The sequence below is a fragment of the Leuresthes tenuis genome, unplaced genomic scaffold, assembly GCF_036924035.1.
Source record: "Leuresthes tenuis unplaced genomic scaffold, fLeuTen1.0.hap1 SCAF_5, whole genome shotgun sequence".
In the NCBI taxonomy this organism is placed as follows: Eukaryota; Metazoa; Chordata; class Actinopteri; order Atheriniformes; family Atherinopsidae; genus Leuresthes; species Leuresthes tenuis.
In genome coordinates this window covers 34,769,745-34,875,538 of record NW_027325359.1, presented here as the reverse complement: position 1 = coordinate 34,875,538, position 105,794 = coordinate 34,769,745, and the positions used below count along the sequence as shown (strand labels likewise).

The 105,794-nt window shown below is 43.8% G+C and overlaps 3 protein-coding genes across 4 annotated transcripts; 2 read left to right on the top strand and 1 right to left on the bottom strand.

Annotated features, from left to right (window-relative positions):
* Positions 1-6,249: 6,249 nt before the first annotated feature.
* On the bottom strand, positions 6,250-35,746 carry tango6 (transport and golgi organization 6 homolog (Drosophila)). Its single transcript, XM_072386733.1, has 17 exons — positions 35,580-35,746; positions 34,475-35,106; positions 33,969-34,085; positions 32,657-32,816; positions 31,663-31,769; positions 31,004-31,166; positions 28,737-28,804; positions 28,296-28,408; positions 26,315-26,491; positions 26,106-26,232; positions 25,411-25,614; positions 22,085-22,228; positions 20,609-21,031; positions 18,380-18,596; positions 16,114-16,265; positions 11,934-12,047; positions 6,250-6,458 (listed from the first exon to the last, which is right to left on the bottom strand). Exons 1-17 carry the CDS (start codon positions 35,629-35,631, stop codon positions 6,282-6,284), a joined length of 3,147 nt encoding a protein of 1,048 aa, XP_072242834.1. The 5' UTR covers positions 35,632-35,746; the 3' UTR covers positions 6,250-6,281.
* An 8,006-nt stretch (positions 35,747-43,752) lies between these two features.
* Positions 43,753-68,705, top strand: cry2 (cryptochrome circadian regulator 2). 2 transcript variants are annotated; one of them, XM_072386726.1, is made up of 13 exons: positions 43,753-44,043; positions 45,211-45,319; positions 50,355-50,497; positions 52,713-52,897; positions 54,007-54,095; positions 55,708-55,848; positions 56,433-56,558; positions 56,729-56,914; positions 56,988-57,139; positions 57,277-57,479; positions 59,952-60,032; positions 60,108-60,559; positions 66,160-68,705. In XM_072386726.1, the coding sequence occupies exons 1-12, from the start codon at positions 43,886-43,888 to the stop codon at positions 60,551-60,553; spliced, it is 2,019 nt and encodes a 672-aa protein (XP_072242827.1). In that variant the 5' UTR covers positions 43,753-43,885; the 3' UTR covers positions 60,554-60,559; positions 66,160-68,705. The 2 variants fall into 2 exon arrangements, with proteins under 2 accessions (XP_072242827.1, XP_072242828.1); XM_072386727.1 differs by lacking the exon at positions 59,952-60,032.
* An 8,654-nt stretch (positions 68,706-77,359) lies between these two features.
* Positions 77,360-104,825, top strand: mapk8ip1a (mitogen-activated protein kinase 8 interacting protein 1a). The gene is made up of 12 exons (XM_072386719.1): positions 77,360-77,819; positions 84,463-84,538; positions 86,181-86,720; positions 87,778-88,326; positions 93,386-93,616; positions 94,405-94,480; positions 94,574-94,740; positions 94,815-94,918; positions 95,846-95,956; positions 96,291-96,361; positions 96,442-96,540; positions 99,395-104,825. The coding sequence occupies exons 1-12, from the start codon at positions 77,748-77,750 to the stop codon at positions 99,465-99,467; spliced, it is 2,169 nt and encodes a 722-aa protein (XP_072242820.1). The 5' UTR covers positions 77,360-77,747; the 3' UTR covers positions 99,468-104,825.
* The last annotated feature ends 969 nt before the right edge of the window (positions 104,826-105,794 follow it).

The following is a 105,794-nucleotide window of genomic DNA, read 5'->3' as shown; positions in this document are numbered from 1 at the left end:
AGACTTTAATCTTCTTCTTTAATCTTATTCCAGGCAGGCGACACAATAACAAAATCCTGTTTGATACCATCAGCTGTACAGTGTCCTGCATCACCTCCTGTTCCAATCTCCTCTGTTGAGGAGTAAAACGGTTTCTCTCCTTCTTCGTCAATAAGATAAATTACATTAGAGCTAACATTACTCCTTCCTCTTCATCCCCAATAACCTGCCCCCCCCCCCGTTGACTCAATGAAAACCTCTTCAAGTCCACTTCACATCATACCTGCGTCCTCACTTAAAACTGTGTGTTTTTGGTGCTCATCTTCTTTTTTTGGATGAATAACTCTTTCACATCTGGTCGTTTCCCTGTTTTTTTTAAATAAATTCTCTGTCCAACCACTAAAAGCTCAAGAAAAAACATTTGAACCCTTTTTTGCTGTTGAATTATTGATAAAAAGTGGTATTTAAGCAGCTGAGTGATGTCTTAGAGGAGTTTGAGCATCTCAGTCATTGCTCCACTGGTGCTTCTTGACCTCAGGTCGTGTTTTAGGTTTTGAAACACTAACTTCCCTCAGGTTTCAGGTACCTTGCCCTTCCTCTTGTGTCAAGTGTCTGATTGTCTTGCCTGATTCCCAAAGTGTTTCCACCTGTTCCCCCTGGCGCCTCTTGTTTGGTTTCATGTTAATGTTTCTTAGAGCCTCCATTAGAAGGAGAGAGTCTTGTTTTTTAAGAAAGCCTCATTAGGAGAGCGTGAAAGTTTGTTATCTTTTCATAGCCTGCTCTGTTTTCCTCCGAGAGTGGAGAGAGTTTTGATTTTGATCATTTTCAAAGCTGCATCCTCCTAAACTTAGTTATTGAGGAGAGAGCTCCGGATTTTCACAGCCACTTTGCTCTGTTTGGAGATCCTCAACCTGTTTATTTATCATTCTTGGCTTGAAACGGTCCGTGACACTCTGCTGATTACTAACAGGGTTGTTCATTCATGTTTTATCAGTTTGGGAATATCCCAAAATCAGGTCTGTCTCCTCCTGTCTGAGCTGAGCTTCTCTGACAATTATCCACACCTCCAAAAGGTCTGATCCTGAATCACATCCTTCATCTTAAAGCTCACAGAAAACAGGACCGTTGGATACGGTTAGAAGCTCACATTCATGCTGAATCAGAGGATGGAGGCAGGGAAAGTTTGCAGATCCATACAGAAAACGTCTTTGCTGCACTGATCGATAAACATATCGGTTCTGGGTTTGTTTTAAGCATGTAGAACCTGATCCTATTCAGCACAAGTAGCTCAGACATGGGCTGTAATCAATGTTGGACCAAATCAGTCTCCAATAAATGTTAAAATCCATTTTTGGGCTTTTAGTCACTTTGGTTCAGATGTGAAGTGAGATGGAAAATCAGGCTACAAACAAATGAGGTCATGTGACTGTAGAAGTACAGTAAGTGATTGAGTTAAACCAACAGAAAAGTCAGTTGGTGTTTGAAGCTTTTTCTTCCAAACACAGACTTCTGACTGTGCAGCCAGACGCAGATTCAGCTCCATTTATAGAACCGAGCAGGACCGGGACCAAAATAACTGCCTGCTGCCTCAGTCTGAAAACATCTGAAAACTCTGGACCAGTGGAAGCTGATGTTCTCGGCCCTGAAAACAAAAGGATTAAAGGTTGATCGAACCAGGAGGCTGGTTAATCATTACAATCATTTTTATTTTAAACACAAATACAACTCCAAGTAAGTTGGGATGGGGACAATTTAAAGATGGTTACGAGGTAGAAGAAAAACCTTTTTAAAGGAGTTTATGTCAGCAGGTGACTGTAATCATGATCTGGTCCTAAAGCAGCCTCCATGACAGGCAGTTTGTCCACAAATGTGTTTAAAACAATGTTCCTCAGAGAAAGACTGGAAGGGATCTGCATATTTCTGCCTCTACAGAGCAGAATATCATTAAAGCATTCAGGGAACCTGGAGGAGTTTCAGTGTAAAGGACGAGCTTCACTGTGCAGGAAAGAAGCCTGATGTTAACCTCGTCCACTTCTCTGGGCTCGGAGGCGTCTGGGATGGACCGTCACACGGTGGAAACGTGTGCTGTGGTCAGACCCATCAGTATTCCACATCTTTGTTGGAAGAAATGGAGCAAAGAGCAAAAGCAGCATCCAGCCTGCTGTCAGCAGCCAGTCCCTGCAGCCAGGCTCTGTGATGGTATGGGGTTGGATCAGGGGGCAAAGCTCATTTCCACTTCTGTGACGGCAGCATTAATGCAGAAAAGAGATTTTACAGCAACATATGCTGCCTTCAAGGCCACATCTTTTCCTGGGACGTCCCAGCATTGTTCAAGCAGACCATGGAAAACCACATTCTGCCACAGTCCAAAGGCCTGGCTGAGGAAGAAGAGGTACGGGTGCTGGACTGGCTGCCTGCAGTCCTGACCTGTCCCCAGCAGAGAAACAACCACCCCCCCCCCCCCCCGCACTGCTGCACACCTTAAGACCTGTTTAAGGAAGAATGGGACAAAATAACAGCTGGAACTCTGCATCACCTGGTTTCCTCAGAGTCAGAACGGCTTTAAGTGTTGGCAGAAGGAAACAAAGTGGGAAAAGATTCACTGACTGAGGTGTAGAAATGATGTTTGTTCACAGATTAAATGAAGCTGAACAGGAAGTAAAAGTCTAAGATTTATTTATTCATTTTATTTGTATTTTCTATGCTGTTCCATTATTTTCTGATTTGTAATTTATCAATCAGCTTCTCCATTAAGTTTAAATTAAAATAAACCACCATAATGAAGGTTTTATTTAACAATATGAACATTAATGAATTTACAGATGGTTTGTTTCATGTTTTTATATCCAGTCATTTCCCAATAAAACCACTAAAAACTTCACCTATGTGAGATTTTTTTTTTTTCTGGAAAAAACTGAATATTTTAGAGTAAATTATTTCAGTTTCAGACAGAACAAATAGTTCGATAAGATGTAATTTCACCTGAGTTTGAGTTCATTTCAAAATAACAGCTGGAACTCTGCATCACCTGGTTTCCTCAGAGTCAGAACGGCTTTAAGTGTTGGCAGAAGGAAACAAAGTGGGAAAAGATTCACTGACTTTATGGGATGTTGCAGGTCTGAGGTGTAGAAATGGAGAAAAGTCAAAGTAAATGTAAGAAACTGTGAATTCTTCTTTATTTTTCTCATTTGTAGCAGTAAAAATATCAGTTATATAACCCTCAAAAATAATAATGTAAGTGTTAAGTGAATTAAAAATGAAGTGTTAACAGAAGGAAACGTTATTTAAAATCTCCCAGCTGAGATTTTTGATGTCACCAACAGAAAAACAACCTTGAGAAGAAACATTTGTGCCTTTTAAGACCCCCCCTCCTCCTCCACAGTGACCCCACGCTGGGGGGAATATCCATGACAGCAAACAAGGCTTCCAGTCGCTGTGTTTGTCTGTCTGCTCACACAGAGACAGACGAGGAGGTCATGCCTCATACCCTGTCAGCCATTTGCTAAACAGATAAGACAAAAGAAGGAATGCCTGATTCCTCTCAGTCAGCCTGGAGTCTGGAGCACATATTTACACAAAGTAGAGCAGCTATTGTTCTGCGTTTCAGCCCTGATCCTCTCATGCTGCCGCCCCGGCTTCATTTAGTCCCTGAAAGTGGTTTCAGAGACGTGAAACTTCATCTCAGCTGAAAGAAAAGACATGATTTTAAAGTTTTAAACCTTATTGAACATTTAATTCCTCATAAAATGTTAAATCCAATCATGTTGTTACAGTTTGAGATGGTTCAGAAGTGCTCATAAAGACAGTGAGACTTTACTGAAGCTGAAAGGAAAGACTTTTCTCATGATTTTAAAGTTTTAAACCTTATTTTTAGATCCAATCATCTTGTTACAGTTTGAGATGGTTCAGAAGTGCTCATAAAGACAGTGAGACTTTACTGAAGCTGAAAGGAAAGACTTTTCTCATGATTTTAAAGTTTTAAACCTTATTTTTAAATCCAATCATCTTGTTACAGTTTGAGATGGTTCAGAAGCGCTCATAAAGACATGCAGAAAGTGAGACTTTACTGAAGCTGAGGGGGAAAAATGTTCTTGGGTCTCTTGTTATTTCAGCTCTGAAGACTCTCTGAAACAGAGAGCCTGAGAAGCTGTTCAGACTTACCATGATCATGTGTCCTCTGTGATTTAATCCCCCCCCACATACACCCTGAGGGGTGACATGTGACCAGCTGCCCGCTCTACATACAATTAAAAATACTCAGTCAGTCAGCTGAGCAGCAACCAGGACATCAGCAGGTCCACTGATGCCTCTGTAACACATTCAGGAACCTCGACGGCGTCATTATTCACACCTCAGGGTGCTTCAGATCCTCCTGAGTTGCATTTCATGCCCAGATGTGTACCAGATGTGAGGTAAACATAGTATGAGTCAGCACACCTCACACAAACCGAAGCTTTTAAACTGTGGAGTCACAGAAAATCTGCATCCTGTGTGCCTCCCCCCCCGCCTGCTCTGACGCTTCATATTCAGTTCTGCTGCATTAAAACAGCTTCTGAGGAGCAGGAATTGGCTTCTAGTTCTACAGTGAGGAACCTTGGAGTTATTTTTGACCAGAATTTATCATTTGACGCACATATAAAGCAGGTTTCTGCCTTCTTTCACCTTCATAATCCTGCTCCATGCATCTGTTCCTTCAGGACTGAACTACTGTAATTCCTTATTATTGTTCTGTCCCACAGATTCTCTGAAAAGCCTCCAGCTGATCCAAAACCCTGCAGCCAGAGTTCTGATGAGATCCAACAGCAGAGATCATGTTTCTCCAGTTTTAGCTTCTCTTCATTGGCTCCCTGTTAAATTCAGAATAGAATCTAAGATTCTTCTCCTCACATATAAAGCTCTTAATGACCGAGCTCCATCACATCTTAAAGATCTCACAGTTGGATATTTCCCCAACAGAGCACTTTGCTCTCAGGCTGCAGGTTTCCTTGTGGTTCCCAGAGTTTCTAAAAGCAGAATGGGAGGCAGAGCCTTCAGTTATCAGGCCCCTAAAAGCAGAATGGGAGGCAGAGCCTTCAGTTATCAGGCCCCTAAAAGCAGAATGGGAGGCAGAGCCTTCAGTTATCAGGCCCCTAAAAGCAGAATGGGAGGCAGAGCCTTCAGTTATCAGGCCCCTAAAAGCAGAATGGGAGGCAGAGCCTTCAGTTATCAGGCCCCTAAAAGCAGAATGGGGGGCAGAGCCTTCAGTTATCAGGCCCCTAAAAGCAGAATGGGAGGCAGAGCCTTCAGTTATCAGGCCCCTAAAAGCAGAATGGGAGGCAGAGCCTTCAGTTATCAGGCCCCTAAAAGCAGAATGGGAGGCAGAGCCTTCAGTTATCAGGCCCCTAAAAGCAGAATGGGAGGCAGAGCCTTCAGTTATCAGGCCCCTAAAAGCAGAATGGGAGGCAGAGCCTTCAGTTATCAGGCCCCTAAAAGCAGAATGGGAGGCAGAGCCTTCAGTTATCAGGCCCCTAAAAGCAGAATGGGAGGCAGAGCCTTCAGTTATCAGGCCCCTAAAAGCAGAATGGGAGGCAGAGCCTTCAGTTATCAGGCCCCTAAAAGCAGAATGGGAGGCAGAGCCTTCAGTTATCAGGCCCCTAAAAGCAGAATGGGAGGCAGAGCCTTCAGTTATCAGGCCCCTAAAAGCAGAATGGGAGGCAGAGCCTTCAGTTATCAGGCCCCTAAAAGCAGAATGGGAGGCAGAGCCTTCAGTTATCAGGCCCCTCTCTGTGGAACCAGCTGCCAGTTTGGCTTCAGGAAGCAGACACCCTCTCTACCTTTAAGATTAGGCTGAAACTTTCCTTTCTGATAAAGCTTATAGTTAGGGATGGCTCAGGTGAGCCTGAAACATCCCATAGTTCTGCTGCTATAGGCCCAGCCTGCTGGGGGAGCTCATCTGTCACACCTTTCCTCACTTTGCTCTCTTTTTCCCCCTGATTAATTTGATTTTTTCACGTAAAACAGTGAGAAAACATCCTGGTGGAAACTTCTCTGCTTTCATGGAGCCCCATGAACCGGGGTGGTCCCTGAATGTGTCCTCAATCTGTCCTGAGTGCGTTCACACTTTTAATTTGATCATTTCCCATCATCACCAGGAGTTTTAGACGTCACAGAATCTTTTTCCGAGTCTCTAAAATCCTAAAATCATCAACATTTATGGACTTCCTTCTTTTATTCTGATGAATAATGACTCTTCACAAAAGGTACCCAGAGAATCGCTTGTTTAAAGTTTTATTCCTCGTGGTTAGAACGGGTCAGAATGAGTTCTACGGCAGGACGACAATCTTCTTCTCCAGCTTCTGCTGTGGAAAGATGAACCTCCTCATCACATCGTCCAGCTCCTCCAGAGCCAGCTGAGCATGGAGCACCGCCACCTGATCTGGGTCTGAGCGAACCACCCACTTCAGGGCTCGGTACAGGTCCAACAGAACGTCACGGAGAACCTGCAGGAGACACGGGTGACGCTGTTAAATACAGGGTGATGCATGCATGGTGTGGACAGAGGGTTTAAATATCCCCTCCTGAGTAAATAGGATGTTTTAATACAAGGAAAGTTAGTTTACTACAGGAAAACGGTAAAAAAAGAAACATTTTCTTTGATAATTAGCTTTTTTCTGACTTTATCTTTGTGTAATAGCTGTAAATCTAAGCTGTTTGACTGGTTTTTGCTTCATTTCTGTAAAGAACTAACTTTTTATCTAAAGAAAAAGAGAGTTTGATAAGCAGTGGGTAGATAAAGAAAGGAAAGGCTGAGAAGAAACACGCAATTTGCATCAAATAAAGTCATTTCTCATGTAGAAAAAACCTTTTTCAGGACATATCACAAACCACCTGGTCCTTAACAGGTGTTAAAACTCAGGAAATCCAACATGAGATGGACAACATCACACTGTGTTATTATTTATGGAACAAAAACTGAGAGAAAACACTAAAGCAGTGAGTTAAAAACTAAGTGAACCCTCACTGCTTCCACAGGAACTAAGAGGGTAAGAAGCAGCCAGCTGCTGCTGATCAATGCTCTGATTAACTGATCCTCAGTCAGTGTGAGCAGCTCTATAAAAGCAGAAGTTCTGTCAGTTTAACATGATGCCAAGGAGGAAAGACACCAGCAATGATCTCAGAGAAGCAGCTGCTGCTGCCCATCAATCTGGGAAGGGTTATAAGGCCGTTTCCAGACTCTACAGGCCTCAGTTAGCATGCTAAAGGTTAAAGGTCACCCCAAGGTGAAAAAGCCCAGAGCTACATCTCAGACTCTACAGGCCTCAGTTAGCATGTTAAAGGTTAAAGGTCACCCCAAGGGGAAAAAGCCAAGAGCTACATCTCAGACTCTACAGGCCTCAGTTAGCATGCTAAAGGTTAAAGTTCATGACAGCACAGTTAGAAAAAGACTGAACAACAGTTCTTCTTGCACCCACAGCCTCTTTTACTGCACATGCAGCTTCCTTTTTAAAACTATCACACACAGTAAGAACCATATGAAGGGTGCGTTTATTGGCCAAAGAGGAGTGGAAGGTCTGAGGGATCAAACTCCTGACATGCGACTGGTGGACAACCACCCAACAACACGAGAACAGAGGCTGCTTCTATCATCTGATGTTTCTGTAAGAGAAGAAGAAGCAGAAGCTCTCAGTCTACCAGCTAAATAACTTTGTTTCTGCATCTTGGGGTTGTTGCTATGAGCAGCTCAGTCTGCAATGGGACAGCGTGGGACCTGAAGGCCGCTCCACCACAACCAAGCAGCCCTCTCGCCCCTCTTTGACCCAACCTCTGAGCTCCGGTCTGCCTGGGTCCACCCCTTCCTCTGTTCCCACGCCTCTGTGTGTCATTAGCCCCTCTCCAGCTGTTCCAGTAATGACAGGACCTGGGACCAGCAGCTGGAGTCGTGGCAGGGTCTCAGGACCCACATCACACCTGAGTCAGCTGCTCTCAGACCCATGCAGCTGGCAACAGATCCAGAGAATTGTCATATTTGAGGACATTTTTCGTCACAAATCGTCATCATTTGAAGTTTCTAGAAGCCAAGTCAGTTTATAATCTCCTCCAGTTTGAAAAGAAAAAATCTGGGACCTTCGGGTGAAAATAAGTGATGAAGATGATCTGATTTTCAGTTAAAGATGAAACTTTTCTACACCAGAGCCTTTCATTTCCAGGACCTGAAGCTTTCAGAACTTCCTGTTGTAGATTATTGAGGATATCTGGACTGGACGAGCTGCATTATTATTATCTGATTATTCCTGATTTCCATTCATTCGTTTTATATTTATTATCATTCATGTGAATCAACTGTTCGACCTTTGACACTTAGAGGGTGTTTAAGTGAGTAATGGGGGGCCGTAGGAGGATTTTCCCATAAATAAGAACAGCTTTTTGGCGATTTTAACGTTAAAGGTTTTAAATGATTCAATATTATTTGAGTTTTTACAGTGTTTAAACCTCGTTTTTCTCTGAGCATAAACAGGAGGGACATGTTTTACTATGAGAAAAGCTGTGCTATGTGATGGGGGAGGCTTCCTCCTATCTTTTGGTTCGAGTGAGATCGTTTTCTGACTGTCTGAACTTCATGTAAAGTGCAGACAGCAGGCCTTTAACTTTGTTGTTTTACTTCAGGCTCTCATTTAATGAATACACAGTGGGAAAAAAAGCAGAAATGTCACATTTTTGTTAACTGAGCTTCAAAACTCAGCTAAACATTTAACAGTTGATCCTTTTTTGTCCTTTAACTATTCAAGAAAAAGTCGTATTTGCTCCAGGCAGGTTGAGTTGTTTCCTCTCTCATTGAAAAACCACCTGAATATCCCTCATTAACCAGCGTATTGTAACTGTAACTGATGGTCAGCTGCTCTTTTTGTCCCCTTTAAGCTCTTTAACTTTGTTGTTTTACTTCAGGCTCTCATTTAATGAATACACAGTGGAAAAAAGACTATTTCCTAACACAGCTCAGGTTTTAGGGTGTTATTTAAAAAAAAAAAGCTGCCTCGGAACATAGAACAGACACATGTCAGCATGTTAGAGCGAATAATCTGAGCTGTGAGCTGCTCTTGGTTGTGTTGGTGCAGTTGTTGGTCCTTGAAAAGACAGAAATGGCAGTTTTTATGTACTTTTAGCATTTTATCCTCTTCATTATGAAACCGTCTGTTGCCAGATTAGCATTGTGTCGGTGTGTAGCATCATCTTTGGGCTAGCTGTCATGTCACAGTCACATCTTAATAAAGATGCACCAGGAACAGAGCCGACTGCAGCTGCTCCTGCCGAGGTTGAAAACTAGCTGAAGAACTGGAGAAGAAAACTAAACTCGGTTTGTATGAAGCTGCTGCTCGCATACAGAGGTCATAACTGGAAATCTGAGGGTCAACTCCGAGGGTCTGTCTGCCAAAGAAAGCTGTGATGAGCAGAGAAGCTGGGGCTGAGTTTCATGAAGAGCAGAGGGAGGAATGAGGAGAAGCTGCTGCGTCTCTCAACGCCACGTTCAGGGTGAAGTCTTTGATCCCGGGGATGACCACAGGTGAGCTGGGACTGGATTACAGGACCCGACCAGGTCTCCAACAACAGCTGCTGACTCTAACAAACACACCTTCAGCCAAACGTTTCATCCACCTGAGTAATCCTGAGCCGCAGCGACCTCCACGAGCGCCAAAAACACATCAACACGCACACCTGAGAGACCACCTGCGATGAGCCCAGGTGGAAAATTACAAGCCGGTCAGAAACAGCCATTAAGCAGCGGTGGGGCTTTGGAAGTCTGACAAACAGGACAAACAGAGACGGACTCGGCTTCACCTGCAGGTCAGAAGGTTCAAACTCAACAAGGTCATGAAAATGTCTTCACAAAGACTCGCTCAGAGTTCAGAAGCTGCTTCACTGACTTTATTTCAGCGTTTCTATTAGTTTCTTAAACTATTGTAAAGCTTTGTTTTGAACATTATGGAACTAGATCACTGTTAACACGTTTTAAATGTTAAATAAACATCCCATAGTTCTGCTGCTATAGGCCCAGCCTGCTGGGGGCCCTCATCTGTCCCACCTTTCCTCACTTTGCTCTCTTTTTCCCCTGTTTAATTTCTCAAATGATTTTATGTCCCTGTGACATTATTGTGGTTATTAACTTGTGTTTCCCTGTTCCAGCAGGTATCCTTTGAATGGTGTTATGGTGTTTTTCCCCCCTCTTTTCCCTCTTTTCTGTCTTCTCAAACCCCAGCTGGTCGAGGCGGATGGACACCCTTCCTGGTTCTGGTTCTGTCAGAGGTTTCTTCCTGGTTCTGCCAGAGGTTTCTTCCTGGTTCTGGTTCTGCCAGAGGTTTCTTCCTGGGTCTGGTTCTGCCAGAGGTTTCTTCCTGGTTCTGGTTCTGCCAGAGGTTTCTTCCTGGTTCTGGTTCTGCCAGAGGTTTCTTCCTGGTTCTGGTTCTGGTTCTGCCAGAGGTTTCTTCCTGGTTCTGGTTCTGGTTCTGCCAGAGGTTTCTTCCTGGTTCTGCCAGAGGTTTCTTCCTGGTTCTGGTTCTGGTTCTGCCAGAGGTTTCTTCCTGGTTCTGGTTCTGCCAGAGGTTTCTTCCTGAGTCTGGTTCTGCCAGAGGTTTCTTCCTGGTTCTGGTTCTGCCAGAGGTTTCTTCCTGGTTCTGGTTCTTCCAGAGGTTTCTTCCTGGTTCTGGTTCTGCCAGAGGTTTCTTCCTGGTTCTGGTTCTGCCAGAGGTTTCTTCCTGAGTCTGGTTCTGCCAGAGGTTTCTTCCTGGTTCTGGTTCTGCCAGAGGTTTCTTCCTGGTTCTGGTTCTTCCAGAGGTTTCTTCCTGGTTCTGGTTCTGCCATAGGTTTCTTCCTGGTTCTGGTTCTGCCAGAGGTTTCTTCCTGTTAAAGGGAGTCGTTCCTTTCCACAGTCCCTCAGGCTCAGGACGGGAGATTGGACTGAAGACAAGTTTCGGTCCAATCTGTTGGTTTCCTTAGCTAGGATATTGTTTTTGAATTGGCTCTATATGAATTAATTGGATTATTTTGAAATTAATTAATTGGATTATGATTACAATGAATTGAATTCCAATTGGCTTGAATTGGACTTTATTACTTAAGTGCCTTGAGATGACTGTAATTGTTGTAATCTGGCGCTTTATAAATAAAACTGAAATTGAAATTGAAATGTCCAAAGATCCCAGGTTCAGCATGTTGAGGAGACGGAGGCTTCTGTGTTTTCACTGTAAAAGGATCCGGTAGAAATAACATTCACACTCAACTTTAAAAGCCAGGTTGTGTCCAAATATTTACCCCCAAAGTGAAGCGTTTGGAGGTAAAACGAACCTTCAACTGATATTCTCATCCACCGCAGTACAAACTCCACGCTGCTTTCTTCTGAGGCGTTAAATGCTGTTAAAAAACACTTTAAACACACTTCCAGTAGCAGTCCGACTCTAAAATAACATTCAAAGAAAGTAATGGAACAGCAGAATATGAATACAGTCAGGCGAACCGAGCACAACAGTAGGAAGGAAATGTAGATTAACCTTCCAGCCTGAGAAAATCAAGTGGGATAATCGTCAGTTTAAAAGGAAACAAGCTGAACATGATAAGAAATTAGTCGACTAACTGACAAAGGAAACCGTAACATCCAAAAAGATCTCCATTAGAATGAATCTAATAACCTTTAAGGCCACTGAGGTTAAATCCAGCCCCTTGGAGGAGCTGCAGATGCCCTGAAAGGACAGGAATTGATCTGCTTTTGAGTCACACGTTCTCATCAGCGAACTGGTCCATCGTGGGCGTAATTGCTCACATGCTTGTCTCTACCAAACCCCGCCTGTTTCCCATCTTTCACCACATATTGACAAGCATCTTTGTCACTGTTCAGAGGCAAAGATGACTCCACGAGCCCATCCGGCTCCAGTGTGGCCCAAAGTCCGGTCGGGTACATACTGCAGCTTAGGAAGGCCGAACAGTACCTGTGTGGTTTTATCGCTGAGGCCTCGGAGCAGCAGAGCGATGACGTGGACGGCAGCTCTCCTCACCTCGGCCTCCCTCTCGGTCTTTATCAGAGCCGTCAGACAGGAGCTGATCTGCACAAACAAAACACATTTACAGTCATTTAGTAGAGCGGCAAAAACACGAAGAGCGAGAATGTCAATGAGGCTGAAAACGCAGAATCACACCCTGAAAATAGGGATACAAACAAGGCAAGGCAAGTTTATTTGAGTAGAACAATTCAACGACAAGGTGATTCAAAGAGACACTAAAACAGAAGAAATAAAAAATAAAGAGCATGATTTAAAATTTAAGCAAAAGAACGAAATAGGAACAATAGATAAAATCAGAAAAAATTATATATATCAAGGTTAAATCAGGAGTTAAAATATGATTCCGTTTTGAAACTCAAGCTTATTCAAAAGCAGCTGAAAATAGATGACGTACGTTAAAAAAAAATCACTTAAAAACAAGGTTTATTTATAACAATCGGAGAACTCGATGGCTTCCCCACTTTCCTCACGTCAAACTGACATATTTCAGGATGTTTTTGTTGCACAGATTCTTTCATTAGGTGGAGAAAAGTATGACCAAGACGTCAGTTTTTGGTAGTTTAGTCAGGATGGTGGTACAAAATGCAATGTACTATTATTAGAGCAACATTTGGGGTACTTTACTGAAAATCTATCTCTTAAACAAGAAATAAATAACATTTTACTGCTCTGAACAGCTGTGACCATTTAAATACAGATGAATACATTTATAAAGTGTCCTTGAATGCACCATGAAACCTGCTTTTAAAGGTGATCCGTTAGTTTAACGATGTTTCTTCATGCTTCCTGCTGTGTTACATGGAAAATGACTGAGTTTACGTGGTCAGACGGCTGCTGCTCTGCAGAGGTGAGAAAGGGAAGGAGTCAGGGTCTGTCAACACGTCGCTGCGTTTAACACGAGCTGCTTTATTGAAAATTTGCTAAGTTTCCAACGATGAGGACAAACAGGTGGAAACCCACACTGGCACAGCTCTACTGGGGAAGCAGGTTAACTCGTGGCATCAGACTATGTTGAATTCAACTGTTTTATCTGACTTTATAACTCGTTTGAGGAAAAAAAATATTCAAAATATTATTTGAGGTCCTCAAACAGAGCCCTGTGGCACACCTCTTTATGTAAATGGTGAATGGACTGAACTTCTATCGTATTTTTCTGGTCTACTTGACCACTTAACTTGATTATCCTCCTGTGCATGTATACTGGGACAAGGATGCTGGTCGAGTGAGACAACACTGCCACCACCAGGTCACAATATGCATTACACACAATGACCGATATCAGGTTAATAATGTCTTTAAGTCAGACAAAAGAATCTTTTTTAAATTGTTTTTTAAGATGTTTTGACCTCAGAACCTTTTATAAAAGGCGGTCGAATAGAAATAGAAAAATACTTTATTCATCCCCCAGTGGGGGGAATTTAAATCTGTCAAGTAGCTGAAAAAATTATATTATAAATATTTAAAATGATTGTATATTAGACAACAATACTACTACTACTAATAATAATAATAATGATAATAATCAATGACTAAATAAAAAGCCTTATGCCTGTGGGGACAAAGGACCTCCTGAACCTCTCTGCAGCTGCTCCTCTGACCTGCCAGCATGCTGTGGAGAGGATTTATTATTTATTTATGGTTATTATTCTCCAAAACAATACAATTTCCTCCTCATCCGTTGCTCCACCATGAATGTTGCTCCATCTGAATGGTTCAGAGGTTTTTTTGTCGATGCAACACTGTGTGATTGTGGAAAGCAACAAAATCAGATTTTCTTTAGATACCCAAAGGCGTCCCCCAGGGCTCCATTTTAGGACCCATTTTGTTTTCTAATTCTGGTGAAGTGTGGAGTTATTTTCATACAATAACAAAAGTTATAAAGGGCTTTTTAATTGGACTTTTTAGAGGATTAAAACAGCAATTCTTCTAACTCTAATGTTTACTTCTCAGACGAACGCTACAAGACAGATTTTTACCATGTTTGACATTGTGAAACCAGAATATTAAACCAAGGAAAAGGGCTCCAGAAAAGCCAGGAAGTGATTAACTTAGTGTAGTGGGCCTAAGGGTTGTATAATGCAACCCAGGTGGCCACCTCTTTGGCACCTCCCTTAGCTCCTCCCCAGGTTCGGTGGGGTGACCATATAAAGGCTCAAAATGGCTCCATTCAGCCTGTTGCTGAGCTGGTGCAGTTACCTGATCAAGGTGGTGAGTAGGGTCCCCATCCTGTCTGTGTGTGTAATTAAAATCTGGCTTCTTACTAACATGTGTAGTTTTGTCTTTTAGGTTTAGTTGCTGCTGTGCTGTTTTGTTAGTTTGTTTTGTGCAGTTCTGTGATACAGTTTTTGGTTTGTTTCCCTTTGTTCTGTTTTGTGTATTCTTTGTTTATCCAGTTTGGTTGGTTTAAGTGTTTTTGTCCCATTTACATTTGTAATATTGTTTTATGGATTAAGTTGCCGGTTTTGTTAACCCTCTTTGTTTGTTCCTTTGAGCTTCAGTGCGGCCTGATTGTCATCAGGTGGGAGGCTGGGCCCCGTGGTGAGGGCCTCACTTCCTGTTTTGCATGCAGGTAGACACTGGGGCACTTCTAGTGTGGTTGTAGAGGTTTCTTTTTGTCGTGCTGCATCCCAGGTTAAAAGGGAGGGACACACTCACCCAGTAGTATGCCTCCCACCGAGGCTCCAGCCCACTGACTTTAGTTTTCTGTTGTTTGGGTTTTAGCATTGTTGTAGTCTGCCTTTTAGCCTCCCTTTTTTGTTAATAAAAATCATTTTACAAAAGGTATCTTGTGTTTAACCCTTTTCTCTTTCTGCAGGAGCAGTTTTGCTTTATTCATCAGCATTTTCAATAAATAAATTAGTTTTATTTACGTTCCTGTCTCTGCCTCCTGTGTCCTTATAAGTATTTGTACTCCAGTTGTTATATCTTGGGGTGCAAGTCCCCAGGTGGCGTTGTTGGCCCATACAATTCCTTATTTTACCCCGCTCCTTGCCACATTAGAAACAGAGACTAACCATCTAAGGTATGGATCTGGGGGTCAATATGGTCGACGAATTCCCCGTGACATCCAGTCTGTTCTTCAGCTGCAGGCCCACACTGCTGAGGTCATTACTGGAGCTGAAACGGATCGATTGGTCCAACATGGGCTCCACGAACACACTCCCAGCCTGTCAAAGTGTGCACGTCCGTGAATAAGCATCCTGTTCCTGCAGCTGACAGTGCTGCTTATTCACAGCAGCCAACACAAACACGCACACGGCAGCATCTTCAGTCGAGCCGCAGACCGCCGCCGCGGCCCGGAAAGAGGCTGTGGGCGGCGAGTCTGTGGCTGCAGGCGCTTCACGGTCAGGGTTTGTGTTTGTGCCGCTCACACAGGGTTTTCTACTGCTTCATTTGATGGAAAAGGAAAAGTTTGTTCCATTATAGATGACCGATGTCACTGTCTGGTTTGGTTTAACTCTATGCAAATGAAAGAATCTTTCTGATTCCAAGCTGATTTTGTGATTATTTTTGGTTTCTGTGGTTGTTTTTGCTCAGGTTTCTCATGAATTCCACTTTTCTTTCTCATTCTGTATCTTGTGCGTTTTACTTAGAGTTGTTATAATCTTTAATTCTGTTTTTAGGACGACTCTAACAGGGGTCCAGGGACAGCGGATGTAAAACAGCTGTGTTGTTAATGTGCATTGTTCCTGTCAAATAAATGAATAAAAAAACTTCAATAAAATCACATGTAATTTGAAGAAATATCTGCTTTAAACAGGTTAAATCAAATAAAAGTGTTTTTCCTTCATAAAAACACAACTATTCACTTACTTTGGATGAAGCTGGAAGCGAAACCGCTTTTTTTAAAACTTTAAATTATTGAACAGACGGAGATCACAAGTTTTTAAATTCTTAATTAATCCAAAGTGATTTTGTCTTTTTTTTTTTATACAAACTGTTATTGATTAAAGTTTTATTCCCTTCATAAAACACTGTCTCCGTCTAACATATTCTAAGGAGTGACACATTCTTCAGTTCTTTCTGGCTCACTGTGAGTAAAGTGAACTTCTGAGGAGAATCCAGGTGGATCTTTCATTCTTTGGCCCAGGAGAGCTTTCATTCTCACCTCTAGAGCCAGCGGTCCCAGGCCGTAGTCCAGTCTCTGACAGAGCTCCCCCAGGTTGGACAAACTGCTGGCTCGGACACTCTGGTCCGGGTCTTTGGTTCCCTGGAGGAAGACGCTCAGCAGAGGACGGCCCAGGTGGGGCGCCAGTTCACCTGGAGGAGGAAGATCAGGCAGGCGGGTCACTGCAGAGGCTGTTTACACTGTGTTAGTCATCAGAAGGTGTCTCTGGTTCACCAGCAGACGGTAAACTGTGGAAACTGTGTTGCACGAGGACACGTTTAACGATATGTGGCTATAAACAACTCCGCCAGGCTCAGTCGAACAGCTGGAAGGAGATCATTTAAAGAAACCGAAGGATTTTAAGGAAAGTTTCAATCTAACAGGCAGAAATGAATCTAAACGGACCAGTTTAGATTCAAGTCGTGTTATTTTCACACAGGTTATGTACAGGTTGTACTAAAACCATAAAGTTTTCAGAGTTTTCGTACTAAAACATGTGAACAACTCCTGGATAAACAACCAGGGGATTTTACTTTAGTTTGCTGCAAAATGAGTTACTGAAAGACTTCATATTTCATCTGGCCAACAGTCAAAAAATCCTCAAATATTTACTTTACTACTGCGAAAAACAGCGGAAATGTCACATTTTTTTGGTAACTGAGCTTCAAAACTCAGCTAAAAACATTTAACAGATAACAGTTGATCCTTTTTTGTCCTTTAACTATTCAAGAAAAAGTCGTATTTGCACCAGGCAGGTTGAGTTGTTTCCTCTCTCATTGAAAAACCACCTGAATATCCCTCATTAACCAGCGTATTGTAACTGTAACTGATGGTCAGCTGCTCTTTTTGTCCCCTTTAAGCTCTCTGTTTTGGATTAACAGTCTTTAACTTTGTTGTTTTACTTCAGGCTCTCATTTAATGAATACACAGTGGGAAAAAAGGAGTTTAAAAGACTATTTCCTAACACAGCTCAGGTTTTAGGCTGTTATTTAAAAAAAAAAAAGCTGCCTCAGAACATAGAACAGACACATGTCGGCATGTTAGAGCGAATAATCTGAGCTGTGGGCTGCTCTTGGTTGTGTTGGTGCAGTTGTTGGTCCTTGAAAAGACAGAAATGACAGTTTTTATGTACTTTTAGCATTTTATCCTCTTCATTATGAAACCGTCTGTTGCCAAATTAGCATTGTGTCGGTGTGTAGCATCATCTTTGGGCTAGCTGTCATGTCACATCTTAATAAAGATGCACCAGGAACAGAGCCGACTGCAGCTGCTCCTGCCGAGCAGCAGCGAGGGCATCGTGGTAATAAGACCCACCCAACCTACAGCTGGTTACATCTGTCTGAGACACACACAGCACCCTGATTTAGAGCTGGTCGGCTCATCCTCCCCTTCGTTTGTGTCTCAGCTCCAACAGACCAAATGAAAGGGAGTCAGTGTGTAGCTGTGAGTCAGCAGCAGCGGCAGAACTGAACACACAGCTGGAAAACATAGATGCTCCAGTGGATGCACGGATCCGGCCACATGTCCCCTTCTGTATGATGTTCCTTTCTGTCTCTGAGAGCATCATCTGGTAAAAAACTATCTGTGCATTCCACAGGAGCTCACAGGACCTGAGAGTGCAACCAGCCAGCACCTGGGAGCAAACCAGGAACCAAAACAGAGCCCCACATTCATTTACTGAGCATTCACCCAGCCAGGCGAGTCTGTTAAGAAAACCTTCTTATTTACAAATCCCAGCCTGGCAAAAGACGAATCTTGGCCAGTTGGGGGGGTTCTAGTCAAACACAGCAGCCCTCTGAGTGTCTGTGCAGCAAACTGAAGCTCCCACCAATCTTTCAGCAGGGATATAAACCCTCCGATTGTCCCAGAGAAGTGGCACGATAGCAGTCTGGCACATTAAACCAGAGCAGAAGACAAAACAGGAGTGTTTATCAGGGACAGGTTGTGATCCACAGCGTCAGGGATCTGAAACAGGCCTGCACTGTGGCCTATGATAGCTGTCCACCTCGAGAGAAATGTATGAAACTACACAGCACTGCGTGCAGCCGGAGGACTGCAGCAGCCACAGTCTGATTGGCTGGTTCCTGCAGAAGCATGATGTCACGTCTTTGGAACACAGGAGACGCCGAACAGGGAATTAAAGACATCCTCTTCAGGTGGATAATGTGGGCTTAAACGTGCATTTAACCTGCTCAGGGTGCCTGTGCTGCGTTTAAAGTCGTGCTACCATCAGCGTTTATAAGAGAAGTGACATGAAGAAGCTCACCCAACGCCCTGCTCGCCCGCATCAAGACCTCCCCCACTTTCAGTCGGGTCTCCAGGGAGCGCTCCTTATTGGACGAAGGGAGGGAGGGTCCGCTTTGGAAGTCCTTCAGAAGCTTCTCCAGGATCCGGTCCGGATAGGAATCAGCCAGCGCAGCCAGACCTTGAATGGCGGACAGGTAGACAAACGGGTCTTCATGCTCCAGGTTTTCTAAGAAGAGCTGCAGAGGACACACCATCATCAGCGTGATTTAGCACAGAACCTAGAGCTGAGAACCACTCAGATAAAGTCTCTGATCGGCTGCTCATTGGACAGAAACTGAAAAAGAACGTTATTGTCCTCCACTTTTTACCCCTTTTACTGTTTATTAGGAATAAAAACAGCCCTGCGTTTGTCAGTTGTGGCGCTTGATTAAACAATCTGCAGATCTAAGATCTAAGATCACTCTGAACGATTTATTCTGGAAAACAGGAGATTCTGGAGTCCAGAGTTTTATTCTACAGGAGGACGTAAAATCAGTTTAAATGTGGGAAGTGACACGTTTTACTAGTTCAAGACAATCTGCTTTCTAAAAAGAAACATCTGGAGGAACATGTTGCAACTAATCGGGTTAACGGCTATAAAAAAGAGCACCTTAGAGAGGCAGAGTCTGTTTTGGTAACAGTTCCACCAATCCTTTGGACAGGAAGCTGGAGCATTTAGCATAAGACTGGCATCATATCATATATAACAAAGACATGTTTCCTCCCTAACTGGAACCAGCAGAAAGCTTTCATTGACCTCTGATCGGTGACTTTAAATGCATCTAAAGTCTTTTTATTTTCTTATTTTCATCATCCAACATTAGCTGCCATTTCCCTTTTATCTTAGCTGTCTCTGCTGAAGTTTGGGAAAATAAAATCACCAGCAGAACCAAAGAGGATTAAAGCTGCATCCGTCCGGAGACATTCAAAGAGAATAATTCCAGTTAAAGATTACAGGTCAGATGAGAGGTTTCAGATCAGGTGACTGAACGTATGAAAGCTGCAGAATCCCAACAATCAATAGTGGGGGTTTCTGCTGTATCAGCAGGGGCTTTTGATTAAAGAGAATTGTAAATGAGGCGGTGCTCTATCTTGACCATACCACCTTAACAAGCCCCGAGGGACCCACCGGAGTCCTCCCTGAGGAGGAGGTTCATTCATTAATCATGTCCCAGGAGGCTCGGATAAAGCCACATCCTGCTGATGCTCACATTCAGAGGAGCGGTACTCTCCCTCAGATCCTTTATCTTTCAGACCGAAGCACTTGTTTCTCCTCAGATCAGCTCCATCCTCTCTCTGAGGAGCCTGGGCATCATGACTGATGACCACTGCTCCTCCTCTGACCAATTTGTGCTTTGTGACTCAGTCTGACCCCAGCTCCTGCTCCAGAACCCAGCCGAGCGTCTGCTGGTCCATTAACCGAAGAGGTCACATGACCCTCCTCTCCTCACTGACCTCCACCGGCTGCCTGAATCAGAATCTGAATGCAGACCTCTGGGCCTGCAGCAGCTGTTTAAGCTCAGTCCTTCTGGACCTCTGAGTTCCTCTCAGGAACCTCGTCTGGTTCTGCAGCAGCTGTTTAAACTCAGTCCTTCTGGACCTCTGAGTTCCTCTCAGGAACCTCGCCTGGTTCTGCAGCAGCTGTTTAAACTCAGTCCTTCTGGACCTCTGAGTTCCTCTCAGGAACCTCGCCTGGTTCTGCAGCCCGAGTCCAGCCTGTTCTCACCGGTGGTTCCATGATGGTGGAAGCAGCTACCAGATGCTGTCAGATGCACTGAAGACATCTCCTCTCCCGACACACACCGGCTGTGTTCTTCTGGACCGGTTCTACTCAGATTCTGTCCTAATCACTGTCTCAAACTGCTGCCAATTCTTTTAGGTTTGAGTTGTTATAAATGCTGAAAAATTCTACTTTTAACTGACCAATCAGGAAACTTTCTCCTCCTCCAAACTGAGAGCTCTCTGCCTAACATCACCCTTTAATGCCCACTCTGGGGTTTGTTCCTGGCTTTTAAGTTAAATGATGGAAATCCAGATCCATAAAGGAAAGTTTTATCTCTAATTCTTGTGTAATTTCAGTCATTTGTGTTGAGGAACATTAGATGTTGTTGCTAAGCAGCTAAATGAGCAGTGAGCTGAATACATCCCACCTCTCTCCAGCCTACTGTGGCCATGGATGAGACAAAAGAAATGTAACAAAGCCACATACCGGGAGGACTTTCTCTTGGGCCTGAACGGCCTCTGGATCTTTGTGCTGCACCTTCTGGGTCAAAATCCTGAGGGCGAACGCTCTGGTTGGCACGTCCGGGTCACAGGCCTCCAGCAGCCAATCAGAGAAGGGCTTCTTGGGTTTGTCAGGGTCAGAGGATGCTTCCAGTCTGCTGACAGATGCCTGCGAGTTGCCTGCCTCCCCCTTCGCTCCACTCTGCTTCTCTGATGTCGTTTCAGGGGTCCTGGAGGGCCGAGCCGCCGCCGCCGCAGAGAGGTTTTCAGGCATGAAGGCGCCACGAGTGGCAATGACGGCCCTGAGGTTGGACGCCAGCTCCTGAATGAGCACATCACGGTGCTGCTGAGACAGAGTCTCCAGAGGTGGAAGCAGCCTCGCCATCGACGAATAATCCTCCGCTCTGAGCTGGGAAAGAACAGGAGACGTTTTTATCTTCTTATTCTCATGTGAACGCCTCGTTTTTAAAGCTACCTTCAACAGCAAACTGACATCAGATCAGCTGCACATCCCCACAAACAGATCCACACATGCAAACATCCTATAAGGGGAACCGCCGAAGCAGGTCAACTCTATCAGTGTTTAAAATAAAAAGGCAAAGGCTGCTGGGAGCTCAGTGTCTAAGACAAGCAGCAGAAGAAGAATATTTGAGCTAAATAAGCTTTTAAAGCAGGTGGCTTCTTGCCTTCTACATTATGTGATAAGATTAGCCTAAATTAAACTATTAATGAGGACACAGTGATACTAGTAAACTGGCACTGAATATAAATATGACACATACATGCGCTGTTTCTGTTGGGATGCACAGATTGAGGAATAATAATGTGAAACATGATCACTTTACGGAGATCTACAGCTGATAATGATTGTTTTGTCATTTATTTTCACTTTAATACCAAGAAAACAAGGAAATATGCTTTAATAAAAGTATTTAATCACATATATTCATTCATTTGTGGGGAAAAATAAATGTTTCCAAAGACTTTTTAGCCTTTTAAACCAACTCAAAGACTTTTCAGCTCAAACCCAACTAACTTATTTCTTTTCTGAGCCCAACAAGCTTAATTATAAGCTTATATTTATTATAAATGTGGTCAGTTTTAAGGCGAAGTCAAAGCAACATCAGCAGAAAAACACTCCTCTTATCCTGCTAGATGAATATATCTGCATATTTCTCTTCTTCAGAGTGATTTTAAAGCTTTTCGTGCTGTCTGTCACATACAAACTACGCCCCCTGGTGTTCTATGTCAGGAAATGCATCATTTTTCATGGGGAATTTAATCCAGTCTCCAGGTGACCATTCGAGGTCAGAAAGATGTGGGAAAAAAACAGTTTTAAGGCTTTTTCTTGAAGAAACTAAAATAAATATCCAAAGCCTCTGTTATCATGCAATTCCAGCACATGTGGGGCAGATTTATTAAGTCTGAGTGGTGGATGTGTGCAGTTTCCAGTCGTAGGTACCTGAGGAGCAGACAGCATTGTGGCCACCAGGCCCATCCCCATGCTGAGAGTCTGGCTCTCTATTGGGTTCCCAACATTTGGCCCGGAGGCCTGATCCAGGCCCACACAGGCCCTCTGGAGCAGGGACACCATGAAGTCCACCACCTGTAAGAGTTAAAAGTTAAACATCAGAGAGGAAATGCTGGAATCCAGAGGAGTTCATGGTGGACTCAATGACTGCAAGGTGCCCAGGTCCTGTGGCTGCAGAACCAGCCCAGATCATCAGCCCTCCACCACCGTGCTTGACAGCTGGTATGAGGTGTTTGTGCTGATATGCTGTGTTTGGTTTCCTCCAAACGTGCTGCTGTGCATTAGGACCAAACATCTCCACTTTGCTCTGGTCTGTCCAAAGGACATTGTTCCAGAAGTCTTGAGCTTTGTTCAGATGCAGCTTTGCAAACCCAAGCTGTGCTGCCATGTTCTTTTTAGAGAGAAGAGGCTTTCTCCTGCAGCCCTTCCAAACAAGCCATCCTTGTTCAGGCTTTTTCATGACCTTTAACCTTTAACATGCTAACTGAGGCCTGTAGAGTCTGAGATGTAGCTCTGGGCTTCTTCACCTTGGGGTGACCTTTAACCTTTAGCATGCTAACTGAGGCCTGTAGAGTCTGAGATGTAGCTCTGGGCTTCTTCACCTTGGGGTGAACTTGCTGGGACGTCCACTCCTGGGAAGATTGACAGCTGTCCTGAATGTTTTCCACTTGTGAATAATCTTTCTCTCTGTAGAACGATGGACTCCAGATAGTCTGGAAATGGCCTTATAACCCTTCCCAGACTGATGGGCAGCAGCAGCTGCTTCTCTGAGATCATTGCTGGTGTCTTTCCTCCTTGGCATCGTGTTAAACTGACAGAACTTCTGCTTTTATAGAGCTGCTCACACTGACTGAGGATCAATAATCAGAGCATTGATCAGCAGCTCCTGGCTGCTTCTTACCCTCTTAGTTCCTGTGGAAGCAGTGAGGGTTCACTTAGTTTTTAACTCACTGCTTCTGTTTTTGTTCTATAAATAAGGACACAGTGTGATGTGTTGATCTGAGGTTGGATTCAGTAATTTTTAACATGTAAAACTTTAGAACTGGAAGAGATGTGTACTTTATTTTTCCCATAATCGTCCCTCTTAAAACTAGTTCATATAAACATTTAGTGACCACACAGACTGAAGATAAGACACGATCCAGTGAAGTAAGGCCTAGTTATCAGACTTTAAAAGAACAGAGACGAAGCACAGATGCTATTTCTGGTGTGGCTTCATGACTCAATGCAGCCTGCTTCCATTATCAGAACTCCCAGTGGACCGCCGGCTGATCTAGAAACATGTTGTACCAGGAGAGATGTGGCGGCGGGAGGCCGGGCCGCCGTCTCATTGATGAAGCATGCAGCAAATCTAGGACAAAGTGTTTTTTACCAGCAGGTCAGACATGGGAAAATCCTATTAACCAAACTGATCCACAGTTCAGTTCTTCTACAAACTGCTTCTGCAGACTACTGTCAGAATGTCAGCCAGCTGCATGTTAACTGGATCCGTCACCAGTTAACGGACGAGCCTCGTCAAAACTCACTGGGGGAGGTTTTTGGTTAGGTCGTGTCTCTCTGTGGTGCAGCGGATCTCTTCTTAGATAACTTCAGCTCATTTCTCATCTTTTTGCATCTCCCTGTAGTTCATTTGATGCCACTTTGTTCGTCTTTTGTGTCTCTGTGAGTCTCTGTAACTGTCTGTGCTTTCAGTGCTGTGTTGGTACATCCCTGCATTAAAGGTACTACCTCCAGTCGGGGTAAGACCCCCCCCCACACTACCCGCCCACCAATGTAAGTCCCTTTAGATCACATATGTCAAACTCCGGTCCTCGAGGGCTGCTGTCCTGCAGGTTTTAGACGTTTCCCTGCAGGTTTTAGATGTTTCCCTGCTTCCACACACCTGATTCAGATTAAATGGATCTCTATGAAAGATTGTTAAGTTCTGCAGCAGTCTGCTAATGAGGCATTGATCTGAATCAGGTGCGTTGAAGCAGTGAAACATCTAAAACCTGCAGGACAGCGGCCCTCCAGGACCGGAGTTTGACATCCCTGATTTAGATAAAAGCGTCTGCCAAATGAACATAAACACACCCGACAGCATCATTCAACTAATCCAGCAGCTTTCCTTCTGACGACAGGAAGCTCTCAGCTGAGCGTAGAAACAAACTTTCTTTCCGTTACGTAGTGAGGGTCAGCGAGGCCTTTTTCATGTTTCTGTTCTGTAACGTAAGGAATGAAACGGTTAAATCGGTGTTGGAACTTGGCTGTGCAGCTTAACCGGGGCTCACACCAAAAGCATCGTGAGCGGCCAGCTGTCGTTCATTTTCAATGTAAGCTGGCGTCGATGAGCTTCATGAGCTTCAAGAGTTGAGAAAGGCTCAACTTTATGCAAATGAGCAGTGACGCGACGCGACGACAGCCAATTAGGGCCGATCTGGATTCCGAAGGCGGAAAAAAGGTGGAAAAAAGGCGAAAAAAAACACAAAGAAGGCTGCCAAGAGTAGGATCCACGGTGAAAGAGGGAATCGATGTATGGATGGATTATTATATATATATACTAGTTGCTATACATATAAGCCCCGCCCCTTTGGCCGCTTCCGGCGGCAGAAGAAGTACAAGCGGCGGGTTGTGAGCTTCATGAGCTTCGAGAGTTGAGAAAGGCTCAACTTTATGCAAATGAGCTGTGACACGACGCAACGACAGCCAATTAGGGCCGATCTGGATTCCGAAGGCGGAAAAAAGGTGGAAAAAAGGCGGAAAAAAGGCGAAAAAAAAACACAAAGAAGGCTGCCAAGAGTACGATCCATGGTGAAAGAGGGAACCGATGTATGGATGGATTATTATATATCTGCTAGTTGCTATACATATAAGCCCCGCCCCTTTGGCCGCTTCCAGCGGCAGAAGAAGTACAAGCGGCGGGTTGTGAGCTTCATGAGCTTCAAGAGTTGAGAAAGGCTCAACTTTATGCAAATGAGCAGTGATGCGACGCGACGACAGCCAATTAGGGCCGATCTGGATTCCGAAGGCGGAAAAAAGGTGGAAAAAAGGTGGAAAAAAGGCGGAAAACAGCAGAGCTCAAACACAAAGAAACACAAAGAAGGCCCAGAGTACGATCCATGGTGAAAGAGGGAACCGATGTATGGATGGATTATTATATATATGCTAGTTGCTATACATACAAGCCCCGCCCCTTTGGCTGCTTCCGGCGGCAGAAGAAGTAGAAGCGGCGGCTGTGGTCGCTCACAACGCTTTGGTGTGAGCCCCCGGTTACCCACCTGTGAGGTCTTCCTCAGCAGCTGAGTGTGCTGCAGACACTCCACCATCGCAGCCAGCACCTGAAGCAAGGCCAGCCTCTGAGCTCGCCGCTCAGCTCCACCCAGCAGCCGCTGCTCCACCTCCAGCAGCGTCATGGCCGACACGTCCACCTCCTCCTCGTCCTGTGTCTCTCCATCAGCTGCAGCTGCCCAGTTGGTCAGTTCCTGCAAGGGGAGCAAACAGAGTATAACACACTAAAAGGTCCAGCAAAGCTGGAATGAATGCACCAACTCAGCAGAGTTCTGATTAGTGCGTTTTCTATTCATGTTCAGGCACCTGCATGATGTGAGTAAAGACTTAGAGGACAAAGCTCGACTTGTCCTGTTGGAACACATTAAAGATCCAATCACAAAGGCTTCAACATGTTATTGGGATAAAATTAACCTTTCAGGTCTTACGTTTGGTTTCTAAGGACCAGAAATGACACTTTTTCTTCTGATGAAGCTGACTCACCTGACCCTGAGTCATATCTATTCATGCTGCTCCCATGATGCACCGCTCTCTTTGTGTGACTCTCAGCTGTAGTTTTCTATCTTTCTGCAGGGGTTTGGCTCGTATAAGCTCAGACTGGAGGTTGTGGTGGCAGACGGCTTTAAAAATACGCTCATTTCCACGTCAGCTTGGTCGGATCTGTTCAGTGAGCCCCCGTCTTTACCTGCAGCAGCTCCAGGAAGAAGTCGCCGGGCAGGTCAGAGTCCCCGAGCTCAGCCAGCAGCTGCATCAGACACTCCAGCCTCCACTGCTCCCCTGACAGCTTTTCGTACATCTCATCGTCCTCGTCACTGGGAGAGAAGCGCAGAGAGGTCAGTGAAACTGATGCTCAAAGGACTTCTCAGAGGACGTGTCGGCCTTGAGCGCCATCACCTGCCGATCCCCCTGCAGCGGAGCGCGGCGCCTCCATCACTGCCTGCAGTGAAGCAGAAGCCTGCCGCCACGTCCTTCCTCTGTCCCTGCAGGCCTGAAAGCTGCCTCAGTGCAGATAGAGCTGCAGGCGCCTCAGCGTGGCTCAGGTACCACAGCAACACCTCCTGACAGGGGGCGCTGTGGAGAACACCAACAACACGAGGATACAGAGCTGCAGTTACTTAACTTTGTTTTCAAGCCATGATGAAGACGCTGTGAGAGAGTCTGCAGCACCATTAAGCAAAGTGCATCAATGCAAACAACTACTTCTTGTATTTGCCAAATTTGGCCCGCAGTGTAATTATATTTGGCCCGCGAGGCATTTTCAAATTAATATTAGAGCTGGCCCGCCAGTATTATACGGCGGCAGCGCTGTAACCCCGCATTCACCGCTTATACTACAAATCCCATAATGCTTTGCGGTTGTTTTGGCGCGTCAATTAGAACAGAGGCAGACACGCCCCCTCCTCTGTGTCAGTAGCATCTATGCTAGCGGTCTTTTTGTGCCCCCCGCCTCTCCCCCAGACCTCAAACCACAGCTGTCACTGTTACCTACCAAAAAATGTCCAAAAGAAAGGCAGAAAATAGAACTTTTCTGGACAGGTGGGAGACAGAATATCTGTTTATGTAAAAGACAGACCTGTTTGTCTTGTTTGTGGAGCCAACGTGTCAGTAACTAAGGAGTAACTAAGGAGTAACTAAGGAGTAACTAAGGAGTAACTAAGGAACAATATTAGACGACACTATGAAACGAAACACCAGGACAAATATAAGGACCTGGACACAGCTCAAAGGAGCCAGAAAGTAAAGGAGATGAAAAGAGGTTTATGTTATTTTATTTTCACATTTATTAGCCTTAGGCAATAAATTTTCATTTAAATTTAATTTAATATGCCATTGATATGTTTTATTATTATTATTATTAGCAACTCAATTTCGCACCCCTGGACTTTAAAGTTATATAAGCCTTGCTTGTTCAGTATTCGTTGTTAAATCAAAACTTGTTGGGTTCCATATTAAAAGGTTAATTTGTTCAACCTCGGCCCCCTGTGTATTTGAGTTTGACCCCCCTGCTCTAACCCCTGAATAATGTTCAGGAACCAAAAGAGAACCAGAGGGGGGACGATTTAAGGCTTTATGTTCGGTTTGGGTTCAGTTTGTTAAGCTGGGAGCGTCACATATGCAGAACAGTTTCATTTTGTCTGTGGCTGCAGTTTCTCTCTTACAGACAGAACTGCACAAAAACATTTTTGGGTCATCATTTTGACCTCAAATCAACAAAAATACACCTTTTCAGTGTGTAGGTAACAAGTCAGAGACGTTTAAAACGCCATTTACCTGCTATGATGATGATAAAGTCAGTTTCAGCAGCTAAATGTGAGTCCGATTAGACAAAACTGTGCATTTCTGGTCCTTATCAGAGGTATCCCAGCACTAAAATCAACTGTGGAGGGACTGACTGCGCTACAGCAGAAAGGTTGCTGGTGCGAATACGAAACCTGGGAGGTTTTCTGAGGTCGGTAACAGCATCAGGGAGCTGGGAATGTGTTGTGGGAATGTTTTTAACCAGCAGGTTCAGGGAAAGAGTTCTGCTAAAGCAGTATTTCTCAATTCCAGTCCTCATGACCCACTGCCCTGCATGTTTTAGATGTTTCCCTCCTCCACCACACCTGATTCAAATGATCAGCTCGTCACCAAGCTCTGCAGTGGCCTGATGAGGAGCCATTCTCCTAAAGCAACACTCGAGTGGTTAAAGTGACACTGAAGAAGTTAGTGAACCTTAAAATTGTTCTCATTCTGAAGAGCTTTGTTATTTGTTCCCGGAGTTTTTCTCTTATGGTTCTGAAACCTTAATTCATTTCAGTCTGAGGAGTTAATGACACACAGCAGTTTTACTTCCTCTTAAACGAGAACCAGAGATGGTGAAGAAGAAGACACAAACCGAAGGTGGGAGACGTTCTGTTTGGTGAAACAGAAGAGTGTGAAGATGACCCGAAGAACTCCTTCCAGCGCCGTGAGGAGCGTCTCTGACGGACTGTTTCCAACCACCCAGATCTGAACAGGACACACAACAAAAAGCCAGCATCACCCTGCAAATCTCTGCCCTTCAACACTTTGTTTGCCTCAGATCGGCTTGAAGGCCACAAAGAAGGAGTCTGGAGATTCTGGGTGACTGAGTGAAGGAAACTGGACTTGTTCCCGGTCCTTAGCTGAGCTAATCAACCTCTCGGATGAGAGTCCAGTCTCACAGTTGACCTGGAACCGCTCTCTTGCCCACACCAGATCAGAGTCATGGTGAACATCTGTGACAGCTTGTACCGTCACTTCCTGCATCGGCTTCATCTCGTTACCCGGGGAAACCTTTAAACTTCTGCAGGCTCACCTTGTAAACATCCTCCACACAACATGTCAGCTCCGACTCCTCAACTGCGACCGGAGAATCACCGTCTCCTGAAGAACAAACACAGGAGCCCAATTATCATCGAGCCTGAGTGAGCGCATCCTTTCCAGTGGAAACTAACCTCCTTTTGTTTCCTCCATACTCTGCATGGACTAACTCTCTATTTCTACAGATTATTAAATGTATTTGACGCACATATAAAGCAGGTTTCTGCCTTCCTTCACCTTCATAAAACTGCTCCATGCATCTGCTCCTTCAGGCCTGAACTACTGTAATTCCTTATTATTGTTCTGTCCCACAGATTCTCTGAAAAGCCTCCAGCTGATCCAAAACCCTGCAGCCAGAGTTCTGATGAGATCTAACAGCAGAGATCATGTTTCTCCAGTTTTAGCTTCTCTTCATTGGCTCCCTGTTAGATTCAGAATAGAATTTAAGATTCTTCTCCTCACATATAAAGCTCTTAATGACCGAGCTCCATCACATCTTAAAGATCTCACAGTTGGATATTTCCCCAACAGAGCACTTTGCTCTCAGGCTGCAGGTTTCCTTGTGGTTCCCAGAGTTTCTAAAAGCAGAATGGGAGGCAGAGCCTTCAGTTATCAGGCCCCTAAAAGCAGAATGGGAGGCAGAGCCTTCAGTTATCAGGCCCCTAAAAGCAGAATGGGAGGCAGAGCCTTCAGTTATCAGGCCCCTAAAAGCAGAATGAGAGGCAGAGCCTTCAGTTATCAGGCCCCTAAAAGCAGAATGGGAGGCAGAGCCTTCAGTTATCAGGCCCCTAAAAGCAGAATGGGAGGCAGAGCCTTCAGTTATCAGGCCCCTAAAAGCAGAATGGGAGGCAGAGCCTTCAGTTATCAGGCCCCTAAAAGCAGAATGGGAGGCAGAGCCTTCAGTTATCAGGCCCCTAAAAGCAGAATGGGAGGCAGAGCCTTCAGTTATCAGGCCCCTAAAAGCAGAATGGGAGGCAGAGCCTTCAGTTATCAGGCCCCTAAAAGCAGAATGGGAGGCAGAGCCTTCAGTTATCAGGCCCCTAAAAGCAGAATGGGAGGCAGAGCCTTCAGTTATCAGGCCCCTAAAAGCAGAATGGGAGGCAGAGCCTTCAGTTATCAGGCCCCTAAAAGCAGAATGGGAGGCAGAGCCTTCAGTTATCAGGCCCCTAAAAGCAGAATGGGAGGCAGAGCCTTCAATTATCAGGCCCCTAAAAGCAGAATGGGAGGCAGAGCCTTCAGTTATCAGGCCCCTAAAAGCAGAATGGGAGGCAGAGCCTTCAGTTATCAGGCCCCTAAAAGCAGAATGGGAGGCAGAGCCTTCAGTTATCAGGCCCCTAAAAGCAGAATGGGAGGCAGAGCCTTCAGTTATCAGGCCCCTAAAAGCAGAATGGGAGGCAGAGCCTTCAGTTATCAGGCCCCTAAAAGCAGAATGGGAGGCAGAGCCTTCAGTTATCAGGCCCCTAAAAGCAGAATGGGAGGCAGAGCCTTCAGTTATCAGGCCCCTAAAAGCAGAATGGGAGGCAGAGCCTTCAGTTATCAGGCCCCTAAAAGCAGAATGGGAGGCAGAGCCTTCAGTTATCAGGCCCCTAAAAGCAGAATGGGAGGCAGAGCCTTCAGTTATCAGGCCCCTAAAAGCAGAATGGGAGGCAGAGCCTTCAGTTATCAGGCCCATCTCTGTGGAACCAGCTGCCAGTTTGGCTTCAGGAAGCAGACACCCTCTCTACCTTTAAGATCAGGCTGAAACTTTCCTTTCTGATAAAGCTTATAGTTAGGGATGGCTCAGGTGAGCCTGAAACATCCCATAGTTCTGCTGCTATAGGCCCAGCCTGCTGGGGGAGCTCCCATGATGCACCTCTCCTCCCTCTGACATCATTGCTGTCATTAACTTGTGTTTCTCTCTCTCAGCAGGTGTCTCTGGCCTTGTGTTACGCTGCTTGTTGTCCCCTCTTTCCTGTCCTCTCAGCCCCAGCTGGTCCAGGCAGATGGACCCTTCCTGGTTCTGGTTCTGATGGAGGTTTCTTCCTGGTTCTGCCAGAGGTTTCTTCCTGGTTCTGGTTCTGATGGAGGTTTCTTCCTGTTAAAAGGGAGTTTTTTCCCTCCACAGTCGATGCAATCTGTTGGTTTCCTTGTTTTTTAAACAGTTTTTTTGATTGTTTCTGTATGAATTGGACTAATTTGGAATGAATGCTGATGGCAGACAGATAAACAGCAGCTACTCTCCGAGTTCAACATGTAACATGAGGAGATGATGCAGTTACTGACCGGCGGCGGTGGTGCAACGGTGCAGCGGCGCCAGCAGTGGGCTGAGCAGGTACTGCTGAGCGAAGCTGGGCCTCTCTTGAACCATAGAGAGCACCGCCCTGGTGGCCACACGCTGGAACTGCAGGGCTGTCATCTTGTCTTTGAAGTGCAGCAGGTCGAGGATCTAAAGAACAAAAAAAGCACCAAAGTTTGAATATAATAAATGTTTCAGATTATTATTTTTCACTTTTCATGCAACAATGTTATTGATCGTGTTGTCGGTTTAAATTTTATTACAATAGAGTTGTTTTGGGTTCTGAATTTCACCCCAGAGCTTCAGGTTGGAACTGAGTTGGTCCTGTGTCAGTATAACTTTGTATAATTCACACTGTGGGTTCATACTTCTGTTTAAACCTTTTGGATTCATGACTTTTAGGAACAAAAAATGTACATAAACCTTTATGTTAGACTAAGTTTAGTTCATTTTAGCTTTGTTTAACCCCTTCCCTTTCCAGTGAAACTGCCCTAAAACATCCAGTGATGTCATACTCAGCAGAAGACTAATGTTCTGGAGGATTAGCTGCTGTATTCAACACAAGGCTCATAAAAAATGGCTGCTGGAGGAATCCAGGGTCAGGTTATAGATATTTGCATGAAACAAAAGAATGTGGGAAGCTGACCTGAGGGCAGACGAGTCTGAAGTAGCCGTCCGCCGATGCATGTTGCTGGGGGCAGGCCACCAGGATCCTGGCCACAGCGTCGCATTTTCTCCAGTCTGACACGCCTCCTGCAGGAAGCAAACCAAGCTTCAGTCTGAAGAACGGATCACAGTCTTTTTATGAGCTTCTTCTTCGTTGAACATGTCAGCTGTTACCGATCTAAACAACTCTTTGATTCAAACTTCACTGATAAGACCTTCAGTTTGTGTTCTTTTGGTTCAGCAAAGGCTTTTTTCCTGACAGGACTCCCACATGAGGCTCATGTATCTCACCTCTTTCTGGCTGTAGAAGCAGCACTTTGAGACCAGCAGCTGCAGATTCTGGGACCACTATATTTTGTGGAATTATCTATTTGTAAAACCAGACAGCTGTTTAGATCTTGGTAAGATGACACTTTAAAAGCAGAAAACACCAGAAAAAGAAGATGAAATTATAAAAAAAAACTATGATGCATCATTTTCGGATGTGTTTGCTTCTCCGAATCCGTCCATCCATCTTTTATACCCGCTTAATCCAACTGTCAGGTTGCAACATGCATGTTTTTGGGCAAAAAAGGGACATTTTACAGTCACCAGTTAACCTAAAAGCATGTTTTTGGGCAAAAAAAGGACATTTTAGAGTCACCAGTTAACCTAAAAGCATGTTTTTGGGCAAAAAAAGGACATTTTACAGTCACCAGTTAACCTAAAAGCATGTTTTTGGGCAAAAAAAGGACATTTTACAGTCACCAGTTAACCTAAAAGCATGTTTTTGGGCAAAAAAAGGACATTTTACAGTCACCAGTTAACCTAAAAGCATGTTTTTGGGCAAAAAAAGGACATTTTAGAGTCACCAGTTAACCTAAAAGCATGTTTTTGGGCGGTGGGAGGAAGCCGGAGAACCCGGAGAGAACCCTACGCTTCTCCAACTGTCAGAAAAAACCTACAGCTGTTTGTTTTACTTGAGTCCTCCTCACCTGTTCCTCCCTCCAGGATGGCTCTGACCACCGCCTGCACGCCCTGAGGCTGCATCAGACGCTCAGACAGCAGCTGGCCACAGAGCCGCCGCAGCCAGGCCGGCGCTGATCCCAGACCTGTCCTGCTGCTGGATCCACTGGAGGTCCCCACAGAACCAGACTGAGGAAGGACAGCAGTCGCAGCAAAGGGAAAACCATCAATATCTGAAGGATTTATGGAGCTTCTTAAAAGTTCAGAGCAGAAAAGAGGTGAAAAAGAGATCCGATGGTACATTTAAGATACAATTTCAGGGTTTATTCATGAATTCATCACCGAGTTTTATCCTCAAACCAGAGTTTTTACAACAGCTGATAAAAACAGGGACTCACTACTTCTGTAGGATGGATGGAAAATAACAGCTGAACATTCTGGCTTTTAAAACTTACCTTAAAATAAGTTTAAATATGTAAATGAGTCTGTGGCTGAAAGAGAGTTGCACAACAAGCTGATGCAGCTGAATAAATGACAGGAAACAGGTCCCCAACAGGAGAGCTGTCAGTGGAAACCATGGAAAGGATTATGAGGCTCTTTCAGGAAGGTAAATCAGCTCAGAATGTGGAAAAAGATGCTATTTAGCTGTGGCTAAAATGCGGAGAAAGTCGGATTTAATGTGAAGGTTGTAAAAGGGTCAAAGAGTCAGGACAGAAAACTCAAAGCAACATGTCTGAAAATAGAAGTTCATCTATTTTCAGGTTGGTGGTTGGACCTGAAAAAGTGTTTTTTGCAAAATCAAAAAAGTATTTTAAAAGTTTTACATCCAGAAATGTAAATTTGCTAAAGTAAAAATCAAAGATCTCAAGAGGGAAAAAAGGAGCTAAATAATAAGCATTGATGATGAAAAGCAGAAAGCTATTAAAGCTCTGAGTCTGTTCCAACCTGTTTTCTTTGGTAATCCACAGATTAACACTTTGTTCTACATTTCTATGAGCTTGTTTTGTTGTTTTTTTGCTTTGATCGTCATAATTTTCCTCAATATCATCTCATGGTGTTGATATTTAAACGTATTTGTTGCACAACTGCTGACCAGGAGTTAAAAATTCTGGTTAACAGCTCGTTCTGCTTCCTCCACGTGGAGAAAATCAGTTACTGCAGCCTGAATTTAATGTTTCTGTTTCCCTTTGACATTGAGCTCAAACTAAAACCTAAAATCTACTTTTTAAGATAAAATGCTGCAGTGCAGGTGTCTCTGGGGAGAAATAAACCTTTTAACTGGGACATTAAACTGAGGAGCAGCAGTGACAGGACTTTAAATATTAATCCAAAAAGCAGCACCTGTTTGGGTCCACCCTGGAGGATCAGCAGCTCCTTGACGACGATCGGCTGGTAGACTTTGTTCAGGAGGTTCCTGAGGGCCTCTTTACACGTTCGACACTCATCAGCACTGAGCGGCTTCATCAAATAAGAAACGAGGAAAATCAGAACACGTGACTTTTAGGCCTATTGAATCCATGCATCTAAAGTGTAAAATGCTGCTTGGCCTTTTTACAACATTACTCTGATTATAACAGGTGAAAAAACACCACCAAGGAGCAGAAGTCATGACTCATAATGGTCCACAGGCCCAGTTTAAGGGTCCCATATGCCTTCAAAAGGAAGGGGTAGGGTAAAGTATTGGTCTGATATAAACTATAAACGTCTCAAATCTCTCATGAAGAAGAAATATTGGATTAAATCAAGGCTTTAAAACCACATAACAGATGATTTTCACTATTTTATGACCTTTTTTTATCGTTTTTAATCAGAATCCTGACTTGTATGAGAGATGGAGCTGCACTCACCCTGTCATCCTCTCTGTGTGGCTGGTAACCCAGCTGGCACAGCGCTGCCATCAGGTCCCCCAGATGCCGTGTGAACACCAGAGTGGCGAGGGTTGACAGCTCTGCCAGCTGCAGCAACACTTTGGTGGTGGTAAGAAGGCGGCGGCCCACTGTGGGCAGTGCCTCCCTGCAAATGACTTTTTCCACCACAGCGCCAAACGCAGACCTTCGGCCCAGCGGCACACCCACTCCTGGGGCCAGGTAGGGGCAGAGCCCCAGAGAAACCACAAATTGCAGGGCAGCTCCGAGCGCTTTCTGCTGGGAGACACTCAGGACATCAGGTGGTAAAGACGGAGCCATCTCAGGGGTGCGATGTTTCGCTGCAGAGGGAGGCGGGGCCTGATGGAAGCCCTTCAGCTCGTCTGTCAGGTGTCGCTTCAGGGTGAGCAGCAGCAGGAGACACTCCTGAACAAAGCTCCACGTGTCATCTCCTGTCTCACTGCAGAACCAGTCTGCTGCCACCTTCACTTCCTCCCTCAGCCTCCTCACCCACTCAAAGCCGTCACTGCTCTGAAGCTGCTCCAGGAGAAGCGCCCTGTTGGCCCCCAGAGCGGCCTGCAGGGCCTCCTGATGTGAGGACTGTGCAGACGCCTCTGCAGATAGCAACACACAGAAGATCACACTGATGGAGGTGTACAAACATTATACTGTGAGTATACAGCGTCTCAAAGTCAGTGGGAGAATTCTGCTGGATAAATATTACAAGCTACTATCTAATATTTACTTTTATTTAACTGCAGACAGTGTGGAGTCAATATATTTCATGTTATGTGTCATCAACGTTATTTAATTTGTCAATAAACAGCAAATGTTTCTGCAGTTCAGGTCTACAACCTAAAGAAAAAAGATCAACTAAAGTGAAATCTGGGTTCATAAAGTTCAGAATAAGAACTGATTTCAGCGGGTTTCTTTTTAAATAATTCCTGCAAAACAGGTTATGTAGGAACTTTGGTTTTCTAACGGAATACAGAGGCAGCTATAGCAAAATGCCTCATCAAGCACACATGTGATTCCCCTTCAAAACTCAGTTAGCTTCTTATCTTCGGTCTGTCACACTTCCACTTACCGCCAACAGGTCTGGTGAGGATATTTATCGCCGAAAGGATCGCGGAAGTCATCTTAGACTATTAGCTTCATATTAGCAGCCTGAAAAATATTCAAATCCTTTCTTTTCTTATGAACGCTAGCTAAACCGCTTCACGCAAAGCTAAAAACAACTCAAACTGACGCTCACATATTACGTCAGCACGCAGCCTCCCAGAGATGACGGGATTGGCTGACGCTACGCTGCATTCAATGTACCGCTGAAAATGGAGTTTCATAGAAAAAAAATCATGAAGGCTGAAGAGAAATAAGAACTACTGAGATGTTGACACTTACAAAAAGAAATATGGAATATATATTACATTGGTACAAACAACCGTGTTGTATATCAATTATGTGATTGAGGTGGGCGTAAAAAACACTAACACATGAGTTTGATGGTGGATTTCAGTGACGACTGATCCCTGCAAAGTTTCCTGTGACAACAAAAACGTCCGAGTTTTATTTTTAGGGCATGTTACCCATCCTATGAACAAGGCACCTTAAGTCAGACATGGTCAGGAAATCTGTTAGGATCTCAATTTCTGCATTTACTTGATTTAAGATTTTGCGTGGTCACTATATAAAATTCAGAAGCAATGCATGATTGATTTGATATAAACTGAGAGGGCCAAGTTCCTGCCACCAAAGCTTGTCATAGCAATGGGTCTTTTTACCAGCTTTGTCATCCATGTTTAGAAGCTGGACTTTACCAAACAAACCTTTCTGGCATGCCATACCTCGAATGTTAACCATTAGCGGTGAATTGAATACGACAGAGTCTAAAGGTCCAAAAGGATAACTTGAAGCTCTGGATAATTTATTTCTCAGAATAAAGTGGAGAACAGAAATCATTTGGCAGAGTCACAGTCAATAAGAGCAACAAATCACTACCAGTAGAACCAGTTGGTAAAACAGGCTCTGTTTCGATTGTATATTCAATGACCCTGAATAGTGTTGGACAGAGAGAGACCTCTAATAACAGAGTCTAACATGCACAAGTCTGAGCACATTACTTTATTCACAACATACTTCAGTTGTACAGTTTTCACCAGGTGTGGCTCCTCTTCAGCAGATTAATCTCTGCTGCAGAATGATTCCAGTGCAGCAGCGGTTTAAGGTGAGCTAAACGAGATAATTTACTCTGGGTGTCTCTGGTCACATGTTACATTTCTGATGGTTAGATTGAAGTCTTCAGGTCATCTACAAAACCATCGTGACTCAAGATGATCCATGTGCACTTGGCAGTCATCTATGGGGGGTAAAAAGATCAAATAAACTGATGAGGGTTCATGTAAGTGACCTTGCTATCAGAGTAATTCAACTTTGTTTCGTGTTTTGTTTCCTTTTTTGATGGCTGAGTTACAAAAAAAGGAGGTAAGAAGCTTTAAAACCAGTAGAAACAACAATCTGCCATTGATAATGTCAGATTTTATCAGTTGAAATCGAATCACAACGTTATTTATCTTTATCAATACATTATTTGCAGCGAGCCTCACCAGAAAACATCTTCAAAAGTCAGAGCTTCAGGATCACTGTGGCCAAAACTATTCAAAAACTGGGGTCTTGGGGTGAACCGTGCCCGAGTTACCACTTTCCTGTGTTGATGGTAGTCTGAATGGGAATCAAGAGTGAAGATTGGCTCCTGATTGGACCTGTCAGTGAAGAAGGGCTCGTTGTCATCGTCACTTGGAGCAGAGTTCCAGTTCTCTTCCAACCAGTGAGGGTCTCGGCTCCACACATGTCCAACTGACCCAGCTCCTGGACCGTCCTCAGGGCTGTGCTGCTCCACCAAGACCTGAGAATCTTTGCCATCAACACCAGCCATATTCATGCTGTGGTAAAGCGCAGGATGGTTGTTGAAAGCATCAGAACCACTGGACTGCCCTGGAGGTTTCTCATAATTTGGCTTGGGCAGACTGAAGCGAAAGGATGATGGTGAAGTGAGGGATGGCCACATGGGGTTTGTGGTCCATCTGTTTCTTGGACCTGAAGATAGACGAGTTCAGAAGGAATGAGCATTCATTTACACCTCAGCTTTAAATGGTCATTGTGGTTTGATAAGTCACCTTTACCACCTTGTGAAGGGAAGCAGACGATAGTTCCAACCAGCAGACAAGAAATCCACAACACCCTGAAGAGAAACAGTTACTAAAGTGCTGTATTCATTTTATCAGTTAATGTGCAGCAGTTTACTTACTTCATTCTGGAACAAACAGGGAAAACACAGATTTAACGCCTCCCCTACCTAGAGCACATTTAAACAAATACAAGTCAACACATTCGCCAGCAATTATATTTAAAAACCACAGTTCATACCTTTCAACTGCACAAAAGCTCGCAAAATACTCAGTTCACAACATATGTGTTCATATGATGCAGAGGCCACTGATTACTCAGTGGTAGCAGCTGCTGTTGGAGCGGTTCGACATACTCCTCACTGTGGTTAATCCCAATGAGTGCTGCTTGTCTCTGTCTGAGGGCATGACCCAGACAGAGGAGACGACTACCAGCGAGGGAGGAGCTGCTCTGAGGGGAAAGGCCTGAGGGGCTGGTGAACAACCATGATCTGTCACAGGTTTATTTCAGTCAATTTCTAGATTAAGAGAGAAAAGAATGACCAGCAATCGTTTGTTGAGTGGTTTAACTGGAATTAAATGTATTCAGTGGTCTTTTTAACTATATCCTGACCAAAACACCAGATGTTTTCCCCCCAAATCCATCATTCAGATACTTCTGTCCAGTATCGGCCCAAACAAATCTATTTGTAAATGTGATTTATTTCTACAGCCCTTTACAACAATCCATTTCGGTTTACAGCAGATAATAAATAAAGAAAAGAATAAGTAAAAAACAATAAAATAACAGTAAAAGCAATAAAATATAGCAAAATTTAATAAGATAAGATAAAAGTGTCACCATACTACTGGGTATTAAAAGCCATCTGAAATAAGTAGGTTTTTAGCTTAGATTTAAAGAGGCTCAGGTCAGAAATAAGATGCATCGGGGGGGGGGGGCTTATTCCAGAGCCTGGGGGCACCCCAGGGCTTGTATTTGGACCTGAACACTTCCAGAAAAAGTTGATTTGTTGACCTCAGAGCTCTGCCAGGGTTACAGTTAAAAGCTCAGATAAATACGATGGGGTGAGGCCGTTAAGAGCTTTAAAAACAAACTTTAAAAGTTAAAAATCAGTTCTATGAAGGACAGGAAGCCAATGAAGGGAGTTAAGAACAGGAGTGATGTGCATACGTCTGTTAGTGTTGGTTAAAAGACGGGAGGCGACATAAAGTGTAGTTCAGGATACCAAATGTACGTCCATGTATCCATTATTCATACCTGCTTCATCCAGCTCATGGTCACAGGGAGGTTAGCTGTCATTGGGCCGGTCAGGTTCTGTACGGGTCAGTCGTTCATCACAGGGTGAATCTGACAGCACTTGGTATTCCAAACGGTTCCCCATCGAAGCACAAACCGGGCTCAGCTTCCACCATCAGTTAAGATCAGGCGCTCAAAGGGTCGTCACACCATAAGACTCTAATGCTGCACTGTTGGACCCCCAAAATAACAAAGGCACCGGCCATTTAAATACTTCTGAAAGCAGGTTTTATGGAGATAATTGTAAATATAACTAAAGCTCTGAAAAGAACACATATAAGACACAAAAGATTAATGAGATCATCTCCAAGTTCTTCTTTTTCTTCTTCTCTTGGTGTTTAATGGCAGCTGCCATCTTCTGAATCTACTGCTCTTTTAAAGATTTTACTCTTTTAAAGATTTTACTCTACTCTTTTACTCTACCCAGAGGTTTCTTCCTGGTTCTGGTTCTGCCAGAGGTTTCTTCCTGGTTCTGCCAGAGGTTTCTTCCTGGTTCTGCCAGAGGTTTCTTCCTGGTTCTGGTTCTGCCAGAGGTTTCTTCCTGGTTCTGGTTCTGCCAGAGGTTTCTTCCTGGTTCTGCCAGAGGTTTCTTCCTGGTTCTGGTTCTGCCAGAGGTTTCTTCCTGGTTCTGATGGAGGTTTCTTCCTGGTTCTGGTTCTGCCAGAGGTTTCTTCCTGGTTCTGGTTCTGCCAGAGGTTTCTTCCTGTTAAAGGGAGTCGTTCCTTTCCACAGTCCCTCAGGCTCAGGACGGGAGATTGGACTGAAGACAAGTTTCGGTCCAATCTGTTGGTTTCCTTAGCTCGGATATTATTTTTGAATTGGCTCCATATGAATTCATTGGATTATGATTACAATGAATTGAATTCCAATTGGCTTGAATTGGACTATATTACCTAAGTGCCTTGAGATGACTGTAATTGTTGTAATCTGGCGCTTTATAAATAAAACTGAATTGATTTGAATAGCCATTTAAAAACTTATGAAAGCAGTTTTTATGGAGATAATTGTAAATATAACTAAAGCTCTGAAAAGATTAATGAGATAATCTCCAAGTTCCTCTTTTTCTTCTTCTCTTGGTGTTTAACAGCAGCTGCCATCTTCTGAATCTACTGCTCTTTTAAAATGATTTTTTTAGACGTTTTATTTAGGAACTCTATGATCTACCGTCTTCTGTGACTCCCAAATCAAAATGCAACTAATCCTTTCTTCGATTGACAAGTTCAATTCCTGAAAAAACATTCTTTTAACCGAAATTTCATCATGCCTTTTTAGATAATCTGTCCACTCTCTCATTTACCGACATGAGAAGGAAGCCGCAGAAGCTTTAGCTTGTTTGCTTTGTCTGACGTGACTTGGCAGCTGAAACAATATGTTTATTCTGCAGCTGTTTCCATCTAATTCTATAGTAGAAAAAGCAGCCATAGAGTCACTACACGTGTGGAACTGCTTTGAATTCACTATAGGGTCATAATTAAGGCATGCATCTCTGTAATATGCACACTTTGATGGTTTTACGTATTTTTAACCATCTCTATTACACATCCTGGGGCTTTCGACCCGTGGATAAATACCTGGATGTATTTGCAATAGAAGCGATCAGTCCTGCTGTTATATTCACTGGCATAACCTTCTTTTTCCTCCTTTTCTGACTTTAGGGACTGCTCGTTCCACAGCTGTTTTTACACCCAAACTGATCCCATTTTCCAGACTCTTGATTTCATTGATCTCAGCAGCTATTGGTAAATGTTTATCACTCTCAGTCAGCTTTTTCAAATATAAATTCACTGATCTTATGTTAATTTTACATGACTAATGGTCACTACCAATGGTTCCTTCATGATAAATTTCATGTTGTTGCCATACTAATGGACACAAAAGTCGGGTCATATCAAGCTTTGTATTACCACCATCATTTAGACACAAGAGTTATTTATCTAATAACATCTCCTGCAGCACCAAACCATGATAATCTGATCTTTCACTTCCCCACACTATATTTAGTCTGTTTGCTCCAATCTTTTACAAGCGTAATAACGCTTCACAATGACAAATGATTCATTGAACTAAGTCTCAACGATTAAATATTCTTGTTCCCTTCCTGCACCCCAAAAATGATGGAACTCGACCCCTTATGAAAGCAACGTATTCTCCTTCTGCACCTCCAGTTCTATCCTTTCTAATTGCTACATATCTATAGATGAAAAAAGACTCCTGCACACATATGACAGGTTTATCATGTTGCTGTCAGCCATTGCTCCCAGTTAGCTGCAGCCTGGCAGCTTTCAGCAGCAGCTGTTACCACTGAGCAATCAGTAAACTCTGCACTGAGGGTCATATGAAAGCAGCTCCTGCAGCTCCACTGAGTGTCAGAGGGCTTTGAGCTTTGTGTTGGTGCAGGTTGGCAGAAGCAGGTCCCAGTTAAGCTGTAATTTGACCCTGTTAGCGGCACCAGAATGAGGTGAGTAACTTCTGGTCTGCCCCAGTGCTTCTAAGTGGTGGAACTGAACCTTGGCCGCCTCATTTGGTCTCAGCATTCCTATGAAATGCAGTGAAGCTCCACAGGATGGTGCCTGTTCAGGACCCCGCTGCTCTCTAAATATACTAAAACTTGATGAGATGTCTCTGTGTTTGCAGGGTTTTGTGGATTTCCTGTGTGCTGATTGGAAGCATCGCCTGCGTTCCTCCACCAGGTGCTAAGATGCTGCTCCTCAAATCCCAGCAGCTGGAACTGACTCGGGGTGTAACTGGAAGGCTGACTTTGTGCTTCACTTGATTTCCAGGTTCCTCAGCCATGTGGTACTCTGCTTATGGACAGGATCCATATGAGCCAACATATCAGGAGCTTATTGGACAGTCCAGTGGTTCTGCAGCACAGCAGCAAGGTGCTTGGGGAGGTCAGTCTGGAGCTCCAGGTGGAACCTACCAGATTGAAGATGGGAGCTGGAGCTTTTCCTCTGACCCCAGCGGCGAGGACGAGCTCGTCTTCACTCCCGTGACTGACCAGGATCGAGTCTACGCTTTCAAGTCTCGGTCGCGCCACAACAATAAGCGCGTGCTGTTCACCCAGTTCCACTACACCCCAGCAGAACACGACCCACACCACGGCAAAGCCTCTCGGCACAAGCTTCACGTTCCCACCGGCTTCTGAGGCTGTTTCTGGTGAGGCTCCCTGTACTCTGCATGTGTGGCTGCTGCAGCAGCAGCTGACTGATCCTGTCTTTGTCCTGCAGGCCTTCATCCTCCAGAGGTGTAGCTGCTGCTGCATGTGGTGCAATAAATGGCTTTTTAAAAGTTAAAGTGCCTTGTCTGTGTCACTATTTAAGGTTTGTACGTAGGGTTTCCATTGATGGCTTTGTTTAAAAAGTTCTAGCAGTGTAGAGTAACTAATACTTGTGATCTTCAGAGTAATCCTGTTTACTAAGGTCAGATTTTTCTTCACCTTTTGCATTGACTTTTCCTCTTTGGTGTTATCTGCTTCCAATTTATGGTCCCTCAAGAAAACTCGTTATAGTTGCTATAGGCCTTGGCTTCTTGTACTAGAAACTTTTACTCTGGACCTGGAAAAACTCCATATTGTTACTTCAGACTCGGATTATTGTAATTTATTGGGCTGTCCCACAGATTCTGTGAAAAGCCTCCAGCTGATCCAAAACCCTGCAGCCAGAGTTCTGATGAGATCTAACAGCAGAGATCATGTTTCTCCAGTTTTAGCTTCTCTTCATTGGCTCCCTGTTAGATTCAGGATAGAATTTAAGCTTCTTCTCCTCACATATAAAGCTCTTAATGACCGAGCTCCATCGCATCTTAAAGATCTCAGTTGGATATTTCCCCAACAGAGCACTTTGCTCTCAGGCTGCAGGTTTCCTTGTGGTTCCCAGAGTTTCTAAAAGCAGAATGGGAGGCAGAGCCTTCAGTTATCAGGCCCCTAAAAGCAGAATGGGAGGCAGAGCCTTCAGTTATCAGGCCCCTAAAAGCAGAATGGGAGGCAGAGCCTTCAGTTATCAGGCCCCTAAAAGCAGAATGGGAGGCAGAGCCTTCAGTTATCAGGCCCCTAAAAGCAGAATGGGAGGCAGAGCCTTCAGTTATCAGGCCCCTCTCTGTGGAACCAGCTGCCAGTTTGGCTTCAGGAAGCAGACACCCTCTCTACCTTTAAGATCAGGCTGAAACTTTCCTTTCTGATAAAGCTTATAGTTGGGGATGGCTCACCTGAGCCATCCCTAACACATCCCATGGTTCTGCTGCTTATAATGTATACCATTTTATCAATTTTCTCGCTTTTTTTGTTGTTCCATAGCAGGTTTTTTTTATAATTTGAATGTAAAGGGTTTACTTCGGCTTTACCTACTTATTGATTCAAACTCCATTGAATCAATGATCTATTATCATTAAAATAATTCTTTGTGGCGTGTATTTTCGATATTTGACGCTCCTTCTCTTCCAGTTTTGTCAGATCTCGCCATGTTTTATTCCCTGTTACAAACCAAAGGCCACATTTAGAAATTGTTTAATTATTAGCATATTTTCTTGGGCAGAAATGAAGCTCAGCACCTGTTTGTACCTCCTCTGCACGCCTCTCACTTCCATCCTGCATCAGATGAAACTGGCCCGAGACAGAAACGTGACAGTTCGTCACCTCACCGTTGCCGCTTAGGAAATCGACCAATCACAGCTCTCCCGTTTTGTAAGTCACGGTGACGTATCTCCGTTCGCCCAATCAGTGAACGAATAAATTGACACTGAGGTTAAAACCCGCCCATAATAACAGTGACCACGCCCACTTGTGTTGGTTATCGTTTCACAGTAAAGTTTCTTGGAGTACCGACGGCTGTCCCCGTTTCACCCCTTTTCGTGAATTTTGGCTGCACATCGACTGGTCTCTTGGATTCTACTCGTATGGTGGAATAATAAGGAATTATGGTGGTGAATTCCGTGCACTGGTTTCGTAAAGGTCTGCGTTTGCACGATAATCCGGCGCTGCAGGAGGCCCTGAATGGAGCTGACACGGTGCGCTGTGTTTATATCCTGGACCCCTGGTTCGCTGGCGCAGCTAACGTGGGAATCAACCGATGGAGGTTTGTGAATTGTAACTCTCCCAGTGACGCCTTTAAATTGTTCTATTTAAGTGCTGAACAAAGTTTATATTGACATTTATCAGGTCGCCATTTGTTATCCAGCGCGCGGAGTTGAGGCTCGGGCCTCCGCGAGGCGACAGTTGGCTAAAGCTAGCTGGTGATTTGGAGCAATCCACCACGAGCTTCGAAGAGAAAACGTATAATTTTAAAGTATACTCTCATATTCCCCCTGTATGTCCACTTATAATGAGACAATCTATTAAAATATGGAAAGTTCACTTTGCGGTCGTTACTTCGGCATACATATAATTCGATTAACAAACATTAAATATGTTGAAAGCAAGCAAAAATAAAAACGTATTGGTTGACAGATTAAGTTAATAAAGCCCGTTTGTGTGATAAGTACCAACTAACTTACTTCACAGCAGTTCGGTGGAAGAAACAGAAGAGACAACTATTATAAAATTGACACTCGGATCACACTTTTTCCTTACATTTTAAACTTTTTTTGTTGTTTTTAACCACAATATTCCTGTAGGCCATAGAGCATTTAAACGCATGCTTCAAAATGATACGGAAAAGTTCACTTACTTTTTATGGGACAGACCTCAGAGAAAGATAAAGCTTTTGTTGTCACACTGCATGTTTTGAGTTGGAAACAGTGAAGCATGGAGGTAGGAATATATTTTTTTATAAATGACCGTTTTGTGACAGATTAACACGCAGATGACATGTTGGGTTGAATGCAGACAGAACACGGTGTGGTCGTCAAATACAGGTCTGTATTTGGACAAAAAATGTTTTTATCCAGCCCTCTTTTCTTTGTATTTTGCTTCCAAGCAGCCAGACTTTCTTGAGCAATAGTTTTCCAGACTTTCTGAAGGTTTTCTTTGGACATTGGCTGCTTAATCACTTATTTTCTAAGAAAATAGGATTTCTGCAGCAACAAGGTGATTCCCAAAGAGCTATTAGCTGAAAACTTGGCATATCTCAGCATGGTGTGCAGTGTGTCCTTAAAACATTTGAGGAAACTGGACAAGTGGAGGACAAAAGAAGAAGTGTCAGGCCTAAAAAACTATCTACAGCAGATGAACAGGATCTGAAAGGGATGCATTTCAAAGAAGAAATACTGACATTATTCTTCCCTTCATTGTTCTCTGTGTGCAGGTTTCTTCTGGAGGCTCTGGAGGACCTGGACAGCAGTCTGAAGAAGTTCAACTCAAGGCTGTTTGTTGTCAGAGGGCAGCCTGCTGAAGTGTTTCCCAGGCTTTTTAAGGTCTGTATTGGTGGTTCTCTGCTGCTGTTCATCACTCGGATGGTTCTGGCCCTAAAGCTCACTGAATTTGCAGAACCAGGACACATTTCCACACATTTTCCTCTGCAGTCAACCTGTGCTCTGAGTTTCACTCAGTGCGGTTACATGAGCGCCTTCGGATCGGATTAAAGGCTAAATTACAATAAAATTGAGTTATTCAGTTCATGTAGACACCTTAATCTGACAAGAAAACCGATTGGATCGGGTTACTCGAGATTTTTTCCCGCGATCGTCACCCAGAAGTGGAAGGAGACGATATTACTGTTGTTGTCAGAAAGAAAGAAACAAGGCGATGGAGAATGCGCCGTTGTGCATCGTCTGTGCCATAACCAGCTCATCACAGATGGAGAGGGACGCAGCTTCTTCTCGCTCTGCGTTCGCCATCTTTCTGAATGCCTGAGTTTGTTGTTGTTGGCGGTGAAGACGTCAACAGGAAGTGGCTCTATTAGCGATAGCTGAAATGGGTACAGCGCCACCTATCGTACCGGGGTATGACATGCTTTGTGCCAGTGATTCCATTCAAATCAGTCGGCTTGTTAGCTAAGAAGGAAGCTAGCGGAGAACAGAGGGAAGCTAGCGGAGAACAGAGGGGAGCTAGCGGAGAACAGAAGGGAAGCTAGCGGAGAACAGAGGGAAGCTAGCGGAGAACAGAGGGGAGCTAGCGGAGAACAGAAGGGAAGCTATCGGAGAACAGAAGGGAAGCTAGCGGAGAACAGAAGGGAAGCTAGCGGAGAACAGAAGGGAAGCTAGCGGAGAACAGAAGGGAAGCTAGCAGAGAACAGAAGGAAGCTAGCAGAGAACAGAGGGAAGCTGAGGCTCATATTGTCTTTAATGTGCCCATCAGAGCAGCTTCAGCCTGTTAATGTGAGCTAATATTCTGAGTCACATCAAAGTCCAACCAGAATAAAAACGGCTCATTTTATCAAACCGTGTTGTATCTGTAAAATCAGAGGCTGCTGGTTAAGGTGTTGTGTTAACTGCTGTTATTCTGAGTCACTGAGTTGTCTGATAACAGACAATAAACAGGAAATAAGAGGCTTTAATAGTATTTCAGCTGCATTAAAATACAGTTTATGAAAGCAGAGACAGTAGAAGAGAAGCTAACAGATGTTACCACAGCTGGATGTTAGCTAGAAAGCTAATAGCTGCTGTTCTATAGTCCTGTAATCAGCATCAGGAGGAGGGATGTAAATGGCTGTATGTAACAGCTGCTTCATAATGTAAATAGTTACTATTGCTAAAGTATTTCTTTTCTAACTACTCGATTTTCTAAATAACCGTTTGCTCCCTTGTCTGAACACGCCCTGAAGTCCCGAAAGAAGTAACTGTGTCTGCTGGGAAAAGCAACAGCAAACCTCCTCCGATGCATGATCCTGTTTTTATTCACTGTGTGTGTGGAGAGGTTCACATGGTGGGATTTTAACCCGTGAGCTGCAAGCAAACGGCTGTACAACGAAGAAAGACCCATTTTAGATGATTGAAATCAAAGTGTGACTGGGTCACACATGTTTTGTGTTATGTGGGAAACACAACCGGCTAAAAGATTCCACTCGGTGTAGCCGGGGGACGCCGCGAGAAGCAACCAAACGTGTCAGTAAGTGGACCAAAACAGACGGCTCTTTATGAACTCTGCAGCTCACAATCTGGCTCCAACCTTTGGCATCAACTTGGTTTCTAAATGTCATTCTATCTGATCCTGAACACACAACAAAGGACCTCAGAGATAGTAGTCCACACCCCTGCCTGAGAATTAATGAACATAATGGCATTAAAGTGGAAGAAGAACTGGTTTGTCCCTCTGTGGACGCAGAAGCAGCACTTGTTGTGATGCTGGGTGTGTTCAGAGCTGGATTTTGTTGTAACTGTAACCACTCCTGCAGTCATGTTGATACCATCATCTGCTGAGATGTTTGCTTTTACGTTTCTTTCTTCCTCATAATTCCTCAGTTCTTCTGCACCAAACCAACTAACTGGATGCAGGTATTTCCTTCTTGATGAATTCCTTATGGAGCCGTCAGGGTTGTTCTTTATTGCTGGTTTGCGTGTCTCGAACACCTGGTGGCAGCGTGCAGACGATCGGTCCTTCACAGGAGCAGCTGCAGACACGTTATGTTTTTCTGCAGATCAGATCTGGCCGTGACGAGCGGCTCAGTCTGTCTGTGCAGCAGCGTTTCTCAGAGTCTCAGATGAGGTGATAAGATAAAGCTTTATTAGTCCCGCGGTGGGGAAATTCACATATCTGCAGCATCACATACATTCTAGACAAAGGGGAAACCATATAGAAAGCCACGAGTGCACCACGGTGTGTGCAGGAGTCTGCAGGTTACCATAGTAACGCAGCAGAGTGAGAAGCAAATGCAGTGAAACCACATCAGAAAAACTTTGACCTGCTTTCGTCCTCCAGACTCTCTTCTGTAGCTTGTGTTCTGGTTGTTTTTAACCTTCAGATCCCAAAGGAAGTGAGCTCGGTAGTCATGAGTCCGTCCAGTGAGTCGAATCATTGGGAAATGTGCATTAAAACAAATTCCAATCATGTGTGTTTCCATCTTCCAACAGGATTTTTCCCGCAGGTTGTCATGACAACCATCCTGTAAACATTTTACCGGCTTTCTGACCCACAGAGAGGACTTGAACCTTTACTAAGAGTCGGGCAGGAGGTGTAATTTAATGCGAACACAGCTGTTTCCATCCCAAATCAACCAAAGCCCGGCGCTAGCGAGCGTGTTTTCATTTGTGCGAATCGGGGGATTTTAATTTGAATTATGGCGTTTCCATCATGAGTTTCTGATGCACATCTCAACAGGCTGATGGAGAAGCACCTCCTGAGTCCAGTTGTCTTGAGTTTTAAAGTCTTAAAACGTCTAAAAAAAAAAACAATAATTTGAATTTAAGGCCTTAAAATGCCTAAAATTATCTTAAAATTTCATAAAATGTCTTAAATACGCTTTTGAAAGGTCTTAAAAACGGTTTAGCGTTACTTTTATTTAAAACAATGCATAAACTTCAGTCTTGTTTTCAATTATTTAGACTTTTAAGGACGCTATAACACGTAAACTCAGATCTGACCACATGTTCTGTCACAGCGACAGGCTGCTGCTGCTGCATATAAGCAACATTAACGCTGCATTTTCCGCTCAGGAAATGCATTTTGCAATTCTAAAATGAGGGGGGGGTCCAAATTAAACAGTAGAACAAATATTATTTGACAATAGAGAGGCTTCTGGTGTTTTTAGTGTGAAAGAGCTGTAAAAAAATAAAAATAATCTTATACTTTGCCAGTAATTCCAGGCCTCAGAGTTTCCTTCAGGCCTTTTGTACTTTTTTGCCGGTATGGTTGTGAAATGGGTCTTAAATTGTATTCATTATGGTCTTAAAAAAGTCTTAAATTGGACTGGTTGAAGCCTGCAGAGACCCCGTTTAAAGAAAAACTTTCTTTTCTGATGCTCCACCTCTCTGACCTCTTTTTTGTAGCCATGCTGAACACAAACCTCGGCTTGTTGGAGGGCTGAATTAAAGCAGAAACTAAATGAAAGACTCTGTTATTGGGCCAGTTTTAATTCTCTTAGTAGGTACAACCTTTATGCATCAGCCTTTCATCTATTTATTTATGCCAATTCTTTCCAAAACTTACTCTTATTTTCTCTTGGATCAAACTTTTTAAACCACTGAAATACAAGTTTGAGTTTCCTCATTAAAATTACTGTTTTAATGGATATATTCAGGCTCTGTGTTCTGAAAAAGGCTCATTTTTGCCCAGATACCCTTTCCAAAGCAGCAGTTAGCCTTAAATGTGCTGCTGTGTTGGACAAACTGTGGCTTCTTTTCCTTTAAGTTGGTCCTCAGAGCAGCTGCAGGCTGTAAACTGAACATGTTAACAGACTCTGACTCATTTTACCTGGAACCAAAGCACATGAGCACATAAAAGCTGCTTCTAAATTTGCTCTGAAAAGGAGTCAAAGTACACTTTGTGAACTTATTATTTTAATGGCCATGATAAAACTGTAAAACGTCTTCTGGTTTATGATTATTTTTCTTCTCTTTTCCACTCCCAGAGGTTGCAGTGCTTTAACATGCTTAGTTTTTACAACTTAAATCAGTTTTTTGTTACTTTAACGACAGTAAAATTCCACAAAGATGAAATATTGGAGGTAGAATGAATCCGAAACTGATTAACAGGCGGGCACATCTGTGGGCAGCTCAGTGTTATTGCTGTGGAAACAGATACAGCAGCTGTGCTAAAGTGTCCAGATGTGTGCGTGATCGTTAAATAAAGCAGGGCGGGACCCCCTTTTTAGTCCAAATCCACAGCCTTCGTGGTGCCGTGTCGTCCTCAGCAGAGCCCGATAATCGTAAAGCATATTTCATTCACACGGGAAGCTTTGAGATGCTTCGGTTTAACGTGGAAAATAGACGTAGTTGGGGCACGTGATCAGGCTGAAGTGAGTTTTTCTGTCTGGATGCTAAAATCCCATCAATAGCAGTGTGTCTCACCTCATTTATATCCAGGATGTGGCTTTGAACGCCTCGTTGTCATCAACCTGCTGCACCACAGGAAATGCTAACAGCTTTTATTGTCCTTCTTGGACAGCTGGACAGATGTTTGCCGCCCTCAGAATGGTTCGTGTGCCACCAGCCGCCCTGCTGCCTATTAGGAAGCTAATATTAGTTAAAAACCCTGAAACATGGAGTGTTTAGCTTCATTATCGCTCAGCTTTAAGACATCCTGGGTTTCACATCCTCAGCAGCTCCTCATCACTCTGCTGCTGGAGGATGTGACGGTGACACAGAGCTGATTAAACATCTCTTTTGTTCCAGCTGATGGCTCAAAGTTTCCGTACAGGTGCACGTATTTTTCTGCTCGCAGTTCTGAGTGAAGCTGCAGGACCTTTCCTGGTTTTCCTGTCCCGGTAACTGCTGCTTGGACGGGTGTTTCCCCCTAAACTGTCACCTCTAATGTCCGAAGGCTGACCGTGGCGCCGTGTTTGTCTCGCTGCAGGAGTGGAATGTCACCCGGCTGACGTTCGAGAACGACCCCGAGCCTTATGGGAAGGAGCGGGACGGCGCCATCATCAAGATGGCCCAGGAGTTTGGAGTGGAGACGGTCATCAAGAACTCGCACACGCTCTACAACCTGGACAGGTTGGTAGCTCCTCGCTCATTCCTCGGCTCACATTCAGTGCTGTTGCTGCAGCTGAAGGTTCAAAGATGTTTCCAGATGTTTGTTCTGCGTGTCAAAATGAAAATACTGAGGCTGCGTTGAAATAAAGCTGTAATTTCATCAGATAATAACGTTAGAAAGTGAAGAATTTCGGGTAATCCGTCCATCTTTGCTTGCTTTGTATGTTTCTGGTTATTTTGGGAGACTTCCCCTGAAGTCTGAAGTTACATTTTTTCTATTTATCGTTTGTAGCAGCTTGATTTGATGGAGGAAACAGGTTCTCGAAGTTCTTCTGCCTTCAGTTACAGTTTACAGATGTGAACGTGATCATCTCCACATCACTTTATAGTCCTGAAATGGTCCTTGAGTCTTCCTGTTCCATGTTACTCATAATCATTATTCACACATTAACACATGAACAGAACTGTAGGAAGTTATTGTTTTCATGAGTTCTGGGTGGTTTCAAAGCTTTGACTGTGATCAGTAAACCTGCAGAAAGCTTGAAATAAGATGTCATGTCCAGGTGAATCTGTATGTGGTGGAGCCCCCTAGTGGCCTCCTGCTGCCACTGCAGGTCACACCCCCTTTCATGTGCTGGTGTCGGAGTGAAGGAGGACCTTTTCCACGTCCCAGCCTCTCTTTTTTCCCAGCGTGGAGGGTGTCGTGACCGGCGAGGTGTTACAGCACCGTGTTACGTCACGATGCGAATATGATTGGCCGGTGTGTCAGAACGGCAGGGGCGGGGCAGAGCGAGGCTTTGTGTGCTGCAGGGCTTAAGCTGGACGTGGAGGACATGTGCGAGGCAGCCAATCAGACGCTGTCCCTGCTGTAAATCCACACAGAACCAGAACAGCTTCACAAAGAGAAGATTTCTTACTACACGAGGCTATAAATACAGCTGTGGAACTCAACCATTCAGGTTCAAGCACAGATTTGTTCAGATTTATCACTGAACACCTGAACTCTGTCACGGTGCCATCAGCTGTTTCCTGAACCAGCTGTTCCTTTATGGTCAGAATGAGCCTTTTTTTAGGGATAATTTCTCAGATATTTGCACATTTTATTGTCTAAAACTGAATATTTCTTGTTTTGGTGTTTGAGTTTTATCATTTCTGCTCAGCTATTTTTATTAGTACTATTATTACACCTTTTTTAAAGGGATTATTTCAGAAAGTAAAGCAAAAATGAAGATTTTTGTGTCACTGTGGCTCAATCTTTCAGATCAGAATATATTATTACATATTTCTATTAAAAAGAATATATTTTGGCAGAAACTGGTGAACTGAATAGATTATGTAAATAGTTAATTATTATAATAATTTATTATATATAATAATAGTTAATTAATTAGCTGCTAAACCTTGAATTGCATTTGGGATTAGAGACGAAGTTGTGTGTGTTTGTGATGCATCATGGGACTGTAGTTGGGTTTTTATTCAGGGAAGCAGTTGTTCTAACAGGACCTCAAGAGGAAAATGTAAAGAGTTCAACTTCAGGAATGACTTTCATTCATTTCTGGGAATATCTGGGACGTTATATCACATCTGGGAAGACGGCGGTCAGTCACTGACTTCATTGTTTGTCGGCTCGGCTCAGAAACAGACGATGAGTCATGTCATTTTAATCTTTGCGGGTCAGAGTTGTTTCCAAACTCTTTAATGTGCATCGAGTCTCCTTTAAAACGAGCAAAAACCACCTGAAGCCAGCGTGTAAACTGTTTTATGAGTTATTCACATCGTCTAAATGCAAATTAACACCAGATTTGGAAAACTGTCCCGTGCCCCAACCTCCTCACATTTCTGAATGTCATCAACACCAAAACACTCAGACTTTAGGATAAATGTCATTACTTTTGTGCTGTTATTATATTGATTGTGTGTCTGAACAGTTATTGATGTTACAGTATTGATTTTATCCATATTACTGAGCCTGACCTTTAAAAAAAAATAATGTTAGAATTCCTTTAAGCGGGGCTGGAGGGCTCATAGTTTCTGATTGTCCTTCTAATAAAACAGCTACATTTGTAGATGGAGGATTATTCCTTTAAAAATGGAAGAAATGAGGTAGAAATCAGGTGTTCTGACCTCACTGGCTCTCGTATAAAGTGATAAATCGCTAAAACATTAGCTCTAATGAGCCTTTAGAGAAGCTCAGCTCTCCATTGATCCACTTTTTCTTTTCCTCTTGCGTTTGTAGGATAATAGAGATGAACAACAACAGCCCTCCTCTGACCTTTAAGCGCTTTCAGACCATCGTGAGCAGGCTGGAGTTGCCAAGGAGAGCGCTGCCGACCATCACCGCTCAACAGATGGACAGATGTCACACTAAAATAGCCGACAACCACGACCAGCTCTACAGTATACCCTCACTGGAGGAACTCGGTAAGCATCGTAATTGTTGTACAGAAAGATCCCTGAACTGCAGACCTATGTTCAGTCCTTTCATTTGAAAGATTTTAGAAAAGTTCTGTTCTTTCTGGAGCTGCGCAGCATTTACTGTATGATCAGTTTGAGTTTGGTTCACCTTCACCTTTCTGAAAAGCTCAGAAACCTTCAACTGGAAGCTGAAGCACTCTGAACAAGATGCAGCTTTCTTTCATTTTCTAATCGTTGGGAACAACTGAGTAAAGACGGCAGAACTCAGAGAGAGAAAAACGTTATGTGGACACAGACCCTTTCATTAGTGGCAGACTTGGCTTGATGGAAGAAACAAACAAAATCAGAGAAAAATATCTAAAGTTTAGGAGCATTTTAAAGAAAAGAGAAAATCCTGAACAGTGTGTCCATTGTAAAAGCCAGTTAGCTTAGCACGATAGCTACAGCATCAATGCTACAGCATCCCAGCAGAACGCAGCCAGTTCACATATCGAGTCCACTGAACGTGTATTTTAATGGAAATCGGTCGGCTTGTTAGCTGTGAAGGAAGCTAGCAGAGAAAAAATATATCTGATAATTCGAGTAATCAGTGGATAGAATATTCTAGTATCTAAATAATCTAATGAGCCGCTTCCCTAACACAAAGTGTCATGTTGATGCCGCAGACTCTGAAAAGTCCATAGTTCTGTTTTTTCTGGACCTTTGCTTGGCCTCCTTTAATCATTAGGATTGTATGGATCATTTCTTTCCAACAGAACTTTCTGTGTTCATATGAATGAGATCATGACGCACTACTGGGCTGTAATGTGGGGTCCCTCAGGGTTCTGTTCCAGGCCCAGTGCTGCACTTGCTTTGTATATTCCATCTTGGACAGATTAAACATTTACTGACATCTTGTACCACATTATACTGATAATACTGAGCTGTACTTCCCTTTTTAGGAATCTGAGCCCCACAAATTGTCAGAATTGGTTGCTTAACAGACAAAGAAGCGTTATTTAATGGAGTTTGGCCTCATATTTCCTTCATGCTGTTGACAACAGAGGGTGATGGACTAAAGTTTGGTTTCACATTTGCTTTTTATTTGAGCTTACTTCATGTAAATTTGTCTCCAGGTTTCAGGATGGAGGGTTTACCTCCAACTGTGTGGCGGGGAGGAGAGTCGGAGGCCTTGGACCGACTCAGCAAACATCTGGACAAAAAGGTAAACCACGAGCTGACATCTCTGGTGTAACACACAGCAGTTTCAGTCTGCTTTGGTTCTTTAATGTCAAGTTGTAATGGCAGCCCACGCCGAGTTTTTGTCATTTTGCAGGGACAAGATGATATGCTGTAGGTTCTTAAACACATTTTGGTTAAAGGGAATGTTTTAGGTGGCCATTGTTCCTACAGAAAATGCTAACAGACTGAGAGCGGTATGCAGCGTTCAGTGTAGCAGCAAGAGTGAGGAGAGGACCGGTGTTGTGTTGGAAACACACCTTAAACACAGCTGCAGGTTGTCTGAGTTACAGAACGGAACCGTTCAACTAGAAAGCTTCAGCTAACAAAGTAATGTGGGAACAATAATGTTCATCTTTCAGAAAGGAACAGCAGTAACTCCTTAGAAGTTGGTGTACGTCATCTTCTTTAGCTAAGCTGTTAGCGTTAGCTTCAGCTAACAAAGTAATGTGGGAACAATGTTCATCTTTCAGAAAGGAACAGCAGTAACTCCTTAGAAGTTGGTGTACGTCATCTTTATTAGCTAAGCTGTTAGCGTTAGCTGCTGCTAACAAAGTAATGTGGGAACAATAATGTTCATCTTTCAGAAAGGAACAGCAGTAACTCCTTAGAAGTTGGTGTACGTCATCTTTATTAGCTAAGCTGTTAGCGTTAGCTGCTGCTAACAAAGTAATGTGGGAACAATAATGTTCATCTTTCAGAAAGGAGCAGCAGTAACTCCTTAGAAGTTGGTGTACGTCATCTTCATTAGCTAAGCTGTTAGCGTTAGCTTCAGCTAACAAAGTAATGTGGGAACAATAATGTTCATCTTTCAGAAAGGAGCAGCAGTAACTCCTTAGAAGTTGGTGTACGTCATCTTCATTAGCTAAGCTGTTAGCGTTAGCTTCAGCTAACAAAGTAATGTGGGAACAATAATGTTCATCTTTCAGAAAGGAACAGTAATAACTCAGAAGTTGGTGTACGTCATCTTCATTAGCTAAGCTGTTAGCGTTAGCTGCTGCTAAAGGAAGAAATAAATCATAAATAAACCATGAGGAGTTATTTCTCAGATGCTTCCATTTCCCTGCTCTGAAGTTCAGGCTCTGAGAGTTGGAACTGATCCTCTTTGTGGCTCAGCTCCTTCAGTCCAGCGTTGAACTGGACCAAGTTGTTAAAACAGTGGGATGAAAAGTGTTTGCTGCACATTCACAGTCTTTAGCTAACTCTGCTGGAACATTAGCCTCAGATATAGTTTATCCACTGGGCTCTGATATCCTCTGAGGCTGCTGCTGGATGGAAGATGCATGCTCCTCAGTACAGCTGACAGCAGAACATTTCCACCAGAAGCTGGCTTCATCCGCCCAGCAGGGTGGCTGTGAGTGGGCGGGGCTTAGCAGAGGAGGCGGAGCCAATTTAAGGACAACCAGAACTTTCAAACAAAGGGTTCTACACCCTCATTTATGGTCCCAGGAACTGGAGGAAGTGGTTTATCCAGAAGATGTCACCTTTAATGTGGACTTGTAGTTGATTAGCACCATAAACGCTGCAGAGCTTTTGGTCCTTGAATGTTTGTCAGACTCAGACACACCCTGATGTCTTCACTGTGTCTGTGTCTTCAGGTGTGGGTGGCCAGCGTGGAGCACACTCGGGTCAACATGTGCTCTCTGTACGCCAGTCCGACGGGCCTCAGCCCCTACCTGCGCTTCGGCTGCCTGTCCTGCAGGGTTCTGTACTACAACCTCAGAGAGTTCTACATGAAGGTACTGATTTCACCTGCCAGCTGTGGGTTTAGCCTAAAAACAACACAAACTCTCTGTTATCTTCAGCCTGTATCCAATAGCATCCGCTCTGTAGTGTTTAATGACTCTGTTACCACCACTATAATCAATGACTGCGATAATTACAGCTTTTTATCTGCTCCAGTAACACTTTAGCAGTGATAGAAACATAACAGCCAGGTGGATATGAGTAAAAGAGACGCAGTGGATCTGTTTTAAAGGCAGCTGGTAGACTTCTGCAGTCCAGTCGAAGCTAAAGTTTTATATTCAGCCTTGGCAGAGGAATGCAGTGTTGAACTTGTCTTGTGATGCCATCTGATGATATTTACCCAGCACAAAAACAAGTCCAGCGTTGAACGGATTAAGAACAGAAAGCTTGCACTTTGAGAGTTAGCACATGCACGTCCAGGAATGGAATTTGCAAGAAGGATCAGCAGAAAAGTGCTTAACTGAAAGCAACTTGTACCATTCTAGCACATAAAGACCCTCACAAAGAATAAACTGAAGACAAACTGTTAAATGAAGTCTTTCTCTTGGATTAAACGTGTGAAACTCTCATTTCTCAGCTCCGTAAGCGCTGCAGTCCTCCTCTGTCCCTGTTCGGCCAGCTCTTATGGAGGGAGTTCTTCTACACGGCTGCCACCAACAACCCAAACTTTGACCGCATGGAGGGAAACCCCATCTGTGTCCAGGTGAGCCTGAGCGTGTCGCTGCTCGCCTCTGAGCACATAAATGGCATGAAAACTCTTTTATCTGGCTGGAAACGGCTGCAAGATGCTGACAGAAATGCTGTGAATTAACTCTAAGATTAGTAGTTTAATTTTGGAGATGAACCAGATTTGTCTCATTGGTTTGTCTCCAGATCCCGTGGGACCAGAACCCAGAGGCGCTGGCCAAGTGGGCTGAGGGCCGGACTGGTTTCCCCTGGATCGATGCCATCATGACGCAGCTGAGACAGGAGGGCTGGATCCACCACCTGGCCCGGCACGCCGTGGCCTGCTTCCTCACCAGGGGAGACCTGTGGATCAGCTGGGAGAGCGGCATGAAGGTAGGCGATTAGCTCTCACGCTGCCTCCCACAGAAAGCAACAGGGCTTCAAGGGGTGTGTGCTGTCCCTGCAGGTGTTTGAGGAGCTGCTGCTGGACGCTGACTGGAGTGTGAATGCTGGCAGCTGGATGTGGTTGTCCTGCAGTGCCTTCTTCCAGCAGTTCTTCCACTGCTACTGTCCCGTCGGCTTTGGAAGGAGAACTGACCCATCAGGAGACTACATCAGGTAACCTTTGTTTTTAATGTTCACCTGGAAAAACTGAGCACTTTGTGTCGGATCCACCACCAAACTGAACCGTGGACTCAAACAAAAGGAAGGATTTTAGGAGAATGCAAAGTCTCTGACTGCTTTTTGTCCCGCAGGCGTTACATCCCCGTCCTCAGAGACTACCCCAACCGGTACATCTACGAGCCGTGGAACGCTCCCGAGTCTCTGCAGAAGGCAGCGAACTGTGTGGTGGGAGTGGATTACCCCAAACCCATGATCAACCACGCAGAGAGCAGCAGGCTCAACATCGAGCGCATGAAGCAAGTTTACCAGCAACTGTCTCATTACAGAGGACTCAGTAAGTTTCAGGGGGCAGAGTGACCCTGGTTGCACTTTGGGGGGGGATATAAAGTACGTCTTTAAAAGAATTAGTCATGAAATGAAGTTTATCAAAGAGAGAATCCTTCTTACACAAGTTCAGAGCCATCAGCTTCCTGCAGAAAAGTGATGTTGATGCCACACCGTGTTTGGTTTTGGTTCATCGATGGTCATTTATTCCTGAACACAAGAAGCAGTGTCCTGTATGCTAACGTTAAAGGACTAAAGCTGAGAATGTACATTAATATTAACCATCCTTCTTCATTCGTACATCAGAGGATTCCAGTCGGTGGCACTCCGACTGGACACAACTTCAGGATTAAATACTTCTGGAGGCTTCTTTCCTTTCATTCTTTTAATATTTCAGAGATGAGGCTCTGGCTCATGTTTAATTTTCACATGTTACTTTACATTTTGACGACCAAATTTCAAAAGCTGCAGCTTAAAATGGTTAAAGACAAAATACTGAGTGTGACCCAAAGTTTGTGAAGATCAAATCACATTTTATTTATATATATAGCAACACAAAGTGCCTCACAGAGGCTAAAAAAAACAATGATCCAACCCTCCCTCCCCCGTAAATACCCAGAGAGACAAACACAAACACACACAAGCTCAGACCCACTGCACCGATTAGACATGAGGCGCATTCCCACTGCAGGAACCTTCTGGAGTTCCTAGAACATTTTCAGGAATAGGACTGTTGTTTCGTGCATTCGGACATACAGGAACTAGGGACCGCTGCCCTCAGGAACTAGGGACCGCTGCCCTCAGGAACTAGGGACCGCTGCCCTCAGGAACTAGGGACCGCTGCCCTCAGGAACTAGGGACCACAGCCCTGAGGAACTAGGGGCCGCTGCCCTCAGGAACTAGGGACCGCGGCCCTCAGGAACTGGGGACCGCTGCCCTCAGGAACTAGGGACCGCGGCCCTCAGGAACTGGGGACCGCTGCCCTCAGGAACTAGGGACCGCGGCCCTCAGGAACTGGGGACCGCTGCCCTCAGGAACTAGGGACCGCTGCCCTCAGGAACTGGGGACCGCTGCCCTCAGGAATTAGGGACCACTGCCCTCAGGAACTGGGGACCGCTGCCCTCAGGAACTAGGGACCACGGCCCTCAGAAACTAGGGACCACGGCCCTCAGTTCCTGGAACCATTTTAGCTCCTTCAGGGTCTTTTCTGGGCTCCATAGCAACATGACGTAGGTGTTTGGTGGCTGGTAGCTCCGCCCCTTGCCTGAAATGTTTACTCATACGACACGGACACAACCGGCGCCTGTTTAATAAGTTAAACTTCGTCTCCTTTGTCTGCGGCGCTCTGCTCTCCTTCTTTCCTCCATGAAACGAAGAAGTATCGCCCGCTGCTGGATTCTCCGTCTCCTGACTCTCGCTGTGAGCTCTTCCAGCCTCCATCTTAGACGCCTGATGTGATCGTCCATGATTAATATCACCGCCATGCAGACCATGAACACGGTGGCCTCCTCGCTCTCCATGTTAGCTTCTTGGTGCTGTTGTTTTCTTCTCTCCTTACTTTCCCCGGGTTCTGTTTTGTTGCTGAGTGGCGCTAAAGCAGCACGTCTGTGGCAGACGGCTGCGTCACATCAGTCCCTGTCGAGGTTCCCGACTCATGTGGTAATGCAAAATTAAACGGTTCCCCTGGGGAAGGACAGTTCTTATAACGTCTGTCCGAATGCAGCCGGAGGACATGGCCGGGCACCGAGACCTAAGGCAAGGAAAAAGCCCCCCTTGGTGGCCAATTTAATCACAGGATTCTGAACACATTTCCATGTTTTTCTTTAATTTTCCCCTTTTTTTTTATCCTTTTCTGAGTTCATGAACACAACTATGATCTTTTTCATGTTTTTCTGTCATTTTATCCACATAAAAACAACAGAAAATCAGTAAAAATCAGTAAAAAGTCTTTAATCAGATCCTGATTCTTCAGTGTTTGAGTGGCCTGGAACTGGTGTTCATATCTGTTAGTTTCATCTGTTCCCAGAGTCCAGAAATCCTCAGTGAGGAAGAAGAACAGCTCAGTGGGCTCAGCATCTGTCACATCTCTGATGAGCTAACAGGCTCATCAAAGTGTCCGGCCCCCCCGGTTCGCTTCATCAGTACTCAGAGGAACCCAGTCCTCATTACTGCTGACACACTGGTTTCCATTCAGACCCCCTGTGCTCCATCTACCTCCACCTTTTCCCTTCCTCGTCGCTGCCTGAGCTAATGGCTCCGATACGATGCCTTTAATTCACTTCCTCATCAAGTTACTCCAACTTTTTGAGTGAGAGGACACCTTAATTTCAGCCGCATGTGGGCCAGCTCGTAGTAGTGGACTGAGAAAAGCTTTGATGTGTTCAAACAGACTTTTAACTTGTTTTATTCAGTGTTTAACCTTACTCAGGAAAGGTTAAACCATGATGACAGTGCACTTACAGGCTGTGTGTGTCTGTGTCAGGTCTGCTTGCATCAGTACCAACGATCCAGGAGGAGGCAGAACCACCGATGACGGACGAGTCTCAAACAAGCAGTGGTCCTGGTATGAGGAATATTGTCTCCTCAGAGTGTTTAAAGATGAGCTGTAAAGTGTGCTGACGATGGTCTTGTGTCTCAGATTCCCCTCACAGAGATGCTGCCGACTGTGAAGCAGCTGGCTGCTCCACGGCTCCTGATTCCTCCACCTCGGTGCCACACCCGCTCCAGGAGGACGAAGGCCTCAGTCCCTGCAGCTCCGAGCCCAGCAACCCTCTTTCCCCGGCCTCGACTACAACCCACAGCACTTCGTCCAGATCCAAACCCAACTCTCCTTCCTCTCCCTGTTCCAGCTTCTCCCTGCCGCCCAGTCCGTCCACCGGCCCGACTCAGATGTTCTCTGTGGGGCCGAAGAGGAAAGGCGTCGCGCGGAAGGTTCGGCGCAGCCACAGACAGCGAGGGCGACAGTGCTGCCCGCCAGCAGCCCGAAGCGAGAGGGAGGAGGCTAAAGAGGAGGAGAGGATGGAGGAGACAGTGGAGGAGGAGGAGCAGAGGATGGAGGAGGAGACGGCTGGCCTGCAGCAGTGAAACCAGGTGAGTTAAACAACACTTTCCTGAACAAATAATGGTCCCAGCTGCTCTGTTCAGGCGCCAAAGTTTCAGTAAAAACAGTTCATTAATCCAGCTGAAGTCCCTGTAAAGCTGCTCTGTTCAGGCTCCAAAGTTTCAGTAAAAACAGTTCATTAATCCAGCTGAAGTCCCCGTAAAGCTGCTCTGTTCAGGCTCCAAAGTTTCAGTAAAAACAGTTCATTAATCCAGCTGAAGTCCCCGTAAAGCTGCTCTGTTCAGGCTCCAAAGTTTCAGTAAAAACAGTTCATTAATCCAACTGAAGTCCCCGTAAAGCTGCTCTGTTCAGGCTCCAAAGTTTCAGTAAAAACAGTTCATTAATCCAGCTGAAGTCCCCGTAAAGCTGCTCTGTTCAGGCTCCAAAGTTTCAGTAAAAACAGTTCATTAATCCAGCTGAAGTCCCCGTAAAGCTGCTCTGTTCAGGCTCCAAAGTTTCAGTAAAAACAGTTCATTAATCCAGCTGAACTCCCCGTAAAGCTGCTCTGTTCAGGCTCCAAAGTTTCAGTAAAAACAGTTCATTAATCCAGCTGAAGTCCCCGTAAAGCTGCTCTGTTCAGGCTCCAAAGTTTCAGTAAAAACAGTTCATTAATCCAGCTGAAGTCCCCATAAAGCTGCTCTGTTCAGGCTCCAAAGTTTCAGTAAAAACAGTTCATTAATCCAGCTGAAGTCCCCGTAAAGCTGCTCTGTTCAGGCTCCAAAGTTTCAGTAAAAACAGTTCATTAATCCAGCTGAAGTCCCCATAAAGCTGCTCTGTTCAGGCTCCAAAGTTTCAGTAAAAACAGTTCATTAATCCAGCTGAGGTCCCTGTAAAGCTGCTCTGTTCAGGCTCCAAAGTTTCAGTAAAAACAGTTCATTAATCCAGCTGAGGTCCCTGTAAAGCTGCTCTGTTCAGGCTCCAAAGTTTCAGTAAAAACAGTTCATTAATCCAGCTGAAGTCCCCGTAAAGCTGCTCTGTTCAGGCTCCAAAGTTTCAGTAAAAACAGTTCATTAATCCAGCTGAAGTCCCCATAAAGCTGCTCTGTTCAGGCTCCAAAGTTTCAGTAAAAACAGTTCATTAATCCAGCTGAAGTCCCCGTAAAGCTGCTCTGTTCAGGCTCCAAAGTTTCAGTAAAAACAGTTCATTAATCCAGCTGAAGTCCCCGTAAAGCGGCTCTGTTCAGGCTCCAAAGTTTCAGTAAAAACAGTTCATTAATCCAGCTGAAGTCCCCGTAAAGCGGCTCTGTTCAGGCTCCAAAGTTTCAGTAAAAACAGTTCATTAATCCAGCTGAAGTCCCCGTAAAGCTGCTCTGTTCAGGCTCCAAAGTTTCAGTAAAAACAGTTCATTAATCCAGCTGAAGTCCCTGTAAAGCTGCTCTGTTCAGGCTCCAAAGTTTCAGTAAAAACAGTTCAATAATCCAGCTGAAGTCCCCGTAAAGCTGCTCTGTTCAGGCTCCAAAGTTTCCGTAAAAACAGTTCATTAATCCAGCTGAAGTCCCCGTAAAGCTGCTCTGTTCAGGCTCCAAAGTTTCAGTAAAAACAGTTCATTAATCCAGCTGAAGTCCCTGTAAAGCTGCTCTGTTCAGGCTCCAAAGTTTCAGTAAAAACAGTTCATTAATCCAGCTGAAGTCCCCGTAAAGCTGCTCTGTTCAGGCTCCAAAGTTTCAGTAAAAACAGTTTATTAATCCAGCTGAAGTCCCTGTAAAGCTGCTCTGTTCAGGCTCCAAAGTTTCAGTAAAAACAGTTCATTAATCCAGCTGAAGTCCCCATAAAGCTGCTCTGTTCAGGCTCCAAAGTTTCAGTAAAAACAGTTCTTTAATCCAGCTGAAGTCCCCGTAAAGCTGCTCTGTTCAGGCTCCAAAGTTTCAGTAAAAACAGTTCATTAATCCAGCTGAAGTCCCCGTAAAGCTGCTCTGTTCAGGCTCCAAAGTTTCAGTAAAAACAGTTCATTAATCCAGCTGAAGTCCCCGTAAAGCTGCTCTGTTCAGGCTCCAAAGTTTCAGTAAAAACAGTTTATTAATCCAGCTGAAGTCCCTGTAAAGCTGCTCTGTTCAGGCTCCAAAGTTTCAGTAAAAACAGTTCATTAATCCAGCTGAAGTCCCCGTAAAGCTGCTCTGTTCAGGCTCCAAAGTTTCAGTAAAAACAGTTCATTAATCCAGCTGAAGTCCCTGTAAAGCTGCTCTGTTCAGGCTCCAAAGTTTCAGTAAAAACAGTTCATTAATCCAGCTGAAGTCCCCGTAAAGCTGCTTTGTTCAGGCTCCAAAGTTTCAGTAAAAACAGTTCATTAATCCAGCAGAAGTCCCCGTAAAGCTGCTCTGTTCAGGCTCCAAAGTTTCAGTAAAAACAGTTCATTAATTCAGCTGAAGTCCCCGTAAAGCTGCTCTGTTCAGGCTCCAAAGTTTCAGTAAAAACAGTTCATTAATCCAGCTGAAGTCCCCGTAAAGCTGCTCTGTTCAGGCTCCAAAGTTTCAGTAAAAACAGTTCATTAATCCAGCTGAAGTCCCTGTAAAGCTGCTCTGTTCAGGCTCCAAAGTTTCAGTAAAAACAGTTCATTAATCCAGCTGAAGTCCCTGTAAAGCTGCTCTGTTCAGGCTCCAAAGTTTCAGTAAAAACAGTTCATTAATCCAGCTGAAGTCCCCGTAAAGCTGCTCTGTTCAGGCTCCAAAGTTTCAGTAAAAACAGTTTATTAATCCAGCTGAAGTCCCCGTAAAGCTGCTCTGTTCAGGCTCCAAAGTTTCAGTAAAAACAGTTCATTAATCCAGCTGAAGTCCCTGTAAAGCTGCTCTGTTCAGGCTCCAAAGTTTCAGTAAAAACAGTTCATTAATCCAGCTGAAGTCCCTGTAAAGCTGCTCTGTTCAGGCTCCAAAGTTTCAGTAAAAACAGTTCATTAATCCAGCTGAACTCCCCGTAAAGCTGCTCTGTTCAGGCTCCAAAGTTTCAGTAAAAACAGTTCATTAATCCAGCTGAAGTCCCCGTAAAGCTGCTCTGTTCAGGCTCCAAAGTTTCAGTAAAAACAGTTCATTAATCCAGCTGAAGTCCCTGTAAAGCTGCTTTGTTCAGGCTCCAAAGTTTCAGTAAAAACAGTTCATTAATCCAGCTGAAGTCCTTGTAAAGCTGCTTTGTTCAGGCTCCAAAGTTTCAGTAAAAACAGTTCATTAATCCAGCTGAAGTCCCCGTAAAGCTGCTCTGTTCAGGCTCAAGTTTCAGTAAAAACAGTTTATTAATCCAGATGAAGTCCCTGTAAAGCTGCTCTGTTCAGGCTCCAAAGTTTCAGTAAAAACAGTTTATTAATCCAGCTGAAGTCCCTGTAAAGCTGCTCTGTTCAGGCTCCAAAGTTTCAGTAAAAACAGTTCATTAATCCAGCTGAAGTCCCCATAAAGCTGCTCTGTTCAGGCTCCAAAGTTTCAGTAAAAACAGTTCTTTAATCCAGCTGAAGTCCCCGTAAAGCGGCTCTGTTCAGGCTCCAAAGTTTCAGTAAAAACAGTTCATTAATCCAGCTGAAGTCCCCGTAAAGCTGCTCTGTTCAGGCTCCAAAGTTTCAGTAAAAACAGTTCATTAATCCAGCTGAAGTCCCCGTAAAGCTGCTCTGTTCAGGCTCCAAAGTTTCAGTAAAAACAGTTTATTAATCCAGCTGAAGTCCCTGTAAAGCTGCTCTGTTCAGGCTCCAAAGTTTCAGTAAAAACAGTTCATTAATCCAGCTGAAGTCCCCGTAAAGCTGCTCTGTTCAGGCTCCAAAGTTTCAGTAAAAACAGTTCATTAATCCAGCTGAAGTCCCTGTAAAGCTGCTCTGTTCAGGCTCCAAAGTTTCAGTAAAAACAGTTCATTAATCCAGCTGAAGTCCCCGTAAAGCTGCTTTGTTCAGGCTCCAAAGTTTCAGTAAAAACAGTTCATTAATCCAGCAGAAGTCCCCGTAAAGCTGCTCTGTTCAGGCTCCAAAGTTTCAGTAAAAACAGTTCATTAATTCAGCTGAAGTCCCCGTAAAGCTGCTCTGTTCAGGCTCCAAAGTTTCAGTAAAAACAGTTCATTAATCCAGCTGAAGTCCCCGTAAAGCTGCTCTGTTCAGGCTCCAAAGTTTCAGTAAAAACAGTTCATTAATCCAACTGAAGTCCCTGTAAAGCTGCTCTGTTCAGGCTCCAAAGTTTCAGTAAAAACAGTTCATTAATCCAGCTGAAGTCCCTGTAAAGCTGCTCTGTTCAGGCTCCAAAGTTTCAGTAAAAACAGTTCATTAATCCAGCTGAAGTCCCCGTAAAGCTGCTCTGTTCAGGCTCCAAAGTTTCAGTAAAAACAGTTTATTAATCCAGCTGAAGTCCCCGTAAAGCTGCTCTGTTCAGGCTCCAAAGTTTCAGTAAAAACAGTTCATTAATCCAGCTGAAGTCCCTGTAAAGCTGCTCTGTTCAGGCTCCAAAGTTTCAGTAAAAACAGTTCATTAATCCAGCTGAAGTCCCTGTAAAGCTGCTCTGTTCAGGCTCCAAAGTTTCAGTAAAAACAGTTCATTAATCCAGCTGAACTCCCCGTAAAGCTGCTCTGTTCAGGCTCCAAAGTTTCAGTAAAAACAGTTCATTAATCCAGCTGAAGTCCCTGTAAAGCTGCTTTGTTCAGGCTCCAAAGTTTCAGTAAAAACAGTTCATTAATCCAGCTGAAGTCCCCGTAAAGCTGCTCTGTTCAGGCTCAAGTTTCAGTAAAAACAGTTTATTAATCCAGATGAAGTCCCTGTAAAGCTGCTCTGTTCAGGCTCCAAAGTTTCAGTAAAAACAGTTCATTAATCCAGCTGAAGTCCCCGTAAAGCTGCTCTGTTCAGGCTCCAAAGTTTCAGTAAAAACAGTTCATTAATCCAGCTGAAGTCCCCGTAAAGCTGCTCTGTTCAGGCTCCAAAGTTTCAGTAAAAACAGTTCATTAATCCAGCTGAAGTCCCCGTAAAGCTGCTCTGTTCAGGCTCCAAAGTTTCAGTAAAAACAGTTCATTAATCCAGCTGAAGTCCCCGTAAAGATGCTCTGTTCAGGCTCCAAAGTTTCAGTAAAAACAGTTCATTAATCCAGCTGAAGTCCCCGTAAAGCTGCTCTGTTCAGGCTCCAAAGTTTCAGTAAAAACAGTTCATTAATCCAGCTGAAGCTGCCCTCAGTCACATGTTTCCCTGCTTCTTTTGTCAGAAACTGGGACTAAAATCAGCCCATTAGGACTACCTATTAAAGCGTTTCCAGACTGTTGCTCTGCTCTAATAAAATCCACATTTTTAGAACCACAGCTAATGAATTAATTTGAGGAACCTCGAGAGAATACAGTGATCAAAGATGGTTTCCTGTACGGTGAAAAGAAACTGAACATTTCTGCATCTTTACCAGGTTACACAGGATTTAATTTCGAGTTGCATTTTCAGATATTTCTGTTTGCTTCCCTCCCGGCCGGCTCTTCCTTCTTCCACTCCAGCCGCCGCAGACAGACCGTAATACAGACAGTTATTACTGTGATGGCCTTTTCATTCTCTCTGAGAAGCAGCTCAACTTTGCTGCTGCTGCCTCTGAGTTCAGTTTATTTTGTGTTAATTTCAGCTGCCGTGTTTCCAGCTGCTAATCACATGACTGCTTTGTCCTCAGGTGGACCTTCAGGGAGCAGTCTGCACATATCAGCTGGACGCCTGGACACGGAGCAGTATTCTGGATGTGTGGACAGCGTTATCCCAAACAGAAGCATGCACACAACAAGGAGAACGGCGTCTTTCTCTCATTCACTCAGATCAGACAAGCGTTTCAGTAAGTTCCTGCAGGATGGAACGGCGGGAGAAGAACTCTTCTCCTGCTGCAGCTCCTCACGTTCACCCTCAGCACAGCGCCGTCCCGATCCTGACCCGGTCCATTCGTTTGTATCCTGCCGACTGTTTGGAGGTGGAACGCCACAACAGAGCGGCGTCCCGTCCCGATCCTGACCCGGTCCATTCGTTTGTGTCCTGCCGACTGTTTGGAGGTGGAACGCCACAACAGAGCGGCGTCCCGATCCTGACCCGGTCCATTCGTTTGTGTCCTGCCGACTGTTTGGAGGTGAAACGCCACAACAGAGCGGCGTCCCGTCCCGATCCTGACCCGGTCCATTCGTTTGTGTCCTGCCGACTGTTTGGAGGTGAAACGCCACAACAGAGCGGCGTCCCGTCCCGATCCTGACCCGGTCCATTCGTTTGTGTCCTGCCGACTGTTTGGAGGTGGAACGCCACAACAGAGCGGCGTCCCGATCCTGACCCGGTCCATTCGTTTGTGTCCTGCCGACTGTTTGGAGGTGGAACGCCACAACAGAGCGGCGTCCCGATCCTGACCCGGTCCATTCGTTTGTGTCCTGCCGACTGTTTGGAGGTGAAACGCCACAACAGAGCGGCGTCCCGTCCCGATCCTGACCCGGTCCATTCGTTTGTGTCCTGCCGACTGTTTGGAGGTGAAACGCCACAACAGAGCGGCGTCCCGTCCCGATCCTGACCCGGTCCATTCGTTTGTGTCCTGCCGACTGTTTGGAGGTGGAACGCCACAACAGAGCGGCGTCCCGATCCTGACCCGGTCCATTCGTTTGTGTCCTGCCGACTGTTTGGAGGAAAACGCCACAACAGAGCGGCGTCCCGATCCTGACCCGGTCCATTCGTTTGTGTCCTGCCGACTGTTTGGAGGTGGAACGCCACAACAGAGCGGCGTCCCGATCCTGACCCGGTCCATTCGTTTGGGTCCTGCCGACTGTTTGGAGGGAAACGCCAACACAGCCGTGAGGTTTTGACTCGTTACTGAGCGACGCTCCGTCCGTCCGTCCTCACATTCGCTCAGAACCAGTTAATTCTGGCTGCTTCAGACCAAAAACGGACCTTTTCATCTTCTGTGGCAGCCCTGGGAGGCGGTCCTGCGTCCCGGGGGCTCGTGTTCCTCCAGATGAACGGTTCGACTCGTGCTCATGTTGCTCATCCAATGCTTTGTTCCAGTAATATTTTTACGGTGTGTTTCAGTGGAACTTGGACCCAGACCACAGCAGGAGGCTTAATTTGTGTTTACTGGACCCTGGGAGCACACGTGCACTTCACGTGCACTTCACGTGCACTTCACGTGCACTTCACGTGCACTTCACGTGCACTTCACGTGCACTTCACAGGCCTGCAGGAGCCTCACGCTCGCTGACCATCGGGCTCAGACTGTCTCATCACGGCTCGACACGCCATGCATCTGATTTTAAAAAGCGTTAAAAAAAGCTAAAAATGTAAAGTCACACCAGAGAATTTGGCAGATATTTGGTATAAATATAGATGGATATTTTCCAAAAAGTCAAGAACTTCGGGATAAGATGATCCCCCAACGTGGAAATGAAGTGAACCACAGGCAGAACGCACACTTATAAAACTAGCACCTTAATTATAGAAGTAAATGTGTAGAACCTCAAGGTGCAAAACAAAATGAGTTCTAGGGTTCACAAACTTCCCTGGTGTTGCTTTAAAGTCACGTCCTTCACTTTTAAAACGGCGAAAGCTGCAAATATTTCCTTTTTTTATGCTAATTTCAGCAATTGTTCATCGATTGTGACTGTTTTCAACACCAGGTAGTCGGTGTACAGTCTTTTGTTTTGGCTCCTCCTTTGTGATGACATCACCAAGGTGTGAGCTGTGATTGGTCGGTATTTATGGCTCGATTAACCTCTCGGGGCAGAAGCTTCCAGCAGTCTGAACCCAATGTTGAGCTTCAGTTTTCTGGAGGAGAAAGCTCCCGTTGGTTTGTTCGTTTCAGGTCTCGATGTTAGATTTAATCACACGAATGAAACTTTAAACATTTATATTTCAATGCCCGAATATCTGTGAATATTTTGAGAAAATATCTGATATTTTTGCTAGCCGCAGTGTTTATTAGGGAACATAATGTTATTTTTAGACCATGATTCCCCGTCCGGTGGCTGGGTCGCTTGTCTGTGCAGGTATAGCAAATTGCTAATTAAAAGATTTTAAATCGAGGTGACAGATCCTGCAGCTGTGGAGCGGAGGACGGGGAGGAAGTCCAGTCTTTGCCATATTTGTTTTCTGACAACTGAAAATGCTGCTTGTTGTGACCCGAATGTAGAGAAAAAACATGCTTTGTTGTTCTCCCCACATATATTTATCTGTTTGTACATAAAATGTGTTAAACCTTAACTTGTCTGAGTGTGATGAGGCTTTAACAAAGACCGGTACCGGAAGTGTCCACCAGGGGGCAGCAAACTCAGCCCATAAAGATATCTGAGGCAGAAACAGAGTTTTTTCTCAGTTCTCAGCAGCTTTAAAGTGAATCTCTGGTCTGAGCTCCTTTATTCTCCAACACAGCCTGAACCCTCTGAGACAAGCTTTCTGTCATTTCTTTAAGGAGTCTTCAGGAATAGTTCTCCAGGCTTCTTGAAGGACATCCCAAAGCTCTTCTTTGGATGTGGGCTGCCTTTTGTTCCGTTCTCTGTCAGATGATCCCACACTGCTTCAATAATGTTGAGGTCCGGGCTCTGGGGAGGATTCATCCCTCCATAAGACCTGTTGTCACTGATTTTCAGAGTACATGGACAAGGGATTACTGTGGAAACCTTTGTCCAGCACCACAATACAGAGTTCCATTCACAAGCTTTACTGTGCAGGAAAGAAGCCTGATGTTAACCTCGTCCACTTCTCTGGGCTCGGAGGCGTCTGGGATGGACCGTCACACGGTGGAAACGTGTGCTGTGGTCAGACCCATCAGTATTCCACATCTTTGCTGGAAGAAATGGAGCAAAGAGCAAAAGCAGCATCCAGCCTGCTGTCAGCAGCCAGTCCCTGCAGCCAGGCTCTGTGATGGTATGGGGTTGGATCAGGGGGCAAAGCTCATTTCCACTTCTGTGACGGCAGCATTAATGCAGAAAAGCTCACTGAGATTTTACAGCAACATATGCTGCCTTCAAGGCCACATCTTTTCCTGGGACGTCCCAGCATTGTTCAAGCAGACCATGGAAAACCACATTCTGCCACAGTCCAAAGGCCTGGCTGAGGAAGAAGAGGTACGGGTGCTGGACTGGCTGCCTGCAGTCCTGACCTGTCCCCAGCAGAGAAACAACCACCCCCCCGCACTGCTGCACACCTTAAGACCTGTTTAAGGAGGAATGGGACAAAATAACAGCTGGAACTCTGCATCACCTGGTTTCCTCAGAGTCAGAACGGCTTTAAGTGTTGGCAGAAGGAAACAAAGTGGGAAAAGGTTCACTTTATGGGATGCTGCAGGTCTGAGGTGTAGAAAAGATGTTTATTTGCAAATTAAGAGAAATTCATGAGACATCTTGGCTTCTTACTGTCTGAGAGGAAATAGTTTCAACGGTATGAAAAGCATAATCAATTCTTAGATCTACTTTGACTATTTCTGACAAGAGAATGTAGAATTCTGTAGATTCTGGATAGATTTTAACTCCGTATTGAAACCCTCATATTGGTCTTGAAAGAGCTCTGAGCTCATCATACAGTGACAATAAAGGCTTAAAACCCCCCAAAAATTCAAAGGTGGATATAAAACCTAATTCTGAAACGGCTCGAGGAAGACTGGCACTGGTTGGGCCTTTTGAGTTCAGTTGACAGGTAGGTGGATTTCATCATCATACTTTAGGCTCCAAACCAACTGTTTTGAGCCTGAAAAATTGCTCAGAAACTTGAAACAAAGCAAATTGTTCCTGGACCACAAATAATCCACTCCAGTGACTTTGTTGAGGGTGAATCAGCTTTGTGCTGGTTCTTAGCATCAGTGGCTTATTGTCTTATTATTGAAAAGACGTTAGAATGATGAGGTTCTGCAGCCTCCCTGGTGCTGGTGTCAGCTTCTGTTCAAAGTTCAGTGAAGCTCAGTGTTTTATCACCACAGCACCGACTTTAAGCGGAGCTCCTCAGTTACACACGACCTGTGTAAGTGGAGCACTGTGATCACAGCTCAAACCGCCTGAGAACGAGCAGCGAGTCGCCACGACGACCTCCTCTCTGCTGCAGGTTTCCTTAAATATATGTTTATGTTAACCAATATACGCTCAGCAGCCACTTTATCAGGTACAGCTTACCAGGTTGGACCTCCTCCTGCCTTCAGGATTCTTCTTTCGACATGACAGCGTCACACAGCTGCTGCAGATGTGTCGGCTGCACATCTGTGATGGGAATCTGCCGTTCCACCACCTCCCAAAGCTGCTCTGTTGGACTGAGATCAGATTAGAGGCCGTTGGAGTCCAGAGAACTCTTTGTGATGCTCAATAAACCGGTTTGAGGTGATATGAGCTCTGTGACACGGTGCATTTATCCTGCTGGCAGCAGCCATCAGAAGATGTGCTCATGAAGGGATGGATGCATCTACACATAGAGGATAAATAAAATTTAAATTTGACATATTTATACAACATACACACGTTAATCTTGCCTAAAAAGCTAATTTTGCGTTAAGCGGTTAAATTTCAGTAAACTTGCTTTAATTTTGAGGGCCCCTGCTTGACCAATCCTCTGTAAACGCTACAGATTGTGGGTGAAAATCGCAGCAGATCAGCTGTTTCTGACATACTCAGACCAGCCCGTCTGGCACCAACAGCCAGTTCAAAGTCACTTAAATCCGCGTTCTTCCCCATTCTGATGCTCGGTTTGAACTTCAGCAGGTTGTCTTCACCACCTCCACAGCCTAAATACACTGAGCTGCAGCTGATTGGCTGGTCAGCTGTTTGTCGTAACAGCTGTTCCCGATAAAGTGCCGGTGAGTGTGTAAATAGATAAAAATAACCAGTTGACTGACTGGTTTGTTGGTTCATTACTGACTGACTTGTTTACTAAACAAACGGTTGACTGACTGGTTTGTTGGTTCATTACTGACTCACTTGTTTACTAAACAAACGGTTGACTGACTGGTTTGTTGGTTCATTACTGACTGACTTGTTTACTAAACAAACAGTTGACTGACTGGTTTGTTGGTTCATTACTGACTGACTTGTTTACTAAACAAACAGTTGACTGACTGGTTTGTTGGTTCATTACTGACTGACTTGTTTACTAAACAAATAGTTGACTGACTGGTTTATTGGTTCATTACTGACTGACTTGTTTACTAAACAAACAGTTGACTGAAGGTTTGTTGGTTCATTACTGACCGACTTGTTTACTAAACAAACAGTTGACTGACTGGTTTGTTGGTTCATTACTGACTGACTTGTTTACTAAACAAACGGTTGATTGACTGGTTTGTTGGTTCATTACTGACCGACTTGTTTACTAAACAAACAGTTGACTGACTGGTTTGTTGGTTCATTACTGACTGACTTGTTTACTAAACAAACGGTTGACTGACTGGTTTGTTGGTTCATTACTGACTGACTTGTTTACTAAACAAACGGTTGACTGACTGGTTTGTTGGTTCATTAATGACTGACTTGTTTACTAAACAAACGGTTGACTGACTGGTTTGTTGGTTCATTATTGACTGACTTGTTTACTAAAAAAACAGTTGACTGACTGGTTTGTTGGTTCATTACTGACCGACTTGTTTACTAAACAAACAGTTGACTGACTGGTTTGTTGGTTCATTACTGACTGACTTGTTTACTAAAAAAAACAGTTGACTGACTAGTTTGTTGGTTCATTACTGACTGACTTGTTTACTAAACAAACAGTTGACTGACTGGTTTGTTGGTTCATTACTGACTGACTTGTTTACTAAAAAAAACAGTTGACTGACTAGTTTGTTGGTTCATTACTGACTGACTTGTTTACTAAACAAACAGTTGACTGACTGGTTTGTTGGTTCATTACTGACTGACTTGTTTACTAAACAAACAGTTGACTGACTGGTTTGTTGGTTCATTACTGACCGACTTGTTTACTAAACAAACGGTTGATTGACTGGTTTGTTGGTTCATTACTGACTGACTTGTTTACTAAACAAACGGTTGGTAGACTGGTTTGTTGGTTCATTACTGACTGACTTGTTTACTAAACAAACAGTTGACTGACTGGTTTGTTGGTTCATTACTGACTGACTTGTTTACTAAACAAACGGTTGGTAGACTGGTTTGTTGGTTCATTACTGACTGACTTGTTTACTAAACAAACGGTTGATTGACTGGTTTGTTGGTTCATTACTGACTGACTTGTTTACTAAATAAACGGTTGACTGACTGGTTTGTTGGTTCATTACTGACTGACTTGTTTACTAAACAAACAGTTGACTGACTGGTTTGTTGGTTCATTATTGACTGACTTGTTTACTAAATAAACAGTTGACTGACTGGTTTGTTGGTTCATTACTGACTGACTTGTTTACTAAACAAACAGTTGACTGACTGGTTTGTTGGTTCATTACTGACTGACTTGTTTACTAAACAAACGGTTGACTGACTGGTTTGTTGGTTCATTGCTGACTCACTTGTTTACTAAACAAACGGTTGACTGACTGGTTTGTTGGTTCATTGCTGACTCACTTGTTTACTAAACAAACGGTTGACTGACTGGTTTGTTGGTTCATTGCTGACTCACTTGTTTACTAAACAAACGATTGACTGACTGGTTTGTTGGTTCATTACTGACTCACTTGTTTACTAAACAAACGGTTGACTGACTGGATTGTTGGTTCATTACTGACTGACTTGTTTACTAAACAAACATTTGATTGACTGGTTTGTTGGTTCATTACTGACTGACTTGTTTACTAAACAAACATTTGATTGACTGGTTTGTTGGTTCATTGCTGACTCACTTGTTTACTAAACAAACGGTTGACTGACTGGTTTGTTGGTTCATTGCTGACTCACCTGTTTACTAAACAAACGGTTTACTGACTGGTTTGTTGGTTCATTGCTGACTCACTTGTTTACTAAACAAACGGTTGACTGACTGGTTTGTTGGTTCATTGCTGACTCACTTGTTTACTAAACAAACGGTTGACTGACTGGTTTGTTGGTTCATTGCTGACTCACTTGTTTACTAAACAAACGGTTGACTGACTGGTTTGTTGGTTCATTACCGACTGACTTGTTTACTAAACAAACATTTGATTGACTGGTTTGTTGGTTCATTACTGACTGACTTGTTTACTAAACAAACATTTGATTGACTGGTTTGTTGGTTCATTACTGACTGACTTGTTTACTAAATAAACAGTTGACTGACTGGTTTGTTGGTTCATTACTGACTGACTTGTTTACTAAACAAACAGTTGACTGACTGGTTTGTTGGTTCATTACTGACGGACTTGTTTACTAAACAAACAGTTGACTGACTGGTTTGTTGGTTCATTACTGACCGACTTGTTTACTAAACAAACAGTTGACTGACTGGTTTGTTGGTTCATTACTGACCGACTTGTTTACTAAACAAACAGTTGGTTGACTCGTTTGTTGGTTCATTACTGACTGACTTGTTTACTAAACAAACAGTTGACTGACTGGTTTGTTGGTTCATTACTGACTGACTTGTTTACTAAACAAACATTTGACTGACTGGTTTGTTGGTTCATTACTGACTGACTTGTTTACTAAACAAACAGTTGATTGACTGGTTTGTTGGTTCATTACTGACTGACTGGTTTACTAAACAAACAGTTGACTGACTGGTTTGTTGGTTCATTACTGACTGACTTGTTTACTAAACAAACAGTTGGTTGACTGGTTTGTTGGTTCATTACTGACTGACTTGTTTACTAAACAAACGGTTGACTGACTGGTTTGTTGGTTCATTGCTGACTCACTTGTTTAATAAACAAACGGTTGACTGACTGGTTTGTTGGTTCATTACTGACCGACTTGTTTACTAAACAAACAGTTGGTTGACTCGTTTGTTGGTTCATTACTGACTGACTTGTTTACTAAACAAACAGTTGACTGACTGGTTTGTTGGTTCATTACTGACTGACTTGTTTACTAAACAAACATTTGACTGACTGGTTTGTTGGTTCATTACTGACTGACTTGTTTACTAAACAAACAGTTGATTGACTGGTTTGTTGGTTCATTACTGACTGACTGGTTTACTAAACAAACAGTTGACTGACTGGTTTGTTGGTTCATTACTGACTGACTTGTTTACTAAACAAACAGTTGGTTGACTGGTTTGTTGGTTCATTACTGACTGACTTGTTTACTAAACAAACGGTTGACTGACTGGTTTGTTGGTTCATTGCTGACTCACTTGTTTAATAAACAAACGGTTGACTGACTGGTTTGTTGGTTCATTACCGACTGACTTGTTTACTAAACAAACATTTGATTGACTGGTTTGTTGGTTCATTACTGACTGACTTGTTTACTAAACAAACATTTGATTGACTGGTTTGTTGGTTCATTACTGACTGACTTGTTTACTAAATAAACAGTTGACTGACTGGTTTGTTGGTTCATTACTGACTGACTTGTTTACTAAACAAACAGTTGACTGACTGGTTTGTTGGTTCATTACTGACGGACTTGTTTACTAAACAAACAGTTGACTGACTGGTTTGTTGGTTCATTACTGACTGACTTGTTTACTAAACAAACGGTTGACTGACTGGTTTGTTGGTTCATTACTGACTGACTTGTTTACTAAACAAACAGTTGATTGACTGGTTTGTTGGTTCATTACTGACTGACTGGTTTACTAAACAAACAGTTGACTGACTGGTTTGTTGGTTCATTACTGACTGACTTGTTTACTAAACAAACAGTTGACTGACTGGTTTGTTGGTTCATTACTGACGGACTTGTTTACTAAACAAACAGTTGACTGACTGGTTTGTTGGTTCATTACTGACCGACTTGTTTACTAAACAAACAGTTGACTGACTGGTTTGTTGGTTCATTACTGACCGACTTGTTTACTAAACAAACAGTTGACTGACTGGTTTGTTGGTTCATTACTGACTGACTTGTTTACTAAACAAACAGTTGGTTGACTGGTTTGTTGGTTCATTACTGACTGACTTGTTTACTAAACAAACGGTTGACTGACTGGTTTGTTGGTTCATTACTGACTCACTTGTTTACTAAACAAACGGTTGGTTGACTGACTGGTTTGTTGGTTCATTACTGACCGATTTGTTTACTAAACAAACAGTTGATTGACTGGTTTGTTGGTTCATTACTGACCGACTTGTTTAATAAACAAACAGTTGACTGACTCCTTTGTTGGTTCATTACTGACTGACTTGTTTACTAAACAAACAGTTGACTGACTGGTTTGTTGGTTCATTACTGACTGACTTGTTTACTAAACATACGGCTGACTGACTGGTTTTTTGGTTCATTACTGACTGACTTGTTTACTAAACAAACAGTTGACTGACGGGTTTGTTGGTTCATTACTGACTGACTTGTTTACTAAACAAACGGTTGACTGACTGGTTTGTTGGTTCATTACTGACCGACTTGTTTACTAAACAAACAGTTGACTGACTGGTTTGTTGGTTCATTACTGACCGACTTGTTTACTAAACAAACGGTTGACTGACTGGTTTGTTGGTTCATTACTGACTGACTTGTTTACTAAACAAACGGTTGACTGACTGGTTTGTTGGTTCATTACTGAACGACTTGTTTACTAAACATACGGTTGACTGACTGGTTTTTTGGTTCATTACTGACTGACTTGTTTACTAAACAAACGGTTGACTGACTGGTTTGTTGGTTCATTACTGACCGACTTGTTTAATAAACAAACGGTTGACTGACTGGTTTGTTGATTCATTACTGACCGACTTGTTTAATAAACAAACAAACAGTTAAATGGTTTACTGAACTCTTCTAAGTTCATAAGGCACTGGTTTAGATTTGTTATGTTAGTCATTTGACTGACTGGTTCTTGAACAGCTGAACCAGAGTTAGTTAGTTGCTGGCAGACTGACTTTTCACTGTTGTTTTGGTGACTGATTTGTTGGTTTGCCAAGTGACAGATTGGACAGTTCACTGGCTGATTGATGGCTTACAGACTGGTTTTAGAGTCATTGTCTGTTTGCTGACTGACTAGTTTGTTTGTACAGTAGAAGCTTTGCTGACTGGTGCCTGGTAGACTGGTTTTTACTGGTTTCTAAATGCCTGAGAGACTGTTTTCTGTCTCATGTTTCGGTTGCTTTAGAAGAGCTTACTGGCTGCTTGGGTGACTGACTGATTGAACTTTTCAGGCAGCTTATTAAAAGGCTTGTTTGCTGGCTTAATGGCTTGATTATAATTAATTAATCATTCTGAGTGCTTTGTTTATTATGTAAAAGTCTGTTTGCTGAATGACTGGTTATCTTTTTCCTTACTGACTGATTTATAGGTTTTTCTTCTGTTTTTTGGTCTGAATAAACAGCTTGTTTGTTAGCTGCTGGATGACTGGTTTCTTTGTTGATAAAATGTTTGAACTCTCTTGTTGAATGACTGGTTCTGCATTGTCAGCTGATCTTTTCCTTGAGTCGTTCGCTTACTGGCTGGTTTGTAGGATCAGAATCTGACTATTTCTGGCTGATTTACTGACTATTTGATCATTTTGTGGCTGCTTTTTCGCTCTTTGTCAGACTGGTTGTTATTGTACTTGCTGACTGCTTGGCTGTCTGACTGTTTCAATGCTTTTCTGAACTGTTTGCAGACCGACTAAGGAGCTGGTTCTCAGCTTTCTGACTGGTGTGACGGCTGCTTTTCTTGCAGACTGACTGGTTTGCTGACTGGCTGTTGCTTTTGTCTCTCTGTGTTATTGTCTAATCTTATTTCACTGGGTCACACACACACACACTGTGTTTATTAGCTTGAAGTCAGAAAACGCCACAGGCAGATCAGCTGATGATGTCATGCCTCGCTCTGATTGGCTGCCCCTGCCTTCCTCCTCCTCCCCCTCTTCCTCTCTCTGCATCTCCCTTCTCTCCTCCTTCGTCTCTCTTTCAGTCCCCGCTCACTCCATCACCACTCAACACCACCCACCTCCTCTTCCTCCTTCTGTCTGCGCTCCTCTCTGCTCCTGCCAGAGAGATGATGTTGATGATGATGTTGATGATGTGACGCTGCAGCCAGCCAATCGCCACGCAGGGGGAAGTGGAAGGGGCGTGGTCAGAGCTCAAAGCAGATCGATGCTGAGAGGACTGAGGAGAAAGACGGGGAAGAGAGGGAGGTTGAGGAGGCTGGGGGAGGCCTTGTCCGAGCCGAGGAGCGCCGACGCCGGCCTAATAAAGGAGGAGGAGGAGGGAGGAAGGTGTCGCCTGTCAGAGGGGCATCAACCTGTGCTGTCATGGACAAATATCGACCAAAGAGACCAACCAGCCTGGCTCTGTTCCCACAGCTGCCACAAGCCGGAACCCAGGTAGGCAGGGTTGGGGGGTTATGGGTGGATCCACTCAGAGGGAGGCACTAAAGTGGGTGACTGTGTTTCCTGAGGGCTTCAGGATGAGACAGCGCGGTGTCTGAGGCATCCGTGTGTGTGTGCTGCTGACTCTGGGTCAGATCTGATGATGCAGACCCAATCTGATCACCAATATTCAAACGATCAGTGTTGACGAGTCGGAGTGTGTCATGTAGCAGAGCTGCAGCAGCTGAACAGCTCGGGGGGGAAGTGATTTGCTCAAGGACGCACGCGTGGATGGCCTGTTGGATCATGACTGTGCTGCTCTGCCATCTTGTGAAATACACAGAAGTGTAATGTTGATACAGTCGGGTGGAAAAGAAAGTTCACTTTCATTTTAAGGTTTCATCTTGAAACAGTCATCGGGTCCTTAAAGGGCCCAAAAATGAGGTAAAAACAACTTCAGATGAACAGCAACTGAGAGAAAACACAGAAGCAGTGGGTGAAAAACTAAGTGAACCCCTGATCCAGCAGCTTCAGCAGCAGTGAGTGTAAAACTAAGTGAACCCCTGATCCAGCAGCTTCAGCAGCAGTGAGTGTAAAACTAAGTGAACCCCTGATCCAGCAGCTTCAGCAGCAGTGAGTGAAAAACTAAGTGAACCCCTGATCCAGCAGCTTCAGCAGCAGTGAGTGTAAAACTAAGTGAACCCCTGATCCAGCAGCTTCAGCAGCAGTGAGTGAAAAACTAAGTGAACCCCTGATCCAGCAGCTTCAGCAGCAGTGAGTGTAAAACTAAGTGAACCCCTGATCCAGCAGCTTCAGCAGCAGTGAGTGAAAAACTAAGTGAACCCCTGATCCAGCAGCTTCAGCAGCAGTGAGTGTAAAACTAAGTGAACCCCTGATCCAGCAGCTTCAGCAGCAGTGAGTGAAAAACTAAGTGAACCCCTGATCCAGCAGCTTCAGCAGCAGTGTGTGTAAAACTAAGTGAACCCCTGATCCAGCAGCTTCAGCAGCAGTGAGTGATAAACTAAGTGAACCCCTGATCCAGCAGCTTCAGCAGCAGTGAGTAAAACTAAGTGAACCCCTGATCCAGCAGCTTCAGCAGCAGTGAGCTGCAGTGATGGTTTCCTGTGGGACGTTATCAGTCTCTCTCATGGTTCTGGAGGAATCTCGGCCCTCTTCTCTCCAGCGCTGCTTCAGCTCATTGAGGTTTGCAGCATTGGTTTCTGCACAGCTCTCTTAAGGTCCCACCACAGCATCTCAGTCAGGCTGAGGTCTGGACTCTGACTGGACCATTGCAACACCTTGATTCTTTTCTTTTTCCCACATTCTGCTGTAGATCTGCTGCTGTGTTTGGGATCTTTGTCCTGTTGATGAGCCAGTTTCAGCCCAGCTTTAGCTGGGGGACAGATGGCCTCACATTTGACTCTAGAATACTTTGGTATCCAGAGGAGTTCATGGTGGACTCAATGACTGCAAGGTGCCCAGGTCCTGTGGCTGCAGAACCAGCCCAGATCATCAGCCCTCCACCACCGTGCTTGACAGCTGGTATGAGGTGTTTGTGCTGATATGCTGTGTTTGGTTTCCTCCAAACGTGCTGCTGTGCATTAGGACCAAACATCTCCACTTTGCTCTGGTCTGTCCAAAGGACATTGTTCCAGAAGTCTTGAGCTTTGTTCAGATGCAGCTTTGCAAACCTAAGCTGTGCTGCCATGTTCTTTTTAGAGAGAAGAGGCTTTCTCCTGCAGCCCTTCCAAACAAGCCATCCTTGTTCAGTCTTTTTCTAACTGTGCTGTCATGACCTTTAACCTTTAACATGCTAACTGAGGCCTGTAGAGTCTGAGATGTAGCTCTGGGCTTCTTCACCTTGGGGTGACCTTTAACCTTTAGCATGCTAACTGAGGCCTGTAGAGTCTGAGATGTAGCTCTGGGCTTCTTCACCTTGGGGTGACCTTTAACCTTTAGCATGCTAACTGAGGCCTGTAGAGTCTGAGATGTAGCTCTGGGCTTTTTCACCTTGGGGTGAACTTTAACCTTTAACATGCTAACTGAGGCCTGTAGAGTCTGAGATGTAGCTCTGGGCTTTTTCACCTTGGGGTGACCTTTAACCTTTAACATGCTAACTGAAGCCCGTAGAGTCTGAGATGTAGCTCTGGGCTTCTTCACCTTGGGGTGACCTTTAACCTTTAACATGCTAACGGAGGCCTGGAGAGTCTGAGATGTAGCTCTGGGCTTCTTCACCTTGGGGTGACCTTTAACCTTTAACATGCTAACGGAGGCCTGGAGAGTCTGAGATGTAGCTCTGGGCTTCTTCACCTTGGGGTGACCTTGCTGGGACGTCCACTCCTGGGAAGATTGACAGCTGTCCTGAATGTTTTCCACTTGTGAATAATCTTTCTCTCTGTAGAATGATGGACTCCAGATAGTCTGGAAATGGCCTTATAACCCTTCCCAGATTGATGGGCAGCAGCAGCTGCTTCTCTGAGATCATTGCTGATGTCTTTCCTCCTTGGCATCGTGTTAAACTGACAGAACTCCTGCTTTTATAGAGCTGCTCACACTGACTGAGGATCAGTTAATCAGAGCATTGATCAGCAGCAGCTGATCTAATTCCTGTGGAAGCAGTGATGGTGGACTTTTATCGACTGGATGATTTTTAAAATTGTGTCCTGAAACATAAAACTTCAGAACAGAGGGAGGGGGTATTTCCTTTTTCCAAGGTGTTTTCAGAGCAGGGTTCCTCCTCTCTACCTTTTAGAAACGTCAGAGTACACCTCTAAAACCCTGACACACATTTTCTTTTTCACTTTCTTTAAATCATAGTAATAGTTTCATTAATCACTGAGGTCCAGTAGTAGAAGCGTTAGCATCGTTTCCTTCCTGTTTGGATCTCAGCTGAGCTTTATCTGTGTAGAGTTTGCATTTTCTCCCTCAAACAGTCTGATTTTCCTCCTGAAGCAACTCGGTTTAGGTTAAACGTTGGTTTTAAAAGGACTGCAGAGGTCAGTCAGGCTGTAAGTCTTGGTGTTAGTCGGGTGATGGACTGCGAGCCATTCAGAGTGTACCCCATCTCTCGATTGGCTCCAGCCTCCCACAAGCCTGAATGGGAAGCAGATGTAGAAGATGGAAGTATCCATTCATTCCCAACACTCTTAAGTCCGTGTTGTGACACAAAATGATCACAAGAAGAGACACGAAATGACAGCAAAAAGACGAAATACTACGTTAAAGAGTAAAAACCTTTGGAGGTGGAGGTATTTTCATACCCTTTAAGTTTTAACCACAGTGCTTGTGTCGACTTGCTGATTGCAGGATAGAAGTGATGCGTCTGGCTGCTCAGGTAGAGCTCGGTAATGAGGGCTCGGTGGAGGGAAACGGCAGCAGTGTGCTGGTGTTTCCCTCTAAATGAGCCGCATCCTGTTTACTGGGTCAGTTCACAGTCATTTCACCCCCTCCTGCATCCAGAATCCACACATCCAGTTTTAATCTGCTTCTAGGACACGCCCTCCGACAGTCACGGCGCTGTTCCAGGCAGATGAGGAAGGTTAGCGTGGCTGCAGTGCCGTCTTTGGATGAGCTGTGTGCTGAGAAACCTGCTGACTTTAATACAGCAGCACAGCGAGGAACTGCGAGCTGATGTCAGAGGATTAAAGACGAACAGCTCACAGCTGCTTCGAGAACTCCCAGAAGAGGATTGTTACCCAGTTTGTGTCATTGTGGTGTAGCTTTACAACCGATAATATATTTAGATGCAGTGATGACCCTATTAATCACATCCTGCTGTCATCAGTCACACTGCATTCAACCTCTGTGATTGGCTGCTGTGAACTGTGACCTCACTAACCTCGCTTCAGGAGGTGGATTAGACTGACAACACTCTCACCCACATAACTTACTCTCTGTGAGCTCAGATGGTCGACTCTGAGCCCAGAATTAATCAGATAATCGTTGCGTCTAAGATTAGTGTGCATGAGAGGCAGCAACGAGCTGCTGGGTTGTTCAGGTGTGGACAGACCTGTGGAGACGCAGGACAACCTCCAAAGCATCAATGCCTCAAAGACAATGACCACAGACGGGCATCAACAACGAGAGGACCAAAAGGAGACGGGACACAAACACAGCTGGACGTAAAGTTGCATAAAATGACCACAAAACAACTACAAACTGACAAAAATCAAAAATGATCAAAAACACATATTGGGCAACAACAAAATGGCTACAGAGGCACAAAGACATCTTCAAAAAGGTACAAGATAAGCAGAAAGAGTAAAAAAGTGAGTGAAAAAATTAGGATAAAACAGCATGAAGCAAGGAACCAATAAACCGCAACTAGGTGAGGAAAAAATTACCTCAGAAACTGCAGAAAATGGCCACAAAAAGACACAAGACTGATGTAGACATGAACACTTCCATTTTGAAAAAGGAAATCCCATCGAGGCGAGTCTCCTCTGATCTCGGTTCAGCATCTCCTGATTGCTCAGAGGTGCGTGTATCGCACAGATAGATAAAAGACTCCCCACCTGATGTGTTTAATATCCTTCCACACGAGACGTTGGAGGCTGCGCTTGATCTTGTTCATTGTTCTGTAAGCTGTGCAAATGAAACTTTGATTAAAGAAAAGAAACTAGAATGGAAGAGAAGCAAAAACATACCTCGCCCCATTAGAGATGCAGAAACAAACCAGAGGTTCGGTGAGGCCGTGTCTGAGGTTCGGTGAGGCCGTGTCTGAGGCTCGGTGAGGCCGTGTCTGAGGTTCGGTGAGGCCATGTCTGAGGCTCGGTGAGGCCGTGTCTGAGGCTCGGTGAGGCCGTGTCTGAGGTTCGGTGAGGCCATGTCTGAGGCTCGGTGAGGCCGTGTCTGAGGTTCGGTGAGGCCGAGTCTGAGGCTCGGTGAGGCCGAGTCTGAGGCTCGGTGAGGCCGTGTCTGAGGCTCGGTGAGGCCGAGTCTGAGGTTCGGTGAGGCCGTGTCTGAGGCTCGGTGAGGCCGTGTCTGAGGCTCGGTGAGGCCGAGTCTGAGGCTTGGTGAGGGCGAGTCTGAGGTTCGGTGAGGCCGTGTCTGAGGTTCGGTGAGGCCGAGTCTGAGGCTCGGTGAGGCCGAGTCTGAGGCTCGGTGAGGCCGAGTCTGAGGCTTGGTGAGGGCGAGTCTGAGGTTCGGTGAGGCCGTGTTTGAGGTTCGGTGAGGCTCGGTGAGGCTGAGTCTGAGGCTCGGTGAGGCCGTGTCTGAGGCTCGGTGAGGCCGTGTCTGAGGCTCGGTGAGGCCGTGTCTGAGGTTCGGTGAGGCCGTGTCTGAGGTTCGGTGAGACTGTGTCTGAGGCTCTGTGAGGCCGTGTCTGAGGCTCGGTGAGGCCGTGTCTGAGGCTCGGTGAGGCCGAGTCTGAGGCTCGGTGAGGCCGTGTCTGAGGCTCGGTGAGGCCGAGTCTGAGGCTCGGTGAGGCCGTGTCTGAGGTTCGGTGAGACCGTGTTTGAGGCTCGGTGAGGCCGTGTTTGAGGTTCGGTGAGGCTCGGTGAGGCCGTGTCTGAGGCTCGGTGAGGCCGTGTCTGAGGTTCGGTGAGGCTCGGTGAGGCCTAGTCTGAGGTTCGGTGAGGCTGAGTCTGAAGCTCGGTGAGGCCGTGTCTGAGGCTCGGTGAGGCTGAGTCTGAAGCTCGGTGAGGCCGTGTCTGAGGCTCGGTGAGGCTGAGTCTGAGGCTCGGTGAGGCCTAGTCTGAGGCCGAGTCTGAGGCTCGGTGAGGCCTAGTCTGAGGTTCGGTGAGGCTGAGTCTGAGGCTCGGTGAGGCCTAGTCTGAGGCCGTGTCTGAGGCTCGGTGAGGCCGTGTCTGAGGTTCGGTGATACAGATTGAAAAAGAAGACGACAAAACATGCAAATAGAGACATGAGATGACCACCAGCTTGTGTAAAATTACACAAAATGACTCGAATACCCAAAATAAGCCAAACTGCAAGTTCAGACAGAAACTCAGAAATGTTAATGATCATCACAGAGCAAAACTGGACTAAAAACAAAACTAAGTGATCAGTTGCCTTCATTCAGAATCCGAGCTGGTCACCAATGAGCTTTGGACACTTTAACTGGAGCAGCTACTCACAGTTAAGATGTGACATTTGATCTGAGGTGAACCTGAGGATAAACAACTGGGAAATAAAACATCATTAACAATTCAGATTTATGTAAAAGGATTCAGAAACAATCGGTGGGTGGGAAGATTGTGAGGAAAAAAGATTCAAAGAAATGTAAACAACTTCTGGTGAATAAATCAATAAAATGTCTCAGATGTCTGAGGCAGAAAAGTGAGTCGGGAAGGATGTTTAATGCATAAAGTCAGAGAACAGAAGTCTTTTTTAGAGCAAACAGGGATGCTTTCATTCACACACACACGGGGAGTAACCATAGCAACTGAACAGGGTGGGAGACAGGGAAACCAGATGCATGATGGGACGTCAGTGTGAGTCAACGCTCAGAGTGACTTTCATTACGTCGAGGCTCGGCTGTCACACACTTCCTGCTTTCCAGGCAGTGATGTCATCGGATGGATGATGATGGATGGAGGCGGAGTGTGTGTGTGTGTGTGTGTGTGTGTGTGTGTGTGTGTGTGTGTGTGTTTTATCATCCAAACACATGAAGGTTGCTGTTTTTACGCTGACTTTCTGTCTCATGAACTCTTTTCAGGACTCCATCAACAACAACTCTTTCGGTAAGAAGGACAGCTGGAAGGACTCTCACTCTTCCTCCCCACACATCACAGGTATGAGAGCATCTTTGAACTTTAAATATCTTTTGAATATTTGTTTGTTTGACCTGAGCGCAGTAGCTGTAGTATCACGATGTGCAGCTCTAACTGTTTCCTTCGAAGCAGCCAGACTTTCTTTAATCTTTTAAACTGGTCTTTATCAACAGTTCTGCAGCTTTCTGAAGCTCTTTCACAGTTTTTCTTTGGACATTTTCTGCTTTTTCACTCATTTTCAGTCCTTGGACCTGAGCATTTTCAGTGTTTTTTCTTTGTTCAGCCACTTAACTCTGACCTTTGAACCCTTCAGGCAGAAAAAAGGCTCCTAACTCAAGGGATGAACCAGTGTTGTGTCGACACAGAACAGACAACTTAGCAAAGAAGCCATTTTAAACTGGATCTTTAGGCACTTTGTCACAAAGACACATCATTTGTTCCCATTTCTTTAGCTGCATCTATGAAAAACAGCAAAGAAAACACAGTTTGACAGACAGAAAATAGGATTTCTGCAGCAACAAGGTGATTCCCAAAGAGCTATTAGCTGAAAACTTGGCATATCTCAGCATGGTGTGCAGTGTGTCCTTAAAACATTTGAGGAAACTGGACAAGTGGAGGACAAAAGAAGAAGTGTCAGGCCTAAAAAACTATCTACAGCAGATGAACAGGATCTGAAAGGGATGTCCTTAAGAAAGAGGAAAAAATCCAGCTGTGACCTGACAGGACCTGAGAGATGCATCTGGACCTTCAGCTGATCCATCTACTGTTGGCCCAAGCCTCATCAGAAATGGGCTCCATGGAAGGGTGGCTGTCAAGAAGCCGTTCTTAAGGAAGGGAAACAGGGAGAAAAGGCTGAGCTGTGCCAAATGACACAAGAAGTGGACTGAAAATCAGTGGCAACAGGTCTTATGGAGGGATGAATCCTCCCCAGAGCCCGGACCTCAACATTATTGAAGCAGTGTGGGATCATCTGACAGAGAACGGAACAAAAGGCAGCCCACATCCAAAGAAGAGCTTTGGGATGTCCTTCAAGAAGCCTGGAGAACTATTCCTGAAGACTCCTTAAAGAAATGACAGAAAGCTTGTCTCAGAGGGTTCAGGCTGAGTTGGAGAATAAAGGAGCTCAGACCAGATATTCACTTTAAAGCTGCTCAGAACTGATAAAAAACTCTGTTTCTGCCTCAGATTCTGGTTTATATTCAGGTTTGAACATGTTTCAGTAGATTTCTGCAGTTATTTACTGTTTTTTCATGGAAATAGATAAAGAAATGAGGGCTGGATGAAGACTTTGGTACAGTACTATAGGCTGTTTGTAAGCTGCAGATATTTCACGACTTCAGTTAATAAAAAGACTCAAACAGAGTCTGAGGAAAACCTATAAACCGCTTCTGTCTGAATGGGCACAAATCAGGAATCTCCAGGGTGGAGGAGGTTAAATTGTTTGGTTTGATTAAACACAGACTTTGGAATGAAAAAACGTGGCAGTAAACGTTTGCAACGGATTCTGCAGAAAGAATTTAAATGAGTCGTGTGAGTTTTTCCTCTGTTGCTGTAACTCTTATCCAGGATAAAGTGCTTACTGCTGGTTACTCTGATAATCCCTCTGTATGCTGTACATCTGGTTGAGTAACACATAATCTGGTGCTTTTGTGTGTGTGCTCAGGGGATGTAACGCCTCCCGATGTCCAACCAAAAACAGAGGACAAAGTGCGGCACGGTGCTCAGCGCCGGCCAGCACCAAAGCCGCCCACAGGTGCCGGGACCAACGGCAGAGCCAACACTCAGGCTGCCGCCGCCGACACACGAGCTCGACCACGAGAGCGCCCGGCGTCCGGGGCCACGCACACGCAGTCCTCCAGCACACCGAAGAGTCAACGGCGAGCGGCAGGAGGAGGGAGAGGGGGAGGAAGAGGAGCGACAGCGATGAGGGAAAGAAGCCTGGGGGAGCTCAGAGGAAAGGATGGAAGAGGAGGACGGCTGTGTGAGGAGGCCAAGATGAAGGACAAACACCAGAGGCAACGGGAGGCGAATGGATTGAAAGGCCGGGCGGGTGATGGGAGAGGAAGAGGAGGCACAAAAGGGAGCAACAGAGGAGGGGGCATCAAGCCAAACAACAAGCTTCCCAACCAGGAAGTTTACCTGCCCGCCATGGTGGTCCCACGCACACCTGTAGCACCACGAAGCCAGGAGAACCAGGACCAAGGTAAGGAAACCAGGACCCTCCCTCAAAAAGCTGTTTCCCCTTCATCAGTCATTCAAAATAAAGAGCGAAATCAGCATTTTTTATCCCTGGGTGGCAGAACAAAGTCTTCCGTGCCTTAAAAACATCAAGAATAGCTTAAATGCAGCTTTCAGGTATTTTAGGTCTCCAAAGAAAATGTTCATCCAGATGTTTTCGTGTCACAAAGTTCATTTAACGGCTTTTTATTCACGTGCAGAAGAAAATCTGAGCGATTCTTACCAAACAGTTTGACTCTCTATGAAGTAAAGATCTGTTTCAACGCCTGGATACACAAGAAGGGTGATGTCTGAAGGCCAAGATTCTTGGGATTATATTGAATTAATTCAAGATTCAGCCTGTAAAGCCTCCATCCAATCCACAGTCGATAGAACAAAATCAGCCCAATAACATAACACAATCCCATAAAAAACATTAAAAACACCATAAATACCAGCTGACTGCATCTTTTAACACTGATCAGAAGTCTTATTTGTATTTTCTACATCTTTAAATCCTTTCCAACTCCTGCTGTTGTTGGTCTATTTGTCCCAAACGGGGCTAATCGTATCTATTCGTATCTATTCTACAATAACTGAGCCGCAGCTTGAGGACCTGAAACAACCATAAGTGGCAAATCCCTGCAAATATCCAACGTTGCTCCAGTATTTTCACATGGGAAACGGATCTCCCTCATAAGACCCACTGCCACTCTGCTCGTCCTTCCAGGTTTAATGCTGGACTGCAAGAGAAAGTCCGCCTTAAAACAGCCAGGATTGAGTTTTATGAGATTCCATCTCATGAAAAGTTGTTTCTTGTGTCGCCAGCTTTGAAATAAGTGAAGAATCTGCTCAATCTTTCACTCTTTCTCTCCCCCGACCGTTAGTTTTGTCCCTAGTGTTGCTTTAGGGTAAGAAAACAGGTCAGTTTGAGTTATACTGGAATAAAACCTTTGGTCCAAATGGTTTGAGACGTTCGATGTGCATAAAGCAGATGTTTTAATCTAAATGGAGCTGGAAGTAACTCTACTTTATGTTCTCAGGCCAAAACCACGACAGGACCCAGGATAACCCCCCTGCTCTCTCCCGGTCCAGCAGTGAGGGCGGGTCCAACAGGATGTCCCTGAGTTCGGACACAGAGGGGCCCCCACCAGGGCCTCTGCATCCGTCTCTGTCCCACAGAACCAACCCTGACATCAGCGAGGAGGACGGGGAAGGAGAACCGACCCCCTGCCTGACCGTCCTGAACGGTCTGAGCCACAGCCCTGCAGGTGAGGACCATATTCAGACAGCCTGTAAGCAGTCAGAGGCAGGGGGGGGCGGTCAGCACGGCACCGTGCAGGAGAGCGTGGCGGCTCGGACTGAACCGAAGAGCGAGGCTACAGCGGGGCTGCATTACGACTCCGTGAAATACACTCTGGTGGTGGATGAACACGCTCAGCTGGAGCTCGTTAACCTGAAGGACTGCCTGGGCGGCTACAAGGAGCACAACGACGACAGCGACGCCGAGACCGTGTACCAGTCGGCCAACGAGGAGGAGGATCCGGAGTACGAGGAGGAGAGGAAGAGGGGCGAGGAGGCAAGGAAGCAAGGTAACGAAAGGCTGAGGGGAAAACGCCGTGGATTGAAAGCTTGATTTCAATGTAAAAATCAAATATCCAGCAGGAGAATTGCTGTAATCTGGCGCTATATAAATAGAATTGAATTAAATTAAATTAAATTAAATTAAATTAAATTAAATTAAATTAAATTAAATTAAATTAAATTAAATTGAATTGAATTGAATTGAATTGAATTGAATTGAGAACTCACAATGATCCATCAGGCCTCGAGTTTTATTAGCTTTAACACATCTAAAAGGGTTCCATTCCAGTTTTATTATCCTGTTAAATATTGATCAAATGTTAAATATTTTCTGCTTCCAGCTTCTCAAAAGCTGCACTGATGCTTTTCTTTGCCAAACATTGAAGTATTCATCAGTTTTTAGTTTTTTTTTTGATAATCCTAGTAATAATTCATCAGTTTTTAGTTTTTTTTTGATAATCCTAGTAATAATTCATCAGTTTTTAGTTTTTTTTTACAATCCTAGTAATAATTCATCAGTTTTTTTTTTGATAATCCTAGTAATAATTCATCAGTTTTTAGTTTTTTTTGATAATCCTAGTAATAATTCGTCAGTTTTTAGGTTTTTTTTTGATAATCCTAGTAATAATTCATCAGTTTTTAGTTTTTTTTGATAATCCTAGTAATAATTCATCAGTTTTTAGTTTTTTTTTACAATCCTAGTAATAATTCATCAGTTTTTTTTTTGATAATCCTAGTAATAATTCATCAGTTTTTAGTTTTTTTTGATAATCCTAGTAATAATTCGTCAGTTTTTAGGTTTTTTTTATAATCCTAGTAATAATTCGTCAGTTTTTAGTTTTTTTTTATAATCCTAGTAATAATTCATCAGCTTTTAGGTTTTGTTTTTGATAATCCTAGTAATAATTCATCAGTTTTTAGTTTTTTTTGATAATCCTAGTAATAATTCGTCAGTTTTTAGTTTTTTTTTATAATCCTAGTAATAATTCATCAGTTTTTTTTTGATAATCCTAGTAATAATTCATCAGTTTTTAGGTTTTTTTGATAATCCTAGTAATAATTCATCAGTTTTTAGTTTTTTTGATAATCCTAGTTATAATTCATCAGTTTTTAGTTTTTTTTTGATAATCCTAGTAATAATTCATCAGTTTTTAGTTTTTTTTTGATAATCCTAGTAATAATTCATCAGTTTTTAGTTTTTTTTTTATAATCCTAGTAATAATTCATCAGTTTTTAGTTTTTTTTTTATAATCCTAGTAATAATTCATCAGTTTTTAGTTTTTTTTTGATAATCCTAGTAATAATTCATCAGTTTTTAGTTTTTTTGATAATCCTAGTAATAATTCATCAGTTTTTAGTTTTTTTTGATAATCCTAGTAATAATTCATCAGTTTTTAGTTTTTTTGATAATCCTAGTAATAATTCATCAGTTTTTAGGTTTTTTTTTATAATCCTAGTAATAATTCGTCAGTTTTTAGTTTTTTTTTATAATCCTAGTAATAATTCATCAGTTTTTTTTGATAATCCTAGTAATAATTCATCAGTTTTTAGGTTTTTTTGATAATCCTAGTAATAATTCATCAGTTTTTAGTTTTTTTGATAATCCTAGTTATAATTCATCAGTTTTTAGTTTTTTTTTGATAATCCTAGTAATAATTCATCAGTTTTTAGTTTTTTTTGATAATCCTAGTAATAATTCATCAGTTTTTAGTTTTTTTTTTGATAATCCTAGTAATAATTCATCAGTTTTTAGTTTTTTTTTTATAATCCTAGTAATAATTCATCAGTTTTTAGTTTTTTTTTTGATAATCCTAGTAATAATTCATCAGTTTTTAGTTTTTTTTTTATAATCCTAGTAATAATTCGTCAGTTTTTAGTTTTTTTTTATAATCCTAGTAATAATTCATCAGTTTTTTTTTGATAATCCTAGTAATAATTCATCAGTTTTTGGTTTTTTTTGATAATCCCAGTAATAATTCATCAGTTTTTAGTTTTTTTTTGATAATCCTAGTAATAATTCATCAGTTTTTAGTTTTTTTTATAATCCTAGTAATAATTCATCAGTTTTTGTTTTTTTTTGATAATCCTAGTAATAATTCGTCAGTTTTTAGTTTTTTTTATAATCCTAGTAATAATTCATCAGTTTTTTTTTTGATAATCCTAGTAATAATTCATCAGTTTTTAGTTTTTTTTGATAATCCTAGTAATAATTCATCAGTTTTTAGTTTTTTTTTAATAATCCTAGTAATAATTAATCAGTTTTTAGTTTTTTTTTTATAATCCTAGTAATAATTCGTCAGTTTTTAGTTTTTTTTTGATAATCCTAGTAATAATTCATCAGTTTTTAGGTTTTGTTTTTGATAATCCTAGTAATAATTCATCAGTTTTTAGTTTTTTTTGATAATCCTAGTAATAATTCGTCAGTTTTTAGTTTTTTTTTATAATCCTAGTAATAATTCATCAGTTTTTTTGATAATCCTAGTAATAATTCATCAGTTTTTAGTTTTTTTTGATAATCCTAGTAATAATTCGTCAGTTTTTAGTTTTTTTTTATAATCCTAGTAATAATTCATCAGTTTTTTTTATAATCCTAGTAACAATTCATCAGTTTTTAGGGTTTTTTGATAATCCTAGTAATAATTCATCAGTTTTTAGGTTTTTTTTGATAATCCTGATAATAATTTGTCCCCTCGTGGGACAAATGAAGGTCTTATTTTATCTTTTATCAGGCGTTTCTCACCACTTTCTGTTATTTGTAGATTAGATCCAAGACAGACAAAACCAGCTGATTAACCAGGACAGTTAACAGATGCAAGATTGCAATAATATGCTTTAAACAACCCTCCACAAAAGTCTGCAGACATATTTGCCCGAGATGATGAGGTTGAACAGTTAATCTTGAGATGAATTAAGCTGTAAATGTAAATATATCCATGAAACATTATACCATAGCAAAGTAATCTGTCTTCTCTAACGACCCTGTAGATGTGCACAGTGTTGGTGTTTCCTGAGTTTCTTCTTCAGCCCTTTCAGAATTAAACCAAGTGTTTGGGTTGCTTCCTGCATTCATCCTGATAAAGTTCTGATTCAAAAAGCCTTTATTTTAATGTCACGTGGACTTCTAACATGCCAACAGACTGACTGTGTCTGAGGTTCTTTTATCGTGGAATTCCACCAATAGGAATTCTCCAATTTCCCATCAGACGAGGAAACACATTTAGTAATGCAGCAGGAGACATTTGACCTTTAACATTAGCCAAAAAAAGAAAGGAAGAGCATCTGAGTACAAGAAATTCATACATTTTTTGACAATAAAACGTTATGATACCAAACTAATGTGTTTACAAAAAGACAGTAAAGTCCAACTCCTCATTCAGGAGGATATTTCGTGGCCTGTAATTTAAATATCCAAAAGGTTTCCTTTGCCTGTCAGCTTTTCTAACGGAGCGGAAAGTTAACTTTACCGGCACCAACTGCAACTGGTCGGTCCTGTAGACGTCTTTTGGTCCAGCGAAGGACAGCATTCGCCTCCCTTTAAGAACAGAGAAATGAGAAAGTTGTATTAAAGACAACATGCAGCACATTTCTTTCTTTCTGTCCTTTCATTCTTTCTTTCTTTCTTTCTTTCTTTCTTTCTTTCTTTCTCTCATTCGCATCCCTTTAAGAACAGAGAAATCAGAAAGTTGTATTAAAGACAACATGCAGCACAGAGGGAAAAGAATGAGGCGGATTTCCTCTGAATGACGGTTAATTAGCTAATTATAGCTAATAGCTTAATTTATTAGGAGATGCTCTAAACTACAGTCATCTTCAACCAAACAGCCTTTTCTTTCTTTCTTTCTTTCTTTCTTTCTTTCTTTCTTTCTTTCTTTCTTTCTTTCTTTCTTTCTTTCTTTCTTTCTTTCTTTCTTTCTTTCTTTCTTTCTTTCTTTCTTTCTTTCTTTCTTTCTTTCTTTCTTTCTTTCTTTCTTTCTTTCTTTCTGTCCTTCCTTCCTTCCTTTCTTTCTTTCTGTCCTTCCTTCCTTCCTTCCTTTCTTTCTTTCTTTCTGTCCTTCCTTCCTTCCTTCCTTTCTTCCTTCCTTTCTGTCCTTCCTTTCTTTCTTTCTTTCTTTCTTTCTTTCTTTCTTTCTTTCTTTCTTTCTTTCTTTCTTTCTTTCTTTCTTTCTTTCTTTCTTTCTGTCCTTCCTTTCTTTCTTTCTTTCTTTCTTTCTGTCCTTCCTTTCTTTCTGTACTTCCTTTCTTTCTTTCTTTCTTTCTTTCTTTTTTCTTTTCTTTTCTTTTCTTTTCTTTTCTTTTCTTTTCAGGGCAGACTCTACAGTCACTCATTTCCCATCCAGTGACACAAACATTCAGTAAAACGCAGCCAATCTAGTATCTCAAAGCATCTGATCCATTTATCGCTGTCGTTGAATTTGTGCTGTTTTTAACATCTGATTTCGTGCAGATTTAGGTTTTACCACATCACAGAGAATACAATGAACCACAGATACTCAAACCATTCTCATGGCTTAGAATTAGAGTCAAATGAATTAAGGATGTTTCCACAGTGTAACTTTATGGGATACTAGCTTCAGGAAGTTTTATTTCATGGAAAAACACACAAAGGCCTCTGTTTAGAATAAAATCACATCTCCTAATTGGTCATAGTTTGTGCAGCAGTAAAGATGTTTGAACTCCACCATTAACACTGAAATACAGAGAAGATATCATCCCTGTTCTGCTCGTTTCCACCTACTGTTGAACTGACCATCGTCTGAATACATTTAGCTCATACGTCAATGAGATTTTACTCCCGATTCAGGCTTTTTTTTGGTCGATTTGCACATATTAAAGTATTTAATTCTGGCTTTCAGAAGATGCTTTAAAACATTTCAGTTAATGTTTACTTTTAATGATGCTTTGTTGGATCGTTTGACCTCATGTTTCAATGTTTTTAGGAATTTTGAGATAATAAAAGTAGTGTCATCTGCATATAAACAGACAAAGTATTGATTAAGCCGGGATTTAATAATCCAAACAGTTGGTTTCTTGGTTCTCTTGGTTTAACGCGTTGTTTTCTGCTCCAAGAGAGGAGAAACGAGGAGGAGGAGGCAAAGAAGAGGAGGGAGGAGGATATGAAGAGGAGGAGGGAGGAGGAAGTGAAGAGGAGGAGGGAAGTCGTCTCGAGGGTCTGTAAGCAGTCCAAGGTAACGTCAACCACGACTTCAGAGGAAGAGGAGTCTAATGGGGGAAGAGCTCACAGAAGCAGGAAGTTCCTCAACCTGTTCACCAACAGCAGCAGCCCATACAGCGCCACAGGTGTGGATTTACTGCAAATAATCAGCTCAAATCGTCACAAATGACCCAAATACACTTTCAGCTCTCAGAAAAAAAAACATCAGCTTTGTCAAATGGGCAAAACAGCCTCCCCAGTTCCCCCAGTTCAGCACAACAGCCTAACAACAGTAATAACAACAGATCAGCATCTGACACCCACTACCTGCCTGATATGAACATCACATTTAAACCTTTAAAGAATTAAACCTGATAAGATATATTTATGATATATATAAGAATACTTCCAGAAACACCATAAGAGTTCAGCTGGTTTGCATCACACTGCAGCCGGGAGTCAAACACTGCTCCCAGATGGATGAGGAGCTTTGGTTTATCAGTGTTTTTCCAAAGGTTGATGAGTATTTCTTCAGTTTCTGTCGCATTAAGATCAAAAGCAGGTAAAACAGCCTTTGAAAAGCGACTTTAAATCCGAAAACTTCACAAGAAGCTGCTTTCTTCAGGTGTCTGTGGACATAACATTTCCTCCAGTGTTTGAACTGCTGAACTCTGTCAGTAGAAAAGAGCAAAATAAACTCTAATCTAAAAGCACTCGATCAATATGTGAGGCTGCATCTCTTTAAAGCTGAAGAAAGTCAGCAAATAAAAGGTTTTTTAAGGAGTTTATACAAGCTGTTTGAAATGAAGAGCGTAGCATCATGAGATCAGGAAACTCTTCAGTTTCCTTCAAGCTGTGGATGTGTTCTTTCATTTAAGCTTGAGCTTGGCACACAGAGCCGGTTCTGACTGTAACGTGGTTCTGTGTGGCTCAGGTGCTGGATCGTTCGGTGTCTTCTCCTGTGTTCTGGACGGCGTGGAGCGGCAGCAGAGCCACAGGGCCGTCTACAGGTGGGCACACATCAGCTGAAACGCGCTCAACTCTGACGTGTGCACATCTCCGCGTGAGCGTGACGTCTCTGCTGTGTTTGCACCTGGTTGCAGGTTCGTCCCTCGTCACGCAGATGAGCTGCAGCTGGAGGCGGACGACCCGGTTCTGATGCTGACCCAGTCTGAAGATCTGTGGTGTCAGGGCTACAACATGAGGACGGGCGCCACGGGCATCTTCCCCGCCTTCTACGCCGTCAGGGTGCCCAGAGACGGGAACCACGGTACGGTGCGGCAGACCAGCCGGTGAAAGCAGACCATCACAGCTGCCATTAAACGTTTGTTTCTCATGTCGCAGCCCGGAGAGACGGCGGGGCGGAGCAGTTCGTGGTCCGGTTTCTGGGTTCAGTTCAGGTCCCCATTCACACGGGCAACGATGTTCTGTGTGCGGCGATGCAGAAGGTACGAAAAGGCTTTTTAACAGCAGCTGCAGAGCGGGGTCAAATGTGTGTCCTCATAAAGCCAAGTTCAAAGAAAAGGAAGGCAAACACAGTCAGTAGCTGATCTGAGACTGTTTGTCTTTGGTTCATTTACCGAAGAGAGAAAAGACTCCTCAATATTCTTCCCTCTAATAACCCTTTAAAGGGGAACTCCGGTGTTTTTAAACCTTATTTCTGGCATGAAATACGTTCATCTACTCACTGAGAACAGTTTGGTGAAAGTCGGCGACCTTCAGAAGATATTTAGATAACTGGAGATCCATATAACGGAGAGAACGGGGCTTAGAGGATGCAGCCTCTAAATAAGGCATTATCTGTCTTTATTTCACCAATACTTTAAGAAGAATGAATGAATGAACGTGTGCTATAGCTCTGTTAGCTCATAGCTCTGTTAGCTCATAGCTGCTGTTATGTGGCTACTTGCAGCTATAGGAGAGCTAACGGAGGGATTTCTACACAGGCACTCTACTGGGCCCACTTCATCCACACGCCCCCCTGCAGCACAGTTTATTCACTCCGTGCTCTGTGACAGTCGGCTAACTTCACACAGAGTTTGCTGCTGATAGTTTTGTGCAACATGGCAGGATATTTATCAGATTTTGACAACGTGAACGCCATAGCATGTGCAACTGTCTGCACACATCAGTACCAGAAGCTTCACTTAACCACTGTAGCATCATCATAGCTGAAGCACTCTAAAAATCTAACCTAACATCATTATTTATTTGAACATTTCATTTTAAAACCCCTGCAACTGTAAGGGTCTACAGAGCTGTGGAACTGTAATAAAGCTGTTAGATAACAGGCTCAAACTGTGCGTCTGTTCTTCCGTAAAGGTGTGAGCTCATGATGGATTTAGACCTTTCTTTCCTTCTGGCTGTGTTCTCAGGTGGCGTGCAACAGGCGGTCGGCCACTCAGCCTCCCTCAGCCTGCGTGCTGGAGGTCAGCGTGAAGGGAGTGAGGATGAGCGTCCAGGATCAGTGTCACTCTGCTCACCGGGTATGTGTCTGACCACCAGGTGTGGGGGGGTCGCACCTTCACATCCAGATGAGGGAACATCTGCAGGGCCGGTTGAATAGTCTGTTTTGATTCCCTTCACTGGGTGAAGAGCTTGAATATGAGGACATATCACTCTGAATCACTCTTTTCTTTTTAATTTTCTGACTTTAAGAAAGATTGAAGCTTCAAATCTTTCTGTAAGCAAACATGTGAACAGATAAAGAGGTGTAGCGTAAGTGTGAGCTTTCAGCTAAATGTTTTACTCTTGCTTTGAACCTTGGCTGAATATTTGGTTAAAGCTTCAGCTCTTTGTGTGTCCCTCCGTCTCCATCAGGGCGAACAGTGTTTCCATTTCTTCCAGCTGAAGAACATCTCGTTCTGCGGCTGCCATCCTAAACACAGCAGGTGAGTCCAACACCTGGGAGAACAGTCCCTCCTGAATTCAGCTGTCCTGAAGCTGAATGCTGTGGATCTTTGCTCCGCAGATATTTTGGATTCATCACCAAACATCCCGACCAGCAGCGTTTCGCCTGCCATGTGTTGATGTCGGAGACGACGTTACATCCTCTGGCTGAGTCTGTAGGGTGAGACGCTCTCTCTCCTTTTTGCATCAGAAACTTGTTCTCACCTTCAGTTTCTTTGCAACAGGACGAAGCATCAAAACTGAGTCCCTCTCTCTGGCTCCATCAAAGGTTGCTAATAACTTGGGAGTCATGATTGATGACCAACTAACCTTCAAAGATCACGTTACCTCGGTTACTCGTTCGTGCCGCTTTGCATTACTAAACATAAGAAAGATCAGACCATACCTGACCCAACATGCCCCCCAGCTCCTGCTGCAGGCCATGGTCATCTCCCACCTTGACTCCTGCAACGCTCTCCTAACTGGTCTCCTAACTGGTCTCCTAACTGCTCTCCTAACTGGTTTCATAACTGGTTTCCTAACTGGTCTCCTAACTGGTTTCCTAACTGGTTTCCTAACTGCTCTCCTAACTGGTCTCCTAACTGGTTTCCTAACTGGTCTCCTAACTGGTCTCCTAACTGCTCTCCTAACTGGTTTCCTAACTGGTTTCCTAACTGCTCTCCTAACTGGTCTCCTAACTAGTTTCCTAACTGCTCTCCTAACTGCTCTCCTAACTGGTTTCCTAACTGGTCTCCTAACTGGTCTCCTAACTGGTCTCCTAACTACTCTCCTAACTGGTTTCCTAACTGGTCTCCTAACTGGTTTCCTAACTGCTCTCCTAACTGGTCTCCTAACTGGTTTCCTAACTGGTCTCCTAACTGGTTTCCTAACTGGTTTCCTAACTTGTTTCCTAACTGGTTTCCTAACTGGTCTCCTAACTGGTTTCCTAACTGCTCTCCTAACTGGTCTCCTAACTGGTCTCCTAACTGGTCTCCTAACTGGTTTCCTAACTGGTTTCCTAACTGGTCTCCTAACTGGTCTCCTAACTGGTTTCCTAACTGGTTTCCTAACTGCTCTCCTAACTGCTCTCCTAACTGGTTTCCTAACTGGTGTCCTAACTGGTTTCCTAACTGGTTTCCTAACTGGTTTCCTAACTTGTTTCCTAACTGGTTTCCTAACTGGTCTCCAGCCTGTGAAACCTCTGCAGATGGTCCAGAACGCGGCGGTGCGTCTGGTCTTGGATCAGCCTAAAAGAACACGCCCCCCCTCTGTTCACTGAGCTCCTCTGGCTGCCCTTAGATCTGCATCAGATCCAAGTCCCTGATGTTAGCTACAAAGAGCTTAATGGAACGGCTCCATCTACTTGAATGCTCCTGCAAAGGCTTCTGTCCCAACTGGGTCCCTCCGTTGGTCCCAGGATTGTCGTCTAGCAGCTCCTACACCACGCCTAAGACAATCCAAACTCTGTTCATGTGTCGTCCCACGATGGTGGAATGACCTACCGAGCGCTACCAGAACAGGGGCGTCCCTGTCTATCTTCAAGAAGCTCCTGAAAACCCAGCTCTTCAGAGAGCATCTCCTATCCCAGCACTTACCTTGTACTTCCCTCCCCCCTCTATCTCTGCACTTTATCTTTCTGCTCTTCCTTCTATGCCTGCACCCTATCTCTACTCTGTCCCCTCTGACAGAGTCGGACTCCTGGGTTCCTTCTATGTAGCTTATTGTTAGCTTTTTATAAAGCTGTTATATCTTCATTTGGATAAAAGCGTCTGCTAAATACATAAACATCAAGAGAACTCCACTTTTACTACTTTTACTGGACCTCGGAGCTTTTACCTGATGAAGTTCTGAGCATATTCATACTATTAATGATATTAATTACCTCCACTGTACGAGGATAGAATCTAAAGATGTACTTAAAGCTTTCTGCTCTGATAAAGAAAGAGAAGATAAAGCTTTCTCAGGGATTTTGTGTCTTTGTTATCAAGGATTCAGATTTAGGGCTGTCTCCATAATACTGTAAATTAAAATAAATCCATTTTCTATACCTGCTTAATCCAACTCAGGGGGGCTGGAGCCTATCCCAGCTGTACACTCACTCCTTGGATCAATTTAGAGTTAACCTGACAGGCAAGTTTCAGGGGGAAGCTGGAGCGAAGTCCCCAAACTTTCCAAAACCTATCAGAGGAATCCTGGAGAGAGAAAATGAAGTGGGACTGAGGTTCAGGAGATTTCCTTTTTATTACGATCAGCCTGAGAAGGGGCGTAAAAGCTATTTTTTGTCAGCAGACATGAAGGAGAAGGATGGGAAAACTAACATAATGAGGCCAGAAAATGGTTTTTATTCAGTGTACAGTGAAGGAAAAAGCCAGAGCACATGTCTGGAAATGTTCACTTCTGAAAATCGAGCCTTGGTGCGAATCACCACCTTATGAAGCTGTGTCCGACACACATTTATGGACCGAAATGCGTCTGAAATCGATTCCCTTAAACCTGCTCCCCAGCTGGCCTTTAAATAGCGTAAGAATTCTGGGTAACAAATGACTTTAGTTGTAAATGTGTGACATTGCACCATTTAAGGAAGGAAGTGGAGCGAAAAAAGCTTATATATTGCTTCTAAAAGCTCGAGCCTGCAGATGTCTGAAGAAATGTGACTTTCTCAGAGAGTGGCTGAAATGATCCAAGTCGAAACATTTTAGAAGATTTTCCTGTGGGAATGAGGAGGCTGAGACGTTGGCACCACTTTGTAAATGTATTTATGGTAAATATCAGATTATTAATGTAGCAGAAGCTAATTACTCTGTTACTAATACATTCAAACAAGGATGAGACCTGTGATGGAAGAGAGTAAAGAGTCACTGAACAAGGTGCTCGATATGTTGCATTCAGTGGCAACTGGGAAATCTGATTACTTTTATCTCAGACTGGATAAAAAGCTTAAAGAATGACGGATTGATGGACTGATCTGTGTGAAGTTTTGCATCCCTGTCCTGAGCTTTCCATCTGATCCGTTTTGTCCTCTGTTGTTGCATCAGGAGGGCGTTCCAGCAGTATTACAAGGAGAACGTCGGATACTCCTGTCCCACTGAAGACATCTTCATCGAATAACTCTCCCTTCCATCGTCACTATGAACTCAAGACTCACGACGTGCATGTAAGCCTGGTCTTACACCCCGACTCAACCACAGATATCCCTTCTTTGCATGGTGGAGTTTTTCTTTTTTGGCTGCTTCCAGGGAGACGGCGAGCTCCTCCTTTCTGAGGATGGACAGGGTCACATGAGGTGTTCCATACGACACAAACCCACTCAAACACTGAACTTCACTGCATTTACTGGCAGAAATTATCTACACGCAAGCACACCTACTTATTTCTTACATCATGTGAACTGTCCTCAAAATATAAACACAGTAACGTCAAGACCTGAATTTGTCTTTGTCTTACAGAACCAAACTGACCCCAACCAAAAGTGATGAAATATGTCACATTAAATGTTTTAAACTTCAGCTTCTGATGATTAATAATCTGCCTTTAACAGAACAGGAAGCCGTTGTACAGTCTGCAGTCTTAGCTTGACCGTAAACCAAACCAGCTGAAGTGTTAGAGAATTGTCCCAAGGAAACACGAGCATCTGTGCAAACACAAAAACAAGGAAAAGTATGTGGATGGATGACTGAGGGGCCCAATGGGGGCCCAGCTGAGCCAGTGTTCTTAAATAGTCAATAAAACAACTACAAATGTACTAAAAGATTAGCTAAAGGAGACAAACTGGTTACAAAAAGCCTCAGAAAGACCAAAGACAGACAAAATTACCAAAAATTAAACCAAATAATGAGACAAAATGACAAGAGAAGCAATGGTGGAAAGGTACAAAACTAATTTAAAGAGACGAAAACAGCCTAAAAGTCAGAAAAACAGCTCCAAAAACAGCCTAAACAGCCACATAAAAGAGCTAAAGGACCATAAAGTTGCAAAACAACTGGATATTAACACCTGCTGAGGTACAAAACAGCAAGAAAAAGAGATAAACTGATAAACATCCGAAGCTCCGTAAATCAGAGGATTTTCTGCTTTTCTTTCACTTCACTGGAAACTTAAAACTCAAATCTCTGATCCGCAGTTAACGTGATGAAGCTGCTTTAGTTTAAAAAGGTTCTTGTCTCCTGGAACTTTCTCAGGATTTCATAAAATAATTAGCTGGTGTTTAAACGGTAAATTACAAGATATTTCCCCAAACTGCTTAATACCTGCTGCACTTCATCTCCAACGTAACTGATGCTGAACAGTGCAGACGTCCTCTTAGAATATCCTGTAATATACAGCAAAGCATGATCTAATGTTTTTATATTATTAAAAATCAACCAGGAAATGGCTGGAAGTTTTAGGAAACCTTTGAAAATATCCCAACTTCCTGTTTATCTGCAGCTTCTCGTGTGGTTTTTCACACTTATTCACTATATTTGAAAAAGTTCAGGGTCTTTAACCCAGTTAAACTTTGACAGTTTTGCACATTTTAAATCAGTTAAATTCTGCATGAATTTAAAGTAGGATACATAGCAAAAGTGGCTACTTACAGATCAGATTTATATCTATTCTGTCTGAATGATTCAGTGCGATAAAGAGCATTTCCCTCAAATATCTACCTTCATCCTTTTGACCCCGATGAGATCCTGAGGTTGAGCTCAGGCAGACAAAGCTGACATCTTGGTGATGTTTGCAGCTGGAGCTTCACAGACAGCCCAGCTTCAGGTGAATCTGTCTCTGGATGAGCTTCATCTGGAAGTGAAGAGGAGGCAGAGCTCCAACAGAACCAGACCTGCTTGTTTCTTTGCACAGATGAGGACAGATTGATGTACTGACGTGTAATTCTGTGTTTTCTAACCCCCAGACTTGACAATCTACTGTTTTAAAAGTGAAGGTGCCTCATTTCTGGTGTTTTTTTGCTGCTTTTGTGGCTGCAGACCTTCACGCAGGGTTTTTATCCAGCTGAGTGACAGCTCTGTATCAGCAAGGCCCGAACGACGCTGTGCAATTTGGTGTGAGTGAGACTGGCAGGAGGGTGGTTCAGTCCTGTGTGTCCATGTCACCCCAGGCTGAGGCTTCCTCTGCTTCACCTGCTCATTTCAGCACAGAGAAGTTTAGCTGTGATGAGGAGGCAGAACAGCTGGCTTTATGAGAGAAGGGAGCTTCTGGTTCTGCTGTGATCCAGCTGGGCGCCTCAGTTCTGATGCAAAAACAACAAATGACCCAATTTTAACGTTTATAACACTTGGTTTAAATCAAAGTTTTGCTTTTTCACTTTAAGCTGATGATGGAGACAGGAGAAGTTAGTTTGTTTGGGCCTCATGTACGGTGGCCCAGAGGAGCAGCAGATTCTCAGTCATCCAGGTTAATCCCACGAGTTTAAATCCTTCTTTTTCTTGGTTCTTGAAAAGTGTTTCACTCCTCAATCTTCAGCTCTGGGGACTTGAATGAGAAGAGAAACGCCTTGAAGAACCAAAAGAAGTCCAGCTGCCATAATTCAAGCTCTTAGAGTCACTTAGAGTCAGTGAGATGTGAGTCTAGAGTTAATTTTTCAGTGTTTACAGATTATTTTAAGTGGGATTGTGTGACTTGTTTGTGATTAGTTAGCATCTCACCTGCTTTAAGCAGAGCGCTCTCTGTTTGGAGACTACAAACTAGAGCCGGGACCAAAGAAGAAGAAGAATATTCTCCATCTAAAACAACTCAAACCTCAGATATTTCAAAGTGGATCAGCGACAGCTTCTTTTTACATCATGCTACTATTAAGACGGTTTACTTTGTCGCTATTTTCTCAACCGAACAGCGTCCATGTTGCTCCGCGTATCCTGCCGCCGTTCAGCAGAGTCCACCAGAAGTTGGTCAGATGTGGACATGTCAGGATTCGTAGTTTGTAGCTTGAGGAGGACCCACATGCAGAACTACTGAAGGCGGTAGCAGAGGCAGCTAGTGGAGACCAACTCAAGCTTTATTCTAAAATTAAGGCGCCGCCGAGGCAGGAATAACCAAGCACAGTCAAACACTGCATGAATAAAACTGAAAAGGTGCAAAGAATGGACGGGTGGACTTAGGGACTGGCGCTATAAATGATGGTGTAGGTCCACAGGTTAATAAACTATAGCTATAAAGACTGGGAGGGTTGAGACCAGGACAGCTGAGGCTGAGAAACAAGAATCCAACAGAATCTAACACTGAGGACTGAGAACTAAACCAAGAAACCGAGAGACAGAAAACCAAAGACCATGACAGGATGCCCTGCAGAGATTTACATCTTTACTGTCCTGGAGTTCGTTGTTTTGGGATCAAACCGGCAGATCCACAGCTGATCAGCTGCAGGAGTCTTAACAGTAGCAAATAAAAAAGATCTAAAATGTTGGAGGTTTGAGTTGTTTTAGATGGAGAATATTCTTCTTCTTCTTCTTCTTTGGTCCCGGCTCTCAGTGACTGTTAGTTTGGCTCCAACATGAGAATTCTTCCTCAGAGCGCTCTGATCGCAGCTTACAGCAGGTAAGATGCTAACTAATCAGAAGTATGTCACACAATCCCTTATTAATGATCCCTTTAACCTGTTAGATCATCATGTTACCTGAGGCTGACCACCATCAGCTGCTCCGGAGCAGATTATGATCAGTTTCAGATGAAATCGTCTCCGATTCTCTTCCTGGTGATAAAATTAGCAAAATTAATCTAATTTTAATGAATCTGGCTGTGAAAAACATCAAGGAACTGGGAACCTGGAAGCAGCCCTCCTCCTCATCATGTTTCCCTGAACACTTTCAGAGGAAAGGTTTTTGTTGTGCTGCCCCCTGGTGGAAAAAGGAAAAATAAAACCATTAATGCAGCTTTAAGATCCAGAGTTTGAACGTGTGGAGACATTTTTAAGCCGATTTGAGCAGATGAAGACGAGGAAGTGAAGCCAGACATGTTTTGTGTTTGACAACCAGTGCCTACTTTCATTTCACTTTGTTTTCTGGTGTATTGAAGGCTTCTCTCCTCCTCGGAGTCGCTCTCATAGCTCGATGTGACTCTGTGCATCTGAGGTGGTTGCCATGGATTTCAGGCCAGCTGTGGTGTGTAATTAATCAGCTCTCTTAAATAGGACAGATGTTTAAAATGAGTCACTGAATTAGTTATTAACCGGCGAAGAACAATGCAAATAAGCATGAAATCACTTTATTGTTGCAGAGATGTGATGTCATCAGGAAGGAGGAGCCAGTAGGTGACTAAAATCCTCCCTCTGAAACGCTCACACGGGTCATTTGTTGATGCCTCTCAGTACGGCTCATAGCGAGCACTTTCTGTGCCTTTCTGTGACCTGTAACATTACTTCAGTGGGGTCAGAAATCACTTTTGGTAACGTCACTGCCACAGAGGCGACTTTGACTTTGATTGCAGAGGAGCAATCTGTCATTAAACCCGGAGTCCTGTACTTCTGATGAGGAAAAAGAGCCATTTGAAATATAGAAAGGAACGGGAAAACAGCTGTCCGTGGCAGGAGGAAAGCACTGAAAATGTGAGAGGCAGCGAGGTCACAGAAGAAGGTTGCTTAGTTCCAGACCCTTAGAATAATCTACCAAACACTTCACACTGCACAATGTCAGCAGTTAATGATGGAGTAGGACAGGACCCAAAAGCAGGAAGTCTGGAGGTTTTTATTCTAAAACAAACCAAACAAGCAAAACCATGAATTTACTACAGCATAAACCAACCAGATAAAGGAGGAAAAACGGAGCCAGAACACAGAGAGGAGCTTAAATACAGAGGCAGGTGGGTACAGCTGTGACTGAATGGGTGGAGACGGGTGTGGAAGTGGAGCTGAGGGCCAAACAGGGGTAAAGAGAGGACATCTATGGGTAACTACAGCATCTAAACACTGAGGGCAGAGAATAACTGAGAACACAGAACCAAAGAACTAAGAAATGATTCAACCAGAGAAGAGACCAGGAAAAAAGACCCAAAAACCATGAACCCAGAGTTCAAACAAACGACCAACTCAGAAATAATTTAAAAAACCATGAATAATGACAGAAATATGGTTTGATTAAACTGAAGCTACAGGGGAAAAAAAGCTGCTTTTAGCACTTTTTCAGTGCACATACGACAGAGTCTGTAACCACAGGGAAGGTGAACAGGAAGGATGAGCCACGCTTGTTTCCATGGCAACCACCCGAGGCGCACCACTGCAGGCTGCTCCTCCGGAAAGTGTCCTTTCTATGAGTTCCACTTCTGTGACTCGAACACCACGAGCATCAACTGTACATAAGTCATCAACATAGAGATATCCTGTATAGAACCTGTATGTATGTATGTTTGTATAGGAGTTATTATCGTATGCTGTTGCTGGGTGTAACGCCGCATGATATCAGTGTTGTAAAATGAAGACAAGACGCTCTGACTGATGCTGATGGTGGTTTCTCTTGTCAATAAATCACGTTTACAACTGCAGTCAGAAACTCTTCTTCTTCAGTGCAAAATGAAGCTCTGTTTTCAGTGAGTTTGGCGCTTCTGAGCTGTTAGCATTTATGATGTATTGGATGTGCAGCTGCTGCTTTTAAACCCACTGAACTCTAACAGTTACACACAATTATAATAATACATTTTATTTGTTAGGCGCCTTTCACTCACACAATTTACACAATTTAACCAACAGACAGCAGCAGAGTTTGCAGCAGAACAAAAAGACAGATATTACAGGTCAAATGCCTAAATAAGTGGGTTTTGAGATCTTAAAAACTGTAACTGAGTCAATATTCCTGATGTCAGGGGGCAGAGAGTTCCAGAGACGAGGGTCTCTGAGAGACCGGGTACTGATGCATAGGAGGGCAGAGATTATGGGGGAGCCAGTGGAGTTGGTGTAGAACGGGGGTGATGTGACTGATGGACGGTGTTCCTCAGCATTCTGGATCAGCTGGAGTTTATGGAGCAGCTTGTGGGGAAGACCAAATAAAAGGGAATCGCATTAGTCCAGGCGGGAAGTGACCAGAGAGTGAACCAGGAGTGAGTGAAGAGGCGGTTGATGCTCCGCAGGTGGAAGGAGGCGGACCGGATGGTGTTGTTGATGTAGCTGTGGAAGGATAGACTCTTACTGTGGGGCGAGGGAGTAACTGTCAATGTTGAGGGTGGAGCTGGGATGTTTGGAGAGGGTGGACTTTGTACCAATAAGGACTGCCTCAGTTTTGTTACTGTTGAGTTTGAGTAAATTTGAGGAGAACCAGGCTTTGATTTCCTGTAATAAGGCACAGAGGAAGGAGGGTGGGAAGGTGGAAGTGGGTTTGGAAGAAACGTAGAGCTGGATGTCGTCTGCATAACAGTGGAAAAGGATTTTATGTTTGCGGAATATCAGTTCAAGTGGGAGGAGGTAAATAATAGATAGGAGTGGGCCCAGGACAGAGCCCTGGGGAACACCAGAGGAGA

Coding starts and splice junctions, on each gene's coding strand:
- tango6 (XM_072386733.1), bottom strand. CDS start 35,631: ATGACTTCCGCGATCCTTTCGGCGATAAATATCCTCACCAGACCTGTT. Junction 21,032..22,084: donor CAATGCTGTCTGCTCCTCAG/GTACCTACGACT, acceptor GTTCTTTCCCAG/CTCAGAGCGGAGGATTATTC. Junction 6,459..11,933: donor TCAGCGATAAAACCACACAG/GTACTGTTCGGC, acceptor TGTCTCCTGCAG/GTTCTCCGTGACGTTCTGTT.
- cry2 (XM_072386726.1), top strand. CDS start 43,886: ATGGTGGTGAATTCCGTGCACTGGTTTCGTAAAGGTCTGCGTTTGCAC. Junction 57,140..57,276: donor CCATCAGGAGACTACATCAG/GTAACCTTTGTT, acceptor TTTGTCCCGCAG/GCGTTACATCCCCGTCCTCA. Junction 57,480..59,951: donor GTCTCATTACAGAGGACTCA/GTAAGTTTCAGG, acceptor TGTCTGTGTCAG/GTCTGCTTGCATCAGTACCA.
- mapk8ip1a (XM_072386719.1), top strand. CDS start 77,748: ATGGACAAATATCGACCAAAGAGACCAACCAGCCTGGCTCTGTTCCCA. Junction 84,539..86,180: donor TTCCTCCCCACACATCACAG/GTATGAGAGCAT, acceptor GTGTGTGCTCAG/GGGATGTAACGCCTCCCGAT. Junction 88,327..93,385: donor CGAGGAGGCAAGGAAGCAAG/GTAACGAAAGGC, acceptor TTCTGCTCCAAG/AGAGGAGAAACGAGGAGGAG.